Source organism: Aotus nancymaae, unplaced genomic scaffold (genome assembly GCF_030222135.1).
Source record: "Aotus nancymaae isolate 86718 unplaced genomic scaffold, 86718_ANA_hifiasm-v0.15.2.pri h1tg000108l, whole genome shotgun sequence".
Lineage (NCBI taxonomy): Eukaryota > Metazoa > Chordata > Mammalia > Primates > Aotidae > Aotus > Aotus nancymaae.
In genome coordinates this window covers 27191149-27311640 of record NW_026988523.1, presented here as the reverse complement: position 1 = coordinate 27311640, position 120492 = coordinate 27191149, and the positions used below count along the sequence as shown (strand labels likewise).

General features: G+C 36.7%; 1 protein-coding gene across 2 annotated transcripts; it reads right to left on the bottom strand.

Annotated features, from left to right (window-relative positions):
* Positions 1-4461: 4461 nt before the first annotated feature.
* CFH (complement factor H) lies at positions 4462-119524 on the bottom strand. 2 transcript variants are annotated; one of them, XM_064370894.1, is made up of 22 exons: positions 119252-119515; positions 92640-92825; positions 91893-91998; positions 89820-89896; positions 88167-88358; positions 86029-86199; positions 78404-78577; positions 73995-74189; positions 73398-73574; positions 53462-53644; positions 51647-51823; positions 38010-38186; positions 36660-36842; positions 36369-36548; positions 34879-35055; positions 19247-19429; positions 18594-18779; positions 13917-14090; positions 12697-12873; positions 8728-8904; positions 5676-5858; positions 4462-4872 (listed from the first exon to the last, which is right to left on the bottom strand). In XM_064370894.1, the coding sequence occupies exons 1-22, from the start codon at positions 119307-119309 to the stop codon at positions 4643-4645; spliced, it is 3723 nt and encodes a 1240-aa protein (XP_064226964.1). In that variant the 5' UTR covers positions 119310-119515; the 3' UTR covers positions 4462-4642. The 2 variants fall into 2 exon arrangements, with proteins under 2 accessions (XP_064226964.1, XP_021523689.2); XM_021668014.2 differs by lacking the exons at positions 8728-8904; positions 12697-12873; positions 13917-14090; ... (6 more) ...; positions 51647-51823; positions 53462-53644 and having other exon boundaries at positions 119252-119524.
* Between the last annotated feature and the right edge of the window lie 968 nt (positions 119525-120492).

The following is a 120492-nucleotide window of genomic DNA, read 5'->3' as shown; positions in this document are numbered from 1 at the left end:
TATTATTTTGATTACTGTAACATATGATTAAATATAACTTCTGTAATATAATTTATTATTTCTTTTGGGATAATAAAAATGCTCTCAGTTTTTCTTATTGTAGTGAAGTTACAGAAAAATTATTTGTCCATAATATTTTTAAAAGCTATTTATGTAAATTTTGAGTAGTGGGAAGGAAAAGAAAAAATACGAGTGCATTTTTAGGTTTCTGGTTAAATTCCAGCATGTTGTTGATAAATCTATACATCTCTGTTTATGCTGGACCAAACTATGTATATGTAAACTGATTTTACCATAGTGTATAGGCTTAAATATTTCATCTAACTAATTTTAATAAATGAAACTTCTTTGCCAGCAACCAGTCACTAACAGAAGAAAAGAAAAGAAAAAAATTCTACTGTTTCTTATAAACTGATGAATTTTGATACAAAAATCTTCAATAAAATACTGGCAAACTGAATGCAACAGCACATCAAAAAGCTTATCCATCACCATCAAGTCAGCTTCATCCCAGGGATGCAAGGCAGGTTCAACATACACAAATGTATAAACGTAATCCATCACATAAACTGAAAAAAGATGAAAACCACATGATTGTCTCAATAGAGGCAGAAAAGGCCTTCAACAAATTTCAACAGCACTTTCTGCTAAAAACTCTCAATAAACTAGGTATCCATGGATCATGTCTCATAATAGTAGGTGCAATTTATGACAAACTCACAGCCAATATAATACTGAATGGGCAAAAACTGGAAGCATTCCCTTGAAATCTGACACAAGACAAGGGTGCCCTCTCTCACGACTCCTATTCAACATAGTATTGGAAGTTCTGGCCAGAGCAATCAGGTAAGAAAAAGAAATAAAGGTATTCACTTAGGAAAAGAAGGGGTCAAATTGTCTCTATTTGCAGATGACATGATTGTATATTTAGAAGACCCCATCATCTCAGCCCAAAATCTCCTTAAGATGATAAGCAACTTCAGCCAAGTGTCAAGATACAATATCAATGTGCAAAAATCACAAGCATTCCTATACACAAATTACAGACAAACAGCCAAATCATGAGTGCACTCCCATTCACAACTGCTACATAGAGAATTAAATACCTAGGAATACAACTAACAAGGGACATGAAGGACCTCTTCAAGGAGAATTACACACCACTGCTCAAGGAAACAACAGAGGACACAAGCAGATGAAGAAACATTCCATGCTCATGGTTAGGAAGAATCAGTATTGTGAAAATGGTCATACTGACTGAAGTAATATATAGATTCAATGCTATCGCCATCAGGCTACCAGTGGCCTTCTTCACAGAACTGAAGAAAACCACCTTAAACTTCATATGGAACCAAGAAAGAGCCCGCATAGCCAAGATGATCCTAAGCAAAAACAAAACAAACCTGGAGGCATCCCGATACCTGACTTCAAACTATGCTACAAGGCTAGAGTAATCAAAACAGCATGGTAATGGTACCAAAACAGAGATATAGACCAATGCAATAGAAAAGAGGCCTCGGAAGTAATGCCACACAACTACAACCAACTGATCTTTGACAAACTTGACACAAACAGGCAATGGGGAAAGAATTCCCTGTTTAATAAGTGGCTTTGGGAAAAGTGGTTAGCCATATGCAGAAAGCTGAAACTGGACCCCTTCCTTTCACCTTATACAAAAATTAACTTTAGATGGATTAAAGATTTAAACACAAGGCCTAACACCATAAGAAGCCTAGAAGAAAACCTAGGCAATACCATTCAGGGCATAGGCAAGGACTTCATGACTAAAACACCAAAAGCATTGGCAACAAAAGCCAAAATAGACAAATGGGATCTAATTAAACTTAAGAGCTTCTGCACAGCAAAAGAAACAATCATTACAGTGAACCAGTAACAAGCCGAATGGGAAAAAATTTTTGCAAACTACCCATATGACAAAGGGTTAATAATCAGAATCTACAAAGAACTTAAACAAATTTACAAGAAAACAGCAACCCCATCCAAAAGTGTGCAAAGGATATGAAAAGACACTTTTCAAAAAAAGACATTTATGCGTCCAACAAACATTTGAAAAGAATGCTCATCATCACTGGTCATTAGAGAAATGCAAATCAAAACCACAGTGAGATACCATCTCATGCAGGTTAGAATGGAGATCATTAAAAAATCTGGAGACGACAGATGCTGGAGAGGATGTGGAGAAATAGCAACACTTTTACACGGTTAGTGGGAGTGTAAATTAATTCAACCATTGTGGAAGACAGTGTGGTGATTCCTCAAGGATCTAGAAGTAAAAATACCATTTGACCCAGCAATCCCATTACTGGGTGTATACTCAAAGGACTATAAATTGTTCTGTGATAAAGACACATGCACATGTATGTTCATTGCAGCACTGTTTACAAAAGCAAAGACTTGGAACCAACCCAAATTCCCATCAATGATAGACTGAATAAAGAAAATGTGGCACATATACACCATGAAATAGTATGCAGCCACGAAAAAGGATGAGTTCATGTCGTTTGCAAGGACATGGATGAAGCTGGAAACCATCATTCTCAGCAAACCGACATAAGAACTGAAAACTGAACACCACATGTTCTCACTCATAAGTGGCTGTTGAACAATGAGAATGCATGGACACAGGCAGGGGAACATCACAGACTGGGGCCTGTGGGGTGGGTCTAGGGGAAGGATAGCAGAATGTAGGAGGACTGGGGTGGAATAACATTAGGAGAAATACCTAATGTAGATGATGGGGGGTGGAAACAACCATGGCATGTGTATACCTATGTAAGAATCCTGCGGGATCTGCACCTGTCCCCCGGAACTTAATGTATAATAAAAAATATATATAACAATAAAATATAATAAATAAATAAAATTTAAGTCTTGTTTTGTGGCCCAACATATGATGTATATTAGAGAATGTATCTTGTGTGCTTGAGCAGAATGCTTATTCTACTGTTGTCAAATGGAATGTTCTATATATATCTGCTACATCCATTTGGTCTAACATATAGTTCAAGTCCAATGTTTTTATTGATTTCTGGAGAGATTTTCTATCCAGTTTTGAACATGGGGTATTGAAGCCCCCTGCTATTGTTGTATTGTTGTCTATTTCTTCCTTTAGATGTATTAATGTTTGCTTTATAAGTTCCATTGCTCCTATGGTGATGCATATATATTGACTATAGTTATAATCTCTTGGCAAATTGACTCTTTTATCACTATATAATGACCTTTCATTGTTTATTTTTACAGACTTGACTTAAAATTCCATTTCAGTTAATTGTTAGTATGGCCACCCTGCTTTCTTTTGGTTTCCATTTACATGGAATATATTTGTTCATGCCTATGCTGTGCTATGATCTGAATAGTAGCGTCCCTCCAAAATTCATGTGTTACATGCTAATCACTATGGTGATAGTATCAGAAAGTGAGGCCTTTTTAGGTGATTAGGCCATGAGGATTCCATTCTCACAGACTGGATAAGTCTTTTTACAAAGAAGCCTCATGGAACTCCCTTGTACCTTCTAGATTGTAAGGACATAGTGGGAAGGCACCATCTCCATAACAGGGAGCAAGTTCTTACAAGACATCAAATCAGTTGGCATCTTAATCTTGAAACTCTCAGCCTCTAAAAATGTATGAAATAATTTCTAGTTTTCATAACTAGCCAGTTTATGATAATTTTTTATAGTGGCCCAAATGCACTAAAACAGTTTAGGAATAAATGTATATTCTTAAATTTAACATTATCACAAACATAACTTGGTAATTACCAGTGACATCTTTGTCATTCTCAACATGTATCACCTTGGTCATTCGATATCATTATTGTGAAATAAATTTTGCTTGAGGTTCAAATGTGATATATGTTAAAGGTAGAAAAGTCAGAGAATACTGATACATACAAAGGAATTGAACTACAACTTTTACCCCAATTATCTCTAAACACATATATAGAATTTTATCTACACTTTTAAATTTCCTGGCAATATTTTTGCTATAAACATTAATTCAGAGAAAACTATCGTATTTCTGTGTCTGCAGGTGAGTGCATGCGTGTTTATAACTGATACTGTATTTTTATGTTTCATATGTCTATGTTGTAATAGTTATATACCGAATTACATTTTAAATCCTCTTTATGATTAGTTTGCATTATTATGTGTGCTAGATTGATATCTTGTAGAATTAACTCCATTTCATCATTTTGATGCATTTATGTATTAATAAGTAGTAATTACGTGTATCTTATTACTAACATGAGTTAAGACTTGGTGAGGTTTCTACATCTTTGTGAAGTGATATAATTTTGAAATCAGACACAATATGTTTTCCATTTACTATAAAACAATGAGCCTCAGCAGTCATGGAGAAAGCTTTGAGAGATTTAAGAGTGATGGACAGAAATGAAGTCTGAAAAAAACTGTATCCAATTTCTTGTCATACAAATTTCATGAACTGGACACAACAGTTTATTTGCCAACTTTTAATACAGAGCTTTTAAGAAGAGGGCCATGGGTCTCAGATTATAAGTACATTCTAACAAATCAACCCAAAATCTTACTTAAAATAAAAAGGAATAAAACAATATTTAAAAATGAAATTGAGAACTGATTTAATAATAATATTCTTAATAAAGGTGTGGATTTGAATTCTGTTTGTTTCTTACACAAGTGGGATACTCCAGTTTCCCATCCTGACATGTTCTTCGAAAATCATGAGAACCTGGTGAAGGATGATATCCATCTTTACACACAAATTGAACTGGTTCACCTGATCTTGCATAAAGTTTTTGTTCGACCGACCACTTAAATGTTACGTTATATTTTTCCATAATTTCTTGTGATATTACACATGGATCTGAAAATAGAAAACAACGAACATAAAGCATTAACTAGTATACAAATCTTCTTCATAGACTTCCAGATTTTCAAGTAGAATGTTATATGATGGTTCAGGAATTATTTCTCAAAACAGTGTCTAAACTAACTACGTAAAAACAACATATTGATTTAAATAAAGTTAAAATGGTAAATGACGTGAAAATTAGGTACTATGTTTTATGTATGAGAATTAGGGTTTTTTATCAATGGTTCATTATGTCAATTGTCATTGTAGGATCCCTGCATTTTAGAACTTATCATTGCTATTTTTCTTTATTTAAGATATTGGTCAAAGAGTACAAATTTTCAGCTACAATATGAGTAAGAACTTGGAATCAAACAGAGATCTAGTGATATTTATAGCTAATAGTATTGTATTATTTATTTGAAAATTGGTAAGAAGCAGATTTTAAGTATCCTCACCACAAACTCACACACATATAACTCACACACCCACCTACACACAATGGTAATCATAGGTGATAAGAAATGTGCTAATTAATTTGATTATGGTAATCATTGTACTACAAATATATCAAAAGAGCATATTGTCAAACATGAAAATATGTTATTTTTATTTGTTAACTAAATGTTTTAAAATGAAATAAATATAAAGAGAAAGGAGAAAAATTTCTTTACTTTCTAACATAAATATTTGGTAGGCAAGCATTCAGCAGAATAGTTGTTCAGTAATCTGTGATTATTCTGTTACAAACAGCAAACTATCAGACTCATCACACTGATTTGTCCAGGATTCCATGGGTATATTAAAGGACTTACGTAGGCATTTTGGTGGTTCTGACCATCGTCCATTTCTACATGTTATTCGCTTGTTACCCTCAAGTTCATACAAGTACTGGCATTGATACTCAACTGATGAATCCGGAGCATATACTGACAATGGGAATGAAGTAGTGTCTCCATTGACAATAGGTGGAGGCGGGCCACATTTTCCTGTAGAATCTAAAAAACATCATTTCATCACTTGATTTCTTGGGAGAGCAAATCAAAATACAAATTTAAATAAGGCAAATATAAACACATCACTTTATATAATATCAACAGTGTTGTGATTTCGGGGGAAAGAAATGATTCCTGGAAGAAATTTTAATCCTACAAACTGAAAGTAATATATTTAAGTTCTTTTGTCCTTTCTGAAGAAACACACGAAACATTAACAAATATTTCTGCCTATAGTAGTCCAGCAATACGAAATGTCTTTCTGAATGAATACATGGTAAACATAGAAAACTCTAACAAAGAAAGTTTCTTATTTTGTATTAAACATTCTTTGGAGTGACACTAAGAGGGCAGAGATTCTGAAATTGATGATCGTTTTTAAAACCTGCATGACCTGCACATGTAGCCCAGAATTTAAAGTATAATAAAAAAAAAAAAAAACCCTGGAAGAAATTATAAAATGGAAGTGTGACAAAAATTTTTTAAAACACTGGATAGGCTTAATAATACATTGGGAGATGACAAATCCATGAACTTGAATATAGAGCAATATAAATTACGACTCTGAAAATAGACTGAAAACAAAAATCTCAACTGAGACATTTAGAAAAATACAACAACAATAAATAATGCTGATCCAGAAAGAGAAAGGAAAGGATAATTGGCTGGAAAAATAAATAAATAAAATAATGACTGAAAACCTCCCACTTTGGCCATAAGGCATAAACTTACATATTTAAGAAGCTGAGTGAACTCCAAAGAGAATAAACACATTGGAATTTATACCAATAGACATTAAAAGGCGGGTGGATCACGAGGTCAAGAGATCGAGACCATCCTGGTGAACATGGTGAAACCCCGTCTCCACTGAAAATACAAAAAATTAGCTGGGCATGGTGGTGCGTGCCTGTAATCCCAGCTACTCGGGAGGCTGAGGCAGGAGAATTGCCTGAACCCAGGAGGCGGAGGTTGCAGTGAGCCCAGATCGTGCCATTGCACTCCAGCCTGGGTAACAGGAGCGAAACTCACCCCGTCTCAAAAAAAAAAAGACATTAAAATAACACTACTTAAAGAAAAAGAAAAAAAATCTTCATAGTAACTAGACAAAAAACTATGCCTTTCCTCTAGGAGATCAACAAATCTAATGACAGTGAGTTTTTCATCTATAACCATGTGGCACAGTTTTCAAGTGTTAAAAGAACTTTCAATTCCAAATTTTATAACCAGTGACACTATCCTTTACAAGTAAAGGGGAATATATAGACATTCTCAAAGAACGGGAAACCAAGAGAATTTTTCTCCAGTAGTCCCGTGCTTAAAGGATTACTAAAGGAATTCTTCAAATCAAAATAAAGAGAGAGCAGAAAGAGCTTGAGACTTTAGGAGACGGAAAGGACAATATAATGAATAAAAAGAGGAGTCAATATAACCGGCTTTTTTCCTTTAAGTTTGTTAAATTATGGTTTAATATGGTGCTGAATGTATGTACAGAAAATACTAATGGCATTTATATTTAATATGAGGAGAGGGTAAATGGATCTAAATAAAAGTAAGACTTTCCTATCCCAGTAGAAGATGGAGATGTCAGTACCAGTAGACAGTGATATATTATTACATGCACATAGTATTACCTAGAGCCACAAGCTTTTTAAAGGAGGAGAAAAGCTATACAAAGAGATACAATCAAAAATGATACATATGAATCAAAATTAATTAATCTTATTAAAAATTTTCCCCAAGGGGAATGGAGGAATAGGAAAATAGGACTGAAACCAGAGGAAACAAACAGAAACAAATAAATGGCAGAGGTTTAAGTCCCTATACATCAATAATTATTTTAAGTGTAAATGGTCCAAGTGCACCAGTTAAAAGGGAAGAGAGGCAGAAAGGGCCGGGTGAGGTGGCTTCAGCCTGTAAGCCCAGCACTTTGGGAGGCTGAGGCAGGAGGATCATGACGTCAGGAGATGAAAACCATCCTGCTCAACATGGTGAAACCCTGTCTACTAAAAATACAAAAATTAGCTGGGCATGGTGGCATGCACTTGTAATCCCAGCTACTCGGGAGGTTGAGGCGGGAGAATCACTTGAACCCAGGAGGCAGAGATTGCAGTGAGCCGAGGTCACACCACTGCACTCTAGCCTGGCCATAGAGCAAGACTCCATCAAAAAATAAAATAAAATTTCAAAAAATAAACATAAAAACAAACCAGACCCAGAAAGGCAGAATGCATATATGCTGTCTACAAAAACTCGCTTCAATATAAAACATAGGTAGATTCTAAGTAAAATAGTGAAAAATTTCAGACAAACATTAATTTTACAAAATGGAAATCGATAAGATACAATTTCCTTTGTTGGTTTCCCTTACTGCATCTCTGTATATTAGAATGATCCAGGATTATGTGCTCAGACTTCTTTTTATAAATACAGTAGCTCCCTGGATGAGTTCAGTTAGTCACATACCTTTGAATATAATCTGTATACTGAAGATGCCCACATTTATATCACAACTTACGATCTCTCTTCAACTACCTATTCTAGATCTTAGAGTAGATATGTCTTATGTCTGTCAAATGCACACAATGTATTTCTTATTACATGTATTCCTCAGAAGGAACTGAGTGTTGTAAGGCTTAAGATACATTATTTTTCAAGTTCCAACTCTTCTTTTAATCTGGTCAAATATTTTCAAAAATAATGTACCATATTACTTGTGTTCCATTCACAAGAATAATTGAAGTTTAAGCATCATCGATCATTTCATTTGCATTTGAAAAATATATTACACAAAAATAACTTTGTTTTATTTAAAACAACATATTTTAACCGTGCTGTACTCTCCAAAAATGTTAAAGGAAGTATAATACTCTACCTTTGCATTGAGGTGGTTCTGTCCAGTTTCCATTTACACACATCACTTCTGCATCCCCAAACATTTCATAAGGTCTCCTACATTCATAATATACTCTATCACCAGATAAATATCTACTCTTCTGTCTTGACCTCGTATAACCATTTTGCACTGTGGGCGGATTCACACAAGAACTGTCTGAATAAAAAGAAAAGAAGTAATTTCACCTAGTGTTCATTTTGAGTAGTAAATCAAAAGAATACAAATATATTTCAAAATGAATTTAAAACAAATAGACAATCTGTTATCAAATTTTTGTTGATTTTAATACATTTAAATGTAATATTGACGAAAAGACATAAAACAATTTTTTTGTAAGGTACAAGCTTTGATGTTTTAAATTTCTTCATCCTTTGCTAGAACACCGATAGACCCTTTTTTTTTTCCTACTGGAAGCCAGTATAAATTAAAGCCTTCCTGGATATCTCTCTCTGAGTTTGAGTAGCATAAATATTACCAGTTCTATGTATTTAACATTAATTTATAAATTGCAAAAAAAACCATAAATAGATTATATGGCATCATATTTGGGTTGGCAATCATGATGCTTATACATTTTATCCCCTTAAAAATTAACACATCTTTTCTCAAGGTTTTTAGTTTCTTTGCATTGGGTTAGAACATGTTCTTTTAGCTCACGGAAGTATCTTATTACCCACTTTCTGAAAGCTGATTCTGTTAAAAACCCTCAATAAACTAGGTATCGACGGAACGTATCTCAAAATAATAAAAGCTATTCATGACAAACCAACAGCCAATATCATACTGAATGGGCAAAAACTGGAAGCATTCCCTTTGAAATCTGGCACGAGACAAGGATGCCCTCTCTCACCACTCCTATTCAATATAGTACTGGAAGTTCTAGCCAGAGCAATCAGGCAAGAAAAAGAAATAAAGCGTATTCAATTAGGAAAGGAGGAAGTCAAATTGTCTCTATTTGCAGACGACATGATTGTATATCTAGAAGACCCCATCGTCTCAGCCCAAAATCTCCTGAAACTGATAAGCAACTTCAGCAAAGTCTCAGGATACAAAATCAATGTGCAAAAATCACAAGCATTCCTATACACCAACAACGGACTTAAACAGAGCCAAATAAAGAACGAACTGCCATTCACAATTGCTACAAAGAGAATAAAATACCTAGGAATACAACTAACAAGGAACGTAAAGGACCTCTTCAAGGAGAACTACAAACCACTGCTCAACAAAATAAGAGAGGACACAAATGGATGGAGAAACATTCCATGTTCATGGTTAGGAAGAATCAATATCGTGAAAATGGCCATACTGCCCAAAGTAATTTACAGATTCAACGCTATCCCCATCAAGCCACCAATGACCTTCTTCACAGAACTGGAAAAAACCACCTTAAACTTCATATGGAACCAAAAGAGAGCCCGCATAGCCAAGACAATTCTAAGCAAAAAGAACAAAGCGGGAGGCATCACACTACCGGACATTAAACTCTACTACAAGGCTACAGTAATCAAAACAGCATGGTACTGGTACCAAAATAGAGATATAGACCAATGGAAGAGAACAGAGGCCTCGGAGGCAACACAACATATCTACAACTGTCCAATCTTTGACAAACCTGATAAAAACAAGCAATGGGGAAAGGATTCCCTGTTTAATTGGTGTTGGGAAAACTGGCTAGCCATATGCAGAAAGCAGAAACTGGACCCCTTCCTGACACCTTACACTAAAATTAGCTCCAGATGGATTAAAGACTTAAACATAAGACCTAACGCCATAAAAATCCTTGAAGAAAACCTAGGCAAAACCATTCAGGACATAGGCGTAGGGAAGGACTTCATGACCAAAACAACAAAAGCATTGGCAACAAAAGCCACAATAGACAAATGGGACCTAATCAAACTCCACAGCTTCTGCACGGCAAAAGAAACAGTCAATAGAGTGAACCAGCAACCAATAAAATGAGAAAAAAATTTTTCAGCCTACCCATCTGACAAAGGGCTGATATCCAGAATTTACAATGAACTAAAACAGATTTACAAGAAAAAAACAAACAAGCCCATTCAAAAATGGGTGAAGGATATGAACAGATACTTTACAAAAGAAGACATACATAAGGCCAACAAGCATATGAAAAAATGCTCATCATCACTGGTCATTAGAGAAATGCAAATCAAAACTACATTGAGATATCATCTCACGCCAGTTAGAATGGCGATCATTAAAAAATCTGGAGACAACAGATGCTGGAGAGAATGTGGAGAAATAGGAACACTTTTACACTGTTGGCAGGAGTTTAAATTAGTTCAACCATTGTGGAAGACAGTGTGGCAATTCCTCAAAGACCTAGAAATAGAAATTCCATTTGACCCAGCAATCTCATTACTGGGTATATATCCAAAGGATTATAAATTGTTCTACTATAAGGACACATGCACACGAATGTTCATTGCAGCACAGTTTACAATAGAAAAGACCTGGAACGAACTCAAATGCCCATCGATGATAGACTGGACAGGGAAAATGTGGCACATATACACCATGGAATATTATGCAGCCATCAAAAATGATGAGTTTGTGTCCTTTGTAGGGACATGGATGAACCTGGAAACCATCATTCTCAGCAAACTGACACAAGAACACAAAATCAAACATCGCATGTTCTCACTCACCGATGGGTGTTGAACAAAGGGAACACATGGACACAGGGATGGGAGCACTATACACTGGGGTCTGTTGGGGGCAGTGGGGGGGACAGCAGGGGGTGGGGAGTGGGGAGGGATAGCATGGGGAGAATTGCCACATATAGGTGAAGGGGAGGAAGGCAGCAAATCACACTGCCACATATGCACCTATGCAACAATCTTGCATGTTTTTCACATGTACCCCAAAACCTAAAATGCAATAAAAAAATAAAAATAAATGAAAAATAAAAATTAAAAAATTAACACAAACAGGCATTTTCTTAGCGAATCAGCAAAGAGTTAAAAACACATTTTGAAAATTATCGAAGTTAAAAGAGAAGAAGAATGGATAATGAAAGGATCCAAATTGGAGATGTGGAAAAATAAAAGAAAATAAATCTAAAATAATAAAAATAACTTCAGATAATTTAATTGCCAATGTTTAAGGATACTATGCTGAACAATGCAAAATTCATCAGAAAGTTTCATGTCCATATTTAATAATAATAGTATAGTAATAATTAGTATTTATTTAGTAATATTCAGTAATAATGAGGTCTGAGAATGTACATAGCAATGCTTCTCACAGAAGTGTGCATACAATTCCCTGGAGGGGTTGGTAAACCAGTTTCAGGGTCCTGTTTCAAGACTTTTGATTCTGTACATCTGGAATGAGCTTATGAAATTTAATTTTCATTTCCAGCAAGCTCCTAGAAGATGATGACACTGCTGGTTTAGGGACCACACTTTGAGAACTATTGGGTTAAGATTAACAATCAAATACTCAGTTATTTTTAGAGATATATCTGTTTTGTCCTGCCCTAAAAACTTAATTTATGTTCATTTTAAATGATGTTGGAGACAATTCTATATTTTATTGCCTAAGACACTTTATGTAAATAAATTTTACTTATCTATTTATTTATTTTATATTTATTTTTTTTAGATGGAATGTCGCTGTGTCACCCTGGTTGGAGTGTAGTTATGTGATCTTGGCTCACTTCAACCTTCATCTCCCTGGTTCAAGCGTTCTCCTGCCTCAGCCTCCCCAGTAGCTGGGACTACAGACACAAGCCACTATGCCTCACTACATTTTTTTGTATTTTTAGTAGAGATGGGGTTTTACCATGGAGGCCAGGCTGGTCTCAAACTGCTGACCTGAAGTGGTTCACCCGCCCTGGTCTCCCAAAGTGCTGGGATTACAGGCAGGTGCCACTGAGCAGGGACCACACTTTATATAAATACATTTTAAAAATTCATCAAATACCTCTGCACGTTGGCCTTCCTGTCCATCTCCTATTAATACATGTTACAGTACTGGGTCCATCCATTTGGAAATATGGCGCACAAGTGTAAGTCACCTGCTCACCCGACCTATATGAATTTTTTGTCTCTCCCTCGGGTCTGGCATTTTCAAAGCTCGGTAAACCAAGACAATCCGTTCCTGAAATAGGAAAAATAAGTATTTGTTCAGCAAATCTTTAAAAACAGGTTACATACAATGTATGTAATATATTCTAAAATAATAGTGAAATATAGAATCAATGAATACTGGGCGATATTTTTCTCATAACTTGACAAAATATGTTAGCCATTTTGACTTAATTAAATTGTTCTAAATCTATTAAAAATATAAGATAGGAATGCTATTAGAAACCTGAAGAGATATTGGTAGCTGTAGCACTTGCAAATACACATTTAGTGTTCACATTATGTTTTGCCCATCCTTGTCACTTGACATGATCAGGATCTGTGTTCCCACCCAAATCTCACCTTGAATTATAATCCTCATGTGTTGAGAGAGAGACCTGTTGGGAGGTGACTGGATCATGGAGGCAGTTTCCTATATTTAACAAGATCTGATGGTTTTATAAGCATTTGTAAGTTCCTCTTTTGCTCACTCCTCTCTCTCCTGCCACCTTGTGAAGAAGGTGCCTGCTTCTCCTCTGCCATAGTTGTAAGTTTCACGATGTCTCCTCAGCTATGTGGAACTATGAGTCTATTAAAACTATTTCTTTTATAAACTACCCAGTATTGGGAAGTTCTTTATAGCAATGTGAGAAAACAGTAATACACCACCTAGATTGTTTATTTCTGAAATTTTCGCTTCTGTCCAATGTGAATTACCTATAATAATTCTTTAATAGTTTAAAAAACATAGAGAGATTGTTGACAAACTGACAGAAGATTGAATAATGATGACATTGATGAGTAGAGGACAGCTGCACTCTAAGAACAGAGATGAGAAGTCTGAGGATGTCCATCAGAGGATGCTGAAAGTTCACGCAAGATGATGTGAAAATGAAGCAATTTGGCTTATCATGTCAAACATTTTAATCACTAGAGCTATAATTTCCCACAACACTCCAGAATATTCAAGAAAACCTTGTGAAATTCTAGAGTCACTGCTTACTTTGTTATTGGTAACACTTATACTTTGAATGAAGAATATTTATCATACATGTAATAAAATTCAAAACACCATACTTTTGCATGCTGGAGGGTGGGACCATTTTTCTCCCAGGCATTTTGCAGTGGCAGGCCCATCAATTCCAAAACCTTCAGAACATGTGTATGTAACTTCTTCTTCATACTGATAACTGTCTGACATGTTAGCTACAGCGCCATTAGAAATCTTAGGTGGAGACTTACAAGGTAGACCTAAGGAAAGAAAAAATCAGGTTTCACTAATTTGGAAATTTAATTTTATGTACCTATTTTTATATTCAGTAGTTTTATTTGAAAATAAACAACACAGGAGTTACTATGATGTCACAGAGAAGTACACAAATGTTTCCTAAAACCAACATTCTGGTGTCTGTCCATCTATCCAACTGTCATGAACTGAGCAAGGACTTGAAACTAAAAATATCAATACATTTAAGAAAGAGATCATCAATGCCTCTGTAAGGAATGCCTCCGTAAACTTAGATACACATTAGGGTTAACAATTCCAGGTAAAATGTAATATATTGTAGGAAATCAGAAGGGGCCTTCTGGGAAGAATGTAAAAGAAGTTTTAAAACCTAGTGGCAAAGCAAACATAACTTACAGAACACGTAGTGATATGGTTTGGCTATGTCCCCACCCAAATCTCATCTTGAATTGCAGTTGCCATAATCCTCATGTGTTGTGGAAGGGACCTCATGGGAGGAAACTGAATCATGGGGGTGATTTTCCCTCTGCTTCTGTTTTCAGAAGTGAGTTCTCATGAGATCTAATGGTTTTATAAGGGGCTGATTTGTCTTTGCTTTGCACTTCTCCTCCTGCCATCATGTGAAGAAGGACACGTTTGCTTACACTTCCACCATGGTTGTATGTTTCCTGAGGCCTCCTCAGCCATTTGGAACTGTGAGTCAATTAAACCTCTTTTCTTTATAAATTATATAGTCTTGGGCAGTTCTTTATAGCAGTGTGAGAACGGACTAATACAGTTAATTGGTATCACAGAGAGTAGGGTGCTGCTGTAAAGATAACCAAAAACGTGGAACTGACTTTGGAACTGGGTAACAGGCAGAGGTTAGAACCATTTGGAGGGGTCAGAAGAAGACAGGAAACCATGTAAAAGTTTGGAACTTCCTAGGAATGGGGAGGGCTCAGAAGACAAGAAGAAGTGGGAAAGTTTGGCACTATCTAGAGACTGGTAGAATGGCTTTGATCAAAATGCTTATAGTGATATGGACAATGAAGTCCAGGCTGAGGTGGTCTCCAATAACGATGAGGAACTTGCTGGACATTGGAGTAAAGGTCACTCTTGCTATGCAAAGAGACTGGTGGCATATTGGCTTTGCCCTAAAGATCTGTGGAACTTTAAACTTGAGGAGATGATTTAGGCTATCTGGCAGAATAAATATCTAAGTGGCAAAGAGCTCAAGAGGAAGCAGAGCACAAAAGTTTGAAAATTTGCAGCCTGATAATGCAATAGAAAAGAAAATCTCATTTTCTGGGGAGAAATTCAAACCTGCTGCAGAAATTTGCAAAAGTAATGAGAGCCAAAAACAGTGGGGAAAATGTCTCCAGGGCATGTCAGAGGCCCTCAGGGCAGCCCCTCCCATCACAGGCCAAGAAGCTCAGGAAGGAAAAAATTGGTTTCATGGAAAGGGCCTAGGCACCCCCTGCTCTATGCAGCCTCAGGACATGAGGTCCTGTATCCCATCTGCTTCAACTCCAGCTGTGGCAAAAGGGGCCAACATACAGCTTGGTCTGTTGCCTTAGAAGGTTAAAACCCAAGCCTTAGTAGATTGCACGTGGTCTTGGGCCTGTGGGTGCACGGAAGTCAAAAATTGAGGTTTGGGAACCTCCACTCAGGTTGCAGAGAATATATGGAAATGCCTGGATGTCCAGACAAAGGTTTGCTACAGGGTGGAGCCTACATGGAGGACCTCTGATAGGGCATTGAGGAAGAAAAATGTGCGGTCAGAGCTCTCACACAGAGTCCCCACTGGGGCACTGCCTTGTGGAGGTGGAGCTTGGAGAAGATGGCCACCATCCATAAAACCCTAGAATGGTAGATCCATTCATAGCTTGCACCATGCTCCTGAAAAAGCCACAGAATCTCAATGTCAGCCCATGAAAGCAGCCAGGAGGGGGACAAGGTTACAGGGACAGATCTGCCCAAGGCTCTGTGAGCTCACCCACCTTTTGCATCAGCGTGACCTAAATGTGAGACATGGAGTCAAAGGAGATAATCTTGGAACTTTAGGGTTTAATGATTGCCCTATTAAATTTTGGACTTCCAACAGGCATGTAGCCACTTGGTTTTGGCCATTTACTCTCTTTTGGAATGGGAGCACTTACCCAATGCCTGTACCCCCATTATATGTAGGAAGTAACTGACCTGTTTTTGATTTTACAGGCTCATAGGCAGAAAGGACCTGCCTTGTCTCAGATTAAACTTTGGACAGGAATTTTGAGTTAATGCTGGAATTAGTTAAAGAGTTTGGAAATTTGGGGAAGGCATGATTATGGTTTGAAATGTGAGGACATGAGACTTGGAACATGGTGGAATGATATGGTTTGTCATGTGCCCAACCAAATCTTTTTGAATTGTAGTCCCAATAATCCCTACATTTCATGGGAGGGGCCCAGTGGGAGGTAATTGAATAATTGGGGCTGTTATTCCCATCCTTCTATTCTCATGATAGTGAGTGAGCTATCATCAGATCTAATGGTTTTAAAAGGGGCTTTTTCCTCTTTGCTCAGCATTTCTCCTTCCTGCCATCATGTGTTTCTTCTCCTTCCACCATGTTTTTAAGTTTACTAAGGCCTCCCCAGCAAGGCAGATCTGGGAGCTAATTAAACCTGTTTCCTTCATAAATTACCCAGTATCAGGCAGTTCTATTTTTTTTTTAACACATTTTTTTTATTGCACTTTAGGTTCTGGGGTACACGTGCAGATCATGCAGGGTTGTTGCACAGGTACATATATGGCAATGTGGTTTGCTGCCTCCATCCCCTGTCACCTGGCATTTCTCCCCATGTTGACCCTCCCTGAACTCCCCACCCACCGCTGTCCCTCCCTTGGTCCCCCCAATCCCATTACTGGGTATATACCCAAAGGTATATATACTAGGTATATTCCATTTGCTGGGTCAAATGGAATTTTTATTTCTAGGTCCTTGAGGAAGTGCCACACTGTCTTCCACAATGGTTGAACTAGTTTATACTCCAACAGTGTAAAAGTGTTCTTATTACTCCACATCCTCTCCAACATCTGTTGCCTCCAGATTTTTTAATGATTGCCATTCTAACTGGCATGAGATGGTATCTCAATGTGGTTTTGATTTGCATTTCTCTAAAAATCAGTGATGATGAGCATTTTTTCATATGTTTGTTGGCCTCATGTATGTCTTCCTTTGTAAAGTGTCTGTTCATATCCTTTGCCCACTTTTGGATGGGGTTGTTTGCTTTTTTCCTGTAAATCTGTTTTAGTTCTTTGTAGATTCTGAATATTAGCCCTTTGCCAGATGGGTAGATTGCAAAAGTTTTTTCCCATTCTGTTGGTTGCCGGTTCACTCTAATGATTGTTTCTTTTGCTGTACAGAAGCTGTGGAGTTTGATTAGGTCCAATTTGTCTATTTTGGCTTTTGTTGCCAATGATTTTAGTGTTTTAGTCATGAAGTCCTTGCCTATGCCTATGTCCTGAATGGTTTTGCCGAGGTTTTCTTCTAGGGTTTTTATGGTCTTATGTCTTATGTTTGAGTCTTTAATGCATCTGAAGTTAATTTTAGTGTAAGGTGTCAGGAAGGGGTCCAGTTTCTGCTTTCTGCATATGGCTAGCCAGTTTTGCCAACACCACTTATTAAACAGGGAATCCTTTCCCCATTGCTTGTTTTTGTCAGGTTTGTCAAAGATCAGATGGTTGTAGATGTGTGGTGTGGCCTCCAGGGCCTCTGTTCTGTTCTGTTGGTCTGTATCTCTGTTTTGTTAACAGTACCATGCTGTTTTGATTACTGTAGCTTTGTAGTATAGTTGGAAATCAGGTAGCCTGATGCCTCCGACTTTATTCTTTTTGCTTAGGATTGTCTTGGCTATGCGGGCTCTCTTTTGGTTCCATATGAAGTTTAAGGTGGCCTTTTTCCAGTTCTGTGAAGAAGGTCATTGGTAGCTTGATGGGGATAGTGTTGAATCTGTAAATTACTTTGGGCAGCATGGCCAATTTCACGATATTGATTCTTCCTAACTATGAGCATGGAATATTTCTCCAACTGTTTGCGTGCTCTCTTATTTCCTTGAGCAGTGGTTTGTAGTTCTCCTTGAAGAGGTCTTTTACATCCTTTGTTCGTTGTATTCCTAGGTATTTTATTGTCTTTGTCAGGCAGTTCTTTATAGCAGCATGAGAATGAACTAATACAGATAGGTTTAATTTCACTAGATGTTATATTTTTAATGCCAGAATAAAACAATGATTCTATCATTAACAAATAAAATTAACTGAAATAGAATAGATTCAATCATGCAAAAAGTATTTTAATGGTATAATAATTTTATATATTTATATAATATTTCATTTATATTTGTACGTTATATATATTTATATATAGCATTTATATTTATATAATTTTATATATTTATTATATATATATCTCCCCTCACTTTGATAATAGAGATCATTTTTAATGTATTCTACTGTAAACAGAAATTTAGTTTTCATATTGTCCTAACCTTCACACTGAGGTGGAGAACTCCATTTTCCCATAGAGCATGTTATTTCATTTTCTTCAGATAGCCTGAAACCATCTTCACAAGTAAAACTCAATTTCGTCCCATGTGCATAACTTTCTTCTGAAAATTTGGATGAATTAATGGTTCCATGTTCTACATGCGGTGGTTGTGAACACGGAATTTTTTCTAAATGAAGAATGAAAATCGAAGTGTCAAGAACAAATAAAATATTTAAATTGAAATATAAAATCAAACATTATTTTGGACTTTAAAATGAGTATAATTTGAGCAAATAAAATTATTTAAAAACAAAAACATATTAGAAACTTGCAAAGATATATTCCTCCACCATATCTATATTACCATCTTCTTGTTCAATAATCCTCTTCATTCATGTCCTATTCATCATGAGGATGAAAATATGCATGAATTTTAAATGTTATCTGACATTTGCATATTATTCCAAATTTTGGCTGTATTTAGTTCAAAAAACAGAAAAAGTGGTGATTGATTAATGTGCCTAGATCCTAATTTATTGTGTCCAGATAAAGTAATAGACATAGAGAAAGAACGTCTCTCTTGCTTACACAAAGCACAATAGAGTATTAACTTCATTTGAAAGAATTATGTAAAACAAATTATACACTACTGACCAACACAGCGCGGTACTGACTGCCACCTTCCATCTTTGCACATAATTTCTTCTCCTTCCTGAATTAGATAATTTTCTTGACACAAAACAGATACTTTTTCTCCATCTTGATAATTCAGTGTGGTTGTGATATTCAGAGAATTGGGAATCTGAGGTGGAGGTGGGCATAATTGTATTTGTGTCACTAAAAAATATTAAACATATAGTTAACATTAAAATAAAAATATTAAAAATAAAAAGTATTAAAATTAGGCTTTTTTATTAAGAATCATAATTTATATGATTAAATAGAATAATATAAAATTCAATAACTGTTTTATAAATTATTATTACCTATCATAATTGTAAAGCCAGCTGCCTCGCCGGGAGCTAAATGGACACACTTATCTCTCCCCGTGCCGGCCTCTCTATGCTGGCTCCCCACACCCACTCCTATTTGGTCTCTCTATGCAGGTTCCACACACCCACTCCTGCATTCCTCACTCAACCCCTTCAAAATTTAAAAAGTCCACCAAAGATTTGTCCAATGGCAGCTTAACATTGACCTCCCCAGCCGGTCAACCCACCAGTAGTCCCACCTGGCAACCAATGGTAGCTCGCCCCATTGGCACCTTGACTTCCCCTCACCAATGAAACTGTCTGCTCTTTGTTTCCCTAGTAATCAATCAACCTTCCTCACCAATGAAACTGTCTGCTCTTTGTTTCCCTAAAGACAAATCAATTACCTCCACTCCCTATAAAACCCCACACCCTGAGAAGCCCAGTGCAACTTCTCTGGCCCCTTCCCGGACCACAGAACCTCGCCCGGGAGCTGAATAAATTGGATTCTCATTTTCTCACACTGGCCTCAGTTTCCTCATTTTGACTCAGCAATATACCTTACAGCTAGTGCCAAAACCCGGGAAGGAGTTGTGAGACCCCCTCCTAAGGGGGAAACCAACTCCTCCACCTGAAGCCGGACCAGGGAGCCGCTCCGCTGCAAGGGAAGACTTCTGTTGCCCATAGCCTCTCCCGCTGCCTACCTCTGGACTCCCTGTCTGTAACCGCGGCCACGTCAGGGACTCCTCCCCGCCGTGGGCCCGGGGCCCCGGTTCCATTCTGAGGACCTGAGTGTAGAGGAGATATCCCTTCGTGCTTGTCTTCCCCCCTTAAGGGGTCTGCTGAGGGTCAGGAACCTGAGGGAGACATCCCCATCTTCCTGAACCCTCTCCGGTGTTTGGTAGTGCAGTCCAGGATGCCAACAGGTCATCTCCACAGCAGCAAGTGAGGCTTGGGTAATCAGAAGCCCTGTTTACTCCTCCAGGCCCTACTTAGGGCCTGGATCAGACCTCGGCTCCTAACCTCAAAACTCGCCCTTTGGCAAGCCAGCTCCCGCTTAAATATTTTCAGTTTCTCTTTCTGTTTCTCCTGTTCTCGAGTGAATGTGTGAGTGAGTTTTTTCCCTTCCAGTAAAATTGTATCCTGCTTTCCAAGTTTTATAAGTTTACAAATTCTTGTATTCTTGTTCTCTATTGCTGATAACTGTAAGTTTCTACAGTGAAGGTCATGAGAAATGCCCAAGCAGGCGGGACTCTGGCTTTCTGAAAACTGTAGCAAAAGGGAATAGATAAGGCCTGTGCTAAAATCCTTAAGCTCTACAGATAGCAAACATCTGGGTCACATAGCAACTGTCACATGTAAGCCCAAGTTAAGTACCTATTACTGCTTAATGAATTGCCTTTGTTCTATGCCTGCAAACTTGTTTTAGTGCCACTGTGTACTTCATGTATAAAAAGCCAAGCCCTGTCTTTGTTAGGTGCTTAGTATTAAAATGCTAATCTGCTGAGCCAGTGGCCACCTTAATAAAATCCTCCTGTTTCACAAAAAAAAAAAAAAAAAAAATCATGGGTGACCACAAATCCCACCCAGACCCTAAGTCGCCACTGGGATGCCTAGTTCTAAACCTACCCAAGCTGGGCCTCTCTATTAAAAAAGAAAAAAAAAAAAGGCTACTCTTCCTCTCCACTGTAGCCTAGCCACAGTATCCGCTGGACAACAAGTCCAAGTGGCCTCCAGAGGGCACGCTTAACTTTAATGTCCTCACTAATTTAAACAATTTTTGCCAAAGGAACGGCAAGTGAGCCGACGTTCCCTACATCCAAGCATTCTGGTATCTCCATGCCCACCCCAACCTCTGTTCCTCTTGTACTACGGCTCAGATGCTTTTAACTAAGGACTTACCCAAACAGCCTTCAGCCCTACAGGCAATCTCCTCCTCCTCCTCCTCTGATCCTGACTTGCCTGAATAACTCCCCCTACCCCCAACCCAACCTAATAATCCTCCACCCTATGTGGAACCCCAAACCCCTCCTGCTTCCCCAGGTCTTAACCTCTCCAGTCAGTGCCCACACTCGCTCACACAGCACTCCCACCAACGGGGGCTCCCCGCTTTGTCCCCTCTATACCGAATCTCAAATCCCTTCTGCTCCTCCCCTTTCAAAACCCCAGCCACTTCCTGCCCTCCTGAGTCCTAATGTGACCCCACCCACTAGTGCTCAAATTTGCCTGCATGGCACGTACACTAATGAGAACTCCCTCCTTTGTCCTCTCTGCAAGATGGCTGAAACGGAAGGTGTAGTCCAGGTACACGTTCCTTTCTCTAACTTGTCCACCATTAAAAAATGCCTAAGGTCATTCTCCACCAATCCTACTGTTTATACTAAAGAATTTCCCTATTTCACTCAGGCCTATAACTTAACCTAGCACAACATTTATGTAATTCTGTCCTCTACTCTTACTCCTAATGAAAATAACCACTGCCGCCAAGACCAAATGCTGCAGTAACTCCTAGTGGACATGCAAGGCGCAGCTCATAAGGTACTTAATTATAATAAGCTGCATGAAATAACTCAGGGTCCTACTAAAAACCCAGCTGCCTTCCTTAACCAATTAACCAACGCTATAGTCCTACATACCCAAGTAGATCCAAACTCCCCAGCCGGGATCACCCTCTAGTGGCCCATTTTATCTCCCAGTCAGCACCAAACATTAGAAAAAAAACTAAAGAAAGCAGAGAAGGTCCCCCAAACTCCCATACAAGACCTGGTAAACTTGGCATTTAAAGTTTTTAATGGCCGGGAGGAAAAGGCTAAGGCCATCCGCCGGGCCCATTTACAGCAACAGGTAAGCCTCCAAACCCAAGCTATTGTAGCAGCCCTAAGGCTGGCAGCGCACCCACCATCTGGTGGGGGAAACTCCTCAAAGTTCCTCCGAAAAGGTCCCCTAGGACCTGCCCAGACTACTTCAAAAGTCCCACCTGGGACCTGCTTCAAATGTGGCCAAGAGGGACACTGGGCCCAGCAGTGCCCCTGTCAACATCCACCTCCCGGACCCTGTCCGATCTGCAAATAAACTGGACACTAGAAGGTAGACTGCCCATTCCGGACTACAGGCTCACCCCCTGCAAGTCCATGTGAGGGGCAAGCCAGTCCAAAGGATGCAGTCCCTTCGTTTGAACTCCTTGGCCTCATGGATGATCAATGCAACCTGGACTCGAAGACCCCCATCACCCTTGCCGAGCCCAGGGTAACGCTACGAGGAGCAGGTAAATCCATTTCCTTCTTAATGGACATGGAGGTTGCCTGTTCTGTATTGCCTTCCTACTCAGGGCCTAGTATACTTTCTCAGGTTTCAGTTATGGGAATTAATAAAGAGCCTTCCTACCCTAATCGAACTCATCCTTTAGCCTGTGTCCTCCAAGGACACCCCTTTTCTCACTCTTTTCTAATCATACCCTCATGCCTAGTTCCCCTATTAAAACACAATATTCTCCAAACTGTGGGGGCCACTCTCCAACTTATTGGCCCCCATACTCAAACCCATCACCCACTCACCTCCTACTGCCCCTCCTAACCAACCCTATGCCCGGGCTCAACCCCTTGTCTCAACCCCCATCCCTCCTAATGTAGTTAATCCCTTGGTGTGGAAAACCTCTAAGCCTGTAGTGGCCAAACATCACACACCAGCTAAAATACTTCTTAAAAATCCTACCCACTTTCCCTCACGTCCTCAGTTTCCCATCTCAAAAACCCACCGCCAGGGCCTAAAGCCTATTGTCGCCTAACTCCTAGCACAGGGACTCCTTATTCCTATCAGTTCCCCTTGTAACACTCCTATCTTGCCAGTCCAAAAGCCATGCAGCTTTCACCTAGTTCAGGACCTGCGCCTTATCAATGAGGCAGTAATTCCCCTCCACCCTGTAGTTCCCAATCCATACCCCTATTATCAAACGTTCCCTCCACTACTTATTTTACAGTCCTTAACCTCAAGGACGCCTTCTTTACCATTCCTCTTCACCCTAAGTCCTATTTCCTCTTTGCCTTTACTTAGACTGATCCAGACACTAACCTCTCGCAGCAGTTAACCTGGACGGTCCTGCCCTAGGGCTTTAGAGACAGCCCTCACATATTTAGACAAGCATTAGCAGCTAACCTAACCTCTTGCCCCCCTCAGCCTAGTCTCCTCTTACAGTACGTGGACAACCTGCTGCTTTGCAGCCCTTCCCTCTCCATGTCACGGTAGCATACTGCCACTCTCCTTAATTTCCTTGGGTCTAGGGAATACCGGGTTTCCCCCTCCAAAGCACAACTGTCGGTCACCTCGGTAATCTATTCAAGTATTCACCTTACTCCCCAAACTAAGGGCTTAACAACAGACCATCAGAAGGCACTACTTGCACTGCAGCCCCCTGGAAACAGCTAACAAAACCCTCTCCTTTCTAAGATTTGTGGGATTTTTCCATCACTGAATTCCGAACTTCGCTACTCTGGCTGAGCCCTTATATGCGGCAGCCAAAGATACCCCCAGGAAACATAGCTAATATTCCAGTCCTATACCTGCATTATCCCTAAAGTTATAAAACAACTTGGCTCTGTAAGCCATACAATCCTAGAAAATAAAGCCACCCTAACTAACCAAATCAAACCCTCAAATAACACCTCTCATCCTTTCTCCTAGTTAACTCTAGTACAGCAGGGAGCCAACATGTTAAACTTAACCAAAACCGTAAACCTCCCTCACTGCTTTTTATGCGCCTCTCTCAGCAACTCCCCGCCTTGGCCGCAGTTCCCCTCCAGTTCAACTTCAATCTGTCACAGTCACCTACAGGGCTTGGCACCAACTTAACAAATATCCCCTTGTTCAAAATACATTCAAAATTTCTCTCTCTCTGCTATAAGACAGCCAGCAGCTCCAGTCCCAGCTGCAACACCACAATAAAAATAAAAACCTCCCTCTACGTGCCACCAAAAAAAATAATTTTAGTGTAATGGAACCCTAATCAAAATTATCAAAACTTCCTCCCTATTCCCCTGTGTGCCCGTCACCCTAGTCCCGCAACTAAAGGTGTATGGACAAGCTAAATTCCTATCCCTCCTTCCGTCTTCCCCTCAGTGCCAAAATAAACGAGCTGTTTTCCTCCCAATAGTAGTCAGCCTCTCCCTAGCATCCTCTTCAGTCGCTGCTGGAATTGGAGGCGGCACCTTAAGCTACAGTGTCACTCCAGCCACTCAACTGGAAAACAAACTCCGTGTGGCCATTGAAGCATCAGCTGCCTCCCTGGCCTCCCTCCAGCGACAAATCACGTCACTAGCTCAGCTAACTCTCCAAAACCAACGGGCCCTTGACCTACTAACGGCGGAAAAAAGAGGTACCTGTCTGTTTCTCCAAAAACAGTGCTGCTATTTCATCAGTGAAACAGGCCTAATAGAAGAAAATGTCAATGCTCTCTATCACCTCAAGGAGGACCTCTGAAGAACACCAAGTGTGCCAAACTTTCCTCTTAACTGGTGGCAATCTCCCATATTCACCTGGCTAGCTCCTGTTATCATTCCGCTAATCATGGTTTGTCTTCTACTAATCCTGGCTCCGTTCTTTCTTAGGTTTTTACAAGCTCGCATGAAAAAATCTCCAGAATGGCTGTAAATCAGATGCTACTTCACCCCTATGTCCAACTCCCAACCAAGGCACCGGCCAACTAACCTCCCCACTCAGTCCCTGTTCAGCAGGAAGTAGCCAGAAAGAAGCGGCATCCTATATCATCAAAAAGGTTGGGATGTAAAGCCGGCTGCCTCACGGGGAGCTAAATGGACACACTTATCTCTCCCCGTGCTGGCCTCTCTATGCTGGCTCCCCACACCCACTCCTATCTGGTCTCTCTATGCAGACTCCACACACCCACTCCTGCATTCCTCGCTCAACCCCTTCAAAATTTAAAAAGCCCGCCAAAGATTTGTCCAATGGCAGCTTAACATTGACCTCCCCAGCCGGTCAACCCACCAGTAGTCCTGCCTGGCAACCAATGGTAGCTTGCCCCATTGGCACCTTGACTTCCCCTCACCAATGAAACTGCTCTTTGTTTCCCTAAAGACCAATCAATTACCTCCACTCCCTATAAAACCCCACACCCTGAGAAGCCCAGTGCAACTTCTCTGGCCCCTTCCTGGACCACAGAACCTCGCCCGGGAGCTGAATAAATTGGATTCTCATTTTCTCACACTGGCCTCAGTTTCCTCATTTTGACTCGGCAATATGCCTTACAATAATCATCTATGTATACATATATTATACTTTTCAACTTTGTAACAGTTATATTAAATAATAGAACTTTGGGCTTGTATTCTCATAGACTTTCTTACGGTTCTTTTGTACATTCTTTGTTTAATAAATTTTGCATAATTTATAAATACCAATTTTAATTATTTTGAAACTTTAGAATGTTTTAATGGAATTACACATTCTTAATTACACACATTAAATAAAAATTCATACCTATTATCAAATATATCAGAATTGGATTAAAACCCTCACAAAATGTTCTGCCAATGGATTCTGATTAGCCACAGGCAAGATTATATTTAGTTAATATTCAATTTGTTACTGCCACTTGACCAATATAAGCATTAAATATATTCACTAGTGATTTATAGTGTGCTATTTAAAGTTTGAAACTGCCCTCAAGCTTTTATTTACTACCTTACCACCTATACTGTTTAGGGAAAGCCTGGCTTTAGTTACATAATCAGATATAAAGACACCTCTGTAATCTCACAGCTAAACTCTTGTTAAACTGTGATTCATCAGAAATAGCTTATTTTTTCATAATATGAAAATGAAGCATGTCCTGTTTGACTGATGGAGGAGTTTGGAAGCATCTAGGAGCATTCAGCACCCTATAATTCCTTGATTCTGCTCTCTCCTATCAGTGTATGCTCTACTTCAACTAAAGCTTTATGCAAGCATATTACAGGAAATCATGGCAATTATTTCAATTGTCTGATATTTTGTTATCAATTCAGGGAGATATTTGGGTGAATAAAACTTCATTAATTGTTATTTATAAGTTCATTTTCATTTTTTCTATAATAATTAAAGTACTTCATATTTTGTCAAAAGTATTTTGCCTTATTTATGTTTTTCAATATTTTAATGTTTTTAACATTCTCATCAATTTATTTTTCTTAATATTAATGATCAACTATTTATGTTTGAATGACTCTTTCCTTCTATTTTTGTTAGGTGTATGTTCCTACCTTCTAGATTATAGTACTTGTTGTTTTTATTTTGTTTTTTTTTCTTCTAATGCATGTTGTAATGCTAAAACACCTAGATTTCAACTATATCCCATTGATTTTAATGTGGACTGCAATCATTATTATTTAATTTAAAGCATTTTCTGATACTAAGTAATTGAGAAAGAGATTGTTTATTTAACAAAATTGTGACATGGTATAGCCTAATTCTAAATTTAAATTTAAAGACCATTGTGACTCATTATAGCCTAATTCTACACTTAGTATGTATGCATATTTCTTTTCTAAATAGAACCATCAGCAAGTAGACTATCAGCTGTGCAATTAAAAAATGACTGTTTCAAAATACTGAAATTTTCCCAGTATACTTTCACAACAGAATTAAATTAGAAACCAGCAAAAATAAGTTATCTAGAAAAACAAACATTTAGAAATTAGACTATAAACTTCAATACAATTGATCATCAACAGACATACCACAAGACAAATGAGAAAATATTTCAAATAAAATGAAAATGAACACTCTCTCTCTCTGTCTCTTTCCCTCTCTCTCTCCCTCTGTGTCCCCACACACAACATAAACACACACACACATATGTAACATTTTGGAACACAGCTGAATCAGTGCTTAAAAAGTTGGAACTTTAAAGTTTTATATTTTCAAAATATGATCGTTTATGGTCATATTTTTGTTTTCTATGCTAAGATTGAGAGATGTGGGATTCAAATTGAAGTCCTAGGAAGGATGAAAATAATGTCAGTGAAAAAGAGAAAATGGACAAAGAAAAATAGAAAGGGGAGAAAATCAGCAAAGCTAATATTAGTAAAATGTGATAAAGCTAAAAAATAGAGAGCAAATGGAGAACATTTAAAGGTATTAAAATTAATAAAATTGGGGAAAAAAGTAAAAACAATGATCAGTATAAAAAAAGAGAAAAAAACGATCAATATTGAGGATGAAAGAGGGCAGTGACATCAGCAAGATGGCAGCATAGGAAGCCACAACTCTCCCTTCCCTGCCCAGGTACACTGCTTCAGTGACAATACTGGAACCAACTACCTCTGTGAGAAATCTAGAAACCAGTTCAGAGCCTCCTGCAATGCCCCAAAGTAAACAGCGACCAATATATTTTCGCTGCTTCTCCCTCAGAGAGGAAAGATAAGAGTAAAGTATGTATTTATCATCCTAGCTTTCTGGGGAGCGTCCTGAAGTACTGGTTTCTCTCTTGCTTATGTAGGAGCACTTAACGATCCCTGGAATACTCTAGTTTCCTGGGAGTAAAAGAAAAAGCTATGCAGGGGGTGATGTCAGCAACATGGCAAAAGTAGAAGCTCCTGACTCTTCTTCCACCCAAGAATGTCTTAAACAAACATCTATTTGAAATACTCTAGCTTGGCTGTGATAAATCATTTTAAACAATTTTGCCAACTCCATTTTACCCACCCTGAGCTATGTAGGGCATTCTGTTCTGAGAACTTTGTAGTCTAAGACACCTGGCACCTTTGTAACCAATTTTCTGAGAAACAGGGCCCACTGGCCCATACATCCTGTACCTGCAACTGTGTAACTGCCTACCTCACATCTAAGTAAAAAACAACTTTAGATAAAATTTTGTCATTAAACACCCCCTCCCTTTCCCTAACCTGCTCCTTCTGCTTCTTTAATAATCTGCTTACTGCCCCCTAACCCTAAACTAATATAAAAATGTTAACCGCCCTTAGTTCTGGGCTGAGAGATTTAAGCTGTAGCTAACTCTCAGATGCCAGCCATTAAAGCGGACTCTCAACATAACTCAAAGCATAGCGCTTCTGTTTAAACTCGCTCAGGTATAACATATTCATGAATCAACTCCTTCTGAAAGAAAATGAGAGACCAACAAAGGGACTCCTACTCACCAGGCAACAAAGAAAACATTCACAATGAACAAGTAAGAAAATCTGCAACACACTGGAGCATGGACCCCCAGCCTTGTGCACTGCACCATACAGTTAGAAAAGGAATTTCAAAAACTCAATTTCTCTTTGTGGAGAGGAGTTTTTGTATCTCATGTAAAGCATCCAAAGTTTAAGATTTCCTGTGCTTTGGCTCTTAATTCACTAATTTTGGAAGCAGAGAGGATTAGACACATGAGAGTATTTCTACATCACAGGAAAAAAAGTGATTTGATACAAGTGCTGAAGAACTTCCTGAGACTTCATTCCCTAATAGCAGTTCAGAGAAGGGGATGAAAAAAATGCAGCCCCCTTTTTCTCCCCACTCTTCCAGCAGCTACTTGGAGTTCTGGCTTTGAAATAAGTTGCAGTCTGGCTTCTAACAAACTTACATCACACACTCCTCTAGCCAGTTCCCATGGCTCACCCCAGTGATAAATCCAGGTACATTAATTACTCTTAGAACAAGTTTGTCCACACAAACTTGAGTGCCCTAACTTTTACAACTTTCATTCAGAGGCTGTATCTTAAAGCTCTTTGTTCTGAGAGTAGAGTGTACAAAATATATCCAGAGTCGATCTAGACCATAAGAAAACATGGCAGGTTTATATGGGCGTGAAAGCACTTCCAGGAGCTTCATTGCCCAAGAGCAGTGCAGAGAAAAAGTTTTTAAAATGCAGCTCCCTGTTTATCTCCAGAAAGGTTTAAGTCATCCATCAAGTGCTACAACTTTTACAGTTACCTCTAAAAGGACTCCATCCTGAAACTCTTAACTCTCACAGCAGAACATACTAGGAATATACCAGTCTGCCTAGATCATAAAGCAAAGAGGTGGTCTTAAGATTGTACGTAAAAACACCAGAGGCTATGCCAAATTGGAGCAGTGCAGAAAAGGGAAGAGAATGTTTGATTTCCATTTCTCTCCAGAAAGGGCTTAGGGCACATGCTTGCACTGGCTACTTAATAACCTGGCTTCTATAGAGCTTGCACAGGGCAGCTAATGATGCAAACAAACAATAATCTTCCCACAGCCAAAGCCAAAATTTGGGACTTCATGAGACTCACCCCAATGATCAATTCAGATTTCCCATTCTTCCTGGACCAAGTTTAGCCATGCCTTCAAATGTCATTATGTCTATAGCCCTGACTCAAGGCATTGTCTCTTTAATAAACTCACTCTGGGAGATGATAGGGATTTGCATTCCTGAAAGGCCCTACATCACATAATATAAAAAGGTGGTAATACAATGAACTCATTTTCAGCAGCTACCTCTTCAGGATAAGAGTGTGCAGCCTGAATATTAGTACAGGCATTAGCCACAGGGTCCTTACCTGGTGGAATACAGAGAGACTGTGAGATAAGCTCCCACATTTACTTTCACTATGAATGCAGAAAGAAGTGAAATACACAGCCAATGCCTCAAAATTTTCAGCTACATGTAGAGAACCTGACTCCTACCTTATTTGTGCCAGGTACTGACAAGATGTGACACATTCTGACCTCCAAAGGGCCACCAAAAATAAGAGACAGCAGTGTGCACAAAGACTTGAGAGGCATATGCAAATTTTTGGCTGGAAAAATTAGTGAGATCTTTCTACTATAAGATGCCAGTCTGATAAGACTGAGAAAGGCCATTGTTTTATCCATTGCACAGAAGCACAGTGAGTTAAAGGAAAAAAAAAAGAAAAAGAAACGAGAATATATTCCAAACAAAAGAACATGATGAGTCTCCAGAAACTGACTTGAGGGAAGTGGATTTACTCAAGAGGGAATTCAAAATATGGTCATAAAGATACTCACTGAGGTCAAGAGAGCAATGCAACAACAAATTGACTAATTCAACAAAGAGGTTGAAAGTATTTTAAAAGTACCAAACAAAAGTCGCAAATTTTAGAATACTATAACTGAAATGAAAAATTTTAAAGAGGTATTCATCAGCAGACCAGATAAAGTAGAAGAAAGAATTAGTGAACTTGAAGGCAAATTACTGAAAATCACCTAATATGAGAAGCTAAATAAATAAATGTGAAGCTAGCTCAAGATCCAGATGGGATGCCATCATGTGAAATAACATATGCGTTATCAGCATGTAAAAAATAGAATGAGACTACATCATTAAGTATGAGAGAAAAATTACATCATTAAGTATAATTATTGGTATAAAAGAGGTTTTCAATACCCATTACTAAATTGCATTCTAGCCTGGGCAAGAAAGCAATACTCCCATTCTCTCTCTCTCTTTCTCTTCCTTTTTCTTTCTCTTCTTCATTCTTTTTTTCTTTCTTTCCAAAAAAAAAAAAAAAAAGAATGAGATAGAATGAAATAGAAAACATATTCAAAGAAATAATAATAGAAAACTTCCAACAAGTGGGGAAGACATGGAAAACAACTTCCAGAAATCACAAAGGAAATCAAATAAGTTTAATAAAAGATACTCACTTAGAGATATAACACAATCAAATTATCAAAAGTTATAGATGAAGTGTTGAAAGCAGCAAATAAAAAGTGAATGGTCACATAAAATGGAATTTCCACAAGACTGTCAGTGGATTATTCAACAGAAACCCTGCAGGACATAAGGAAGTAGAATGATATACCCAAAATTTTGAAAGAAAATTACTGCCAACCAATAATTCCAGATTCTACAATTCTGTCTTAAAAACAAAGGAGTGATAAAGTCTTTCTGTGATTAAAAAAAGCTAAGCGAGTATAAGGACACTATTTTGCCTTACAAGAAATGCTAAAGGGAGTTCTTGAAGGTGAAAGAAGATAATGCTAAATAGTAACACGAAGATGTTAAAGTATAAAAATTACTAGTAAAAGTAAGTATGATATGAAATCCAAACACTTTAATACTGTAATGGTGTTGGGGAATTACAGCTAGCATAAAGTTAAAAGGCAGCACTACTAAGAACAACTGAAGGCACAACGCTTTGTTAAGAGATACGAATTATAGAAAGATGTAAAGTATGTCATCAAAGATATAAAACGTGGGAGGAGCAGAGTAACATTTAGAGATTTTATATGTAATCAGAATTCAGTTGCTATCAACTTAAAATAGACTTTTAAAAGATATGTTATATAAGCCTAAGGATAACCACAAAGCAAAACCTCTAATAGATACACAAAAGATTAAAAGAAAAAATCCAAAGCATACGACTACAGAAAGATATCAAGGCATGAATAAAGCAAGCAAGAGAGATAGAAACAAAGAATTTAAAAAAATAACAACCAAAACACAATTAACAAATTGCCACTAGTAAATCCTTACCTATCAAAAATTACTTTAAATAAAAATGGAATGTATTCTACAATCAAAAGGCATAGAATGACCAAATAAATTAAAAATTAATACCCAATTATAAACTGCTTACAATTGTCTTATTTCACTGTATTGTACATTCATAGATTGCAGTGAAGGAATAGAAAAAAATCTATAAAAATAAAAACCAAGAGAGAACAGAGGTAGTTATACTTATTTCAGAAGAAATAGACTTAAAGGAAAAAATTGTATAAAGGAACAAAGAAGGTTATTACATCATGATAACGGGGTCAATTTGTCAAGATAATGCAACTGTTGTAAACTTATATATGCACTCAACATCAGAGCAACTAAATATATAAGTAAACATTTAGAGACCTGAATGGAGATGTGGAATGCAACACAGTAATAGTAGGGGATATCAATACCTTACTTTCAACATTTAGACAGATCATCCACACAGAATATCAATAAGGAAACATTAAACTTGAACAATAATTTATACCACATAGATTGAACAGACATACAAAGAACATTCTACATTACAACAACAAAACATATTCTTCTCAAATGCACACGAACATTCTTCAGATTATATCAAATGTTAGGTCATAAAACAAGTCATCAGATTCAAGAACACTGAAATAATATCAAGTATCTTTTCTGACAACAATGGTATTATAAAAGGAGAAGTCAATAAGAGGCATTATGGAAAGTTTTAAATTAGGTGAAAAATTAAACAATGTGCTCTGAAACAACAATGGGGTCAAAAAATTTAAAGAAATTTAAAAATATCTTGAGAAAAAGTAAAATGGAAACAAAACATAACAAAACTTATAAAATGCAGCAAAAGTAGTTCTAAGATGGACGTTTATAGGAATAAATGCCTACATCATGAACGTAGAAAGAACTCAAACAATCTGCTACTGCACCTCAAAGAAGCAGAAAAATATGAAAAAATTAATCCCAAAATTAATAGAAGGATAGAAAACATAAAGATCAGAGCAAAAGTAAGCAAAATAGATCCCCAAACCTACAAAATATCAATGAAAGAATTGGATTTTTTAAAAAGAATCAAAATTGACAAAGCATTAACTAGAAAAACTAAAAAAGAGAGGTATGACTTAAAGGAACACAATCGGAGATTTAAAAAAAAAAAAGGAGACATTACAATGAATATCACAAAAATATAAAGAATAATGAGACCATTATTAGCAATTAAATGCCAACAAATTGGATAACCTAGAAGAAATGGACAAATTCCTAGACATACACAGCCTACTAAGATTAACGCAAAGGAAATAGAAAATCAGAACAGACTAATCATGAGGGAATAGATTAAGTCAGTAATAAAATGTCTCCAATCAAAAAATATTCAAGACCTGATGGCTTCATTGCTGAGTTCTGCCAAACATTTTAAAAGAACTAATACCAATTCTTCTAAAATGACTCCAAAAATTTGAAGAGGAGATCATTTTTCTAACTCATACTAGTGGCCCAGCATTACTCTGAAACCAAAACCAGACGAGGACACAACACAAAAGGAAAACTACACTGATGAACACAGGTACAAAAAAGCCTCAACATTATACTAGCAAAACAAATCCTACAGCTCATTAAAAAGATTATTCACTATGATCAAGTGGGTTTAATAAAAAGAATGTAACGGTGGTTCAACATAGGCAAATCAGTAAAGGTGATGCATCACATTAACAGAAAGAGCAATAACCATATGATCATTCCAATAAACCTAAACGGAAGTGCTAACACTATAAAACTCAAGAGAAAACTGTAGACCATGTACACTTCACTGCATGTATGTTATTTGCTTTTTAGGACTCTAAATATATTGAACTGTTGTTAGTAGATTAGTTTTTGTATTAGTTGTTAATGCGTTCATATATTCTAGACTGGCAGACATTGGTAAAAATATTGAGGCCAGTGAGGCAAGGAACCCCACGATTGGAGAGCAAAATACAGATATAAAACATGGGAAGACTGGAATAAACCCTACACTATTTAAGTGAAACTCTATGTGTCAATATGACTAACTTTTCAAGATAAAGAATAAATTAATAGATAAATAGATGATTGGGGAAATGGATGAACAGATGGATACATAGATGAATAGGTAGACAGACAGATTAAAAAAATGGATAGAAATAGATATAGCTATGTAATACATACATATATATATGCAGATACATAGTAGTTACTGTCATAGACAGAGGTATAGGCACAGGAACATTTGTTGACAAGAAAAGGAATTAGAAGCACTGGTCCCCCAACAGTAATGATGACATGTAGTGCCTGGATATTAATTTTAAAAACCATTGAATTTACGTCTGTGTTTTTTATACTAAAAGTAACTAATTCACATGGCACAGCTTGTATTAATTTATTGCCTTTGTTTTTAAGTATAAGATAATATAATTGAATTTTAATAATGGCTATGTTTAACATCATGCAAAATTTCTGCAAATTAAACAATTAAGCTCTCATGAGACTGTCCAAGTCATCTTCAGCACAGCACTGGTCCTAGCACACAGTAAGAATTCAATAAACAATTCATACCTATTGGGTATTATGCTTATTATTTGGGTGATCAAATAATCTGTACACCAAACCCCCGTGACATGCAGTTTACCTATATAACAAACCTGTACGTGTAACCTTCAACCTTAAATAAAAGTTTCTTAAAAAAAAAAAAAAAGAAAGAAAGAAACTGTTTTCATTAGTTTTTAAATTACCTTCCTGGTTCAGGAGCATTTGTAATAATAAATAGCTAAACTTTTAAAAAATACAAATATACATATCACTTTTCCAAATGAAAAATGGAATACATTTTTTAAAACAAAATAAGAGCTTACTTGAGCAGGTCACTTCCGGATCCCACCTTCCATTTATGCAGACTGAGTGCTTTTGTTCTTCTTTTCCTCTACATCTGTACGTTATGTTAGAATTATGATCAAAGTTTTTCTTTATGGTTAAATTTCCCTCAATTATAATTAACTTTGATGTTTTGCACTTCTTCAGTTGATCTGTTGCTATACAATGAAAATACTTGTATTAAAATTCTAAGAATGAAACAAATTATTACATAAAAATAGCTATAAAGTTAATAGTATTCACATAGTAAAATTATGACATATCATTATAAATTTCACTAATCAAGTTACTCCTGATCACATTGCACCAAAATGCTATATGTAAAAATGTAAGCCCTGTATTCTGTCGCTGAGATGTCAGAGAGAATATCTATCATAAGATATTTTGTGCGTTGGGAAATGCAAAATATTATTGGATATTTCATTGGATGAATAAGTAGGATTGGACATTTAGGACTCTTAGAATGCAGGACCCAGGAAAACACTAGGAAATAACTCAGTTTTAGAGAAATGTAAATGAGAGTCCCCAAGATCTTCCAGTTAGTCATCAAAGAGACAAGGTGATTTAAAGACTTGTAAATCTCTAGTCACACTGTAAGTGACATGACTACTTCATGTCACTCAGTTATACTACTGACATAGAAGGCCTGTGGCCCACAAACCCTGCAGCACATTAATTTACTTTGGCTGATATGGAACAAACTGAAAAATTATCACTTTTGCAAGCTTTAAGAGAGAGAATATTCCTGTGGGAGACTAGTAAGCAGATATTTTGTCAACTTTGTTTCTTTGCTTTTCAGTACCTGAAAGGAGTACCATATAATAACAACAGTATTTATATAAAACAGTTATATTTTCTTGGTGATTAGTACTCATATGTAATTATATGACAATTTTTTAAATTTTTTATTTTTTAAAGGAAGAGTTTTACACTGTTGCCCAGTTTGGAATGCACAATAAAACTCACTGCAATCTCAAGCTCCTGGCCTTAAGCAATCCTTGCTTCTCAACCTCTCTAGTAGGTGGATTACAGGCGTGCACCACCAACATAACTAATTGAAAAAAATTTTTTATAGGGATGAGGTCTTGCTATATTGCCCACACTAGTCTCAAGCTGCTGACCTCAAGCAGTTCTCCTGCCTTGGCCTCCCAAAGCATTGGAATTATAAGCGTGAGTCACCACCCTGGCCTCACATGACAATTTTATAAGTAAAACGTTGCTTCACACTTTTAAAGATACACAATATTGATATCAGAGGCAGAAAGATTCATAAAATTATATTTCTAGCTTTATTTTTTCTCTCTAGACACATAGTGAATTATAAACAATATGCAAAACATTGGTTTCATTGTATTGAAGCCTGGACATGTTGAGGTATATCTATAAATTTCAAAAATAGAGTTGTAAATTTTGTTTCTACAATAAAAATATTAAACTTTATTAAATGTTGATTTAAGAAGTGTATTCTTACCCACACACTGAGGAAGTTGGGTCCATACTCCATTAATACATGTAATTGATCCATGCCCGATCATTGTAAATGTTTCCGAGCAACTTAACTCCACTGAATCTCCATAGTAATAGGGAGGAGAAGAAGGCTGGGCATAGCCATGTTCAAGTTCAGGTATATCTCCACAGGTACTCTCCTCCTCTATTTAAATTTTACAAAAAAGGTGTTTTTTTGTGAAAACATAATTTATTTGTTTTACATACAAAATACCAAAGTTTTGACAAGTTTATATATTAATATTTTATACATTACCAATACACATTGGCAAAGCTGTCCACTCTCCATCAACACATTGAACTTTATTAGGCCCCTTCATTAGAAATCTGGGATTGCAGTAATATTCCACCACTTCGCTGTGTGCATATTCTTCTTTCTTTGTTTCCTTAACATCCCCATTGAGAAGTTCAGGAGGTGGACCACATGATTGTACTTGCTCTATAGTAGAAATACTATGTAAGTAATGGTTCACTTGTCTGTTTTACAATATAAAAATCCAGTAAAATGGAGATACTTTCTTCTTTTGTTTATATATTCTTCATTATATAACTTATTATAGCATCCTAAAACAATCAAGAATGGTGTTCATACTGTATTACATTAACTAAATTGTCATATTGAAGTCATATTAAAATGTTAAAGTACGCTGAGTCTTCTAGATACTTTAAAGATGCAGGAAAACCAATTAGCAAATGGGGTTATGAAAATCATGTTAATTTTTACATTTCATGGAAACATTTTATTGTAACATTTTGCAAAAGTATCATAACTGAGGCAAGCATTTGAATATGGTATTTTAAATTGGACTAATCAATACAAGTAATTGAATTTAATATAAGCTGCTTAAATACTGTTTAGACACACTCAATGAAACTTAAGTTACAGCCCACACTACACAAAATGTTCAATGTGGATGATGACATTACAGGCAAAATGAAAATTACAAAGAATTCCCTGCATTGTCAGCCACTGCTATGGTTTAGATGTTTGTCCCCTCCAACACCGTGGTGAAACTTCATCCCCAGTGTTTCAGGTGGGGCCTAATGGGAGATGTTTGGGTCACAGGTATGGATCTGTCATGAATAGATGAATGACCCCACTCAGGGATAGTTCTCACTCTATTAGTTCCTGCAAGAGTTGGTTCTTAAAAAGAGTCTGTCACCTCCCTGTTCTCTCTTGCTTCCTCTCTCATCATGTGCTCTCTGCACACACTGGCTCCTCTTCCCCTTCTACCCGCAGTCTGTGGCTCTCACTGAACGCAGATGCCCAATCTTGAATTTTATAGCCATGAGAATAGTGAGCCAAATAAAACATTTTTATAAATCATCCACCCTCAGTTATTCCTTTATAGAAACATAAACATAAAATAGACTAAGACAGACAACACCTATGTGTCTAGGAATACTTCCAGTACACCGTTCAAGAAACAATGGAGATTAACTTAAGTAACTGAACCTCCAGTATTCAGTTCCAATCCATATCCTATACAGGCAAATCTTTGACTTAATTCATTAGATTACAGATGACAGAAGCCCAAACAAAATTAAGAATTAGAACTATTCAAGGTTTCATTCTTGTTTCAGCAATTGTAAGATAAACATTCACCTTTACATATTGGGAGTTGAGGGGACAATCCAAAGTGGTAGCACTGAACTGAATTAGGTCCAACTCTGGTAAATCCTGGTTTGCAGGAGAATTTCACCACCTCTCCAACTTTAAACTGGTCATTCTTGGGGTCAGGAACTAATTGTCCATGTATTTTAGGAAGGCTGCATTCTCGTTCTTTAAAAAGATAAAATAATTTCATAATAATATAATGAATCATTGCCAAAGTAAAGATTACATGGGCCACAATAGAGTGAGGTTGATGTTGGGTCATGCATACAGAGGGGCATCAGACAAATCCTTTTCACTGAAAAGAATGCTACATATTATGTTTTATATGCTGTCTAAATTGAAATGGAACTTTATGAGAAATGTTATAGTATTAAAATGTACCTGTTCTAAAAATTAATTTGTAAATTCAACTTATTTATGATGAATCTAGTTCTAATCACTGACATTTATGAAATTTAATGTTATATGTTTTTACTGAAAGTATGAAATTGCTCTCTCATATTAAAAAAGACTGAGACTACAGTTTTAAAGTTGCATACATAAACCAGAATTAGGGCTTTTGAAAACAAGATGGCTGACTAAGGAGTTTGGACACGAGTTCTCCTCAGAGAGAAGAACCAAAGTTACAGGTAAATGATCATAACTTGAAAAATATCAAAGACAGGGTGCTGGAGCATAGAAGAAAAATCGTGTTAAGAAGCCAAAGCAAAGAAAAAAATAGAAGCAAGAGCCTGGCAAAGGTTGATCCTGTGGGACTTCATAGAAAGTATTGGTAGGAGTCTTTTGGGCTCCCTGCAGCTCAGAATGTGCATCCAAGCTGTGAGAGAGCTCCTCTGCCCTCGTCAACACACACTGGTGTGAGTGGAGATTTCAGAACTTCTTGAGGGCAGTACACCAAACTACTAGCTTGAACAGAGTCATTTGCCTTCTCCTTGGACCTGAGCTACAGTGGTAAGTTTCATGCTTGCAGTGCACTCACATGGGGACTGTATCCTACCCGGGAACCTCAGCCCTGTGTCTCCATAACCCCAGAGCTGCACAGACATTCCCTGGCACCTGCTTGGATGTGGCAGTCATATATAGCTGGCTGGACCCAGGGGAGCTACAGCATTCCCAGTAGTTTAACCATCAGAGAGTGCTGTTCCTAATGGAAAGGAAGGGAGAATGCAGTGCAACAAAGGGACACCCCTTGTGACAAAGAAGACTGTAGCATTCACTTTCCTGTGTGCAAGAGCAACCTGCTTATGGGCTGAAAGTGACACACCACTTCCAGCAGACACATAGGCGCTGTGCTTGGCTCTGCAATGGAGGAGAATAGATAAATACCAGGAGCCAGGTGGCCCCCCTGCTTGTGCATGGATGTCAAGGGGGGACAGCTCCTCTGCTCCCAATCCAGTGGACATAGCTGTGGTCACTCACAAAGGAAACTGATGCAGACACACCAGAGGACAGACATTCTAGAAGTATTAAGGGTGGCTGCATCTCCACTGGTGATGTGCCCAATGAAACCAGGCTTGCAAGAAGGACAAGGCTCCTCCCCCTCTTTACACATAGCAGCAGTGTTCCTGCAGGAGAGAGCAGGAGAGCTGAAATGCTGTGTGTTTTGGGCTGAAGGAGGTGGTTCCACATAGAAGATATTTTGATGGGGAACTGCAGGGCAAATGCCTTTCATAGCTGTCATTTCTATTGCAACCTGGAGATAGAAGGTGGTGCCTGTCCAATCTGAGTGTACTCGCCACTGGGACTGTGACAGATAAGTGGATCAGGCCCTGCCTGCCCAGGCCGTGGAATTGGGGCAGCTGCCTCCCACACTGCAGACACCTAGGGGCATCTCACCAGGGTCTTCTCCTGACACCCCTGGGAGGGCTGGTGCTTGTGCTCATCCTTGCAGTATCCAAGGGTGAGCTTAGTGGTTCAGATCCACCCAGCTTTGTCCCCAGTTCCTCAGACCACTGTACATTTCATGGATCAGTCCATTGCCTGGGGCAACAGAGAGTTTCTCCCATAAAAAATGACAAGCATACACTCTTCTGCTTCTGCTGCAGCTGGCTCTTACCTGTGTGCACCACATACTGTCCTGGATGTTGAACTACACAGCCCAATGCAAAATCTGCAGACACCAGGGCATGATGCTGGAGAACAAGGTTAGTTTTCTGTCAAGTCCTCTATACCAGCCCTTCAGGAGGCAGTAAGCCTTGTCATATATCCAGTAAATAACTACCACAACCAGCAATTAAGAAAGCCATCATACCAAAGTTATCTCTAACCAAAGAACTCATACAGAGCCTAACGGCTCTGAATGAACCCAGAGCATAAACCAAAGAACCCTAAACAACATACATCATAATCACGCCCTCAAAGGGAAAGAAATCCTGTCTATGGAAAACTACACTCAAAAATAAGAAAAAGAGATAGTCCACTGGAATGAGAAGAAAACACTGAAACATTTCAGGAAGTATGATAAAACAGAGTATCACAACACCCCTAAAGGATCACACTAACTCTTCTGTAATGACTCCTAACCAAAATAAAATGTTTGAAATACCAGACAAATAATTTAAAATATTTATTTTAAAGTAGCTCAGTGGAGTCCAAGAGAAAGATGAAAAGCAACACAAAGAAATTAGGGGAAAAAACTCATATATGAATAAAAAAGTATTAAAAATATTTTTTTAAAAAAAGAACTTAGGGAAATAAAAAATTCATTGAAGAATTACAAAATATAGTTGAAAGATTTAATAACATTATACAAAGCAGGAAAACTTGCTCTAAGAGCTTGAAGACAGGTCTTTCAAATTAACCCAGTCAGACAAAAATTAAGAACAAATAATTTTTAAAATGAGCAAAGGTTTTGAGAAAAATTGCATTCTTAGTCGGGTGCAGTGGCTCACGCCTGTAATCCCAGCACTTTGGGAGGCCGAGGAGGGTGGATCACCTGAGGTCATGAGTTGGAAAAATGGCATTCTGAAAAGTGAGAAAACTTAAGAGTTATAGATATTCCTGAGGGAGAAGAAAAAAGTTAAAAGTTTGGAAAACCTATCTGAGGAAAATTTATCTCCTCTTGCTAGAGATATTGACATCTCTATACAAGAGACTCAGATAATGCCAGGAAGATGCATTGCAAGACGAACTTCAAACACAGTCATCAGACTATCTGAAGTCAATGCGAATGGGAAAAAAATTATAAAATCAACAAGAGAAAAGCATCACATCAACTATAAAGGAAATCTCATAAGACCAACAGTGGACTTCTCAGCAGAAACTTCACAAGCCAGAAGAATTTGGTGTCCTACTTTTGGAGTTCCTAAAGGAAGATTCTTTTATATTTCTTGGAAAAGAAAATGTTTGTTAGACATGTATTTTGTATTTTGCTAAATAAAGCTTCACAAATGAAGAATACATAAAATATGTCCAAGACAAGCTAATACTAAGGGAATTCATCACCACTATAAATCCACTTTAATAATTCGTCCCACAAGTAATGATCCAGGGAGTTCTGAACATAGAAACAGACGGTCAGTACTTATCATCATAAAGACATGCAAAAGTAAAAAACTCATAGGTCTTATTGAAAAGAATTACACAGTTGAGACTGCAAACCAGCTAGGTAACAACTAACATAATTACAAGAACAAAACCTCACATGTCAATGTTAACTTTCACCATATATAGATTAAATATTCCACTTAAAAGATATAGATTTGTGGACCAAGTTTAGAAAACAGAAACCAACCACATACTGCTTACAAAAAATCCACCTAAATGAGAGAAACTTATACAAATTCATGGTAAAGTACAGAAACAGATATTTTGTACAAACAGAAAAGAAAAGAGTTTGGTATAGTTATATTTATTTACAAGAAAGACTTAAAATCAACAAAAGAAAAAAAGATGAAGTTTATTCTATAATAATAAAGAAATCAAGAAGATATACTAAATATGTATGTACTTAAAAATTCAGCACCCAGATTCATAAAGCAAATACTACTAGAGCTAAGTAGAAAGATAAACAGCAATATAATGAGGGTGAGCAACCTCCATACCACCAATGACTGTACTAGACAGATTGCCTGGACAAAAATATAAACAAAGGAACGTTATACTTAAATTGAATTCTAGAACAAATGGACCTAACAGACATTTAAAGAACATTCTGCCCAACAACCTCAGAATATATGTTCTTCTCATCTGTGCATGGAACATTCTCCAAAATAGACCATATGCTAAGCTACAGCCACAAAGCAAGCCTCAAAAAAATTTTAACATTTAGAAATAATATCAAGTATCTTCTCAGAAGATGGTGAAATATAACTAGAAATCAATATCACACAGAATTTTCAAAACTATCCATACACATCAAAATTAAATGACTGACTTCTGAGTGACCTTCTAGTCAATGATAAAATTAAGATGGAAATTTTAAAAAAATGAAACAAATGAAAATAGAGACATAACATACAAAAACCTTTGGGATATAGCAAAAGCAGTGCTAATAGGAATATTTACAGTGTGAAATGCCTGCATAAAAAATATAGAAAGGTTATAAATTAAGCTAACTTTGCACATAAGGAAACTAGAAAAACCAGAACAAACCAAACACAAAACTAGCAGAAGAAAAGAAATAACAAAAATCATGGAAGAACTAAATAAAATTGGGATCAAACAAACAATACAAGAATCAATGAAATTAAAAGTTAGTTTTGAAAAGATAAACACAATTAATAGACTACTAGCAAGACTAACAGAGAGAAGAAGAAATGTTCCATTAAACACAAATAAAAATAAAAATAGAGACATTACAATTGATACCACAGACATAAAAAAATCACCAGAAAATCTAGAGAAAATGAATAAATTCATTAGAATCATACAACCTCCAAAGACTGAACAAGGAAGGAATGGAAATCCTGAACAGACCAATAACACCAATTAACTAGTAGTGGGATTTAATCAGTCACAAAATCTCTCCCAGTTAAAAAAAGAAAAAAGAAAAAAAAACTCACTACCAGAAGAATTAATGGCCAATTTCTACCAGACATACAAGAAGAATCAGTACCAATCCACTAAAACTGCTCCAACAAATCAAGGCGGAGAAAATCTTCTCTAACTCCTTCTATGAAGCCAGTCATAGACAACAAAACAAATAAACTAATAGTGGCCAATATCCCCGTTGAGAATAAATGCAAAATCCTAAATAAAATACTAGCAAATCAAAACCAACAGCATATCAAAATGATAATATGCCACAATTAAGTGGGTTTTATTCCAGGGGTGCAAACTTGGCTCATCACACGCAAATCAATAAATGTGATTCTCCACATAAACAAAAAATCTTTAAAAAATTAGATGATGATTTCAATAGATACAAAAAAAAACCATTTGCTAAAATTCAGTATTACTTCATAATGAAAATAGTCAAAACACTAGTCATGGAAGGAACACACCTCAAAATAAAAGCCATATATCAGAAATCTACAGCCAACATTATACTAAATGGGAAAAGTTGAAAGTGTCCCCCCACCACATAAGAATTAGAACAGGATAACAGTGCCCAGTTTCTCTGCTTTTACTCAACATAGTACTGGAAGTTCTAGTCAGAGCAATCAGGCATGAGAAAGGAATAAAAGGCATCTATAAGGGAAATGAGGAAGTCCAATTATCTCTGTTTGCTGATAATATAATCTTATACCTAGAAAATCCTAAAGACCCCTCTAAAAAATTTTCTAAATTATATAAATGAATTTGGTAAATTTCAGAATACAAAATTGACATACAAAATTGGTAGCATTTCTATACACTAATAGTGGCCAACCTGAGAACCAAATCAAAACTCAATCATCTCATTTCCAATAGCTATGAAACAAGTTAAATACCTAATAATACAATTAATCATGGGAATGAAAGATCTTTGCAAGGAAAACTACACAACACTGATAAAAGAAATTGTAGAGGAGACAAACAAAGAGAAAGCATCCCATGAACATGGAACGGAAGAATCAATGTTATTAAAATGGCAATACTGCCCAACACCATCTATACATCCAATGCAATTTCTATGAAAATACCAACACCATTTTTCAATTAATTAGAAAAAACTATTCTAAAATTCATATGAAACCAAAGAGATCCCAATTAGCTAAAGAAATTCTAAGCAAGGGTATCACCTTACCTGATTTCAAATTATACTACAAGCCTATAATAACCAAAACATTATGATACTGGTATAAAAATAGACACATAGATAAATGGAACAGAATAGAAAACACAGAAATAAAGCCACATACCTGCAACCGACTGACCTTCAACAAAGTAATAAAAAATGCACACTGCGGAAAAGACATCCTATCCCATAAATGGCAATAAGAAATTTGGATAGCCGCACGCAGAAGAATGAAACTGGCCTCCTATCTCTCACCACATACAAAAATTAATCCCAAATGGATGAAAGTATTTAATGCAAATCCTGAAGCCATGAAAATCATGCAAGAAACCTAGGGCCAAACTGTTCTGGACATTGGCCTAGGCAAAGAATTTACAACTAAGACTTCTAAAGGAAGTGCAATAAAAACAAATATAGACAAATGCATCTGAATTAAACTAAAAACCTTCTGCACAACAAAAGAAATAACAAGCAAAAACAGACAACCTCAGAATGGGAGAAAATATTTGCAAACTGTGAATCTGGGAAAGGACTAATATGCAGAATCTACAAAGAACTGAAACAACTCAACAAGAAAAAAAAAGTGGGCAAAGGACATGAGGAGACATTTTGCAAAAAAAAAGTCATAAAAATGGCCAAGAAACATGAAAAAAGTCTCAATATCACAGAATGTTTACTGTCAAACACTCAAAAACAACAAATGTTGCTGACAATGAGGAGAAAGAAGAATGCTTATATGTTGTTGGTAGGAATGTAAATCAGTACAACCTCTGTGGAAAACAGAGTGGACAGTTCTCAAAGAACTAAAAACAGAACTACTATTTCACCCAGCAAGCCCACTACTATGTATCTACCCAAAGGAAATCAATAATTATATCAAAATGATACCCAGGGTCATATGTTGATAGCCTCACTACTCACAAGAACAAAAATATGGAATCAAACTAACTGCCTATCAACAGATGAAAGGATAAAGAATATGTAGTATATGTATATTTATATATATGCCATAGAATACTACTCAGACAAAAAAAGTAAATAAAATTATGCCTTCAGAAGCAACATGCATAAAACTGGAGGCCATTATTTTAGGTGAAATAATTCAGATTCAGAATGTAAAATACCATGTATTGTCACTTACACATGGGAGTTAAACAATGTGTACATATGGAGAGATAGGGCTGAGTAATAGACATTGGAGAATCAGGAAGGTGGGAGGATAGCAGGAGGGTGAGGAATAAGAAATTACCTAATGGGTACAATGTTCACTACTTAGGTGACAAATACACTACAAGTATAGATCTCACCGCTATGCAATACATCCGTGGAACAAAACTGCATTTGGACACTCTAAACATAAAAAATATAGAAATTAAAATTTTAAAAAGAAATGAACACACCATAAAACACCATGGAAATATCTTAAAAAGTTAAAGGATAATAGAGCTGCAGAGTATCCTAAGAATAATGATGATATAATTCTGTAATTGCAGAGTCAAGAATACCTTTATTTAACTGAAACTAAACAAACTTCAAATAATCTCTGGTCTCATCATGTTTATAATTCTTGATGATTGACATATACATCACAAGAAGGTAAATTCTCATCAAATATTTATTAGTGAAGATGTATGCACTAAGAAATTAACTAAAATTGGTATTTTTGTTTAATGTGATCAAGGGAGCAGAACTTAAAATAGCATTTCTAATATGTTTTAATTTATAAAAAATGTAAAAATCACATAATATATTACAAATAAAGAAAACAAATTAAGATATATTTTCAAGGTTACATGGAAAAGCAAATTCTAGGTGTCCCTGAATGTTAACATATAACAATTTTTATTATATCTATAGTTTATATCAATGTTTAATAAATGTGATAATTATTCTGATTCAAATAAGAAATGTGTAAAATTATCTCTTACATGTTTATAATTTTTAAAAATCAGCAACATTACTAAATAGCATCCAAAACTTATTTTTCTTATTCAGAATCCCAATTTCTTGCTAACTTAGAAAAGTAAAAGCTAGAATTCATAAATTAGAATCATACCAAAAAGAAATGTCATCACATCATAACCTCAAGTATTAATACATAATTACAAAATTAGATTTAAAGTAATGTCACAAAATAACCACAGAAATTTGCTTTTGTATTTGTTTTAATATTGAGTTTTGCAGATTATTTGTGAAAATCACACTTGAATGAGAATCACTGGAATTTCTCTCCTAAAAGTCTACGCCAATCTTTTACATAGTGATTCTTTTATTTGTATGTGTGTCTATTTACATATTTGTGCTAAGTTTATATAAAGTCTCTGTGTAACCTTATTGTGAAAAGCTAAATATCCAGGTAATAAAAATAGAAAAAATTAAGATCTTGATTATTGGGTATATTCAACTGCTATATTTATATAGAGGTAATAACTTAGGAAATGTGATTTAGAGAAGAATGTGAATGAACACTCCCTGAATTAGAAATATTTTTCTTCATATAAAATTCAAAACTCTAGTTCCTAGTACCGGATATGTGAAATGTTAGTATGAATTTTTCACTATGAGGTATATACTCCTTGATGATTATAAATCTTATTTAGGTTAAGTGCTCTATAATAACAGTTCTGTGGAAACCTTTCCCCAAAGAAGAGATCTCTTAGGACAGTTGAAATATACTCAGATGTCTGTCAACCTGTATGCAGTTTTCTGTTACATGGCTGAGAGAAGAATATTTGAAAAGAATACTAAACCGGTATTTCTTCATTTAACATTTGGAGGCCTGTACTATACTAGCAAATTCCTAGTTATGTGTTCACATGATCATGTCTTTGTAAAATTTGCAATAGAAAGCCATTTTCTACCTCAGTTTCTACTGCTATGTCCACCACTCCAATTTCCTCTCCTTTAGGTTTTCATTTTATGTCTGGTAATTGGAAAGACTATTCAAATGATATATTCACAATTTTGTGTCTCTTTTGATGAAGGCCCCTCAAAATTGTAAAAGCTTCTGGCTTCATAAAACCTAAATTTGCCTATCATCACAGAAAAGAAATGTATAATCCTCTTAAAATAAGCCTCCGCCTCTCTATTAGAATAAAACTCAAACTCTTTATGATTCATGCTTACTCTTCCGATGTTATCCAATGTCTCCCTTCTCCACTAAATTCAGGATTCAGATTTTATGATCTTTAAATTTTATTAAATATGTCAAGTTCTTTGCTGTCTCAGCTGTTGCACATATCCTAATCACTATAATGAATGGCTTTCAACCATTCTTTGCATAAATGACTTCTTTGTAAAAGAGGTCCCCAGTTCCTTCCCTCCTATTCTCTATCTCAATCATTGGATTTTCTATTTCTTTGAACATAGTGATCCATAAATATATTTTAAATATTTTTATTACTTGGATATTTAGCTTATTTCTCTTTTTTGTTGTTGTTTTCCCTCTCTTATACTGGAATAAAATCTCTAGATAGGTAGACCTGTGCTTGTGTTTTCACCATTTTCTCCTGTCCTGTGATAGGTGTTTACGATATCTTGAATGGATCAAATTTAACTGGACCTTTGACACTGCCCTTCATCTGCAATGTACTTATTTTCTTTCTCAGCTGCGACTATTTCAAAACTTTTCTATTCTGCCTAGTACTCCTCCTCCTCCTTTAGCCATACACAATTCAATCACAGATGACCATGTCTCATACTTCAAAACAGAAACCATCAGCTTCTACCATTTTCCCGCTTTACTGCTCATTTTCCTTCCCATCTCCTGTCACAAAGATGAAAACAGTTCTGTTACCACTCAAGCACAATACCTCCACAGTAGCTCTGAACCTCTTCCCTTCACATCTTCTCAGGGCGACTATGTAAGTCATGTGTTCAATCTTTGCAGTGCCCTTCTTTGCTATATTTGCTCTGGTGTCTTCAATCTTTTGTTTAATTCTCCCTTCAGGGTAAATTTCCTCAAGCAATATTCTAAACTTGCTATTTGCTGCACAGACAGATTTCTTGAACCAGTTATGTCCACAGTCTGTATTAAACGTCTTGCTAATTATTTTTATTGGCAGGTTCTATTTAGGGTCTGTCTCTTCTACTCCATTAAAAACCATTTTTGTTACACTTGTCATTGGCCTCTACCTTGCCAAATCCATCACCATTTCCCAACTGAATAAAATAAACTAAATTAGAAACATTTGTCACTTAGATAATGATAATAATGTAATTAAATTATAATAACCTTGACTTTATTATATAAGGCACTATGGTGATAAATGTTTATAAATAATTTAGTCTACTAACCAAAACAATCCTTTGAAATATTAGAACTGCTGTAAACACTGTAACATTTTACAAATAAGAAAGAGTCAACAAAGCTTCAAATAGACTTGCTATGTTGGCCAAAGATACATGCTTAGCAAGTGGTGGAATTAGAGTTCAGACAGGATGACTTATTAAACAATCTGTTACACTCCCTTTACATTAATAATTTCCTTCTTTTTATGTCTATGGAAACATTCCAGACTTTTTTCTCCTGTTTCTCTGAGTCCTCCTTCCTGCCCTCCACCCCTGCCATTTTCTTTGCTGTCTATTCCTCTTCTACCTTATATTTAAATGTTGTAATGTTTCAGGGTTTCATCTTGAGCTCTTTACTCTTTTCATCCTGTATTCTTATCCAATTTGGTGTCATCATTTATATGCTGATACTCCCAAATACATATCTCCTGGCTAGATGCATATCCAACTCCACAGTTCACATATCCAATCTTGATTTTCCATTGGCGACTCAACCATAATGTGTCCAAGTTAAAAGTTGCAACATCCCTCTCAAAATGCTTTCTCTCCAGTCAGTATCATTTTACAAAATGGTATTGCCATTTGCCTACATACTTGTGAGAAAGCAATTAAAAACAAACATGTCCCATCAAGCTACTAATGACATTCTTCACAGAACCGGAAAAAAACACCTTAAACTTCATATGGAACCAAAAGAGAGCCCACATAGCCAAGTCAATTCTAAGCAAAAAGAACAGAGTGGGAGGCATCACACTACCAGATTTCAAACAATACTATAAGGCTACAGTAATCAAAACAGCATGGTACTAGTACCAAAACAGAGATATAGACCAATGGAACAGAACAGAGGCCTCGGAGGCAACACAACACATCTACAATCATCCAATCTTTGAGAAACCTGACAAAAACAAGCAATGGGGAAAGGATTCCCTGTTTAATAAATAGTGTTGGGAAAACTGGCTAGCCATGTGCAGAAAGCAGAAACTGGACCCCTTCCTGACACCTTACACTAAAATTTAACTCCAGATGGATTAAAGACTTAAACATAAGACCTAACACCATAAAAACCCTAGAAGAAAATCTAGGCAAAACCATTCAGGACATAGGCGTAGGCAAGGACTTCACGACCAAAACACCAAAAGCATTGGCAACAAAAGCCAAAATAGACAAATTGGACCTAATCAAACTCCACAGCTTCTGCACAGCAAAAAAAACAATCATTAGAGTGAATTGGCAACCAATAGAAAGGGAAAAAATTTTTGCAGTCTACCCATCTGATAAAAGGCTGATATCCAGAATCTACAAAGAACTAAAACAGGCTTACAAGAAAAAAACAAACAAGCCCATTCAAAAGTGGTTGAAGGATATGAACAGACACTTTACAAAAGAAGACATACATGAGGCCAACAAACATATGAAAAACTGCTCAGTATCACTGGTCATTAGAGAAATGCTAATCAAAACTACATTGAGATACCATCTCAAGCCAGTTTGAATGGTGATCATTAAAAAAATCTGGAGACAACAGATGCTGGAGAGGATGTGGAGAAATAGGAACACTTTTACACGGTTGGTGGGAGTGTAAATTAGTTCAACCATTGTGGAAGACAGTGTGGCGATTCCTCAAAGACCTAGAAATAGAAATTCCATTTGACCCAGAAATCCCATTACTGGGTATATATCCAAAGGATTATAAATCGTTCTACTATAAGGACACATGCACATGAATGTTCATTGCAGCACTGTTTACAATAGCAAAGACCTGGAACCAACCCAAATGCCCATCGATGATAGACTGGACAGGGAAAATGTGGCACATATACACCATGGAATATTATGCAGCCATCAAGAACGATGAGTTCGCGTCCTTTGTAGGGACATGGATGAACCTGGAAACCATCATTCTCAGCAAACTGATACAAGAACAGAAAATCAAACACTGCATGTTCTCACTCATAGGTGGGTGTTGAACAATGAGAACACATGGACACAGGGAGGGGAGCATCACACACTGTGGTCAGCTGTTGGGGGGCTAGGGGAGGGACGGCGGGTAAGGGTGGGAAGGGATAACATGGGGAGAAATGCCAGATATAGGTGATGGGGAGGAAGGCAGCAAATCACACTGCCATGTGTGTACCTATGCAACAATCTTGCATGTTCTTCACATGTACCCCAAAACCTAAAATGCAATAAAAATAATAAAAATAATAAAAAAAAATGTGAGTCTCTTGATCTCACTCTTTTTCACACCCAACATTTAGTAACATCACCTGTACTTTCCACCACCATAATGTTTTCCAAATCTGCCTTCTGCTCTGCACCTCCTCTATCATCACTCTCTCTCAGTCACCACACTTCCTCACACTACCTGGACTCATTGTGCTGCCTCTTGCCTACAAAAAGTACAGCACCCAGGAAAACAATCCAACAAAACTAGAAGTCAAATTATACCATTCCTTTCCTTAAAACTCTTTTATGGGTTTTCATCAGTCATAAAATGAATCCAAATGATATGATGCCCTGAGCTGATCTGGATAATTGTTTCCATATCTCCCATCTAGCCTCAGTAGGCTAGACTCTGCTTTACCACCTTGAAATATTATTGTTTTATTTTTACAGTTTTGCATGTATTTTTCTCTGGCTTGGAACACTCTAAATATACTTGTTTTCCAAAAGAGTTAATTCGTCTTCTAACCCTGAAAAACTGATGGCTGATTGGCAAACATAAATGAGATTCATGTAATAGTCTTCAGAACTTATCAATGTTAGAAAATAAAGACCTACACTAAGAAAGTACAGAAATTAACACACATGATAGAAGGTATAAAGTAGAAATTGAAAAACAAATTAGCTGAGGAAGTTGTCACAAGCTATAGTTTTGGTAATGAGTGCTAAGTTCTAAATAATTTGAAAGCTTGTATTTAGAGCAACAAAAGCAATTATACTATAATCACAAATTTGGAAGGTAGGTGACCCATAGGAAACATTAATTTGATGCACTATTTTAAAGATATTTTCAAAACACCCTTCTTTTCTCAGTTAATGTTAAATCAAGAGATGCCATGATTTTAATCAACATTCCTTAACAATTTCTCTATAAAATTCAAATTTTTAAAATTGGAACACAGATTTATTTTCAGTTTGAAAAAAGAACTTCTCAAAAAACAATACTTACCATAACATGTGGGTGAATCAGACCAACCATTGTAATCACACACTATGGAACCAGTGGTGCTTCCATTTGTGCTTTCATAACCGTCACGGCATTCATAGTCCAATACGTCATTCAGCTTAAACCATGTGATGCTACTTTTGGCTCTGGCATTGTTAAATGCTGGCATATCACAAGATTCTAGTACATAAACAATTGAGAATATCATTTCTAATGTAATCTAATAAACAATCTGCATATTTCCCATTCTAAGAAGAAAAAGTTTTATTGATTAGATGTAGTAATAAATAAACACTGTACAAAAATAATCTAAGACTGGTGAGAAATTATTGTCCTGAAATAGTTGCCAAAAATGGAAGTATATGTTTCTACACAGCATTTTTTTCATTGTTTAAGCCCCAAAATCTATTTTAAGAACATTTTTCTTAATTCACTTATATCAAGGCATTTATGACAATGCTAGTAATAAAACAGGGCACTACAGTTGTATATTACTTTTTTAAAGAAAACCATAACAGCATTTTGTAAATAAAGATGCCAGACTAATTCAAAGTTGAGGCATATGTAAAAAGGAAAACATGATTAAAAAATGAATTCCTTAGTTATAAAAGACATTTTCTCTTTCACAATAAGAAAATCTTAAAAGATTAATTAATAAAAATTTAGTATAAAATGAGTTTTATGAGGAGTAACTTTTTTGTAAAGTAGACCTCATATTAAACATAGACTATAAAAAAATGAAAACAGTATACATGAATATACTAAATATTAACTTCCCTTAACATGAGTTTATTAAACATTACTTCAAAATATTACTGAGGCAGGCAGATCACTTAAGGTTAGGAGTTCTAGACATCCTGGCTAACACAGTGAAAACCCGTCTCTACTAAAAATACAGAAATTAGGCGGGCATGGTGTGAGGTGCCTGTAATCCCACCTACTCAGGAGGTTGAGGTAGGAGAATCACTTGAACCCATAAGGCAGAGGCTGCAGTGAGCCAAGAATATGCCACTGCATTCCAGCCTGGACAACAGAGCGAGATTCCGTCAAAAAAAAAAAAACTGGATGGCTTTGCAAGAAATAAGACAAACTGAGCCAATTGTTTCTACACAATTTTCATAAATATCTAGATAGTGTGGTAGGGAAATAGGGAAATACACACACACACACACACACATATATGTGAGTGGCTTTGCAAAAAATAAGACAAACTGAGCCTATTTTTCCTATAAAATATTCATAAATATCTAGATACTATGGTAAGAAAATCATTCAATAGAGCAGAAATTGGTACCATCTAGAAATATTTTATCTGTCTATTACCCATATATTTGCAAAAAATTTCTAAGGGGGAGGATATTCAGAATTAGACATAGCCTACAGTGTCAAATCTATAAATTATAGAGTTTAAATTATTTTGATATTATGCACTATGCATCCATATCTTCACTAAAAACATTACTTTTATATCTAGGGGCAAAGACTTTGATATTAAAGGCTAATCACATAAAGCAGGTATATATAACAGTCATAAAGACATAAGCTAAAAAGAAATAAGTTTAAACCAGAATACACATAAATCTCCCTAACTCGCTTCTACAACACAGAATGCTTTAGAGTGGGAAAAACTTGAATGGAAAGACAAACTAATATTTGAGTAATTAAGTAAAAAAGAAAAAGAAAAAGATGTCTGTTTTGTTCCTCAAAGTTTTTTTTTTATCTTTTCAAATGAAATTGTGTCAGCCCACACAAAAAGAATAAAGTTAGTAAACTTGTGTAACATCTGGATAATCAGTACAAATGTAATAAATTACTTACTAATGCATGTGGGTTGAGCTGACCATCCACTTTTCAGACATGTAATTGATCCTGATGTTTCACCATCTGCTGTTATAAATCCTAGTTTGCATTGATATTTTGCTTGTTTATTTAAGGCATATGTATACTGAGATTCAGAAATAAACCCATTCTCAATATCTATATCTGATCTGGAACATGTTTCTAAAAGGGAAGAGAAAAAGAAAAAGACAAGGATATGTTTAATTATATTTCATAAGAATTTAAATAATATGAGAATATAAAAATAATGAATCATTTATAAATGAAAATCTGCAGAATCATAAGCATTCAAATACTTAAGGAAAATAAGTTCTGTGTTGCCAAAGATATTACAGCAAGACTCTTCATCATTTTTTAAACAAGGCACTATTTAAGACACTTACTATTCCTTCTAAGAAATTATTGAAAATCTGTTTGTCTCATGAATTTGGAATTCTACAGCATGTCAGAATATGATAGACAATGTGCTATTTCTCAGGACTTTTTAATCTTGCCGATTTTAGATTTTTTAGGCAATTCCAAAACTCATTTAGCCAATTGGAGTATCTGAGATCCCGTGATCATCTTAGAAAATCTGCCAAAATAACTGTAATGGTCTTTGGCTCCAAGAATTTGAAATGTCATTCTTATTGTGTGCTTCAAAGTAAATGAACATGTGGAGTTCAAAGACGATGAGGAATAATAACAGATGTATTTATCTTGAACGGACAAAATGATGATACCTCAAAGTATGTAGAACTTAACTTTAAAGAACAGAAGATACTGTCTCTCTAAACTGGGATGATAGAAATTACCGTCAGTTACTAGGTTGCTTCCCAGAACTCAGCTTTATTCATAAATAACTCATGGATAAGAAGAAAATCAAAAGAGAAAACATTAAATATTTTGAATTGAATGATAATAAAAACATTAAATAAAACTTGGTGAGATGACACTCAATGCTTAGAGGAAAATGTATCATTACATAGCTATAAAAGAAAAGAATAAAAACTGAAAGTAAATTATTTATAAGAAATTATAACTAAGCAAACAAAATTTTGAAACACAAATATGAGCAGAAGTCAAATAGAAAACAAACAGTAGATACAAATAAAAAAGTAAAAGATCAGGCAAGAATAATCAAGTAAAACAGAGTTCCAGCCACAAATAAGGAAATGGAGCCAAATAGATGAAAATAACATTTTCAGACATTGGAAAGCAGGAAGCACCTTATTCCAGAGAAAAAGTGACAGTATGAGATGAGTTCCATCATCAAAGGGACTTAACACGTGGAGAAATTTTCCAAACAGCAGCACAGAGAAGGAGAATTCAAGCAGAAAATGGCAGACTGGCTGAGTAGAAGAAACAAAACTCAGTGTTCCCCAAAAGGATGAGATCATCAGAATCTGCAGGAAAGGGAGTCAGAAAAGAAGAAAGTATGGAATAAAATGGCTCTACAAATTTCCACAGCAATTCCCTAGATTACTTGGCTGAATACTGACACTCTGGTGAGTAGAGCAAAACTCCGCAAGAATGGACAAAGGATACCTACCAGTTGAAGAACACTACCAGAGAACAAAAAGCTGAAAGATGCCCAGAGCACTCCCAACACTGGGACGCATTCGAATTGAATCAGAGTAGAAAGACTCCTTTGAACATCTAGGTCGTTTAGTAGAGACATCAGAAGAAGCTTAATATTCTGAACAAACTATCTCTGGGGAAAACCCTCCATAAACCAGCTTAAAAATAAGTCTTGAAAGAAAGAATCAGGTTGACTCATAACAAATTTAGACTTTTAAACAAAATTTAAAACAAGTAATCCTTGGAGTCTCACAGATGTATAGACTTCAGAAGTTCCAAAGCTGCTTCTCTTAGCTAAAATACAGAGCAGATATTAAAAAATAAATAAATAAAACCACCTTTTGGCAATAATTCCTTCTTCCCACCTCCCTCCAAAAAACCCAGTAAATCTTTTACAGAATACTAACCATACTCCAGCCAAACACTAATGGATAAACTACATTTCAAAAGTTGTGGCATGACACTAGAGCACTAGGAAATAAATTGGTGTCACTAACTACATGTGATAGAAAATGACAGTGTTCTACTTCAGTAACCTTAGCCTCTACCATCAGACATTAGAAAAAGTAAAAAAAAAAAAAAATTAAACTCAAAGTAAGCAGAAGAAATAATACAATAAAGATCAGAGGTGAAATAATAAATAAGTAAATATATACCTGAAAAGGAAACCAAAAACTTGCTAATTTAGATCTCTATAATTGATAAACCTTTAGACAGACTGAATCAGAAAAAAAGATGACACAACTTCTTATATCAGAAATGACAGAAATAACATCATTATGGTTTTTACATATATTACAAGAAAAATAAGTAATATTCTAAATAATGCTATATCAATAAATCTAATAACCTGAATTATTAAAAAACTTACTAAAGCCACAAACTACGATAGCTCTCTCAAGAAGAATTAGGTAATATTAATAAATTATATCTATTAAACAAATTGGATTTGTAGTTGAAGCAAGAAAAGCAAAATATTTAGTTATAAATCTAAAAAATACAGGATCTGTATGCTGAAAATCACAAAACAACTGGTGTAAGATATCAAAGATGATCTTACTAAATCAAAGGTATATAATGTTCATGGATGGAAAAGATCAATACTGTTACATGTCAGGTCTCCCCAGATTCATCTATCAATGTGTCCCAATCCTAGTGAATAACAAAGCACAATGTTTTGTGCTGATTCTAATGTCATATGGAAAGGCAAAGGGGCTAAAATAGCTAAACAATTCTTCAAAAGATAAGAGAAGTTGAAAAAAGCACATTACCAGATTTTAAGATTTAGAAAAAGCTACAGTGAGTAAAAGGATCTCATGATACTGGTGAAAGGATAAACACACAGAACAGCAGAAGAGAAAAGGGAATCCAGAAATAGGCTCACATGCATGGATCTATTCTAAAAATAGCTTTGATTCTATTTTATTATAAAACTATTAGTTTTACATGCCCGTTGTTTAGCAATAGATCAATACACTGAGACAGTAGGGTTTGCAGCAAAGAAGGACTTTAATCAACTCAAGGCCAGCAAACAAAGAAATGGGAGGATTCTCAAGCCTCAAATCTGTTCTGTGAAGGGGTTCTTTGGAAGGGACTTTAAGGAATCATAGAGTGACGGGCTAGAAAATTTGGGTTGTCAACTGGTGAGAGTAATGGGGATGAAATCACCAGGATGTGAAACCTGCATTATTTCATGTGTCAGCTTTTTGCTGGGCTCTTTAGAACAGTTGATTTTGTGTGTGTGTGTGTGTGTGTGTGTGTGTGTGTGTGTGTGTGTGTGTGTGTTTTGATTTTTGTTATTTGTTTTTGAGACATGCTCTTTCGCTGTTTCCCAACTGGATTTCAGCAGCGTGATCTCAGCTCACTGCAACTTCTGCCTCGCAGGCTCAAATGATCCTCCCACCTGAGAACTCCTGAACAGCTGGTACTGCAGACCTGTGCCATGATGCCTGGCTAATTTTTTACTTTTTTGTAAAGATGATATTTTGCCTTGTTGACCAGTATGTTGATATTTTTTTTGGTATACAGAACCTAAAGGAGAAACTCACGCAGAATATCATCTCACAATGTCTTAGATTTTATGTATGTAAAGGAAAGAACCAGAAGGTCTTGTGACAAGGGCTACATTATCCTAGGGCAGTAATCAGTGACCAGTTGCAAAGAAGTGGGCCAAAGGGAGAGCTGGCTTAATGATTACCACTGTTCGTCCTGAAAGCATAGTTAATTTTTTCCCCTTAATCAATTTTATATAATTTTCTTAAGGACAGTTTTAGTTCCCCCTGGGCCTGATCCCTTCTCAGTCCTGAGGTGTAAGAGCTAATATGGTGGGAATCAGGCAATGGCTGCGCCTGCTTCTTTTTGCTGACAAGGGGCACAGTCAGCGAGTGAGTCAGGATTATAGGAATGAAATTGTCTTGTTATACTCGGCTGAGGGTGCTGCATCAACATGCTAGTATTTTGGTCTCTGGTTTTATTGTAATATTTAATTGGATAGCAGCCTATGATGTAAACTGTAAGCCCTAGAAACAGAATTGTGAGCTTGAACTTTAAGAGTCCTTGAAAGATGGACTGGAAAACGTGGAGTATCCAGGGGAAAAGCTCAAAACACTCACTGGGTCTGTGGTAGACACATACTGTATCCACACAGACCGCTGACAGACTTTTTTAGCTTGGTTTTTACTTTACCAGAAGCATTGCTGTAAGTACAGCAGGTGGTACTGATCACTGTACAGACTCCTCTCTGTATAGCCAAGAGAAAATTAAGTGTAACGCTTTGTCAAGAACTATCCAGGCAAGTACATTTAAAGAGTGTGCTCAGCCTTAATGTCCCAAGCAGCCTCTTTTATAGTTATTTCTACGGTTGCCAATAAGTTTCTGATCATGTCCCAGTTAGTGTATACTCCGTAGCTAGGAATCGTGATGCCTAGAAGGCTCTGCCACCACATGTATTGATATATGCCTGGCAGTCCCTTTTGGAGTCGTGGGAAAATGGGGAGAATCTTTTGTCATTAGGATGGACTGAGCAGTGTCCCAATCAGTGAGAGCCCTCAATATACAGGTTACTGAGACACCACTGGGCTTGTCCTAACAGACATGGGTCTGATCCTATGCCACAAATAAACATGTACCAAGGAGACACACAGGTGAAGCCCTCGAGCGTGCATTTATTGATGGATTTGTTCATGGGGAATATAGACAAAATGGAATTGAACTATGGATCTGTTTTACAGACTCTTCAGGATTTATTTGTATCATATTCCCCACTGTAAATATTTTTGGCATAGTAAGGAGAAACTTTTCATTTTATTTCCCTTCCCCTGGCTGTATTTGTCTATCCAGTATGCCAAGGCCAGGGAGGGCCTTTGTTACGGAATGACTTTCCATTTATGATAGGGACAGACAGACTGAAACACAAGTGGTGATTTCTTGGTGTACTACTAGTTGGACCTGGGAAGGAGCCATGGAAAGCAGCTGGTGCAGATAAGTAGTAGTTTCTGAGACATCCAGAAAGTCAGTGACAAGTATGACTAACAGAAAATGCTGATTTTGAATAGTTTGGGGGAGTTACTGACAGATCCAACATTCCAATAAGTTTCTTCCAGTGGCAATGCCTTGAAACAGTTTAACGGCAGTGTTGTTACGCCTGTCTAGGCACTGTAGTAATAGGAAAGGTATAATTAGAAGTTTTAAAACAAGAGTGACCATTTTTAAATTTTAGAGTGTCCAAATAATGGGAGGCAGGAGACTACGTTAGCATGGAATAGGATGTCTAGAAAATCTGTAAGTCTAGTAATTATAATGAACAAGGCAATTATGAAGTAAAATCTATAAATCTAGCAATTGTAATGACCAAGGAAATATATGGATTAAGCATTCAGTAAGGCAGGGAATAGACAGGAAGCTATCTCACCTTTTCACATAATTACAATGACAAAAATTCCTATTATGCTCAAAGTAACTATTGGGTAATAGTCAAGAAGACATGTGTTTTGTCTAATTTTATTAAAGTTAGTTATTTATCTGATATTTTTCTTCAAAAGATATGTGAGGCCCATCAATGATTTACTTATCCATTCAGATAGGGTTGAGACAGTCTCTGAAGTCAAAGTGGCCTCTCTGCATTTCTTGATAGAACAAGTGTCTGGCAGAGTGGATTTTATATGGCTATGGTGAATCCTGGGTCTAAGTGCTTCAAGCTTAACAGAGGAATGAGTCACCAGTCATATTTTACGTGGCCTCTTTCACTGTGATTTTAAGTGGTCCTCAGGGTGTTGAGGACTTTTCCTGGTCTTGAGCAGAACCCAGTCTCTGGGTTGGATGTGATGCAAGAGAATGTCAGTCAGATAGCACAATCTGCTGGAAGCACACGCTCATGAATAGTAATTCAACTGTGGCCTAAAGATTATATATATATTTGGTAGTACCTAATTTCTTTGTGTGTATATTATTAGCCTTCCTTAGTCTGAGAAGAGAACAGAAGAATGATCTCCCATATAAAATTTTTAAAGGGCTTAATTTCAGCCAATTTTAGGGACCACCCTTACTCTGAGCAGGGCAAAGGACAGAGTTTTATTCCACGTTGCTAGTTTCTTGGAAACTCTTAGCTAAAATTTGTTTGGTTTGATACAATATGATCTATCTTTTCAGTTTTTTCAGTCTCCAGGCCGTATGAAGATTACAGACAATGCTGAGGGCCTGGGCCTGGAATATATGGTGTCCCAGGCTACAAAAGTTGCACTATTGTCACACTGGATGGAGACAGCCCATCTAAACCTAGGGATAATCTTCTCTAACAAAGCTTTCACAACCACGGACATTCTCTTGGTCTTGTAAGGGAATACTACAATTTATCTTGAAAATGTATCTATAAATAAAAGCAAGTATTCAAAATTTCCTGCCACCCTTGGCATCACAATAAAATCAATTTGCCAGTCCTCTATTAGCCCTTCACCTCTTACTTGAATCCCTGGTACTGGAGGTGGAGGACCAGTCTTAAGATTGTTCTGGACACAAAGTAGGTTTTTGTTGTTGTTGTTTTGTTTTGACATAGAGTCTCCCTTTATTGCCCAGGCTGGAGTGCAGTGGCACAATCTCAGTTCATTGCAGCCTCCACCTCCTGGGTTCAAGCGATTCTCTGGCCTCAGCCTCCCGAGTAGCAGGATTACAGGCACGCACCACCATGCCCGGCTAGTTTTTATTTTTTGGATCATTTTCTTTAAGTTTCAGCCAAAGATGTAGTCCTGGATCAACTGAAGGGTAGCATGCCTGCCATATGTGTGGTACCATGTATGTGTTTGATGATATCTGTCATAAGATACTTGGGGACTGGAATCTTTTCTTCTGTGTTACATATCCACTTATTTTGGGGTCTTTGATTGGAGTCAAAGCCTCAATCAAGTGCTCGTTTTAGATCTTCTTCCAAATAGGTAGAGACTTCAGGCTGACGTTTATTTCAGGGATTCATGGCATTAGCAAGGCTCTGGGCATTTTTTTCTCTGGTCACCCTTCTAGTGGCCTGGTCTGCCTAGTGACTTTTTATCTTGCTACCAATTGTTCATCCACTGATGTCCAGGGTAGTGTACTATAGCTACTTTCTTGGGTACCTAGACTGCTTTTACTCAGGCTAAGATTTCTTTAATATGCTTAATTGCTTTCTTTTAATCACCAAAGGTTAAGAGTCTCCCTTCTTTCCAAATAGCCCCATGAGCATGGACAACAAAACAGCATACCTGGAATCAGAGTAAATGGTGACTCAGGAGTCTTTACCTAGTTGGGATGCCCTGATTAGAACTACAAATTCTGCCTCCTGTGCCGATGAACCTGGAGGGAGTGTCTCTGAATCTAGGATCTGTCGCAGGGTTACCATAGCATACTCAGTGTTCTGTTGTCTGTGGTCCATAAAGTTTCTTCCCTCAGTGAATATTTCTAAGTCCAGATTTTTAAAGGGAATTTTGGTCAAGTCTGGTTGAATAGAATAAACTTGCTCAATAATTTATAAGCAATCATGTATAGGATTTAGAGTAGAAACAGCTCTCAAAGTAACACTGGGATTATCCAGGAGGATGGCCTGATATCTATTCAGTCTTGTAGAAGTAAGTCAGTAGCTCCACTTCGGTTCCAACAAAGAGCATACACAGTGTGGGCTGTGTACTGCGGGAGGTCAACCCAAATCAGACTAACCTTTTGGAGTATCTCTTCAGGGATGTGGGCACTGTCAAGAACCTCCAGTTGTAATAATGTGGCCTGCGGAGCACAAGCGTGGTCTGAAGGCACTGGGACGTCCAATCATCTCAGAGAAAAAGTAATCTTAGCATTTAGTTTCGTTTACAAGACTTGCCCCAACAAAGGGATACGACATTCATGCATTTATAGAAAACTCTGCTTTAAATGAGCTTGCTCTAGCTGACAATGCAAAGTTTGGAGGAATGTATTTTTCCTGAGATTTCAGTCACCTTCATAGTTTCCCAGGAAAGTTTAGACAACCAGGTATCTAACAACAAATAGCTGGCACCATGTCTACTAAAAAGTCCAGAATCTGATTTCTCACCATCGTCAGGATCTGGGGCCACATGTGGGAAATATGGAGGGTGTTTTTTGGATCAGGAGAGGCCCCTGTGTCCCATCATTTCTGGTCTTTTTCTTCAGTATCTCTCTCAAGCTCCCCAGCTATCCCAGGCATTTGGTGGGCAGAAGGCTGACTCTGTTTAACATTTTTAACATTAGACTTTGTAAGGCATGGGCAGTTTTCAGTGTCCCCCCTGTTGCAATAGGCACACTGGTTGGGACCTGCAAAGAAATGTCCCTTTTTATTGGCTTTTGGGGGTCCAGGTGGTCCTACCTTACATGAAATGTCTGATAAGGGCCCTTGTTGTGGTCCAAGGATTACTAGGGTGAGAGCCACAGCTAACAAGTAGCTTGCCTCTTCATTATTTGTTGTATTTTCCACTTTTTAAACTTGTGATAAGTAAATACATTGAAAACAATCTTCACTAATTGAGATATGAACATGTCCAAAGCCTCATCTACATTTTATAACTTTCTCTCAATATCTGGGGTACTTTGTTGGATAAACATCATGTTAGCTATCTTTAAATTTTCTGGAGCTTCTGGATCAATATCCATTTATTGTCTGAAAGCTTCAAAGACTGTTCTAAAAATTCCAAAGGAACCCTCATTAGGCTTCTGCTTGATCTCCTGGACCCTGAGGCTCCTTTGCTTGGGCACTCCCTTGCAGAAGCTGGACAAAATGTGGTCTTGATAATGTTCAAGGTTAGATCTATCTTCAGTGTTTATATTCCATCCCAGGTCAGAGGTGGGAACTGCAATCTGAGCAGCTGCCCTTCCGGGATTACTGGGAGAGTCAGTTTGCATAAGATCAGCCTTTTCCTTAGCTTTATCTAAAACCATTCTTTGCTTCTCTGAAGTCAACAAAATATCCAGCACATTTTGGGTAACTGCTCAGGTAGGGTTGTGGGCAGCAAATACAGAGGAGAATAGGTTCTCCATATGCTTTGAATCTTTTTTTTTCAATCCTGTTCCATCCATAAACTTTAGATCTTCTCAATAAATAGGCATATTATTTTTCTAATTTAATAGGTTGGAAATGGAGAACAGAGAATAAAGCCAGATAAATCCATAGGCTATCCTGTGGCAGCGACACTCCTATAGTTTGTTGTAGGGAAAACTGCCTCTCAGGAACAGAGTGACACCCTCGCTGAATGGAGTCCCCTGTTGGGTATAAGAAGCAGAGATCATTCCTATGCCCTGGATTTGTGCCTTTTTGTGGGTGGGGACTCTGACTTAGGTGCCAGTAGTGCGGCTGCAGCTCCCCCATATGGTGGAGGAGGGGGAGTCATAGGTTCCTTTAATTGAACCAACATGGCATCATCATCTTATTTTTTGTAAATCAGTCCAAACTGGTTTTAATTTCATGCTAGATCGTGATTTTACCATTTTTCTCCTTTGCTCAACTTTTGCAAAGCAACCAAAAACATATACATAGGGGATTTCATTCCATTTCCCTTTCTTCTTACAAAACAAATCTAGGAGTAGCATGGTACTGTAAGCATGAGAACCATGCAGTGGCCACCATTCTCCCCAATCCAGTGGGTATTAAGGTCAAGCCATGTTAAAAATAAGATATTCCTTTTTTGTGATGGAATGATAGACAAAGGCCTTTCAATTTTGCAAGATGCAGCCCACCCGGGTTGCATTGTGGGTTACATGAGAACTAACGGCAGTCCTTAGATCATCAGAACTAAGCAGCTGCTAGAGCTTGTCTCTGGGTCTGCCCCAGTGGCAGGGGCGCACTAGGCCATGAGCAAATGCCCTCAAGGAGAGTGACCTCTACCTGGCTTGCCACAAACAGTTACAAGACTGTCAGATTTGCATGTCTGCTGCACAGCAACAGAACAATACACTGAGACAGTGGAGTTTGCAGCAGAGAAAGAGTTTAATAATCTCAAAGCCAACAGCCCCCAGTGGGCTGCATGGAGGAACTGAATTAACATTTCCCATTCTGGCTGGAATAATATATACATAACAAAACACAGATACTAGTAGCCAGTATACGTCTACTGTACTCATTCAAGTATATTTAAATTTTTCTGCTTATTTTCACAACACGGTTATGAGGAATTTAGATTTTATTAAATTGGAAAGTACTGTGATTCACTGATAACTGACTGTACATTGATAATATAATGTTGATATCTCAATCTGAAGATGAAGCTGGGACTTGTTAATTATATGATCACAATAAAGTATCTAAATAACCTGACCAAAGCAAGGGGTCTAGCACGAAGAGTAAAATACTAACATTCCTTTTTTTTTTTGAGATGGAGTCTTGCTGCCTTGCTCACTCCATTGAAGTGCAGCAGTGTGATCTTGGCTCATGCAACTCCTGCCTCCCAAGTTCAAGCAATGTGTCTCCCTGAGTAGCTGGGACTACAAGAACACGTCACCATGCCTGGCTAATTTTCTTATTTTTTAGTAGAGATGGGGTTTCACAATGTTGGTCAGGCTGGTCTCGAACTCCTGACCTCAGGTGATCCAGCTGCCTCAGCCTCCCAAAGTGCTGGGATTACAGGTGTGTGCCACTGGTACTGGCCAATAGTAACATTCTTAAAAATAACTGAGCCAGACAAACTTGGGACAGTCGAAAGAAGGAAGAAAGGGTGGGAAGGAAGGAAGAGGAAAAAATGGGAGGGAAGGGAAGGGAAGGGGAGAAAAGGAAAGAGAAGGAAAGAAAAGGAAAAGTAAAGAGAGGAAAGGAGAGGGAAGAAGTTGACTCTTTCAACAGATTCAAGAAAAAAAAGAAAGAGACAGAGAGAGAGAAAGAAAGAAGGAAGGAAGGAAGGAAGGAAGGAAGGAAAGAAAGAAAGAAAGAAAAAAGAAAGAAAGAAAGAAAGAAAGAAAGAAAGAAAGAAAGAAAGAAAAAAGAAAGAAATAAAGAAAATAAGTATTTGACTCTTTGAACAGTTCCAAAACCAAAGCAAGAGGCATAAACCTTGAATGAGTTGTTTGATAGGATAGGAGACCTTGCATATCCAATCAAGGCATATTATTGGCCTCAATTAATGTACCAAGAAAAAATAAAAGTAATGGGATCATCTGACACTGGATGATGAAACACAAAACAAGAGACAGATGAAAAAAATAGATTAGGGTGAAAGGTCATGATTAGAGTGAAAGGTCATATCCATACTTTTATAACCTATATTAATTAAAATTTGGGAGATGGAGGTTGCAGTGAGCTGAGATCACACCATTGCACTCCAGCCTGGGTGACATGAGATTCTGTCTCAAAGTAAAATAAACTACAATAGAGGGTTATTGGAATGCTGGTTAAAAAATTGTTTACTAATAGTGCGAATAGAGCGGGGGCAGGGGGGCGGACACCAAGATGGCTGAGAGGAGGCAACACCAAAATGCAGCTCCCAGCGAATGAGATGCAGAGGGCTAGAGGACTTAATGATTCCAAGTGAGGTGCCGAGTTCACTGCGGTGGGACAGTAGGATTCTGAAAATAGCTCAGGGAAGGTGAGCGGAGAAGCAGGGCGAGCGCAGCCCAGGGAGGGCTGCCTGAGACAGGACGGGGCATGTCCCCACCTCGAACGTGCAGCTGGCTCGGAGGGTTGGGGACTTCACCGCCTCAGTCTCCGATCCGGATCCTGTGGTTCCTTCATCCCTCCTGCAACCCACGGTCCATGAGAGCCCCCCGGGACTGAGGGGTGTCGTGGGTTGTTGATGCAAATCTGAGCGAGGCTCCCGCCTGGTGCCGCAAGCTGGCACAGACCTGGGTGGAAGTGTGGACAACGCCAGCTGGATGAAACTACCCATCCCACAGAAAGAGGCAGAGCTGAAAACAGGGAAACAGGCCGTAAGGCCTGGCAGGCTCCACCCCCACAAAACTCAAACTGAAGCCCGCGTGCTAGACAGCTTGGCGGCAAATACACCAGTTTGATCCCAACCAGGAAGACTGAGCTTGGGGAAGGAGAGACACCATTGGGAAGGCGCGGCTAATCTCACCTGCAAACAAACTCCAGGGGAAGACCACCCACCCAGCAGCCTGACTGAATCCGAGGCAGCCCAGCAGCACCTCTACAGGCCGAAAAAGATATCGCTCCAACCTCAACAGAAAGTACGTCCACTCAGAGATTCCTCCTGAAATCACCAACTTCAAAGATCAAAGGGAGATAAATCTACAAAGATGGGAAAAAACCACCACAAAAGGATGAATCCATCAAAGACCAGAACACCTCTTCTCCTTCCAGGGATCACAGCTCCTCACTATCAAGGGAACAAAACAAGACAGAGAAAGAGTTTGAAGAATTGACAGAAACATGCTTCAGAAGGTGGATAATAACAAACTTCTCTGAGTTAAAAGCCATGTTCTAACACACTGCAAAGAAACTAAGAACCTTGAAAAAAGGTTAGATGAAATGCTAACTAGAATAACCAGCCTAGAGAAGAACATAAATATCTTGATGGAGCTGAAAAACACAGCTTGAGGCATACACAAGTTTCAACAGCCGAATCGATCAAGCAGAAGAAAGGATATCACAGACTGAAGATCAAATTAATGAAAGAAAACCGGAAGGCAAGATTAGAGAAAAGAGAAAAGAAACGAACAAAGCCTCCAAGAACTATGGGATTATGTGAAAAGACCTACTCTACATTTGATTGGCGTACTTGATGTGATGGGGAGAATGAATCCAAGCTAGAAAACACTCTTCAGGACATTATCCAAAAGAACTTCCCCAATCTAACAGGGCAGGCCAATATTCAAATCCAGGAAATACAGAGAACACCACAGAGATACTCCTAAAGAAGAGTAACCCCAAGGCACATAATCATCAGATTCACCAAGGTTGAAATAAAGAAAAAAATTCTAAGGGCAGCCAGAGAGAAAGGACGAGTCATCTATAAAGGAAAGCCCATCAGACTCACAGTGGATGTCTCAGCAGAAACTCTACAAGCTAGAAGGGAGTAGGGGCTGATATTCAACATCCTTAAAGAAAAGAACTTTCAACCCAGAATTTCATATCTGGCCAAACTAAGCTTCATAAGTGAAGGAGAAATGAAATCCTTTATGGACAAGCAATTGCTGAGAGATTTCATTGCTACAAGACCTGCCTTACAAGAGCTCCTGAAGGAAGTACAAAACATGGAAAGGAACAACTAGTACCAGCCACTGCAAAAACGTATCAAATGGTAAAGACCATCAATACAATGAAGAAAGTGCATCAACTAATGGGCAAAACAACCAGCCAGTAACAAAATGGCAGGAACAAATTCAAACATAACAATATTAATGTTGAATGTAAATGGCCTAAATGCCCCAATCAAAAAACACAGACTGACAAACTGGATTAAAAAGTCAACACTCATTGGTGTCCTGTATTCAAGAGACCCACCTCACATGCAAAGACTCACATAGACTCAAAATAAAGGGATGGAAGAAGATTTACCAAGCAAATGGGCAGCAAAAAAAAAAGCAGGGGTAGCAATCCTAGTCTCTGACAAAACAGACTTTAAACCAACAAAGATCAAAAGAGACAAAGAAGGGCATTAGATAATGGTAAAAGGATCAATGCAACATGAAGAGCTAACTATCCTAAATATATACACACCCAATACAGGAGCACCCAGATACATAAAGCAAGTTCTTAATGACTTACAAAGAGACTTAGACTCCCACACAATAATAGTGGGAGACTTTAATACTCCACTGTCAATATTAGATGGATCAATGAAACAGAAAATTAACAAAGGATATCCAGGACTTGAATGCAGATTTGGACCAAGCGGACCTAACCGACATATACAGAACTCTCCATCCCAAATCCACAGAATATACATTCTTCTCAGCACCACATCACACCTACTCTAAAATTGACCACATAATTGGAAGTAAATCAATCCTCTGCAAAGGCAAAAGAACAGAAATCATAGCGAACAGTCTCTCAGACCAGTGCAATCAAATTAGAACTCAGGATTAAGAAAAACACTCAAAACCTCACAATCACATGGAAACTGAACAACTTACTCCTGAATGACAGATGGAAAAACAATGAAATGAAGGCAGATATAAAAATGTTATGCAAAACCAACAAGAATGAAGACACATGTGCCAGAATCTATGGGACATATTTAAAGCAGTGTCTAGAGGGAAACGTATAGCAATAAATGCCCAGATGAGAAGCAAAGAAAGTTCTAAAATTACATCCTATCATCAAAATTGAAAGAGCTAGAGGAACAAGATAAAAAAAACTCAAAACCTAGCAGAAGACAAGAAATAACTAAGATCTCAGAAGAAATGAAGGAGACAGAGACAAAAAAAAAAAAAACCACTTCAAAAAAATCAATAAATCCAGGAGCTGGTTTTTGGAAAAGATCAACAAAATAGGCAGACTGCTAGCTAGACTAATAAAAAAGAAAAGAGAGAAGAATCGAATAGAAGCAATAAAAAACGAAAATGGGGGGATCACCACCAATTCCTCAGAAATACAAACTACCATCAGAGATTACTACAAACAGCTCTATGCACATAAACCAGTAAATCTGGAAGAAATGGATAAATTTCTGGACACTTGCACACTCCCAAGACTAAGCCAGGAAGAAGTTGAAACCCTGAATAGACCAATAACGAGGTCTGAAGTCAAGCCAACAATTAATAGCCTACCGCCCAAAAAAAGTACAGATCCAGACAGGTTGATAGCCGAATTCTACCAGACGTACAAAAAGGAGCTGGTATCATTCCTGCTGAAACTATTCCAAACAATACAAAAAGAGGGAATCCTCCCTAACTCTTTCTATGAGACCAACATCATCCTGATACCAAAACCTAGCAGAGATAAAACTAAAAAAGAAAACTACAGGCCAATATCCATGATGAACATAGATGCAAAAATCTTCAATAAAGTACTGGCAAACCGATTGCAACAGCACGTCAAAAAGATTATCCATCATGATCAAGTAGGCTTCATTCCAGGGATGCAAGGCTGGTTCGACACACGCAAATCTATAAATGTAATCCATCACATAAACAGAACCAAAGACAAAAACCACATGATTATCTCAATAAATGCAGAGAAGGCCTTTGACAAAATTCAACAGCCCTTTATGCTAAAAATTCTCAATAAACTAGATATCAAAGGAACATATTTCAAAACAATAAAAGCTATTTACAACAAACATACAGCCAATGTCATACTGAATGGGCAAAAACTGGAAGCATTCCCTTTGAAATCTGGCACTAGGCAAGGATGCCCTCTGTCACCACTCCTATTCAATATAGTATTGGAAGTTCTAGCCAGAGCAATTAGACAAGAAAAAAATACAAAGCGTATTCAATTAGAAAAAGAGGAAGTCAAATTGTCTCTATTTGCAGACGACTTGATTGTATATTTAGAAGACCCTATCACCTCAGCCCAAAATATCCTTAAATTGATAAGCAACTTCAGCAAAGTCTCGGGATACAAAATTAATGTGCAAAAATCACAAGCATTTCTATACACCAATAAAAGACTAACAGAGAGCCAAATCATGAGCAAACTCCCATTCACAATAGCTACAGAGAGAATAAAATACCTAGGAATACAACTAACAAAGGATGTAAAGGACTTCATCAAGGAGAACTACAAACCACTGCTCAAGGAAATAAGAGAGGACACAAACAGATGGAGAAACATTCCATGTTCATGGTTAGGAAGAATCAATATCGTGAAAATGGCCAAACTACCCAAAGTAAGTTATAGATTCAATGCTATCCCCATCAAGCTACCAATGAACTTCTTCACAGAACTGGAAAAAAACCACCTTAAACTTCATATGGAACCAAAAGAGAGCCCGCATAGCCAAGTCAATTCTAAGCAAAAAGAACAAAGCGGGAGGCATCATGCTACCTGATTTCAAACTATACTACAAGGCTACAGTAATCAAAACAGCATGGTACTGGTACCAAAACAGAGATATAGATGAATGGAACAGAACAGAGGCCCCGGAGGCAACGCCACACATCTACAACCATCTGATCTTTGACAAACCTGATAAAAACAAGCAATGGAGAAAGGATTCCCTGTTTAATAAATGGTGTTGGGGAAACTGGCTAGCCATATGCAGAAAGCAGAAACTCGACCCCTTCCTGACACCTTACACTAAAATTAACTCCAGATGGATTAAAGACTCAAACATAAGACATAAGACCATAAAAACCCTAGAAGAAAACCTAGGCAAAACCATTCAGGACATAGGCATAGGCAAGGACTTCATGACTAAAACACTAAAATCATTGGCAACAAAAGCCAAAATAGACAAATTGGACCTAATCAAACTCCACAGCTTCTGTACAGCAAAAGAAACAATCATTAGAGTGAACCGGCAACCAACAGAATGGGAAAAAACTTTTGCAATCTACCCATCTGGCAAAGGGCTAATATTCAGAATCTACAAAGAACTAAAACAGATTTACAGGAAAAAAACAAACAACCCCATCCAAAAGTGGGCAAAGGATATGAACAGACACTTTACAAAGGAAGACATACATGAGGCCAACAAACATATGAAAAAATGCTCATCATCACTGATTTTTAGAGAAATGCAAATCAAAACCACATTGAGATACCACCTCACACCAATTAGAATGGTGATCATTAAAAAATCTGGAGACAACAGATGCTGGAGAGGATGTGGAGAAATAAGAACACTTTTACACTGTTGATGGGAGTGTAAACTAGTTCAACCATTGTGGAAGACAGTGTGGCGCTTCCTTAAAGACCTAGAAATAGAAATTCCATTTGACCCAGCAATCCCATTACTGGGTATATATCCAAAGGATTATAAATAAAGACACATGCACACATATGTTCATAGTGGCACTGTTTACAATAGCAAAGACCTGGAACCAACCCAAATGTCCATCAATGATAGACTGGACAGGGATAATGTGGCACATATACACCATGGAATACTATCCAGCCATAAAAAACAATGAGTTTGTGTCTTCTCTAGGGACATGGACGAATCTGAAAACCGTAATCCTCTTCAAACTTCTATTATAAAGACACATGCACACATATTTTCATAGTGGCACTGTTTACAATAGCAAAGACCTGGAACCAACCCAAATGTCCATCGATGATAGACTGGACAGGGATAATGTGGCACATATACACCATGGAATACTATCCGGCCATAAAAAACGATGAGTTTGTGTCTTTTGTAGGGACATGGACAAATCTGGAAACCATAACTGATACAAGAACAGAAAAGCAAACACTGCATGTTCTCACTCATAGGTGGGTGTTGAACAATGAGAACACATGGACACAGGGAGGGAAGCATCACACACTGGAGTCTGTTGAGAGGGCCAAAGGAGGAAAGTGGGGGGGTGGGGCACTCAGGGAGGCATAACATGGGAAGAAGTGCCATATGTAGGTGACGGGGGGATGGAGGCAGCAAACCACATTGCCATGTGTGTACCTATGCAACAATCCTACATGATCTGCACATGTACCCCAGAACCTAAAGTACAATTAAAAAAATAAAAAATAAATAAACAAAATAAAAAAGAAAGAAAACGTGGCACATATACACCATGGAATACTATGCAGCCATAAAAAATGATGAGTTCATGTCCTTTTTAGAGATATGGATGAATCTAGAAACCATCATTCTCAACAAACCGACACAAGAACAGAAAACCAAACACCACGTTTTCACTCATAGGCAGGTGATGAACAATGAGAATACTTGGGCACAGGGAAGGGAACAACACTCACTGGGCTAGGTGGGGAGGTGCAGTGGAGGGGTGGAGAGGGACAGCGGGGGCGAGGCAGATGGGGAGGGATAACACTGGGAGAAACGCCTGATGTAGGTAACTGTGGGCGGGGAGGATGTGGCATGTATGTACTTATGCACCAATCCTGCAGGATGCAGGATGTGCACATGTACCCCAGAGCCCAAAGTACAATTAAAAAATAATAATAATAATAATAATAAAATTAAATTAAAAATACAAATAAAAAAATTCTCTTTAAAAAAATAGTGCGAATAAAATATTCAGAATAGTTGTCGTGTGTGTGTGTATACACACATTGTACAAACTATACAATATAACACATACTGTATGATAAGAGTACTATAAAAATTGTTAGGGAAATGTTGAGTTTCCCATGTTTTATTAAAAGTGAAAAATACATTTTTAAAAAGTGAAATATAGCTATTATCATGAATACAATCAACACAAAATAATTAAAAAACATAAAAAGTAAAGATAATATATAACTTTCTAGAATAAAGAATAGTATAATGGCTCTGTGTTTTTGAAGAAGTATTCCTCTAAATAGAGACAAAAAACATTCATCATGAGAAAAGATTTACAATTACTTAGTAAAATGAGCAACTTATGTTCATAATGCATAAAACAGAAAAAGAAAAACACTAGTCACAAAAAAGAATGCATTTTCATTAAATATAATTAAAAGAGATTTTATATTCAGAATTAGATGAGTTCAACTAATACATATCAAAACTCCATATATTCTAAATCCAATTAGTAACAAAAGAAATTTGATATTACACTACAAAGTATTTACACGACAATGCTATAAAATTTTATAGACACTCAATTTGTAAATATTAAAATGTGACATCACCACTCATTAACAACACATAAAACAAGAAGGAACTGTTGATCTAAATGCATATTTGAATAAACACTATAGGAAACCTTCTAGAGTAGAATATGCACAATATCCCAGAAAACCCATTTGTACTTACATATACTAGAGAAAGTCAAATAGATCTACTGTAAAAATGTCATCACACTGCTTGAATATCTGAATGACATTATTGGCTATCATCGTATTTACTTTCTATTTTAAACTATAATTGTATAATTATTTTGAGTCAAATGATTGATTCCAATGTACATATTAATGTTGATATAGGAGTTAAGAAAAAATTATTTAGGCAGGTAATGAGAGTACAGGTGTCCTTGGTAAAGTTTTCCTTTTAATAAAAATCAGCCCCCAAATCATTTTCTTTTCTGTCAAAGAGGAGCCTGTAAAATCGAGCCGCAATCACAGACTAGCAAGCTGGAGGCTTGCAAGAGTGAATGCCAGCAGTTGTGCCAATAGGAAAAGGCGACCTGGGACTAGGCATGTTCCAATGGCAGCTCCATCCTCCCTTCTCTTTGCCAGCCAGTCATGTGTACAGTAAGGAACAGGCAACATGGCGCTGGCCAGGCAAAGAACCATTTGCATAATAAGATGAGGGTGGGGCTGCCAGCTTCTGGCACATTATGTAAATGTCACATTTACATGTCCAATCTTTGGGCCCTATGTAAATCAGACGCTGCCTCCTCAAGCCTGTTTATAAAATCCAGAGCACTCCACCAGGGGCAGGAATTCACCTTTGGGTGCCCCTTTCTCACAAGAGAGAGAGCTGTTCTCTTTTCTCTTTCTTTTGCCTATTAAACCTGCACTCCTAAACTCACTCCTTGTGCATGTCTGTGTCCTTAATCTTCTTGGTGTGAGATGAACCTCGGGTATTTACCCCATACAGTGATGCCGCTCCAATGTGACTTAATTTAACCAACAAGTATTGATTCAAACATTTTTACTGTATTCTTGACTAATGCCTATTAATAAAAGCATTTATTTTGCTATGTATTTATCAAGAAATTTGTGTATTCATTTATACACAATTGAAAAAAATAAAACTAAATAGATCTGTTGGCAAAAGAAGTTGGCGTAAGCGTTTTTCCACAGTTAATGCAGAAGAGTCTTAGAATGCCATCTACATTACTTAGAAACACATGAACATGCTGGGATCTCAAGCAGTGTACTTACGGACACGGATGCATCTGGGATTAAGAGACCAGCCATTCTCTGTACATGTAACTGTGGTCTGCTCATTTGAAAGACCATAGCCAGAATGGCAGGGAACTTCTACAGAGTTACCCTGTATAAAATTTCTTCCAGAATGTGTATCATATCCATTTCTCAAATAAGGAAAATAACATTGTCCTAAAGACCAAAACAATGATAAATAAATAAATAAATGAGAAACATAAATTTGCTCAAAATAGTATATTAAAATTATTTCTATGATATTTAAGATTGCATAAACATCAAAAAATAATGTATGACTTAAGATGAACTAACGTTACAAAGGTTTGTACAAAAAGAAATATCAATATTAAATATTATTTGTTATAATTAAAATATGTATAAATAAATTATATAGATATTATCAAAAAGTCTCTACTTGTGATTTTCAAGAGGAACTCCTCATAATAGGAAAGATCTCTTTTGGTCATTTTCTTGAGCAACTCTTTTCTTGGCCCTATTTCTGTTACATAAGACAAGTTATAATCACTTATGTGCTCTCCTCTCTCCACTCTTTGGAAGTTTTATGCACATATTGCTGTAAAGAGGTTTACTTACTGAGGCATGGGATTGCTGGAGACCACCCATCTTGTGTGCATTGAATGTAACCCCTGGAACTTCCTGAAGGAGTCACAAAATTTGAATCACAGTAATAGGAGTAATATTGTCCTACAGCTACGGGAAAGTATACTCTATGGATAATTTCATAATATAGACGTCCATGTTTAATATCTGGATAATCACAAGGTTTCACTTGCAATAAAAAAAAAACAAAAAAAGTATAAATAATTTTTACTGTAATAATCATATTAGAGATAATTTTTTTATTACTGAATTATATTCTCTTCTTAGCATAATTACACATTCCATTAGGGTTTTTAGGTCAAAACAAACGATAGAACTCAGATGACTGAGAAATGTGACGAGAAAGTCTTTGTTAATGAAGATGCAATTATGTCTTGTGGATCACATGATGCGTAAATTTGTATGAAGTCTCTCCAGAAAGAAAAATATACAGACCTGTTTAATGTATTCCCCTTGAGTACACATATCCTACCCTTGGCTAATTAAATGAGCTTTTTCGTTGAGAAATATGACAATATTACCACTTAGCTTATATATTTTCTTTTCTTTTCTATTCTTATCAGTAAGCAAAGGTCTGAATTTTCTTCTCAGAACCACTCAATGTAAGGAGGTAGTATTTTGAGGGATTTAAGGTTTTCAGTTGTTTTAGATTTAATTCATGGGCTGGACAGGGTGGTTCATGCCTCCCAAATTCCAGCACTTTGGGAGGCTAAGGCAGGAAGATCACTTGAGGTCAGGAGTTTGAGACCAGCCTGGCCAACCTGGTGAAACCCTGTCTCTACTAAAAATATAAAAAAAATTAGCCAGGCCTGGTGGTGTGCCCCTGTAACTCCAGCTATTTAGGAGGCAGAGGCAAGAGAATCACTTGAACCCGTGAGGCAGAGGTTGCAGTGAATCAGGTTTGTGCCATTGCACTCCAGCCTGAGTGACAGAGTGAGACTCCATCTCTAAAAATAAAAATAAATAGACAGACAGACAGACAGACAGACAGATAGATTCAGTAGGCTCTTTCCTATTTACTAAAGACAATGTAAAAATATAGAGGAACACAAAAATTTTTCTTTGATAATACCACACAGAAAAATAACAGTTAATTCATGCCGCAAACAATTCACTAAGCCAAATTTTCCAGTCTTTATTTAACCAGAGAAATAGACTAGGAATATTTTTTAATATCCAAATAGTTAAGATTATAATAAACTTTTTAGTTTATTCCTAATTTCAATTGGAGAGCAAAATAATTTTAATGTCATAAAATATTTTAAGTCAGGTACAATATAATTACATTTTACCAAGTTTTTATATATTAATTTTGACAAATACATTTGAGTGCTATCTTCTTTATTATATTAACAGGTTTATATGTTTTTCAGAAAATTTTCTCTTTTTGTAAGATTATGTATAGATTATCTAGTACTTTCAATAACAAAGTGGTTTTTTTCTATGAAATATGATTTTATTTCAATAAATCTTATGCAACAGGTTAAAAAGAATTTCAATACATACATACACACACAAATAAGTATTCTTTTTCATCTCCATCTTTCTTAAATTCAGTGATTTATTTATTTTCTTTGGCATTTGATTAGAGAAATTTTCATGTTGTTTCTACAAACATTTATTATATGGATTATAAGCCAAATCATTGTATATCATAAATATCTTTCTCTAACAAAGACTAGTGAATGATACTTCTTTAGTATAGTTTCTTGGTCTACAATCCATATATCTTATAATTGATAGATTTTTCCCTATTTATTTCAAGCTTCCAGTTTACTTTCATTGTTTCATTGAAATGTTCCATACTACAATTAAAATGTTAACTTAGTCTATTTCTTTTAGGGAACATTCTACATTTTTCCCCACCACTTTTTAAAGACTTTGAATATTTTCTATTTACCATTGGATTTTACAAATTTTATCATGATGTCAAGACATTTTTATTTAACAATAATTCTGCATTGGGAAAGCTTGGGTCTTGGATTTGCAGGAATGGTGTCTTAAGAACTCAACTGAATTTCACATTAAATGGCAGAGCAGAGATTTGAAAGCTTGTGGTTGATTTCAAAACAAGTATGAGTTTCCATCTTATTACAGTATTTTACAGAATGTCATAAAATAAAATTGTTCACTGAGATTTCTTTGCAAAAGGAACAAAAAGGAGGCATAATTATAAACATATATCATTGCCACAGGCTTGAGCTACTTAGCTATTTTCTAATTTTGGCACATTTACATCTGTTTGTATCCTTTCTACAAAGTGGTTCCTTGAAGCAAATATCAGAACCTACAGAGGGTCTCATGAGCACTGAGAATAGAAGGACTTCAGACAGCTTATTCTACTTCTTACACTTCTACAAATGTGTTTTTTGGTCTCGTAGCATTTATGGTGTTTCCATCATAGCGGCTCAAACAGGTCTTAACATTTATTAAAATATTCACTAATTTTTATAACTGCTGCTAATATATCCATACTATAATTTATTTGACCCAATCCTAGGATCTTAGAGTCAACATTGTTAAATTTCATCTTATTAGATTCAGCTTAGCACATAAGATTCTCTTTGAACGCTGAATCTGCCCTAATGCAGATTCATTACTATCATCCTCTGTATCATCCAATCGTGACTTTGTACTGTTTCCCCCAAGTCATTAAACTTTTCAATGAAGCAAGTGAGTAATGAAGCAGGCCTGAGACTAAAGTCCTACATCTGATAATCAGATAAGGTTATTAAATGAAATAACAAACTGATAAACCATGTAACTGGTCAGCTTCTCTATCTTGTCTATGAGAACTCCAGATGGTTCATTGTTAAATATTAATAATTGAAATCCAGATATAGTTGGGTCTCAGATGGTCCAGATACATTTGGACTGAACTACATTGTCATAAGCAAACCACAAAATCATTAAATATTTTCCTTATAATTCTTATGCACATTGAAATCTGTTTCATACTGAAAATAGCTTTCTCTCTTAGGGACTGGAATTGTGCTGGGAATTAAAATTGAAGTCATTGACCAATCATCTGTATCATTATATTTTTCTTTCATGGACTATATAGTTTAAGTGTGGTACATCTTGACTATGTACTCCTAGATAGAAAGAAAAGAAATTTGATTGTAGACATAGAAAAACTTTTAAAATGGGCCAAGGGGCATCCCAGAAATAAAATGCTCTGTTGACTTGAGGGGTATTTTGCTACATGTGATGGTTTTAGGAAATTACCTTTAACACTAAGAAATGACTAAGACTTGGAGTCCTTCAACACTCCTCCCTCCAATCAGTGGTGCCTAATTTCTCTCCCCTTGAGTGTCTGCTGAACTTAGTGTCTCACTGCTAAAGAATAGACAGGGCTGAAGTTAGCAGTAGATGAGCAGAAGGTTGATGCGGTTTGGCTCTGTGTCCCCACACAAATCTCACATTGACTTGCAATTCCCAGTGGTGAGGGAGGCACCTGATGGGATGTGATTGGATCATTGGGGTGGGTCTCTGCTCTTTCATGATAGTGAGTTCTCATGAGGCCTGGTTGTTTAAAAGTTTGTAGCACTTCCCCCTTTGCTCTTTCTCCTGCTCTTCCATGGTAAGATGTGCTTGCTCTCCCTTCACCCAACCATGATTGTAAGTTTCCTCAGGCCTCCCAGCCATGCCTCCTGTACAGGCTGTGGAACTGTGAGTTGATTAAATTTCTTTTCTTCATAGTTATCCAGTCTCAGGTAGTTCTTTCTAGTAGTGTGAGAACAGACTAATACATGGTATTGTGGCTTCCTCTACTCTGTCTCAGAGTAGTAGCACTGGAGAAAGCTGCCATTTCATTAACTCATGGAAAGGCCTATGTGGTAAGGACCTGAGGCTTCCTGACAACAACCATGGGTGTCAGTAATGTTAGAAGTAGATCCTCCTGCCCAGTCAAGCCTTCTGATCACTGTAGCCTGGGCCGTCATCCTGATTGCAACACAAGAACACAATCTGATTCTCAACTACCCATCTAAGCCATTTTCAGATTCCTCACCCACAGTAACTGTAAGATAATAAAGGTCTGTTGTTTTAAGCAAATACATTTTTGCAGAATTTTGTTACAATGCAACAAATAACTAATATAGTATGTGTTAGGTGACATTATTTTTATCTAATGTTTTAATTCAGATATTGGAAGAATTTTATTAATTAGACAAACATACATTAGTAAACACACATACACATTTAATTTTGAGTGCCAAAAAATTGAGTTTTGGAAACTTTGAAAACTAAAGAATACTTCCAACAGCCTTACTTTATATACACAATAAGACAAATATTTGGTTTTATTGAGTCCCCATTTTTTATGTGTTTAAAAGAAATTTCAGAATTAAGAAATGGGTCAAGATATGAATGGAACTTACAGGTACATCTTGGAGCAGGTATCCAGCCAGTACTTGTGCATTTTACCTTTTTTCCCCGGGTTGTAGGATAAAAACCACTTACACACCCATATGTGATTTCATCTCCAGCTCTGTGTTTAGTCCTTAAAGGTGTGTAGAAACCATTTGGAATATAAGGAGTTTTACATGTTTTTTCTGAAAAGAAAAGGATGTGTGGTTAATGCAGAAATAAATATCCATTAAAATTCATCATTTATATAAACATTCAAAAGTAGGTGTTACAAGAACAGAAAACCAAACACTGCATGTTCTCATTCATAGGCGGGTGTTGAACAATGAGAACACATGGGCCCAGGGAGGGGAACGTCACACACTGTGGTCTGTTGTGGGGTGGGGGCCCAAGGGAGGGACAGTGGGATGTGAGGAGGTTGGGGAGGGATAACTGGGGAGAAATGCCTGATGTAAGTGACGGTGGGATGGAGACAGCAAACCACCATGGCATATGTGTACCTATGTAACAATCCTGCAAGATCTGCACATGTACCCCAGAATTTAAAGCACAATTTTTAAAAAAGATAAATTTGTGCAATTATGTAGCTATTTAACCACAAATATAATTAAGATATATGTCTATCTTCAGCTTGTATAGGCATTGGTAAGCCCTCTTCCAGAATGTAGTACCAACTTACACAACCAGCAGTATATGAGGGATTATTTATTATCTAATTGTCTTTATTTTTCAAACCCTACAGTGTAAACTTTGTGGTCAGAGGCCTTTAATTTCATTCACCACAGTATTTGCAATTTTTAATTAAATAAACAAATTTGAAAAAAAAAAGGTGTTATTTGTTCTTAACAAAGCAAAAAATGGCATTAAAATGAAGAAATCATAGTATCCTTTCTTGTATACCAGTTATTTTTCCCTTCACTATATTCTCATCTGATGTATTTGTCCTTCCTGGTGTCTTAACCCCTTCTTCTCCAAAGTCATCCCATACTCATGATTTTCCATAACTGGCAATGATCTCATCATATATAACTTCAATTACTACTTCTGCTTTATACTTCCTTGGTGTCTGTGGTTCTCATAAGGACTGTTTACAACTATTCAGGGTTTCTTTCTTCTGGACAATGGATAGGACTTCACAACCCTTCCTCTTTGAAGTGGCCACGTGATTGTGTAGGACACTGTAGTAAAAGTGGAAGTAATATCTTTCACTTTAGAGAGGAAGTTTTAACAGCCATAGTGTGAATTTTTATGTTCTCTGATCCACAGACATCATGATCAAAGAAGAACATGAAAAGATGATGTTTCTCTCACTGATTCTTACAATTAATACAATGAGTAGAGTCTCTTCTGATCTACATTGAAAGTGAACATGAATGAAAATAAACTTTAGTCTCAATATCTTAAATATTAAGATAATGAAATATTGCAATACAATTTTCTTATTATAATAAGATAAAATAGCACAGGGTTTGTGTAAGGCTGGTTGCCTCACCGGGAGCTTGGACGCACACCCCCCCTTTTCTTCTCCAAGAGCTCAGACACGTTCACCCCCTCGCACAGCCTAGCCTTCCCTTAAAAAACCCTGCCAGTATACAAACGAAGTCTTGTAACTCTAGCCAATAGCAGTCAAGTCTTGTATGCAAACGAAGTCTTGTAACTCTAGCCAATAGCAGTCAGGTCTTACATGCAAACAAAGTCTTGTAACTCTAGCCAATAGCAGTCGAGTCCTGTATGCAAACAAAGGCTTGTAACCCTACCCAATAGCAGTCTTGTCTTGCCCACACCCTGCTCTCCCACAACCAATCAAACACCTCCACTCCCTATAAAACCCCACGTCTGAGAGGAGTCCATGAGACTTCTCCGGCCCCTCCTGTTGGACTGCAGAACCTCGCCCAGGAGCCAAATAAATCCTTCACATTGGATCTTCTTGTGCTGGCCTCAGTTTCTTCCTTTTAAAACTCAGCAAGAACCCAACAAATCTTACAGTTTGGAAAATGTTTTCTTTCTTTTTTTTTTTTTTTGAGATGAAGTTTTGCTCTTGTTGCCCGGGCTGGAGTGCAATGGGACAATATAGGCTCACTTACCGTAATCTCCACCTCCTGGGTTCAAGTGATTCTCCTGCCCCAGCCTCCCAAGTAGGTAGGATTACAGGCATGTGCCACCAAGCCTGGCTAAGTTTGTATTTTTAGTAAAGACAGGGTCTCTCCATGTTGGTCAGGCTGGTCTTGAACTCCTGACCTCAGGTGATCCTCCCACCTAGGCCTCCCAAAGTGCTGGGATTACAGGCCTGAGCCACCACACCTGGCCGGAAAATATTTTCTGTAAAGGGCCAGATAAAAGGTCTCTGCTGCAGCAGCTCAACTCTGCCATTATAGCACAAAAGTAGTGATAAAACAATACACAAACAAATGAACATGGCTGTCTTTCAATAAAACTTTGTTTACACAAAGGGGGCAAGTTATATTTTACCTGCATCCCATCGTTTGCAATCCTTTGCCCTGTCTGTCCTGATTTATAAAGCACCTTCTCATTCCTTTCCATTAACTCTGCTATATCTCAATATTGGATCCATTTGCAATATTCCTTTTTAAATAAAATGCTATGCATTTTAAGTATTGCAGAAAAGTTATATTACCACTTATATTGGGGTCATACTTTATTTTGGACTAAAAAGCTGTGGTGAACATTCAGCATTGTGGAAATCCATTTATATACCCCTAATTTATTTACTAATTGATTTCCCATAGTAAATGATTCATAGTCTCCTCACTTCTCTCCAGCCACCTAAAACAATTGCTCCTTCATCAACAGATAATAAGTCTTCATTCACACAAAACAATTGAGACCACCAGTAGTGAGTTCCCTATATTTCCTTCCAGCATTCCTCAACATTAGCTGTATCTAGACTGATTTAAGTCTTTTGTTTAGTTTTCAATGGCAAGGTGTTTCTTTCAAATTCAGGTTAACTTCAATTTTTTCATTTTCTCCTATATCTTAAACCATTGTTTATTCCTTCCTTCTTTCTTACCTATCAGTCATGGTCTTATTGATATGCAACTTTCTCCAATTTTAAGTCCCTGCTCTCAACCCTTTGTTCAAGTTTAGCAAATGTACTATGCTTCTTCTCCCCTTCAAAACCAAAATCCTTAAAATACCATTTTATAATTGCTACCTCCACTTTCCCATCTCTCATTTATTCTTCAGCTCACTACCACCTGGTTTCTGACACCTCTATTTTGTTGCCATTGCTCTGATAAAGGCTACCGATGAGCTCCAATGTTCAAATTCAGGAACACTTTACATTTAACATATTCCAGTCACTGGTATGTCTTATGGACTTCTTAATTATTTATTGAACTTAACAGATAAAACTGTAATATTTGATTTCACTGATCACAGACTTTTTGATGTTCTCCATTGCCTTATATTATTTGTTCTCCTCCTTCTCTTTGTCTAAGTGATGCTTTTCTTTTATATTTTATTATTTTCCTTTATTTTATATTTTTGGCTGACTTCTCTTCTACTTAACTTTTAGGCCCTGCCTACTTGTCACATTTCATCTCCTACCATTTTTCTACATCTTCTCTATGCTACCACCACTGTGAAATTCTATTTATTTATTTATTTAATTTTTTTGAGACAGAGTCTCGCTCTGTCACTCAGGCTAGAGTGCAGTGGCACGATCTCAGTTCTGCAACCTCCTCCTCCTGGGTTCAATCTCCTCTCCTGCCTCAGTCTCCAGAATAGCTGGGACTATAGGCGTGTGCCACCACAACCGGTTAATTTTTGTATTTTGAATAGAGATGGGGTTTCACCATGTTGGCCAGTCTGGCCTTGAACATCTGACCTTAAGTGATCCACCTGCTTCAGTCTCCCAAAGTGCTAGGATTACAGGTGTGAGCCACCACGCCCAGCCTCCACTCTGACATCCTGTCTGGCCTTCACACACTCCAAGCTTATTCCTGTAATTTGCACTTGCTATTTCTTGTTTCTAAAGTGATTCTGCCCTAGATCTTCATGTTGATTTTTATCACTACCTTCGAATTTCTTCTTGAAGCCCATTCATAGGTATTGTATGAATGGTCCCTTACAGTTTGTTTTACATGAATATTTGTCCTTGATTTTGATGTTTTCCTTTTCACATTCTCTGTGTGAATAAAGATAGATACTTTCAAGATAAAAGCTACCATCATGATGCTAATAACGTTTTCAGTGAGGTTCAAGTCCATATATGCCAATTGCAGCTTCGCACTAGGCAGGCCATGTGTAAAATTCAAAAGTATATGCAATTTATTATGTGACAAACTAAATCATCATACTTTTCTCAAAATATGCTTTTCTTTTTTTGCTCAATATCTTAATTTGTGAAAGAACCCTCATGACAGAAACCTGCAAATTTCCCCCACATTGCTTTCTCATCACTTGTATATTTAGTCAAACACAAAATTTTATAAAGTTTTAATTATTCATTATGTATTTCCTCCTCTCAATACTATAATTCCACTGTGTCCATTCAACTCTTAAGTTTATACTCTACTCTGTCAGAATAAGCTTTAATATATTTCTATAGCTAACAGGATAATATATTTACATTAGCAATAATTACATTAGAAACAATATGTGACTTAATATACAAGTTTTAAAGTTTTACTATTTTAAAATTTTACTATTTTAAGTAAAATACGTCTTCAGTGTTTGATGTTGACACTAACTTCAAATGAGCCTTAAATGTGTTCCTTTTGTCTTTGTTTTTTCTCTGTTTATTCTGCTCGATCATATTTTCATACACTCATTAAAGTTCAGTTTATATATCTTCAATTATTTTTCCTTATGGTATAGCTCAATTTAATAGTAGTTTTTGAAGTCAAAAGCTATGAGATACAAAAAATAAGAGTTTAAGAAATCAATAAAATAACAATGGGATAATTTTGTTAATTAAGAATAGAAGGATTTCTGGAGATTATGCTCAAGTAGTAGACATAAATCCCATGATAAACCTTAATTTCTTACACTCACAATCTTTTTTAGAATAAATGATGTTATTAAAACATTCCTTGAACCTGTACCTCTATCCAAAACAATATTTGAGACTATCCATATTTTTCTAGTATTAGAAACAACCATTAGTCATTTGAAGTTAGAATACTAATTCAAGGTTAGCACTGTATGTTTTGAACCAATAGAAAATCCAATCTGTACAGGGAAGAGATAGATCTGGATTGAAGAAAGCTTTCATTTAGCAGGTCTTGGTACCTTTGATTGTTTCTGTAAATGACTTTCCATCACAGATTGTCCCTTTGGACACAGAGACTAAAGTTTTGACAATTCACCTTCAAATCAGTCCTCCGACATGTATATACCAGATTGAAGAAAATTTAAGTATTTAAAATTTAAGTGGATTATTTTACTTTAATATTATTTTATTATTTAGTTCCAAACTTCTTACAGATTTAGAAGCAACCGAGTTTGAAGGTAATTGATTTCAAAGAAAATAATGTATATAGATTTGAAATTCATCTTATATCAGCAAGTAGAACTTTGCTTTGTACCAAGAAAATAAAGAGTATTTTTTAGGCTACAAAAGACATAAACAGGGTCAGAAAGGTTGGCATACAAAGAGTGGAATTCGTTTATTAATAATAACTTCTCTATATCTAATTAATGTAAAATATATTTCAATAAAATAAAACATGGTAAGAGACGGTGTATGCTTATCTAATTTTGGATGAATTCATGTTTATTTATATTGATTATTAGTGAACTGTCTTCTGAAAAAGAGTACCCAATCCTAGTGCCTTCTCTTGGTATCTGTCTTCCTAAAGCAAGCAGGACCCATACGCATAGTCTTGAATATTCAGGTTTTACTTGTACTTGTGACTGAGAAATGGAAAAAAATTATAAAAATAAATGTTTTATAAATTTAGAGTCTTTGGGGTGTGTATGTGTGTGTGTATGTGTGTGTGTGTCTGTGTGAATAAATCAATCAGTGTTCAAGAGAAGCAAGCATAGAAATGAAGTAACACATTTGGGAAAAACAGATGGAGTTCCCATTGTGAAAACAAATATGTGCTAAAGAAGAGTTTTAAGAAGGTAGCAATGTGAACAAGTAAAAGAGACGAAATAATCAGATGCCTACAATGAGGCAGTCATGCAACAGAGTCACATGTTCATATAAAACTAAATTCCCAGAGTCTTATTTTGAATTCACTGAAAGCTGGGATGGTGGTTTATTGTAATGTTTATCTTCAATACAAAGCAAGGCCCTGATGTAAAATAAGTATTTTAAAGTTGCATTCTGATTATTGGATGGATAAATTAACTATAGATTTGAAGTAATATACTGCAGGCAGAAGTTAATGCCAAAGGACTTGTGCATGCACTTCCTTTGCTTAGGAACTATGAATGCCATGAAGACAAATAGTTGGACCCCACACACCATTAGCCAAACATGGATCTGATGTGGGTTATTACTGTCTCATGTTCATTAATTTCTTTCTAAAATATTTTCTTAATAGTGCCTAAAAGTAGAGATCATGCAATTGTGAAGAAAGATATGTTTTCCAAGGAGACACTTGTGGGTGCAAACAAAAATGTTTTTAGTGTATAAAATTAAACCAAAATTAACTATGCTTTCTGTAAAAGAGAATCACTAAAGCAAGATTTAAACATGTATTTATGAATCATGGGATTTAAAGTTCAGAGGGCTGTTAAGAGTTCAACTCTTCTTTCTCTCACAGTGTAACAGTATCTCCCTTTTAGATTTCAGGACTGTATGTGGTAACACTGTTCCTTGTTTCACTCACTGCAGCAGTCCTCATCAAAAGCAAACTCACTCCTTTTGTAAATGTTTGAAAATATCTCAAAACAGTTATTGCCACACTATAGCTGTATCTTCTTACTGTACTTCTTACAGCGTAATTTTTTAAAGTCCACAACTGTCTATATTCTCTTTTCTAGGTCATGATAGTTTGAAACTTTCCCTTTTAAAATGAAGTAGGTTAAGTAGAACACTCTATTTCAGATGTATTTTTTGGTGGGCAAACAGCACAGCTGAGATGAACTCTTTGGCTCTGTATAACATTATTCCATGATGAAACCCAAGAGAGTCTGGGTTTTCTTTTTTTTTTAATTTTCCAGCACCATCATCGCTGTTGAGTCATACTGGGCCTGTTGTTAATTAAAACATTCATTTCCTTCCACTTAATTCCATTGTCAGTTGAGAGTTTCCTCGCCTGGTATTAATACAAGCTACTTTTAAAGTATTTTAAAATATTAATATTATTTAAATAAATTCTGGGCATTAGAGGAGCAATCTACTTGTTTGAGAATTGTATATTACTGAGAATTAAGAAGTCTATTATAGTCCTGGCTCTGCTCCAGACTGGTTTTCGATGATAGACCAATGACTTAATAAACAACTGAACCTTTCTGACCTGTTTATGTCTATTTTCAGAGTGTGTGTATCACACAAAGTGTTCTCAAAATGAACCTTGAACACAAAAAATTCTATATGTTTTATAAAGGTTTATTTATATAAATTAGTACTCTACTTTTGATTAAAATAAATTGTTTTATTAAAATAATTAAATAAGTGATAAATTTATAACAAAAGATGCAGAAAATAAATATAAATTACCTTCACATGAAGGTAACGGATGCCATCCAGATTCAGTGCATACAGAATCTCCTCTTGCAGTGTATTCATAACCCATGTTACATTTATACTGAAATCGTTCATTCTCCTTAAAAATATTCTTCTTAGATACAGGTGATCCATTCATAACGTCTGGGGGTTTGCATAAAATTTCTAAATAGAAAGGATTAAATTCCAAAATGTTTACTGCAAATTAAAGGACTGTGACCAAGACATAATTATATGAAAATAGAAATTTTGTTTCCATCAGGTAAATCAGTCAACTAAACGAAAGTTCTGTTTTAACTTGACTACTTAATCAATTATTTATCTGAAGAAAATTAAAATTCTGATTAAAATTATGATTCTAACTTTACTTAGTTTAAAGATAAATTATCCTTCTTGACATAGTTAGGATATTCATCATAGCAACATTCATCAAGTGTATGTATGAAACTGACCATAGATATAGTTTTATTGTAATGTTTTCACTGAATGACCTGCAAAAATAACACATTTTCTAGTTATTGATAAGACAGCAATTATCAACAGGACTCTTTGTCAAAGAGATTCATTTAACTCCTTGTCATTACATTTCTGAAAAGTAGCAGACCTGTTTTTGTGTCATCACCATTTATCCAGGATTTCTGTCGAAAAAAACTGACAATCATCTTTTACACCCACTTTTGTCAAATATTTGAACCTGGGATTGGAGCAATCATAAGTAGTTTCCCAAACCCTGTTCTTCCACTTTCTAATCCATTTCCGTAGGTATAACTTAGTGACTTCTCATGCAATCACATTGTTATTTCACTTGAAATCCTTCAATGATTCCCAAATCAGTCTGAATAAAAGGTGTGTTCTTCAGGATGGTGTATGTAGCACCCCATCACTCCGTATTGGCCCACCTTCAATTTATCACTCACTCATTCCCTATTTGCATTCTGTACTAAGGTACGTAGGAACGATTAGTAAGAATCAGTGGCGCTTCGTGCTCCTTATTAAGCCTCACTGCCTTTCCACTTCCCTTTCCATGAACGCACTCTGGCATGCTTTTGCTCTCATTTTCATCTACAAAATTTCATTTTTTTTCCTTTAGGACTTAATTGTAGGCATCAGCCATTCCAGGAAGGTTTCAGTAACCATTGGATTCTAGTTGTAAGGATGTAAGTTCCATCCATGAACTTCTAAAGTACATAATATTTGCTATGCTGAATAAAAATATTAGCTTTTAACATAAAGAACTAGTGTTATTAGAAAGAGTTCTTAAGAAGAGAAATACTTTTCTCTGTATCTAACTATAAGATAGACTAGACTTTAAAAGTATAAATAATTTAGAATTTTTGATAATGTTAAACATAAACACGCCAGAAACTTCTGCCTAATAATTATTGGTAAAATGAACTTGAACTGTGGTACTACTAGACAAATCAACCATGATGTTTATTACAAAAGCCAAAATCATTGATTGGTCATGATGCACAAGTTGGCAGTATTATGACTTAAAAAATCTTGGCTTATACTTTACTATAAAATTATTTTAAGAGACAAAGATTTATTTAGTAGATTCTATTCAATTCAGCAATATTTATAGTAAACTTGTAGAACAAATAGAAAACAGGTCTGCTTCCTAGAAGTGTTATTCAAAAACAGAATGTCATCCTAATGCATCCCTGGAAATACATAACAAATCTTTGGCTTTCAAAATTAAAAACAAATGTCTATTCCAGAGGTCAATATTAAAACTTGCAGCAGAAATACTTAGCATTCTCTTTCAGCCTAAGAGGCAAGTACCATGGAGTTATGGTTAAAGCATGGGTTCTGATGTCAGATAACCTATGTTTAAATCCTAACTTGAGTGTTTATGCCATGATAATCCAGGGCACATTATTTAACTTCTTTGTATTAGTCTCTTCAATTATAAAATAAAAGTGATAATATTAAATAAATGATCGAGTTGTTTGAAAGGTAAAATGAAGTCATGAATGCAAAGAACTAAGATCAATTACAGGCATATAGTAAGTGCTCAACAAACATTAGCTATTGTTAATATTGCTGATATTCTTTAGAATGAATGAGGTTTTAAACGTATATTTTTATTTAAAAGGCTAAAAATGCTCAAACAGTTAAGTGTATCTTACCCACACACTTTGGTTTTTCTTTACTCCAAACACCATCATCTGAACAATGTATTTCTTTATCTCCTTCAATCTTGTAGCCTGGATTACATGCAAACTGTACTACTTGTCCAAAATGGTATTCTCGGTCTAACTCCATTGCACCACTGATAACTTCTCCATTCTCTGGTGCTGTCACTGGTAAACACTTCACAACTGAAGAAAATAAATGTAATGTTTTCTAATGGAATTTTTAAAATTTATTATGAAAAACATATGTATGTATAAATTTTTCCTCAGGATAAGACTGGAGGAAATTATTTAAATTCTTTTTAGAAGCATGTGATATACCTGTTTGCTAGAGATACATGCTGCTAAGAAACAAACAAATGGAATGTTTATTCCTGATATTTTCTATGGGAGTGGACAATGAAAATTACTACTTTGAATGTTAGCTTGTATTTTTGTAGGAACACACAAGTATTTTTAAATAATTAAGAAATATAAAGCTTGGGATAATTAAATACAACATTTTCATTTATGACCCAGAATAATATATCACCACATTCCTAAAAGATGTAAAAGCAAACTTTATGACATTAACTTCAATAGAGAAATCATCCTTAATTCTTCATCCTCTTCAACATCAGTGTCCAAAATAATTTGAGTACTTCTTTTGATTCTACTTAATATTTTCCAATTTCTCTAAAGTTGTAGTCAAACGTCATTATACTATAGAATGACTCAGTATGCTTGTTAAAATAAAAATTTTAGGATTATCTTCCTGCATTTTCACCTTAAAGATACTGATTGAGAGGTCATTTTTAGTAACCAAAGATTTTAATTTTTAATAAGCATCCCAGTTGATTTCAATGTAGAAGCTCTCTAGAACATTAATATTCTTCACCTCATTTCCATAGATGAAAAAACTTGCATCACCTTCTGTAGTTAACGGAATTTTTGAGTGATTATCACACTTCTGTCTCTCCACTTACTACTCACCGTGGAATTAGGAAATACTACTCTGATTGATTATTTTATTTCTATAAGACTAGAGAGTTGGATTATTAGCTAAAAACATGAAAACAGTGATTGATTATTTTATTTCTATAAGACTAGAGAGTTGGATTATTAGCTAAAAACATGAAAACAGAATCTATATTTTTCTCATTTTCGCTGTTAGCTTTACAGATCAGTAAGAAATAACAGAGCTCGCTCCTAGTTTATTCATCTTTTCAGTAAAGGCAAGTTCACAGGACAACCTCTCTTGATGTCTCAATCATGTTCTCTACTTCAGCTACTATCATAGATCCCTGCATTTCGGTGGTTATTGGGTGAGTGCCTCTTCATTAATAAAGGTGTAATTCTGGTCTTTATTTAGCTAATGATGCTTATATGCATTTCTAGTCATTAGAATCCAAAAGGAAATAAAAATGAGTTTTAGATTCCCTAATGTCTAATACTTCAATTATTAGATCAGATCAGGTTGCATTCGTATTTGGCTTTTGAAACACCAGGAATGCAGTAATAAAAAGATGAGATTCCCACTCTACATTATATGAGAAATAAAAAAAAAAATTAATTAAAGACTTTAAGATATTTTCATATCTTAGGCATTGTGAAAAATCTTGGATATTTAAGGTATTTCAATATACTTGTAAATAAATGTATGTCTACCTTCACATATAGGAATATCGTTGGTCCATCCATCTGCGTCACATTCACGGTAATTAATCTCACCTAGCAACTGATACCTGAAAACCCAAAAATAGCAGAGTGGTGAGATAATGTGTGCTTATATGCAGTTTTAAACTCAGTGCCATTCTGAGTGTCCAGAAACTCCATATCAAGAAAAATTAACAGCATATGCATTTTCTTGTTTCTTTTTTCTTTGTTTTTCCTTCCTTCCTCTCTTCCTCCCTCACCCTCTTTCTCTCTTAGATTTGTCAAGTTTCTCTCTTTTGCTCTGTCTCTCTCTGTCTTTCCCCAACCTTTATCTTTCTCTCCCTTGTGGTGCATGAACTGGGAATAATCATAATCCTTGGTTCATGACAAACTCATTATTGTTTCAGACACAGCATTCTTGTTTTTCATTGAAGTAGGTAATTAGTTAAATTCAATAATATAGTAAGCTCCATGAACTCTCTCTAAAACAAAAGCTAAAAATATAGTAACCAATAGCTAACCTTATGTTTCCCTCCTCCAATCTTACACCATATCTCTGTCCTCCACGATTCTGATATTTTCTGAACATCTTAGGCTTTCTACATAATTAAAGATAGTGCCCCTCAAAAGTTGTTACTGTGTAATTTACTTTCAGCACTTGCTTCCATCTCCCCATCTCTATCCTAGAAATTCTTTTCAGAGAATACTCAGTGAGTCAAATCTGCTTATCCAATCCATCTAATGTTGAACTTACGTAATTTTAGTAACCCATCAAGCCTGCCCTTTGAATCTAAAATGCTCTACTTGATTATAAGTTCCCAGGGCATGTGCAAAATGTGCAATCATTGCTAGAGGCTTCAGATCTATACATTTTTAGGTCCTTTGCAAAGTCAAGTTCTGAACCTAAAGAAAGGACACAAGCCTGTAGTAAAAGAAATATTTCAGAGGTGAGGAGGATAGCAAATTTAAGAAATCCAGGCCCAGGAAATTATAACCTATTTGGTTATGTGTGATAAAATCAGCAGTAATGATTGAAAGGCTAAAAACCTATTTGAAAAACCTCCCTCAGGTAGTGACTAAGGAGAGAATAAATTTATAAAAAAATTATACTTATTTGGTATCTACAGTATCTCAAGATCTCTTCTAAGGGCTGTAAATGTGTGTCTTACTTATTTTTCCCCACCAATCGATGGTGTACATAAAATGTGTCTGTTTTGTAGGAGAGAAAACAGAAGTGAAGAGATATTTTTATAAATACCCGTAAGTGTTAAGTGGTAGAGAAAAGTAGGCTTACTCCAGTGCCTAAGCTTTAAAGTATTATATTTTACTGCTTCAAATTAAGAAAACCATGAGAGAAGAATAATGTTATTCTATTTGTAATATTTGATTACATTTCTATTTATTAAGTATAAGATTATAGTGATCTAATCCTGGTTTTCCCATATATAAATTTTTCTTCAAAGTAATTTTTGATCTAGCAGAGAGTAAAGGGGACAAAAGAATACTGAGGATGTACATTGAAGAATTTGCCAATGAAAACCAAGTAGTTTGTTAGAAGGAACAGAGTCAATGATTCTGAAAGAACAGTATTTTTAGTCCACAAGGTAAGAATAATTTGCAGACCTCGGACATGAAGTAACATTAGTTGTAAACACAACTTATAAGCAGGTAAAAGTCTTGCTTCCCTTAAATTTTATAAAATCTGTCAAAAAAGTTACCATACAATATAAACGTGTTACAACTCCTGTTGTTCCTGATACATTGAACTCCCATGATACTCTGCACAAAATATAATGTAGTGAAGATTTGTTGGGTGAATAATTATCTATGTGCATACTTACTGCTTCCCACTCTCCTATAATTATACCCTAGGAGAGAAGTTATACTTTATTTAAATTTTTCAGTGTTAAGGAGATAATGTGGTATCCAGATATAATTATTTCCATCATAGGTAAATTTTCAGGTACTTTCGTATTACTTTTTTAAATGCTCATAGAAAAATATAACAACTTTTAAAACATATAATGTAGTACAGTTTCCATTTACTATCTTAATAATAAGCCTCTTTTTGCATGGACTACATACCCCTCATTACATGTATATACAACTTTTGCACCATATTCAAACGCATTTCCTACTGTGAGCTTAAAAGAACCAAAGGGAGTATCTCCAGGAAATCCACAAGGCCTTTCTAAAATGAAAAAAAAAAAAGATATAAATTAGTATGGAATAACAAGGAATATATTTTATGTAGGAGTGGGGGAACAAGGATATTTGATATAAGAAGACAGATTGAATATAAGGAAAATTAAATATGGCAAAGTTATTATTTCATAATTGAACTTAAACTATATGCTTGCTTTTTGAATTCTGGAGGATGACTACCCGTTTTTAAAACTGATGATGTATTGGCCAGGCATGGTGCCTCACGCCTGTAATCCCAGCACTTTAGGAGGCAGAGGTAGGCAAATCATGAGGCCAGGGGTTTGTGACCAGCCTGGCCATTATGGTGAAACCCCATCTCTATTAAAAATACAAAAAATAGCCAGATGTGGTGGTGCATGCCTGTAGTCCCAGCTACTTGGGAGGCTAAGGCAGGAGAATTGCTTGAACCCGGGAGGTAGAGGTTGCAGTGAGCCGAGATCATGCCACTGCACTACTCCAGCCTGGGTGACAGAGCCAGACTCTGTCTCAAAAAAAAATGATGAGGTATTATTTTGTATTTGAGTGACAACAGTGATATAATTCAGCCATAATTGCTACAATATTAAATCTTAAGTATTTTCACGACTAAAAGTTTTCATAAATTTCACAAATGTACGAAGTACTTACTCTGACATGTCTTCAATGGATTCAGAGCCACCCATTTTCCATGCTTGCATACCATTATTATATTTCCGAGAGATCTATATCCAGGGCGGCATTTATAGATAGCCTGAGTGCCTTCTGGATACGTTTGGTCTGCCCAGGAACCTGTCAGAATTTCTGTATTTTTTCTTGGAGGGAGTTCTTTGCAATCTACAAACAATAAAAACAAAATAAGTGCTTAAAGCATATAGTTAAACGTACGGTATGTTTAGGTAATTGTTGCTTTTAAAAATGCCTATACAGTTACAAGTCTACCTAAATTTCTCTCTCTCTCCCCCCTACCCCCACATCTATTGAGTAAACATACATTTCTGCAAGTAGTGTAAGAATGCGCTTCACCTTATAAAATTTGTACCTAAATAATTTTATAAGAATGTTCACTGTGAGAAAATAACCTAATAACTTTCCAAAGCATTAAATATATTTTGTTATATCACTCTTAATTGCTGGCAAGCATTCTACTATTATTTCATTTATTTGGGAAATATTTATTAAGCACTATTCTAAGTTATAAGGAAAAAAAATGAGGAAACAAAGTATCTGTTCTCAAAGTATTTGCATTCCAGTAGGGAAGCCAATTATTAAATAAGTAATCAAAGAGATGTATAATATGCATTACGTGTATATTATTGTAATATACATATAGATAAATTCTATTTGCAAAAATAAAGCATGATAAGCTAATACAAAATTATATGGAATGCTCCAAATAAGATAAAATAGGATGGAAAAGAAAAACGCTCCCACTGCAAATTGGAACAACAACAAATTCTGTGTGCATGTGTATGTTCAAAGGTAAGTTGTGGGAACAAAGAGAATTAAATGAACCGAACCTAAGTAGGAAGGACCTGTTTCAAGTAAACATATGGCCTCTGGCCATTTTTTACCTGGTTATGTTTGTCAACTCTGCATATGGACTGAAGATCAGGCCTCTATTTAGCCTGAATAGAATAATGGTAATGAGGTAAGAAAGAACCAAACATGAGGATGTTATATCTAGCATGAAAAGTTCTGAAACTTTGCCAAATCAGGTTGCTTTCCTAGAGTCTAGGTAGCTTCTTACGGGAACACTGACTTTCCCATTGTCTCATAGAAAAAGTCTCAATAAGAAAAGTGGCCTGACTCAAATATACAACTTGCATGCTCATCAAAACATGCCATATTTGAAAGTCACTCTGGGTGATATATAAGAGCGGATGTCAAAACAGCAGAAAAGCTGTATATATATTATATAATATATATAATAAAAGCTCTCTCTATATATATGTTTACTTTTCCACTGTTTGATGTATATATGAGCATTTAAGATATATATATATATATGAGCAGATGTCAAAACAGCAGAAAAGCAAACACCACAAGAGCTTTTATTATATATATCATACACTCATATATATAATATATATGATGTTATGTGTATTGTTATATATATTATGTTAATATAACATGGTGTTAGCTTCTTCTATCTCAAAAGACTAATATATAGACACACACATATACAGTATATATATACATATTTGCATATGTATATATGTGTATATGTATATACTCTGTGTGTGTGTGTGTGTGTGTGTGTGTGTTTATTAGTCTCTTAGGATAGAAGAAACTAACTAGATTCTTGATTTTTAAAACCTAAGAAGGTTTATTCTTTGAGACTTTAGAAATGAGAAGTGGGACTGACTCAAACTAAAAGTGTTACCCAGGTTCCTCTGAGTTAAATTTTTGAATGGCTAAAGAAAGAGTGAACAATCTTGTTGGTAAGAGTAAGTTATATAAACTTTTGTGATTACTTTTTTTGTCTAAAAATATGATTTGAATAAAAATTAAAAGATACACAAAGAAGCAAAACAACTATGAACAAAAAGAAAATAAATATTCAGTAGAAGTAGACATTCAGATTCAGATGCTAGAATTAGTGTTAAGGTCTTTAAAATAGATAAAGGAATTAAAGAAAATAGATGGGAAAAAATTTTAAAAAGATATTTAAAATAAAATTGACTCATAATAAATCATGTGCTATCTTAAAATTTCATAAATATCAGAAATAACAACTTGTCTGAGGTGTTAAGAATCAAATGAAAACAGCACAATAGAAACTTATTAAACTTAGAGAAAGTGTAATGTAAAAATATCCAAACTGAAGTATAGAAAAACAAAAGTGTATACACAACCACAAACAAAACAGAGTACAAAAAATGTGTGGTGTAGAGTCAAGTGATAAAACATGTTTTATTGAAATTCTAACAATAGAGGAGAAAATGAACATAGGCAGTATTTAAAGAAACAATAGCTGAAAGGTTCCCAGAATTGATGAAAGAAATAAACTCACAAAATCGAAATTTCAACAAACCCCCAAAATGCTACATACCAAGAAAACCTATACTGATCCTCTGCTGAAAACCTAAGATTAAAGGCAAACTCTTAAAAGCATACTGTATTTGTCCATTTTTGTACTGCTATAAAGAAACACCCAAGACTGGGTAATTTATCTAAAAAAGAGGTAAAATTGACTCACAGTTGCACATGGGGGAGGTCTCATGAAAATTACCATCATGGTGGAAGGGGAAGCAGGGACCTCCTCACATGGTGGCAGAAGAGAGAAACGCAAACAGGGAAAATGCCAGATGCTTATTAAACCATCAAATCTCATGAGAACTCACTCACTATCATGAGAACAGCATGGGAGAAACTGCCTCCATGATCCAATCACATCCCACTGGGTCCCTACATCAACACATGGAGAGTATGGGGATTACAATTTAAGATGAGATTTGGGTGGGGACACAGAGCCAAACCATATAATTCTGCCTCTTGGCTCTCCAAAATCTCATGTTCTCACATTTAAAACACAATCATGCCTTCCCAACAGCTCTCAAAGTCTTAACTCACTCCAGCATTAACCCAAAAGTTCATGTCCAAAGTCTCATCTGAGACAAGGCAAGTCCTTTCCACATATGAACTCGTAAAATCAAAAGCACATTAGTCATTTACAAGATACAATGGGAATACAGGCATTGGGTAAATGCTTCCATCCCAAATAGGATAAATTGGCCAAAACAAAAGGGGCCAAAGGCTCTATGAAAGTCTGAAATCCAATAGGGCAATTATTAAGCCTTAAAGTTCCAAAATAATTTCCTTTGAATCTATGTCTCACATTCATGTTACACTGATACAAGAGGTGAGTTTCCACAGCCTTGGGAATATCTGCCCCAGTGATTTTGCAGGGTAAGGCCCCCCTGCCCTGGCTGCTTTTACTGCTGGCATTGAGTGCAAGCTGTCAGTGGATCTACCATTGTGGGGTCTGGAGAATGGGTGGCCCTCTTCCCACAGCTCCATTAGGTAGTGCCCCAATGGGGCCTTTGTGTGGGGGCTCCAATCTTACATTTCTCTTCCTCACTGACCTAGCAGAGGTTCTCCATGAAGGCTCCTCCCTTGCAACACACCTCTGCCTGGACATCTAAGCACATCCATACATCCTATAAATCTATGTGGAGGTTTTAGATTCTGTGTACCCACAGGACCAACACCATGTGAAAGCTGCTAAGGCTTAGGACTTTCATCCTCTGAAGCAATGGCTCAAGCTGTATGTTGGCCCCTTTGAGTCATGGCTGCAGCTGAAGCAGCTAAGACACAGGCCACCAAGTCCTGAGAATGCACACAGCAGTGGGGCCCAGGCCTGCAAAACCATTCCTTCCTAGGCCTCTGGGTCTGTGATGGGAGAGGCTGCCTCAAAGATCTCTGATATTCCCTGAAGATATTTTCCCCTTATTTTGGTGATTAACGTTTGGCTCATTTTTTATGCAAATTTCTGCAATGGGCCTGCATTTCTCCCAAGAAAGTTGGGTTTTCTTTTCTATTGCATCATCAGGCTGCAAATTTTCCAAATTTTTATGCTCTGCTTCCCTTTTAAACATAAGTTCCAATTTCAGATCAACTTTCTCAAGTTCAAAGTTACACAGATCTCCAGGGCAGAGGCAAAATGTTGCCAATATCTTTGCTAGAGCACAGTTAGAGTGATCTTTGCTCCAGTTCCTGATAAGTTCCCCATCCTCATCTGAGACCACCTCAGCCTGGACTTCATATTCCACATCACTATCAGCATTTTGGTCTAAATCATTCAACAAGTCTCTAGGAAGTTCCAAACTTTCCCACATCTTCCTGTCTTTTTCTGAGACCTCCAAACTGTTCCAACCTCTGCCCATTACCCAGTTCCAAAGTCATTTCCACATTTTGAGATATCTTTATAGTAGTGCCCTACCACCTCAGTACCAATTTACAGTATTAGTCCATTTTGCACTACTATAAAGAATTACCTGAGACTGTGTAGTTCATTTTTTAAAAAAAAGTTTAATTGACTCACAGTTTCACATGGTTAGAGAGGCTTCAGGAAACCTACAATCATGGTGAAAGGTGAAGAGGAAGAGAGGACTGTAAGGCCGGCTGCCTCGCTGAAGAGCCAAATGGACACACTTATCTCTCTGTGCTGGCTCCCCACACCTGCTCCTATCTGGTTTCTCCATGCAGGCTCCACACGCCCACTCCTGCATTCCTCACTCAACCCTTTCAAAATTTAAAAAGGCCGCGGAAGATTTGTCCAATGGCAGTTTAACATTAACCTCCCCAGCCAGTCAGCCTACCAATGAAACTGTCTGCTCTTTGTTTCCCTAACAATCAATCAAATCTCCTTACCAATGAAATTGTCTGCTCTTTGTTTCCCAATGACCAATCAACTACCTCCACTTCTTATAAAACCCCACGCCCTGAGAAGCCCATTGCGACTTCTCTGGCCCCTTCCCGGACCACAGAACCTCGCCCGGGAGCTGAATAAATTGGATTCTCATTTTTTTACACTGGCCTCAGTTTCCTCATTTTAACTCAGCAATATACCTTACAAGGACCTTCTTCACATGGTACCCAGAGAGATAAGTGCAAGTAGGGGAAATACCAGATGCTTATAAAACCATTAAATCTCATAAGAACTCACTCAGTATCATGAGAACAGCATGGGGGAAATCATCCCCATGATCCCATCACCTCCCACTGAGTTCCTCCCTTGACATGTGGTGATTATTGGGATTAAATTTATGATGAGTTTTGTGTGGGGACACAGAGCCAAACCGTATCACAGACAGATGAAAAATAATTTTTTTTTTGGAGAATAGTAAAAATAACAGTCAAGTCTGTAGCAGTAAATACTAAAGTCTGAATATATATGTCTTAGCATTACTAAAGTGCTAAAAATTACGTCAGCAGAGAACTCTATAAATGGTGAAAATACACTTCAAAAACGAAAGAGAATAGAAACATATTCTTAAGTAAACAAAAACAGAAAGAATTGAACAAGCGCAGACTCAACTATAGAAATATACTAAAGTTCTCTGGGCTGAAGGAAACTGATCTAAAATATAAGCAAAGAAGTACAAAAGGGAATAAGCAGATCTGAAGAAAATAAATATATGGGTAAATAAAAAGGCTACTGAAACATGATAAACATTATGCTAAATGTATTTTACTCCAATAAAAAAGGTCATTGATGGTTTAAATCAACAATGGCCACATTTTATAGTATTTTTAATAAATTCAGAAGCATAATATGAAACAATAACAGCAAAAATGTCAGAAAAAGGCAAAGAAAATAAAAGTGTTATGATGTTTTTCCCATAGTCTTGATGTGGTAAAAATATTAATTTAGGATAAATTGTAATAATTTAAGTATGTTTTGTTATAATTGCTAGGTTAGCCACTAAAACAATAATATTGAGATACATAAAATAACTAGTTAGGCATGACAAAATGAGATAGTCAAGACTATTTGATTAAAATAAGAGAAGGCAAGAAAAGAAGAAAGAAAAAACAAGACAAAAATAAACAGCAATATGCTAGACTTAAACTGAACTGTATCAGTAATTATATTAAATGTAAATGGATTCATCACCACACTTAACATACAAAGACTGCCTGACTGGATAAAAGCAAAAAAGAAAATTCAAGTATATGATGATTACTTTTAATAAAACTGTACATATAAATAGAGAGTAAATGATAAAACCAATATGCTAGAAAAGTATCAACCAAAATAAGAATGATGTTAATGCATTAATATCAAGCAAATGATAACTTAAGTTTGAAATTATTACTAGATAAAAAGAGAGTAATTTCATTTTAATAGAAGAGCTCCTTTAACAGAAAGATGCACTAATTCTAAATGTGTTTGAACAGTGTTTACTGGAACTGGCTCACACTGATTCATAGGAGCCAATTATACGTATCTCTTGTTGATACAATGTTCACTGATGACACGTTGGTAACTTGAAATTGACCATATTGTGAGAGTTTACACCAGGAAACTCAGCAAATTTTACAAATCAAGGCAGTTCCCTTTCTTTTTAAAAATAGTTGGTTGTTTTATATTTATCAGCATGCCACTGTGTATAAAACTATTAATATATCTTCAAAATATAACAGAAATAAAAGAAGTAAGCAATCCACCATCATAGTTTGAGATTTAAGCACACTGTTTCCAATACTAATAGACAAAGAAATAGAAAAATAAGGATATACAAGATATAAGCAAGATTATTAACCAATTAAGCTTTTTTATACTAATAAAACACAGCCTTCAACAATTGCAAGGTGCATATTCATTCCAGGTACAAGTAGAAGAGTCACCAAAATAAGCCATAAAACAAGTCTCTACCAATTTCAAAAAATTAAAATCACTCTAAGTGTACTCCCTGTCTACTAGAATGCTAACAGAAAATAACTGGAAAATTCTCAAAATTTTTGAAGTTAAGCAACACTTATAAATAACTCATGAGTTAATTAAAAAATACAATATTAATTAAAATATGATTTGAACTAAACAATAATGGAAACATATGTTAAAATTTGTGAGCTAATGCTGAAGCAGTGATTAGAGAAAAAAGTTTAAACTTCAGTGAATTAGAAATAAAAAAAATGTTGTAAATCAATTATCTAAATTTCTAACTCAAGAAACTAGTAAAACATTAAATTAAATCTACAGAAAATAAAAAACAGCAAATAATAGTGATGATCACATAAATCACGTTCCAAGTTCTAAGTGACAACCGGAGTATTTAAGCGAAGGATACCTAATTCTGTTGTTGTCCAGCATGGATATGACCTACCTTGGCATTAGCTCTCATTCTTCATCAACAAAATTATCCTATGGGGTGGTTAAGATATCAGAAGCTGAGTTTGAGTGCCTGAAATCTCCATCAAGCTGTTCTTGTGCATACTGCCCTTATCCTTTTTTTTTTTTTTTTTTTGGAGATGGAGTTTCGCTCTTGTTACCCAGGCTGGAGTGCAATGGCGCGATCTCGGCTCACCACAACCTCCGCCTCCTGGGTTCAGACAATTCTCCTGCCTCAGCCTCCTGAGTAGCTGGGATTACAGGCACGTGCCACCATGTCCAGCTAATTTTTTGTATTTTTAGGAGAGACGGGGTTTCACCGTGTTGACCAGGATGGTCTCGATCTCTTGACCTCATGATCCACCCGCCTCAGCCTCCCAAAGTGCTGGGATTACAGGCTTGAGTCACTGAGCCCAGCTTGCCCTTATCCTTAGTCTATATTTTTCTTGAAGCCAAGTAACCTTGTCAATGGATAAGTCTAATGTACTGTGTAAACTTGAAAAATCTCAAATTGAAACTCACTCTGGCGGTCTTGCAATCAAAACCTACTGGGGCTGGACGTGGTGGCTCACACCTGTAATCCCAGCACTTTGGGAGGCTCAGGTGGCTGAGGTCAGGAGTCTGAGATCAGCCTGACAAACATGGTGAAACCCCATCTCTACTAAAAATATCAAATTAGCCAGATGTGGTGGTGCATGCCTGTAATCCCAGCTACTTGTGAGGCTAAGGCAGGAAAATTGCTTGACCCTGGGAGGCGGAGGTGGCAGTTAGCCAAAATCACACCATTGCACTCCAGCCTGAGAAACAAGAGCGAAAACTCTGTCTCAAAAAATAATAATAATAAATAATAAATAAAACCCCCTGGAAATGAAATGGAATAAATTTGAATCCTTACTTTACTTGCAAATACACACAGACACATACACAAAAATGCCAGGTACATTGAAGAGTTAGGTTTAAACAAATTTAAAATAAATATGTATAAATCTCATTGTTTTATAATTTTTAATTACCTGCTAATATGATGCTATGTCATTTTTATCCCACTATTATCTTAGTTCTATCTATCTATAACCATATTATTTTATAAATATGTTTACTAAAAAGCATGAATAAATATCAAAAACATAAGATTTAATGCATAAAGCAACTTGCAAACAGAACATATATACATTAGAACATTTTTTAGTTAAAAATTATATTTGTGAAAAAATCAAATATGCCAAATTTAAAGAAAATTTAACTGGAAAATTATTCTTAACACAAACACACTTCTTGCAGTAACAAGAGTACTAGCCACTATCAAAAGAAAAATGTTAGAGTAGATAGATCATTTACTTAAGAACAGCCATTAACATGACCATTACTAGTAATTAAAAGAGATAAAAATTCAGTGAGAATTATTTTTTGACCAACTTTAATGACAAAAATGTAAAGGAGATGATATTAAATTATGCTGGAAAATGAGGTAATGTAAATACTGTTATTAAATAAAACTGAAGTATAAATGATTATTATCTCACTAAAAAGAAACTTAGCAATAAAGAATCTTAAAAGTACCCATAGATAAGTTGACAAATAATTTCAATTTTTAAAAGGTAGCAAATAATAATTAAAGATTTTGTGAAATATTTAGGTACAGAGTATTCCAGCATTTTTAATAATGGGTATAATTAGAATATTTATGAAAATTGTCAAATCATGGTACACCCACCTGAAGAAATATTATCTGGCTTTTTAAAAATTGTTGTTTGCCACCGCATGTTCTCACTCACAAGTGGGTGTTGAACAGTGAGAACACACAGACACAGGGAGGTGAACATCACACACCAGGGCCTGTTGTGGGTAGGAGACTAGGGGAGGGATAGCAGGGGGTGGGGAAAATGGGGAGGGATAACATTAGGAGAAATACCTAATGTAGATGACTGGGGGATGGATGATGCAGCAAACCACCATGGCACGTGTATACCTATGTAAACAAACCTGCACGATTTGCACATGTACCCCAGAACCTAAAGTATAATTTTAAAAATTGTGGTTTGGGTAATATTTAATTAAGTGCATAAAATCTATAATAGTAAGAAGGAGAGGTAGTATATTTTCTGTTTAGTGAAGTTACATTAGGTCAGGGGCCAGAAGACTTGAAAACTAACCTGTGGGCCAAATCCATCGACAGACTGTTTTGTAAATAAAATATTTATCAGAACACAGCTATGTTTATGCATTTAGATATTGTCTATGGCTTCTGTTATGTTACAATAGAAGAGCTGAGTAGAGAGACATTATGGCACACAAAGTCCAAAATATTTATTGTCAGGCTGGCTATTTCACAAAAAGTTTGCATGTCTTGGGCTGCATTATTTCAGAATATTCTTATTACTTAAGACACCTTAAAAATAAAACCAGATGGCCAGCCATGGTGACTCACACCTATAATCCCAACATTCAGGGAAGCTGAGGCACGAGAAACCCCTGAGCCCAGGAGTCTGAGACCAGCCTGGGCAATATAGCAAGATTCTATCTCTACAAAAAATTAAAGAAACAAAGGAGGCATGGTGGCACATACTTGTCCCAGTTATGTGAGAGGCTGGGGCAGGAGGGTCTCTTGAGTCCAGGAGTTTGAGGCTGCAGTGAGCTATGATCATGTCATCGCACTACAGCGTGAGAGACAGGGTGAGACCCTGTCACAAAAGGGAGGAAAAAGGAACACATATGTTTTGTAATGAATAATTTCATAGAACCACTTAGAAAGCTGACAACAGTAAAGGATTACAATAGGAAATTTTGGTATAATAACCCAGAGAGAAAAACAGGCAGCCAAATTTTTTCTGCACTGAGGGTATTCACCATTTGGGGAAGATATGAGCTTGCTTTTTGATAGCCTTGTTAGTCTAAAGCAACAAAATTCAAAATTGGAAACCTAAATGGATTCACCCACAAGATAAAGAAGAACTGGAAGTAAAACACACTCTTCATACAGGAATCCAGCTTTGAATTTCTTAGATGACCAAGGATTTTGAAAGCATGAATTTGGCTTAAGGTAGTCTCAAACTGAAAGTTATTGTAGCCACCCAGAAAATATAAGTTGTAACTTTACTGTGAGGAAGATTTTTTCTTAAGCATCTAATTATTATTGCAACTGTCAAAGCCATTATAGGGGAAAAAGGCACCTAAGTACTATAAACTTCATAAAGAACAAAATAGATCTTTGATATTGGAATAAATATATACAGACCATAATCAATAATACTAATGAGGGAATGTGTTCTCTTCCCGGGGCCACGGCGTGGTTTCAGCGGCAAGAACTTCCCAGCGACATGCCTGCCCTGCCTTCCCTTCTTTCACGTCTGCATCCGAGCACCTGGAGGTCTTTTTGTAACGTTCAGGCGGGAAAGGTGGAGAGCCCAGGTGTGCTCTTTTGTTTAGAAAGTGCGCGAAAAGCCATGGAGGAGGGGCTTTTGATTGCGAGCCTAGCAGCCAATCCAGTGTCAAAGTCAGAACATCCAATCCCTGCAGAGGAAGTTCGGAGGAACTCCTCTGACTGGAGGATAACTTGAATGGGTGGGAGTAAGTCCCGGATGAAAACACCCCCGCCCCTAAGCTGTGCGGATTTTCTCTCTTGCGGATCCCCTCAGGACAGCCCGGGAGTTTGCTCACTCTGTTTCTGTCTCTCTCTCTGTGCCTAAATAAATCATTTTCTGCAAAATTCTTTGGGTCCGATATTTACTTGAACGAGCTCCCGCCACGCGCCAGGATCCCCTCCCCATTCTTGGGTGGGTGAGAGATCAAGGGCCTGAAAAGAAAGCACAGGACAGGAGGGAGCAGAGCCGTCTTTACCTCCCCTGCGTCCTTCAACCCAGTCACACTAATTCTGTTGTTGAAATGTAAGAGAAAAGATTGGCTAATGACATCTAAGGAAAGAAATTATAACAATGTAGTAGCGGATTTTCAAAACAACCAAATATAATTTCTAAAAATGAAAAAACTCATTTTAATCATCAATGGACAGGTTAATAGCGATAATATGGTTGTAAAATAATTCATGGACAGGAGGACTGGTCAAAATAAATATTACAGGACGCAACATGGAGACACAGTGTGTGGAAAATACACAGATGAGCTAAGAGTCAATGAGGATAGAAAAGCCAGAGCAATGCTGGAAAAGAATTTTTAACAATGAATGGAACATACCAATTAATAAATTCAAGAATTAAGAAATTCCAAGCAGTAATTAAAAGACAACTATATGCATCATAAAGAATATACAGAAAACCAAAGGGAAAATATCTTAATCTTGTTAGAGAAAAAATTAAAAGGAGTAATGGTTAGATTTACAAGAATTTCTCAATAGCAATAGCAGAAGCCAGCAGATATTAAATAATCACTTCAATTTGCAGGAAGAAATAACTATCTATCTAGAATTCTATATACGAAACATTTTTTCAAAAAAGAAGTTTTGATTCATAAAATTTATTTATTTTTGACAAGATCTCTGTTGCCCAGGCTGGAGTGCAGTGGCCTAATGTTAGCTCACTGCAGCACTGACCTCCTGGGCTCAAGTGATTCTCCTTCCTCAGCCTCCCAAGTAGCTGTGACTACAGTCATGAACCACCTCTCACTGCTAATTTTTGTATTTTTTGGAGAGACGTGGTTTTGCTGTTTTGCCCAGTGTGGTCTCAAACTTTTGGGCTCAAGCAATGTGCCCACCTTGGCCTCTCAAAATGCTGGATTACAGCAGTGAGCCACCATGCCTGGACTGATTACTAAAATGTGAGGTTATTTACCACTATAAATACACATTGAGTGAAAAAAATGTATTTCAGAAAACTGAAACTGATCCTAAATATAAGGTCTTAGGATGAAAGAAGAAATGAAAAACAAAGGAAATGGTAAATGTTCAAGTAAAAATAAATGAATACTGACTATAAAACAATAAAAATATATGGTTTTAAACATAAATATGTATGTATATATACACATATACATAAAACACATGACAATAGTGTGTGAACTGTGAGAGGAGTAAATAAAATTAATGTCTTTTAAGTTCTTCACAATGTCTAGAAAAACAGAAAGGTGTTAATGAGCTGTGATAGTTTTCTTAGAGAGTCATCTGGGTTAAGCCAGCATCCCCAGTCATTCGGTCAAACTAACCTAAATGTTGCTGGGAAATATATTGCCAGATATCAATCATCCCAATCAGTTGACTTTAAACAAGCTGATCACTCTAGATAATCTACATAGGCCAGATGAAATCATTTGAAAGGACTAAAACACAGGGCTGAGGCTTCTCTGAAAAAGAGAGGTCATTCTATGGAAAGCAGTTTCCTTTCCTGTGAGTTCCAGCCTGCCTGTAATCTTCCTTTTCTGACTACCTGGCCTGTGGATTTCAAACTTGCTTATCTCATGCTCATTCCATAAGGCAATTTATAAGAAACCTCTTTTTAAGTAGCTAGATAGGTAGATTGGTATATCAATCAGTTAATTGACTGATAGATAATCTTCTACTTCTACCTAGGCATCCCAGGCTGAACCCTGAGTGATAAATTAGTATTAGACTTTGCTAAGCTAAGAAGGCATATGTTATGCTCTGAATATATGCAGCCTCCCTCACCCCCAATTTATATGTTTAAAACTAATTAACAATGTGATAGTATTAGGAGGTGAAGACATTGGAAGTGATTAGGTCGTGAAGGTGGAACTCTCATGATTGGGATGTGTGCCCTTATAGAAGAGGCCCCACAGAGCTGCCTTGTCCCTTTCATCATTGGGGACACAGCCAAAAGGCATGGCCTATGACCCAGAAACCAGCCTTCACCAAACACTGAATCTGCTGGCACTGTCTTGCTCTTGGACTTCCCAGCATTCAGAACTATAAGAAATAAATTTCTGTTGCTTATAAGCTATGCAGTTAATAATATTTTGTTGTAGCAGCACAAAGAGACAAGTTTTAGAAGTGCCCATTCACATCGTGGAACATATCCTGAGGAAGGAGACCCAGGCATCTGAGATCAACTACCCCTTTGACTATCACACTGCATTTCGGTAGAAGAAAAGGCTGACCGGCTGGCGCCTCCTGTTTCACCTTCCTAAGGGCGGCAGGCTTGGTCTTGGGGAAACTCTCCGGAATACACTGTTTTTACTTAAAACAAGATCAAACCCGAAACCTTTTCACACGTGAGTCCCAAAACTGTAAACCAGAACCCTTTCATAGGTGATTCCTGAAGCTGTAAACCAAAACATTTTCATATGTGATATCTAAGACTGTAAACCCAAGATTCTTCCATGTGTAATATCTAAAGTATAAGCCTATAAAAAGGCGGAACCTTCCTTTGTTAGATGAGCTAAGCTTTGGACGAATTATCGGTCAGGCTCGCGGCCCCAGTGTTCAAGAGATCCATTTCCCATGGCCGCTCCATTGGCCAGGAAGTGAGTTTCGGATACGGCAGGAAAAAGTCTCTCAGGCGGTCTGCCTAGCCCTGTGGAGCATCCCTGCAGGGGGACTCCTGCTCACTGGGGTGATGCCTCCCCAGAGCGCTCCCGGGCAGATTTGCCTGGTGGAAAAGCCTCACCAGAGGGGAGCAGGGAGGCCCCGCAATGTGGATCCACCTAGTGGCTGAACATCGAGAAGGATCGGGTATTTAGAACGTCCGGACCACTGAATATGGTAAGACTGAATCTGGGAAAACAGCCCGCTCCATTTTGGGTGGAAGTGTGGCCTGATCACCCACGGGTGCCAGATTCGGCACTTTTGAATGTGGCTCGCTCTCTCTCTCTCTCTCTCTCTCTCTCTCTCTCTCTCTCTCTCTCTCTCTCTCTCTCTCTCTGTAACTAACCTCAGAAGCTTTTTGCTTATGGTTTTGAATTGGAAGGAGAGCGATTATATATGTGTGTTTGTGTAGATGGATCAGACTGGACTCATCAGTCCTCAAAAGTATTGGACCCATTACCAAAACTGCCTCAGGTGGGGGTTATCCAGGCTCTCATTGTCCCTTGGGAAGGAGGGTGGAGACTTCCTAGCCAGAAACAGAAGACTGATATTATCACCCAGGCCATTGCAGGGCTTGTGTGGCTTTGCACCCAACTTGTACATGCAGTTGTGATTATTGCTAGCAGAGGATAGTTGGTTCACTTAATTGGACTTAAAGAATACTTCCTTAGCATTGGACTGGCCTCGGAGGGTCAAAAACTATTTGCATTTCAATGGGAGAAACCCAGAATCAGGTGTAACCACTCAATACACCTGGACCCAGCTTCCCAGGGGCTCAGAAACTCTCATCAGCCTTGGAGAAGCATCAGCCCATGACCGCCCCCCAGAAGCTTCTTGCTTGCATGCTGCCCCATATGCTGATGACCTTCTATTGGGACACCCCACAGCAGTCAGGTGCACAAACAAATGCCTTACTTTGGCACCTGGAGGACTGTGGGTATAAAGTGTCTAAAAGGAAAGCCCAGATTTGCCAAAAAGCAAATGCAGTATCTGAGGCTCACCGTCCGAAAGGGGGAATGCAGCCTAGAAGCAGAGAGGAAACAAGCCACCTGCAAAGTGACAGAACCTGCGACTAAAATCAGGTAAGAGAGCTCCTGGGAACTGTGGGTTTTGTAAATTGTGGATTTCCAAACTTCGTAGTAGTGGCCAAACCCCCATACAAAGTGACAAAGGGGGGAGGGGAGAAGACAAGACACCCTTTAAATGAGGCAGAAGCTAAAAGCGAAACTTCCATCAGCCCTGGCTTTAGGGCTAGCCGATTTAACACAGCCTTTTCATGCTGTCAAAAAAAAAAAAAAAAGAAGAGAAATGGCAATCAAAGATTCTAGCCGCAACTCTGGGAAGAATTTAAATATCAAAGCACCCCACACAGCGGTGACTCTAATGAATACGAAAAGGCCTCATTGGTAGGCCTGCCAAATACCAGGGCCTGCTATGTGCAGTGGTTGTACAAGCCGTACATGAGACCACTTGTTTAGGTCAAGAGTCACTTGAAAAGATGTTGGGCCGGTAGTTTTACATCTCACACTTACCAGCCTTGACCAAAACTGTGGCACAGCGATGCATTACATGTCGGCAACACAACACGAGGCAGGGTCCAAATATTCCCCCTGGAATTCAAGCTTATGGAGCAGCTCCGTTTGAAGATCTCCAGGTAGACTTGACTGAAATGCCCAAGTGTGGGAGACATAACTATTTGTTGGTCCTGGTGTGCACATACTCTGGGTGAGACTGAAAGGGCCCATGAAGTAACCCATGTGCTGCTTCGAGATCTTATCCTTAGGTTTGGACTGCCACTACGCATCGGATCAGACAACGGACCAGCATTTGTGGAGGATATAGTCCAGAAAACAGCAACGGCCTTGGGTATCACCTGGAAACTGCACGCTGCCTACCGACCTCAGACTTCCGGAAAAGTGGAAAAATGAACCGGACCATCAAAAACAGCTTAGGGAAAGTGTGTCAGGAAACAAGATTAAAGTGGGTGCAGGCACTTCCCTTGGGGTTAATCAAAATTAGAGGCAACCCCTTTAGGAAAAACAGGATATTCCCCTATGAAGTCTTATAGGACCCCTGCCCTACTCCGGGCACTCCCGGGAACTCCTGGGGAGTGGGGAGAGATTGAGTTAGGATGCTAGTTACCAGCTCTAGGGAGAATCGCTCAGGATACTTCAACCTGAATAAATAAAAAATGTCCTGTAAGCTTTTTCTGCCCAGTTCACCCTTTCTCACTAGGTAATCACGTGTGGATAAAGGACGGGAGTACAGCCCCTCTAAAGCCACAATGGAAAGGACCTCAGACCTGATCCTAACCACTCCTACAGCCATGAAGGTAGAGGAAATCCCAGCCTGAATCCACCACAGCTGTGTAAAAACCAGCAGCAGCTGAAACTTGGACCAAGGCAAGGACTGCAGAATCACCTTAAAAAGGACAACAAGCCTTGCTCCAGTCAATTCAAGAAGCTGGCTGGTCCACGCATGGCTGAAGCATGAGGAAATTAATCATGGGACTTGTTCTTCTTAATAACTAAATCAGACATTAACTGATTTTGAAGAATGCTCTCAATGTGTCCACCAGGTTACAAAGGTAGGGTGAAATGTCACTGCCATTCTTTTGTTTTACTGTTATTATAAGTGCACAGGGACACAAAAGGGAACCTGTTTATATAATGGTACTTAGTATAAGGTGTGTAATCCAGGAGATGGACAGGTAGCTGTGTCATTGGCATCATTAAGCCTCTTTCTTCCTATTATCTGTTAAGACCGGTGAGCTGTTAGGGTATTCAGTCTACTCCGCTAGGGAGAAAAGAGACCTAAAAATAGGAGCCTGGACAGATGACGAGTGACCACTGGAGAGAATTATTGAGTACTATGGGCTGGCCACATGGCGGAGGATGGCTCATGGGGATACTGGACCCCTATTTATGTGCTCAACCAGATCATTCGGTTACAGGCTGTTTTGAAAATACTCACTAATGAAACGGGCAAAGCTCTGTCCCTCTTGGCCTGACAAGAAACTCAAATGAGAAATGCGATTTATGAGAACCAGCTGGCCCTAGGTTATCTGCTAGCAGCTGAAGGAGGAGTCTGTGTAAAATTCAAACCAACTGCTGCTGGCATGTAACCGGCCAGGGTCATGCAGTTAAGAATATACCAAACTGGCACATGTGCCTGTGCAGGTATGCCATAAATTCAACCCTAAGTCCTTGTTTAAACGTGGTCCCAAGCCTTGTGAGGATTAAAAACCCTCATCATCAATGTAATAATAATAGTGGGTGTTTACTATTCTCCTGCTTCCCCTTGTTTCTCTAAATGGCTAAGAAATCCTTTACTGCTGTAATAAGACCAGAAAAGTAACATCACAAGTATATTATGTAAACCATTAATCTGTTTCTCCAGAGGATCTGGAAAGTGAGAATAAGAGTGAGACCTCTCACTAATATTGTAGAGTGGTGAGGGTCTCAAAGTGGTGGGTGAGGAAGGAGAGACCCAGGCATCTGAGATCAACTTCCCCTTTGACTATCACACTGCATTTCGGTAGAAGAAAAGGCTGACCGTCTGGCACCTCCTGTTTCACCTCCCTAAGGGTGGCAGGCTTGGTCTTGGGGAAACTCTCTGGAAGACACTGTTTTTACTTAAAACAAGAGCAAACCCGAAACCTTTTCACATGTGAGTCCTAAAACTGTAAACCAGAACCGTTTCATAGGTGATTCCTGAAGCTGTAAACCGAAACCCTTTTCATATGTGATTTCTAAGACTGTAAACCCAAGATTCTTCCATGTGTAATATCTAAAGTATAAGCCTGTAAAAAGGTGGAACCTTCCTTTGTTAGACAAGCTGAGCTTTGGACAAATTATCGCTTAGGCCCCCAGGCCACATAAACTACTTCCTTCTCCATTCCGTGTTGGAGAGATCCATTTCCTTAACAATGTGATAGTATTAGGAGGTGAAGACATTGGGAAGTGATTAGGTCGTGAAGGTGGAACTCTCGTGTGCCCTTATAGAAGAGGCCCCACAGAGCTGCCTTGTCCCTTTCATCATTGGGGACACAGCCAAAAGGCACGATCTATGACCCAGAAACCAGCCTTCACCAAACACTGAATCTGCTGGCACTGCCTTGCTCTTGGACTTCCCAGCATTCAGAACTGTAAGAAATAAATTTCTGTTGCTTATAAGCTATGCAGTTAATAATATTTTGTTGTAGCAGCACAAAGAGACAAGTTTTAGAAGTGCCCATTCACATCGTGGAACATATCCATGTGAAAGCATTTTGCAATATATCATAAGAAGGAAAGCTCCACATAAAACTATTTTACAAAATTTAAAAATGCTTGTGAAAGTTGTCATGGGCACTAATTTTCCTTTGAACTTTTTGCAAATTTCTCATACATCTGTGTTAGTGAACTAGAGTAATATGTGATTCCATGTTAGTTTTGATTTTTATAATTTAAGTAAATATATTTCTACTCCACTAGATGGTGCTAATACTCTATCATAACAACACAATCTCCGGCCCCTTCCCCACAAAAGAAAACTTTAATTACAAACGGATAGGTGTGTTTTTCACTTTCAAAATTCAGATCCACTCCATGATGTTCAGGTTAATTGAAAAAATGAATAAGTTAAGTAATCTACCCACACACAAAAAAAGCTTTAGCCCTCTCACTTCCTGGTGAGAAGTAAATGCTTTCCCTTCTGGTTATTATTATATTTCCAGATGATACATCTGTGCCTCTAATTCTTGATTTCCAAATTCAGTTAATTGCTTTTAACAATCATATGTAGAAAACAAGGATACGTCTCCTCCACACAATCTTCCTACTAGCTTCTCACAATATTTACTCTGTGACTATATATTTATTATGTAAAAAGAATTCTCATATTGATTACCTTTTTTCTTCAAATAGTACTTAAAATTCTGGTGTTTTTTCTGTCAATGTTAAATGACATCTTTTAATTCTGCTTGCAAGAAAAAGATATGATCACACCTGTTCTCTCTTCCCTTGTTCCTACTACCAGCTTCAAAATCTTAGTTCAGATCATCATCTGTCACCTTGGCCATGAAACTGCCTGCTAACCAGTCTCCAATCCTCCATGCTCTGTTCTTTCAGTCTATTCACAGAGTGACAAGTGATTCTTGTAAATCTGGTCATATCATTCCTGGGATTAAAATTCTTCTATGACCTTGCTTTTTACTTATCAGGCATTGCTAACTCCTTCCCTTGGTTTCAGAACCCCTTTTCTGGCTCTTACCACTTTCTCTGACCTCATCATGTTAAATCCCCATGTATTCACTGAGCAAAGCCAGCCTGATTTATTTGCTTATATTTTGTTGAGCATTTCAAACTCTTTTTTCCTTTTACATCCTTTACACAGGTTATTTCCTCCTGTTAGAATAATTTTGCTACAGATTTCTTCTGACTGGCTTTGTGTCATCTTTCAGGCCTCTACTCAGATGTTCTGTCCTCAAAGTGATCCACTCATTCTAGCCCCCAAACCAGCCCACCTAATGTCTCCACATACTACCATCCCCATCTCTATTTTCTCTTAGGCCCTACTTTACCTCCTTCGTGACATTTAGTTCACAGTTCTATAGCAATATTTGTTTACTAGGTTTTCATCTATCCCACGCCATCAAAATGTAAGCTCTCCCAAATTGAGGAACAATGTTTTTCATAGTTAGTGGAAGAATTCATTAATGTCTAGGTCTTCTCACTTAAAATACATTTTCCTGTCCATTTTGTTCTAATCATTATTATAGGGACTATTATTGGGGTAGGAGGTGGGACTTGGACACTGGACCAAACTGAGGATTATCCAAAACAGGTCTTAGTGGAGGCCCCTCCCTGTAAGATACACCCACCAGTGTGCTATGTCAGTTTTCCATCACCATGACAAGACCCAGAAGTTACCGGCCCTTTCCACAGTAATGACCCAACATCCTGGAAGTTACCACTCTCATCCTAGCAATTTCAGCATTAACCACCTCTTAATTTGCATGTAATTTAAAGTGCATATAAATATGAGTGCAGAATTGCCTCTGAGCTGCTACTGTGGACACTCTGCTTATGGGTAGCCCTGCCCAGCAAGGAGCAGCAGCTCTGCTGCTGCTGGACACTGCCACTTCAATAAAAATTGCTATTTAACACCACTGGCTAACCCGTGAATTTTTTTCTGGGCAAAGCCAAGAACTCTCCCAGGCTGAGACCCAGTTTAGGGGCTTGCCTGTCCTACGTCATTATCAACTCATACCATAGCAAAAATATTTAAGGTAATGATTCACTGCACTGAGATAGAATAATAATTAGGTATATCTTGTGACATGACTTTTATTTACCTGAATTGACTAACAATTGAATATTCAAGCTCAGTTAAACCACCTTCACAAAGACTTCCAGTCAGACAATGAACAGTTATTTTGGCCCAAGTAGTCAAACTCTCAGCATGTATATACAACAACCCCATTTGCTTGACTTTAAGTGGCAATTCTTGAAGGAAATAAGGCAGAGGATTATTAAATAGAAAGCATACAAATATTTTCAAAGGCACAGAAACATTTTTTGAGATATGATTTATCTTAAAACTTTTTTTAAAATAGCCATCTGATTTTTCACATTCTAGATTAATGAGTAGACTAAGCCGTCATATCTAAGTATTTGAGTTTAAACAGTGAATACTTCATCTTACATTTACAGTCATTTAGTTGCTAGTGAATTTTATTTTAAAAACACTACATTGGTGAAGTTTTTATTCATTTGGCTTTATTTTACAATTTAAAATTATGTTTAGTCTGGATGCAGTGGGTCATGCCTGTAATGCCAGCATTTTGGCATGCCAAGTCAAGAGGATCAATAGACCCCAGGAGTTTAAGACCAGCCTGGGCAACATGGTAAAACCCTGTCTCTACAAAAAAATTTAAAAATTAGCTGGGTAAGGTGGCTGTAGTCCCTGCTACTTGGGATGGGAACTGCTTGAGCTCAGGAGGTCGAGTCTGCAGTGAGCCATGATTGCACCACTGCATTCCAGCCTGGGTGACAAAGTGAGCCCCAGTCCCAAAAAATTAAGAATAATACTAAACAAAATCAATTTTTCTTTAGCCCATGAATTAGGAGTGTGAATATGTTTAACTACTGGACAAGAATAGGAAACTTTTTGCTATAATTTGAGGGAAATAGTTATATAATTTTGGTCAAAGCTAAAAATCCATGATACTTAATTTTTTAATCATCTTAATTTACCTAATTTTTTCACTTTCAAATTTTAAGGGGACATTATTGACATACAAACACCAACTTATTATTGACATACAAACATATAACTAATTACTTATTTTCAATGTCAATATGTCTTTTAACTGTTACTTGCAAACTGTTTTTATTCAAATAAAATAATTCATTCTAAAATTACATATTTGGGAAAACCTTAATCAAATTTGTGCCAGATTGTTTTGGTAGACTAAAGTTGGTCTCTTTGTTCATTTATTCTATTTTCCTAGAATTATTTTGTGGGAAAAAAACAGGAGATTTACTTTAAATAGCCTACTTCTAAACTTAGTCAGTATCAGAATATATTATAAAGCAAAAGTACAAAATCAATTTGAAAAACAAAGGAAATGAACAAAATAGAAATAGCAAAAATAGGTATTTTGCTAAATTTCCTTCTTCTCACTGATGTATATTAGTATTATTTATACAGTCTTCCTTTGGTACGTGTAGGGGTTATGTATTCCAGGACTCTCACATATGCCAAAATCTGCACATACTCAAATTCTACAGTTGGCTCTGTGGAAACCACATGTACAAAAAGTCAGCTTTTCCTAAGCATAAGTTTTGCAACCCACCAACACTGTATTTTTGACCCTGGTTTAGTTGAAAAAAAATCACATAGTAAGTGGACCCCTGAAGTTTAAGCCCATATTGGTCAAGGGTTAATTCTGTATGCATATACATTATATAATCCAATAAGCTTTTCAAAATAAGAAATGTTCAAATTATTTTATAAATAACATAAGAATAACTAAAGATCATTTCAAAAGTTATATATATATATATATATGCACATACACACACCTGTGTAAAGAGAGGAAACTAATTCTAGAAAAAGCAAGTAGAGATTATGTCACATTTAATAGGCATTTGAGAAAGAAAAAGAAAAAAAGAAAAGAAAAAACATTAGCTGGATGTGGGAGGATTGCTTGAGCCCAGGTGGAGGAAGGTGCAGGGAACTATGATCGCACCACTGCACTCCAGCCTCAGGCAACAATGTGAGATTCCGGTCTCAATGACAACAACAAATTAACAGTGAAAAGAGAAAAAAGAAAACTCAAGGATCATAAAAAGCAATTGGGAGAATAGACGATAGCCATATTAAGTTAGGTAGAATAACAAATATGTCATAAGTAGAGATGAAACAAGATACTATCAGAACACGGGTTGAAATTCCACAACTTTCTTGAAATGTGTGGTATTTGAATAGCTAGTTCCTAATGCCAGTTATTGTTCTAGTCACACAAAGGGAGCCACAGGGAGATAGTAAAATGAGGACCCCGAAAATAGCGGAAAAAATACAACACCTATTGTACCAAGTATTACTAAGTAGCACTTGTGGAAGTTGAAATGATGGAAAAAATGAACGAGCGAAAGAACAGATGAGTAAAAATGAAAATATCTGGAAGCCTTTCCATTATATATGTAGATTATGGACAGCCTGTAGAAAAGGCATAGTAGACAATAGCAACTAGAAAATAGAAGACAAGGCGATGACTGTCTAATGCACTTAAAGCTCTGTTGCAAGAACCCAGGAAACATTAACATTTGTAATTCCATTGTACATCTGACCTGTGTGTCCTAAGCTTAAATTTATGTTATGGTTCAGAAGTTGCTGAAAGAAAATTTCTATAATCACTTTTCTATCTACTACATTTCCAGTTAACAAGGTTTAGGAAAAACTTGGCTAAGTTAAAATGCAGATGAAATAAAAGTGTTCTGTCAGATCTTTTTTTCTTTCTGTTTTATTGTTTCATTTTTTGATGTTCAGCTACTTTACTTCCTCTGAGCTATCTTTTTATGTCTCCTTATAATTTTAAGCTAAAATGCAACACTTTTTTGTCAATTACGTCATCCCCTTTCCATGTACTATGTTTTGTGAAGAAATGGGTGAAGTACACATTAGTTAACTGAGCACAGGATAGATTGGGTGGCAGAATCTTAAAGGCCTAGACAGGTAGGGGATGGTGTCTGGGGGGAGGAGGAGGAGGCATAACTGGGAAGAATGAAAAGAGGCAAAAGAATAAACAATTGGTGATTGAGCAAATAAAAGTGGGTCAGTGTAGACTGGCTCAGATCTTAGAAACCAAAGGCCACACATTTACTAATCTGCTTTTATATTTGGGAACTTACTTCTACCTAAGAATAATTTTAGTTAGCAATACTTAGATATTTCATTTTTAGTTTAAATTATATGTAGGCAAAAGAGTAGCATATGCATTCCCAGGATATGCCTAAATTTAAAATAAGCAAAGCTTGCCTTGGCAGACGTCTCATGCTCGTGCCATTTCTGTGGGCATTTTCTTTTTCTTTACCCCTTCTCTTATAGACTCACTATAGCACTTCAATCAGCAGATCTGTCCTACCTGGGAATACCTCATCTTCCAGAATCACTTTGTCCTATTCTTACCCTTATCAGCATCCATTTCTACCCTTTCCTACCCACTGAACTTGTTTCAGGGAAGTTTTCAGATTATAATAATTCAAAGTAAACTATGAATAATACTAAATTTAACTATCCTAAAGTAGGTATTCAGTGTATTTGTCATTCTGTGTAAATGACAGATTGGTTAAATTTATGGTAATATTAATATCAATATGTAAAGTATTTTAGGAGTAGATGACATATTGAAGACAATTGGGCCACTGCACAACTTTAAATCACACCATATAGGTAACTACCCATACTATGACCTCTGAAAATGTAGGGGCTTGGGGGAAGAAGGGGGAATTCTTATTTATCACACTGAAATTCAAACATAAAATTTAGGATTTTAAAATATTATTCTCCTTTCTCTGATTGTAATGGAATCCTTCAGTCTTTGATCTGTAATGTATTTTGGGAACTGAAATTACGTTTTTGCACTCTAAATCTCCGGATTAGAAACCATGTCTGCCTAACAACACAGCCAGTATTTACTTAAACAGGTTTCATCAGAGTTTTAATTTATTCACTTTAATCATCTTGGAATTTCTGGGCTGTGGCCTAATTTCACATAGGACACAATTGTTAGACCCTAAATCTAAAAAAATCTGCTTGGTCATAATATATTGAAAAGCTCGGTAATAATATATTTCAAAAAAGTGAAATTAGGTGGTATGATTGAGAAACCGCTATTTGAAACTTTGTCCTGTAAATATGACCCAATTCTTAGTAGCTTGTGGTGACTCCCTGAGCTACAGACTGTTACAACAAGGAGGCAATTAACGTTCCTATACAATTGGAAATGTGACCGTACACAATGCACTGCATTATAAAGGTACTATGTAGTCCCCAATATATTAAAAAAAAAAATAGAAAGCTGAAATTATAAATTATTCCTGCTGGCTATAATTTTATTTTTTTATTTTTATTTTTGAGATAGATTTTCGCTCTTGGTGTCCAGGCTGGAGTGCAATGGCGCCATCTCAGCTGACTGCAACCTCTGTCTCCTGGGTTCAAATGATTCTCCTGCCTCAGCCTACCAAGTAGCTGGAATTACATGCATGTGCCACCATGTCCAGCTAATTTTGTATTTCTAGTAGAGACGGGGTTTCTCCATGTTGGTGAGCCTGGTCTTGAACTCCTGACCACAGATGATCTGCCCAATTTGGCCTCCCAAAGTGAATGTTCACTTTTAACAGGGCAGAAGTAATGCTAAAATATATGCAGTTGAGTAAAGCAGATTGTGATAGTATTCAAACTGTCTTTTCTCAATTTAGTATTCAGTGTTCAATATGGGAAATATAAACAGAAGCAAATATTGAAGTATATGTGAGTATTTTTCATCAACAAGCCTACTCTGTTAAGTCAAAGTTTGCTAGATATGGTAGATTAATAGAATTGATGGACATCTCAAACTAGTTTAGTTTTAGAGAGTACTTGGGAAACAAGGAATAAAACAGGAATTTGATATCCACTGAAATTTTATGTACTTTTTCTCAATTGATTTTGCATTACATGTGCTTTTATGAAAATTGTGAGGCTGACCTAAGCATTGCTTTAAATACTAAAGTTGTGCTTTATCTTCTAGGAAATAATCAGATTTATTTCATTTTCACCATGAAATATCTAGTACTGATGTTCAATTCACCAGTAGAAACTGATATCACATTTAAACACACATTGATGAATCATAAAATTCAAGTGAAACAACCCAGCAATAATCAATTATGCAAATAAGAAATTTAAATCACTACTGTTTAATTATCACATATAATTTGATGTACTCTATTTTAATAATATTTCAAATTCAACTTTTTATTAACTTAAACTATTTATTAAACTCGCCATTGATTCTTGATTTTAAAGATTAGAAATAAAACAAATATCCTTCATATGACAAATGATATCTATGTAAAATCTGAGCAAACAGTATGTATGTATGAAATATTAAAAACATTCCCTTAAATTTAGTAAGAAAAGACATAAATATTTACACATAAAACAGAAAAAGATGTCTGTGATGATTGGTAACGTTAACATTGTTCTGGAACTGTTTGCAAATACAAAAATGTTTCATTTTAAAATACTAATTGTAATATTTACATGTACAAGGAAATGATTGTCTTCTTCATTTACAAGTGGCTACATATAAAGTTTACAAGCCGAATAACAAGCAATAACATTAGAAAATAGAACTGAATGAAAGTTCAATCTTTTACAAGATATTAAACATATTTGAATGTTTTTTTAATTACTGAAGGATAAACTATAAAAACATATCTGCCTTTATTTTTTAGATTGGAAGACTTAAACAGAGAGACTTGGTGTACTTGCTAATTTTCTTCAGTTCCTAGAGGCTATGTATAGTGACTCAATCAAAATTCTTTTACTAAGTGAAAAGTTTTTGGAAATTATAAATAATATGTAATTTATTTAGTTTAAAAATGTTGATCAAATATCTTTCACATAACTGGTTACCTATCACAAACTAGGAAAGCAAATCTCCAAGAATAAACTTTTTAATATGTCAAGAAGCAATGATATATTTAAATTTTATTATGAATCCAGAAATTGTCTTGCTGATGTTAGAAAAAACTCCTACACTCATATTCACTATACCAAAAGACTGCTCTTCAAGAATATCTTACATACAACTAAAGGAAAAAAAATCCCTATTGAACAACTTAACTGTTACAAATATTGTATATTCAATTGTGTTTTAAATGTATATAATATTATATTCTGATAATACAAGTAATGTTTGTTTATCAGACTTCTAAAGTTATGACAATCACAGTTGTAAATGATAAATGAATTTTTCTTTAGAAAGAGTAAAAATCATATCTGAAATTAATCATTATGATTTGATGGCTTTTATTGACTATGTATTCACATCCTTCACATGATTCATTTTGGTTATACTTCTAAGCAAAAAAATTAGTTATATTTTATGATAATTGTAAGGGATAAGATTATTACACATTATAGTTTTTCAGAAACAATTGTCTAAATATTTTCTTAAATTTTACATTAAATAAAATTAAGATAAATATTCAGATATACCATTCAAATAAGGTACTTACATTTTTTAAACTTAACAATGTCAAAAGCCACTCAATTGTTAAGCTATACAATACTTAAGCACATTTTCTAAATCAAGTTTTATTACTACTGTGAAAAGCATCATTAGCAAATGTTTCATAATACAGTTTTAGGAAAAGAGTTCTCCTCTTTTAATCTTACCTTCTGCTACACAAACAGCCCATAACATAAGGCAAATAATCTTTGCTGGAAGTCTCATTTTTTTGGTCTTTTACGAGAACATTTGCCAGCTAACTCTGTTCACAACGTCCAGTTCTCCTCTTCCAAGAATTGTGATTAGTGCAGGAAAGAACTTGCTGCAAAAGGAAGTTGAAACTAGATGCTCCGCCTATCAGAAATTTTGCAAAGTAAACAAAAGAATCAACCATAAGCCCAGCAATCCCAGAGGCTGAACCTGATTCTCACTGCACTCCCACTGAATGTTAATGCTGTGACCTGCTCTTGGACTATTTCTTCTTAAGCTGGGAAAATGTTCATGTTCTTAGTGTGTGCGAAGTAGCAGTTGGTGACACCCTCTGGATTTCATAAACCCTTCAATTCAGGTCTATTATGTATAAATCTCAGAACAGGAAATAAGAGACACTTTAAAATAAATCACTTGCAAAACTTTGGTTTAGGCAATGTTTTCACAATCAGCACCCAATGTGTACAAACTTTGGCCAAGAACGAAGTGCTGGATGATTTGGAGCTCCTGCTTCTCTAGCAATTCATGAAATTAGTTTTCTAAATGCTTTTTATATACGTGTATGAAGCAACTGGCTCACTCTCACTTGACATAAATAGGTTTAATAATCCATAAATCAACAAATTGGAATGCTGATTTTTAAAAATTTGTATTGTAGTATAATGTGTATAAGGAAAACATAAATAAATCACATACTGAATATTGAGACGGTAAGATACCTATGAAACCCCCACCAAGGTCAAAACACTGAACATTATTATTTTCCAGAAAACCCCAGTACTACCTTTCGGTCAATACTCCTCTCAAGCCTCTGCCACGCCCCCTCCACACACAGACCGTGATTCTGATCTGCAAGAACATGGGATCTATTTGTCTGGTTTTTGTATTTTGTACAATGAAAAAGAAGCAATTTACTCTTATGTTTAGAGCTTTTCACTAAAAATTATGTTTGGACCATTCAAACACATTGTTAGATGAAGTTATAGATGGTTAATTCTTACTGTGATGAAACATTCCATTTTTTGAATATTTCACATTTTGTTTTCTGTGTGCGTGTTAGTGAGCATTTGAGCAGATTTTTGTTTGGAGCTGATCATGAATAGTGCTGCTATGAGCATGATGTTACGTGGTTTTTGGTAAACACAATCCACATTTCTGGTAAGTGCATACTTGGGAGTGAAACATTAGGATGTAGCTT

Bases quoted from the DNA above. Each gene is read 5' to 3' on its own strand.
- CFH (XM_064370894.1), bottom strand. From the start codon at position 119,309: ATGAGACTTCCAGCAAAGATTATTTGCCTTATGTTATGGGCTGTTTGT. The intron at 74,190-78,403 runs GTAAGTTCCATT...TTTTATTGCAAG, and splicing joins ACCTGCTCCAAGATGTACCT to TGAAACCTTGTGATTATCCA. The intron at 36,843-38,009 runs GTGAATGTTTAT...TTTCTACTATAG, and splicing joins TCAACTCCCAATATGTAAAG to AGCAAGTACAATCATGTGGT.